At 35.0% G+C, this 125,102-nt stretch overlaps 4 protein-coding genes across 9 annotated transcripts; 2 read left to right on the plus strand and 2 right to left on the minus strand.

The window, feature by feature from the left end:
• Positions 1 to 11,183: 11,183 nt before the first annotated feature.
• Positions 11,184 to 45,692, minus strand: LOC120766498. The gene is made up of 4 exons (XM_040092050.1): positions 45,038 to 45,692; positions 26,670 to 26,808; positions 25,080 to 25,181; positions 11,184 to 11,340 (listed from the first exon to the last, which is right to left on the minus strand). Exons 1-4 carry the CDS (start codon positions 45,044 to 45,046, stop codon positions 11,234 to 11,236), a joined length of 357 nt encoding a protein of 118 aa, XP_039947984.1. The 5' UTR covers positions 45,047 to 45,692; the 3' UTR covers positions 11,184 to 11,233.
• Positions 45,693 to 72,919: 27,227 nt separating this feature from the next.
• Positions 72,920 to 83,197, plus strand: LOC120774402 (neural Wiskott-Aldrich syndrome protein). Of its 6 annotated transcripts, none has more exons than XM_040104025.1 (8): positions 72,920 to 73,447; positions 73,718 to 74,060; positions 79,328 to 79,555; positions 80,127 to 80,226; positions 80,308 to 80,852; positions 80,925 to 81,122; positions 81,181 to 81,357; positions 81,426 to 81,689. In XM_040104025.1, the coding sequence occupies exons 2-8, from the start codon at positions 73,935 to 73,937 to the stop codon at positions 81,687 to 81,689; spliced, it is 1,638 nt and encodes a 545-aa protein (XP_039959959.1). In that variant the 5' UTR covers positions 72,920 to 73,447; positions 73,718 to 73,934. The 6 variants fall into 6 exon arrangements, with proteins under 6 accessions (XP_039959959.1, XP_039959968.1, XP_039959983.1 ...); XM_040104034.1 differs by having other exon boundaries at positions 72,920 to 73,333; XM_040104049.1 differs by having other exon boundaries at positions 72,920 to 73,255.
• An 8,768-nt stretch (positions 83,198 to 91,965) lies between these two features.
• Positions 91,966 to 97,516, minus strand: LOC120775213. The gene is made up of 6 exons (XM_040105281.1): positions 97,141 to 97,516; positions 96,930 to 97,076; positions 96,642 to 96,880; positions 96,202 to 96,495; positions 95,154 to 96,141; positions 91,966 to 95,079 (listed from the first exon to the last, which is right to left on the minus strand). The coding sequence occupies exons 1-6, from the start codon at positions 97,324 to 97,326 to the stop codon at positions 92,758 to 92,760; spliced, it is 4,176 nt and encodes a 1,391-aa protein (XP_039961215.1). The 5' UTR covers positions 97,327 to 97,516; the 3' UTR covers positions 91,966 to 92,757.
• Positions 97,517 to 105,334: 7,818 nt separating this feature from the next.
• LOC120769553 (pre-mRNA-processing factor 39) lies at positions 105,335 to 113,811 on the plus strand. Its single transcript, XM_040096603.1, has 8 exons — positions 105,335 to 105,425; positions 105,704 to 105,801; positions 106,042 to 107,140; positions 107,240 to 107,430; positions 107,515 to 107,640; positions 108,966 to 109,240; positions 111,648 to 112,919; positions 112,997 to 113,811. Exons 1-8 carry the CDS (start codon positions 105,386 to 105,388, stop codon positions 113,259 to 113,261), a joined length of 3,366 nt encoding a protein of 1,121 aa, XP_039952537.1. The 5' UTR covers positions 105,335 to 105,385; the 3' UTR covers positions 113,262 to 113,811.
• Positions 113,812 to 125,102: the final 11,291 nt, after the last annotated feature.

Below are 125,102 nucleotides of genomic sequence, written 5' to 3' on the forward strand. Positions count from 1 at the left end.
TCGCAAAACCAAGCAAAGAAATTAAAAAGCGAAGAAGGGAAATGATAGATGCTGCAAAAAGTTATTAAACTTCTATAGTTTTGACATTAACAATAGGAAAGTCAATTCTGGCTAAAGGCCACGGCTAAAAGTAGACATGTACATTAATAATCACTGAAAAGTACTCTTTCAGGTACCTAACATGTACATATGTACATAAGTAAATACACACATCATAAATACATATTACATATATAAAAAGGCGACCTCAACTTTTTCTCTATTTCCGTTATATAATATATTTCGAAAAATTACACAAAATGACAGCAATAAAAAGCGTTACCGCAGTCAAGAACGTTTTAAGCAATCGTGGGACAATGAGAGCGCAGAACCAGCTTCGGCGGCGAAAATTCAGTTAGCAACAACTCGTTGACACTGACAATGCAACAATCGCAATGGAATGAACTACTTTACATTGTAGATCATGTCATAATTTGAATTTTGAATGGCCAGTAAAAGAAACGAAAAAAACAACAATAAAACAATACAAAAATGTCAACCAAAAATGTCATAATGACTACGACAAATTAAGCAATAGCCACTGCAAATAACAATAATAATAAAAGTGACATTAAACGCCTAAGCATTATTTACTACACAGTTTCGGATTCCAGTTGCAAAGATAACCTCGCTGACCACAAAACAATCGCATAAACTCACTTTAGCGCAGCGCTGAGAGAAGTAAATATAAAGATTTTGGTTTAGAATTTTTTGTTTCCGAGGAGAAGGGAAAACGAGTGGAAGGTAAATTCACAAGGCAAGTATACAAGTGATATTTGTCATAATAATTGAAAAGTATCTAGCCTGCATATACATATGTATATTTAGGAAGGTTACCTATTATCAACGATCTACACTTGAAGCAGCAGTTTAAAGGTATCTGCTACCAATTTTGCATAAAATTAACTAGTACCAATGGATTTACTTAGTTTGAAACCATTTAGCGTTTCGGTTGAATTTACCCTTAAGGGCACGCCTTTGTATATGATTAATATTCGGTTTCACCAAATTCGAATGATGAAGTGTTAAATGGATGTGCTCTGAGTTTGGTTGAATAGGTTTCTTAGTTTGTGAGATATGTACAATGTACTTATTAGCAGGCGAGGTTGCGATGCATCCTTTTACAAACATCCTGTAAGCTATATACCTATCCCGATTAGTTTGATGTGTTACAAAGAACAAAGCCATTATACTCTGCGCAACATGTTGCTGGAGTATAACAACCATCACTAAGCCTCTAAAAATTACTGTGCGCAAAAAATAGTAAGAGAGTTTAATTTAAATTTTGCGCGAAAATCCATTTCTCGAAATATTTTTTTCTATTTTGGTATAACTGTCAGTGACATCTCTGCCAAATGTCACATCAAAACAATAGTATATGCTTGTTTTCGGCGTTTTTTTGGATGAGTGAAGTGAAGAAGTTCCCCTAATTTTTTTGTATGAAATTTGGGTGATAATTGTCTGTCGCAAGGAAGTGTTTTTGATTAGTACAAATTATTTAAAGAGGGTCGAGAACGCGTTGACGACGAATTACATCCAGTCAAAGATCTTAATGGCATTGTTGGAATATCGGAAGGATCAGTGAAAACCATTTCGAAAGATCAATACGGCCTATGGAAAGTAAAAGCACTATTGCTTTAAAAATCACTCGGAAACAAACGATGAATCGGCCGAATGTCGTGACAAAGGTGAGCATCGAAGGCTGTTTCGAAGATTGGAAAAAACGTTGACGCAAGTGTATTGGGGCCAATGGGGATTACTTTGAGGGGGGCGACACAGATTTTGAATAATAAGGTAAGAATTTTAAAGATATGAACAAAGTCTTACTATTTTTTGCTCTCAATGGTATATAAATACGAAACTTTTCTAATTATGCTAATTTCAGCAAATGTATACATAAGTTTCTCACAGAATGTGATCGCATCGTAAAGATAATAAAATATATATTTGAATATACAGCATTATTTTTCTTAAAAAAGTGACCGCTATTAATTAATTCATGTACACTTTATAAATATAATAATCAAAATTCTTAAGCCAGAAGTAAGAAGATAAATAGTTTTGTGTCCATAATCATATCATCATATGCAAATTATAGGCTCTTCTCATCGCATTATTTGTATTTTAAAATAAATTATTCAATTCAATATATTTTTTATTATTGCCGTTGTCTTTAGTATTTAGTCTTTTATTATTATAATGTACGCGGAAGTTTTGGAAAAGCAAAGTTAACACTTATAGACACAACGTCAAACAGAAATTACCAAATATCGAACGCTCTCAGTAGTTTTTATTGCCACTTGCAGCAACAAAAAGATCGCCTAATGGACATTTAGTCAACAAAAGCGTGGCGTCATGGTCGCCTTCTAAAAATAAACTATTCTAAACTGTCGATTTAACAATTGCTTTGGCGGCGATTTTGGTTGCAGTGGTTGTTGTTGCTGCTGCAGCTACCACAAATTGCTATTATTGTTACAGTTTTTACCGCCTGCAGCACGGAGCACATTAAAAACGCTCGCGCAAAGCAATTTAACAAAACACCTCCGAATTCAGCCTTTTTGTTGTTATTGCAACTATGGCGTTCGTACATTGATTGACTTGAGCACCCAAAGTGTCGTAAATCACTTTTCGGAATGACTTGGCGGCGGTGGTTCTTTTTTGTCTTTCTCAAGCTGCTACCACAATTCTAATTTCTTGTCAGTCCAATTGGTTCTTGTTTTTGTTTTAGTGTCTGCACTTGATTCATTAGTAACAATTAGAACTTTGAATAAGCAACGTGGTTAATAGTGTCGATTAAGGTAAATGCTCATTGCCTTACCTAGAGCCAGACAACGCGATTAGAGATGATTAGAAGCAATTCAATTTGTTATATTTTGTAGTTACCGGGTTGTAACGGATGACTAACGACCAGAATCACATATGTATTTCATAATCATCATTATGACTCAACTATATTTTTATACTCTCGCAACAATGTTGCTAAGGAGAGTATTATAGTTTTGTTCACATAACGGTTGTTTGTAAGTCCTAAAACTAAAAGAGTCAGATATAGGGTTATATATACCAAAGTGATCAGGGTGACGAGTAGAGTCGAAATCCGGATGTCTGTCTGTCCGTCTGTCCGTCCGTCCGTCCGTGCAAGCTGTAACTTGAGTAAAAATTGAGATATCATGATGAAACTTGGTACATGTGTTCCCTGGCTCCATAAGAAGGTCAAGTTCGAAGATGGGCAAAATCGGCCAACTGCCACGCCCACAAAATGGCGGAAACCGAAAACCTATAAAGTGTCATAACTAAACCATAAATAAAGATATTTAATTGAAATTTGACACAAAGGATCGCATTAGGGAGGGGCATATTTGAACGTAATTGTTTTGGAAAAGTGGGTGTGGCCCCGCCCCCTACTAAGTTTTTTGTACATATCTTGGAAACTACTATAGCTATGACAACCAAACTCTACAGAGTCGTTTTCTTCAGGCATTTCCATATACAGTTCAAAAATGGAAGAAATCGGATAATAACCACGCCCACCTCCCATACAAAGGTTATGTTGGAATTCACTAAAAGTGCGTTAACCGACTAACAACAAACGTCAGAAACACTAAATTTTACGGAAGAAATTGCAAAAGAAAGCTGCAATCAGGCTTTTTTTAAAAATTGAAAATGGGCGTGGCGTCGCCCACTTATGGACCAAAAACCATATCTCAGGAACTACTAGACCGATTTCAATGAAATTCGGTATATAATATTTTCTTAACACCCTGATGACATGTACGAAATATGGGTGAAATCGGTTCACAACCACGCCTTCTTCCAATATAACGCTATTTTGAATTCCATCTGATGCCTTTTCTGTATAATACGAGTATATACATTAGGAACCAATGATGATAGCGGAATAAAACTTTACAAAAATACGGTATTTGAAAAATATGTAAATGACGGATAATGAAATCTCGATTATCACTTTATCATGCGAGAGTATAAAATGTTCGGTGACACCCGAACTTAGCCCTTCCTTACTTGTTATTTATTTATTTTAGTGCCTTTGAAATATCTTAAAAACGATAATTGAACGATGCCAATCCAAATGAACTCAAGATATAAATTTAAATTTACTGTTATGTAAAAATGTATATGTACACCTAAGCACCATATGTATAGTATATAATGCGCTAGTTAAATAACTGGATTTTTAAGTAAATATAATAGTCAGTACAGATCAATGATCTGAGATTGTGACAGTTTGGTCCCGTTAGTTTTGTAGAGCCCTTATGTCGGAAAAATTCTCTGGTTCGTGACGTAATAATGACCCTTTTTTTCGACAAAACATGTTCGAAGTAGCACAAGTGAAATTTTCAATGGGAAATGTATATCAGAAAATAAACGAGGTGTGCTTTGAGTGTTTTGTATTAATTTACTGCTCAATGAAATCACCTTGAAAAAGTAACCGTCATTTATATAAACCAGTATTACGTTGTCAATATAATCACAATATTACAAAATATCATTATTAAATCCCGATCATCTAACATGACAACAATTTTTGAATGTGAACGCAGCAATAATGACATGATCCCGGATAGACCTTTCGACATCACATTATTTGCATCGAAAATGTTGTACATTTTCTATAATATCGGAAAAAAATAACAAATGCTTGACACAGAATTTGTATTATGCAAAGTGCGTTCCAAAGTAAACAGGACTTTAAGAAAAAAAACAGAACAAATGGTTTTTTCGGCAAAATCAATTTATTTTATTCAAAATAGTCTCCTTCTGCTTCGATATAGCTTTTTACACGGTCCAAAAGCATGTCGAACGAGTGTTTTAGCTCGTTGGCCGGTATGGCCGCCAGTATGCCGGTGCAAGCATTTTGAATGGCCTCTACGTCTGCATAACGCTTTTCTTTCAAGGGCAAATGCATTTTTCCGAAAAGGAAGAAGTCGCACGGTGCCATATCAGGTGAATACGGGGAGTGGTTAATGGTTAAAATGCGATTTTTGTTCAAATAATCGTCCTTCGAATGTTCGGTCAAAATGCGATAAATCGATGTTTTGGAGATGTTCGATTTCATTTCCATGAATTTCAATGATAATTTTGGCTGATTTTTGATGAACTCACGCACGGTTTCGATGGAATTTCCGGTGATCACGGATTTTGATTGGCCCACATGTTGATCGTCATTTATGTCTTCACGACCACATTGAAACCACCAACGTTGAAACCACTCGTGCACTCTGCTACGGCATAGACAATCACCACCATAAACTTGTTTCATCAATTGAAACGTTTCAGTAAAAGTTTTACCAATTTTAAAACAAAATTTAATGTTGGCTCTTTGTTTGAAGCCCATTTTCGCACCGATAAAAACATTCTGACACTTAAAACGCAATAACTTCACTTCCCATTCATGAAATTCTCACTGGACAATCGATAAAGATAAATTCTAACGCATCAGTCGACATATAGATGGCGCCACCAGCGGGCGCCAGATTCAAAAAGTCCTGTTTACTTTGGAACACACCTTGTATAAAGTTGTCCTCATAAAACTCTTTAAACTCACCGTTACAAGGCAGCATTTAGGATTTTGAATTGCAGTAAAATCACCTGTGTTTAATTTTTTACTTAATTTTATAAAGTAAGGGACCAGCTCCACAATTGTTATTTCCATCCAACGTTTTCGGTTTTATAATGACGGAAATTATTTCAATTACATAGTTTGGTAGCGACTTTTTATTTCGGTGATCTTTAAATATAAAGGCATATGCCAAGTGTATGTGAAAAAGGCCATAAATTTAAAATAATTTTACAACATCTCTTTAACCTTTTACAGTCAAAGTATACTACATTTCATAAATAGGCAGATTTACTCTTTTTAAATGTGTTTATTTAAGCAACATTTGCGCAGTTCACAACAGCTTAGTATATGGGTGAAGGTAAAAGCCGCCGCTGTGCTAATTGCAGACGTAATCTAAATTTACAGTTTTAACTGTTTACATAACTTACAAGGCCACCAAATCAGCGTGAATAATATGGACTAAGGTTTCTTACGTAATTATCTACACTTTCAAACAATTTCATACTTTTTACCCTTACATACAGCTTTTCAACTTAACTTCTTTTAAGCCACTTTAAGTCATCGCCATCGCTCCGTTCGAACGCTTTGGTATTGCGTTTTAGCATTTGTTTACGGAAAATTCACACGTAGTGCAACGTCCCGCGCGGAGCCATGTTTAGTTGACGGAAAACGCAAAAGTCGCAGAGAATCCGCTTTTTTATTTTCTTCTGCCTCGCAACTTGTTGTTTTGCCTCTGGCTTCTTTGGTTCTTCATTAACATGCGCTGTAATGCAATGTGATCTCGACATGACAGCATTCGCGGTGCGGACAGACGCTTCATCGGAAAGCGCAAGCGCGCAACTCTGTTGTGGGGGGAGTATGCGTATACATATGTACATACATATGTATGTGCTTGTTGATATGAATGTTTGCACATGCGCTTCTGTGTCGCGCAATATTGTTCACACACTCGCAGCCCAACTGCTGTTAGTGTAAAAATGCATAAAGCTACCGATTGAGCGCATGCCATCGCTTGAACTCGACTTGGTTGAAGTTGTTGAGCTGCGCACGTGATGGAGGAGCTGCTCTCACGCCACTATTCCTATTCTTCTCTGCACCAACTTTTGTCGGCGCCTTGCACCGACTTGATCAACGTGCGTTCGGCTTGCGGCGTCATCGGCAGCTGTTTAATACTCACTTCATTCAGCAACCAGAGTCAATTGTCTGCCATCGCTGTTGTCAAGGTGCAAAATGCACAATTTCATGCAATTTTCACGTCGCTGATGTTTTTTTCTTGTCGATGAATTTATGGCTTCCAATTTTATTCATGCAAAAAATGTATGCACTCAAAGCAGAGCTATCAACAGTTAAATTTACTGACCCGTTATGGAAATTGCACTCATTTTACATTTACACGTTTGGTTTGAACACATGGATAAATAATTGCCGATTCCGGGGGAGTAGAACCTATCCACTTATGTTAAGTAAATCAATTTAAAAATTTCTTTATGGAACTATATTCCAAAAACGGTAGACTGGAGTTCTGCAGTTTCAGTAATTTTTACTTTGCTTGTGGATTTTATCCTGTGGGTGGCAGTTTCATTCAATGTTAGACTAATGGCACCTACAATTACGACTTAAAAGATTCACTACGTCTTATAGCGTTTTCTTTTCTCGATGAAAGTATTGACCAATTATACCTATTGCACAAATGTGTCATTACATCCCGAAAAAATTTTTAATTTTTTAAATGATAAACGGATTAAAAAAATGGCACGCCATTTTAAATCAGCTGCTGCATTGTCTTCGTTCATAATTAGAACATACAATACAATATAGAATATACATATGTAAGTTCATATATTTAAGTAAAGTAAAGTGTTAATCCCATCTTCAGGAGTATACAAGGTAGTAGTTAGCTCACAAATATTATTATTAAATATGTTTTTGTTTCAGTGTGAACCGATAGTGAGGAAAGATACAAAGCAGTGCTGAGAAAAAACAAGATTGGGAGGAAAACCACCATACTTTTGGTGCCAAGAAGCAGGGAATTGAGTTCGAAGAAGAAGCTTCGAATCATATCATCAATAGATGATTGGCTCTCACGTCACTGTTGACAGTCATAACTTCGAAGTTGTAGATAGTTTCGTCTATTTTGGAACCAGCATAAACACCACCAACAATGTCAGCCTGAAAATCCAACGCAAGATAACTCTTGCCAACAGGTGCTATTTCGGACTGAGTAGGCAATTAAGAAGTAAAGTCCTCTCTCGATGAACAAAAACGAAACATAATAATTCACTCTCGCTTCCCGTCCTGCTATATGGTACAGAGGCTTGGACGATGACAACAACTGATGAGTTGACGTTGCGAGTTTCCGAGAGAAAAGTTCTGCGAAAGATTTATGGTCCTTTGAGCGTTGGCCACGGCGAATATCGCATTCAATGAAACGATGAGCTGTATGAGATATACGCGGCATTGACATAGTTCAGCGAATTAAAAGACGGCGGCTACGCTGGCTCGGTCATGTTGTCCGAATGGACGAAAACACTCCAGCTCTGAAAGTTTTCGACACAGTACCCGCCGGGGGAAGTAGAGGAAGAGGAAGACCTCCACTCCGTTGGAATGACCAGGTGGAGAAGGACCTGGCTTCGCTTGGAATATCCAATTGGAGCCACGTAGCGAAAAGAAGGAACGACCGGCGCGCTGTTGTTAACTCGGCTGTAATCGCGTAGGCGGTGTCTACGCCAAAAAGAAGAATAAGAAGTAACCACTGAAGTACCTTGTTTTCTTAATGAAATTTCTTGAATTTATTGTGTTGAGATAATTGATTAGTTTAATGTAAATAAATGAATTAAAATAAAGTCAATTTTCGTTTCTTTGAGTGAAGAGGTTGTTTTTAACATCGTTTCGCTCAATCTCACCTAATTGTGAAAGTGATTAGTCTCTCCTATCTCCTGTTTCCGAGGAAATGTTTCCAGCCTCATTGCATGTATCGCTATTTTCAAACAAGTCATTCCTTTCGATACAAGGATTGTGAAGAACACAACATTCTGAAAACAAACTGCGACATAGACTGAACATTGGGACAACATGTTGTAATAGTATAGAAATTCATGACAACTGTTACTCTTACTTTTGAGAGGGTAGAAAAAACCAATCATGTATCATAATAGAAACGTGGATTATCGCTTTGTACTTTATCTACACTTCCAAAACTATTCCTTTGTGCTTTTAAAATAGCTTGTCAAGGAGGCTTCACCCCATTCATAAGTATATAATGGCCAGACTGCTGGACATCTCAACTAAATTTTGAGCGAATTAATATTAAGTATTAAAAGTTAGGGCCTTTACGCTGTGGTCTTTGCACTTTATTTGCGTCAATACGGATATATAATTTGTTGATCTTCATAACGTTGCCGCCATATTTGGCTGTTGTATAGAACATGCACATTCCAATCTTTATGCTACTCTTGGTTCGCATATCAAACTGTTGAAGTACATATGTTGTCAATTTTCAGATTTCGTTTAAAATACATATTGGTATGTAAGTTGTCATTTTAACCATTAACTAACTAACACTAAAATGTGATATGTTTTAAGGTTTATGCAATAAATTTGTGAAATCGTAAAACTTTTAAAACATAATTCAATCACAATAACAACCCTTTAACGTAGAACTCCAAACTTAGCTTTCCACTTTATTACATATGCATTATAAATATTTAAGTAAATACATATGTATATTCCGTTAAAACCAATATTCTTTATTAAGCTTAAAATCTTAAACAAACAAGTAAGGAAGGGCTAAGTTCGGGTGTCATCGAACATTTTATACTCTCGCATGATAAAGTGATAATCGAGATTTCATTATCCGTCATTTACATATTTTTCAAATACCGTATTTTTGTAAAGTTTTATTCCGCTATCATCATTGGTTTCTAATGTACATACATATACATATGTATACATCAGATGGAATTTAAAATAGCGTTATATTGGAAGAAGGCGTGGTTGTGAACCGATTTCACCCATATTTCGTACATGTCATCAGGGTGTTAAGAAAATATTATATACCGAATTTCATTGAAATCGGTGTAGTAGCTCCTGAGATATGGTTTTTGGTCCATAAGTGGGCGACGCCACGCCCATTTTCAATTTTTAAAAAAGCCTGGGTGCAGCTTCCTTCTGCCATTTTTCCGTAAAGTTGAGTGTTTCTGACGTTTTTTCTTAGTCGGTTAACGCACTTTTAGTGATTTTCAACATAACCTTTGTATGGGAGGTGGGCGTGGTTATTATCCGATTTCTTCCATTTTTGAACTGTATATGGAAATTCCTGAAGAAAACGACTCTGTAGAGTTTGGTTGATATAGCTATAGTAGTTTCCGAGATATGTACAAAAAACTAAGTAGGGGGCGGGGCCACTCCCACTTTTCCAAAAAAATTACGTCCAAATATGCCCCTCCCTAATGCGATCCTTTGTGTCAAATTTCATTTTAATATCTTTATTTACGGCTTAGTTATGATTCTTTATAGGTTTTCGGTTTTCGCCATTTTGTGGGCGTGGCAGTCGGCCGATTTTGCCCATCCTCGAACTTAACCTTCTTATGGAGCCGAGAAATGCGTGTACCAATTATCATCATGATATCTCAATTTTTACTCAAGTTACGGCTTGCACGGACGGACGGACGGACAGACAGACATCCGGATTTCAACTCTACTCGTCACCCTGATCACTTTGGTATATATAACCAAAATATAATATTAGGACTTACAAACAACCGTTATGTGAACAAAACTATAATACTCTCCTTGGCAACTTTGTTGCGAGAGTATAAAAAGAATATTCGGATACCCTAAACTTTCCCTAAATCTATACAATTTTGCAAACTTTTCGTGGATTAGCTTAGCAAAACATAAATTTAAATTTTTTTTGAGTGGTTAGAAATAATCGCCAGTAATCTAAAAAATAATATTTTTAATAAAATAAAAGTCAATGAAGAATGTACTTAAACATCTTGTGCTCTGATAAGCCGGTAGCGTTATCTCTCTTTATCATTAATCAAAAATGTAATGCAATGTATAAAATTAAGTATTAAAATCAATTTTTATGGCTAAGGGGTATTATTAGTTAATATAAAATATTTACTACCAAGTTGGAACTATTGCATTGTCCTTGAGATTTGATCACATAATAATAACCACCATTGATTGCATACATATGTATGTTAAGCCTTAGATTCATAGATCTACAAATGGCAGAGAAATGCACCGAAAACAGTTATAATGCAAAACTTCTCATTTGCACAGCCGAAATACCGAAATTTGTGATGTCAAAATCTTTAAGAGAAAGATCAAAGGACCGTCATAAATCGTTTAAGCGTTTTAAGTGTGTGGTTAATATCAACACAACTAATTCCCACCGTATGATATTCAAGACGGTCCAATTTATTATTATTTCCAACTAATTTTCTCACGCTTCAGTAAATCTAAAATAAAGTTCTGTTTATATAGTCTAAATAACATAATTTTATTTATTTAAATCAACATTATATTCATACATTATATTTTATTTAACATTTTTAACTATAATATTTAATACATAACTATGACTGGTTTTTATCCACATTTCGTTTAAAGCAAAGTAAACTGGTGTGAATATGGATCGCTGAAGTAGTTGAAGGCGGTGTACGAATCGGCCGGCACTCGATAAGCAGTGGTATAATACGTCTCACCGGAATCTGGAAAAGATAAAGGTTATTGAAAAATTAAAATGTGTAAATTATCAAATGCTTGAAAGAAAAATTACTTCATTTGGATTGTCAATAAAGCGAAGTAAAGGAATGTATAATTCATTGATTTGCTAGGTTATTGATAAGTATAGCTGCACTATGTGGATAATTTTGTAATTATTGCATACTTGTAAGATTAAATTGTACAAGTGTTAAGCAACTGGTATAAATAGCTATTAATGATAAATACAAAACAAAGTGAAAAAAAAAAATATTTTCTTGTCATGAATACTGCTAATCCAGTGTAATCAGTAACATATTTCCACTTGCATAATGCATTATTAATGTAGTTAAACATCTGTTCGATATTTTGCACTATCGTATACGAAATTGCTTACTCATTGCCTGGCAACAGGTGCAGTAGCGCGGCACAGATGTTTGATTGTCTGTAGGTGGGCGTAACGCTCTTAACAGATTTTTGCTCTTACCAACAGGTTAATTATACAAGAGCTGTGTTTTAATCGTTTAAGATGTAGAAACCAGCAACTATTAAACTTTTTATGCCCCATCTCAGATAACTAGACATGACATACTGCCATCTATGCAAATAAAACTGACGCAAGCTGTGAATATATTAAAGGGCATTATTTAAACAGGTTTTGCAGATTGAGTAAATTTATTGATTACTTCTTGATCCACCTCATACATTGTTTTTAATTAGGCAATAAGTAATTGTACTAGGGCTATTACGTGCCTTTCTCTAATAACTACTTTTTAATGATCTTTAATTGCAATTTTCTAAACTGATTAATTACATAACCTTGGAAATATTAATGGTTAACATCACTAGTAATCTATTCTGAAGAGATCTATGAATATTTCATTTGACAGCTTTTTAATTAATCATTACTAAGATCGAACATGACACAAGGAGAAAACTTTGCGTCTTTATAGTTCAAAGAAAATCCAATTAATGTCATATTAAAAATTTAATTAGTGATTAGGTAAGCCAACATTATACTACCTGTTCTATTCTACACTCCCATATTAATTTTTGAGGTATTGAATCATCTACGTGTAACGACGTACATTCTGTGTAACGTGAAGGTGTATTCATATTTTTTTTACTTTCTTATTATTTTTTTGTAGCATAAGCAATAGCAATAATTACAATAAAAAATTCATTCATAGATCATTTCTTAATTTAGTTCAAACACTCATTTCAATGACACAATTTCTTCTATAAAATTCTAAGTACCTATAAATTTCAAATACTTTAATCTCTGGCTGTTAAGCAATTTTCCATCGCTATTAGTAACATATTTAACAATCGATTCTATAAAACACAATGATTACGGGGTTAGGCCCAGCGCCCACAAGAATGCTTAGCTTTAATAAAGTTTCTTCTTAAAATCATGAAAAAGGAATGGAATTTCTCCCTTGCTTTCTTTAATAAACATGTTCTTATTTGAGTTAATCATGGCTACACGATAAATCACAATCACACGATAATCACAATTTGCCAAAATCAAGTACCAGAAATTCCTTCAGGTACTGGTAAAACTTTATATTAAACAAGTAAGGAAGGGCTAAGCTTAGGTATAAGGAGACATTTCCTACTTTTGCAACTTTCAAGGAATAAAGCCGGGGTAATACCTTTACGGCTTGTTAGTTCTATGAGGTGTAGGGCAAGTTTTACCCTATTTTATTCACTCTAACCACAACATGCACCATTACCAGAAAAACACGCTCCGTCAACCTTATTAAGATAACTAACATATTGGCCAATAAATGCGGTATAAAGTCACCCGAAAATCTTTATATTAGGTATACTTTCTTATTGTACCAATTCAATCCACTTGTAACTCAGAGACATACTACTAACAGGAAAGGATTCTCTCCAAATTTCAATTATATATCTCACGCATGGATCGATATTTTTGGAAAAAAGCCAACTAGGGTCCACATATTCGGCACCTAGGTGCTTGAAGATTTTTGGTTCGATTAAGACAATTTTTGGTCAAAAGGTGACATATTTCAAAGACTCTTTTTGTTCGAAGTTTAGTTTCATTATATATTATTAATTGCTTCTTTATTTGTACACTGGAAACTAAAAGAATCAAATAAAATTTAAAATTGTGTTATATGGGAAGTATTCTAGTAGTAGGCATGTCAAAAGAATGTTAAATACTGAGTTTGGTTGAAATCGTTCGATACTTTCCTTAGCCCCCATATACCTAATATAAAGATAATCGAACTTTCGGGTGACTTTGTACCGCATATATCGACCAATATGTTAGTTATCTCAGTGAAAATGAGCTAGCGTGTTTTACACAGAACAGTGTATCTTTGTGCCTAAATTCGATAAAATTGAGCGAAAACTTTACTTACACCCTATATAACTAATATCAGGATTTTTGAACATCCGCCGGTCTTTACTCTATATGATTGGTGATCAAATCAGGTCGATACTACCCAACTTTCATATTACAACATATAATCGTTTTCGTTTTTCTAACAAATCGCATATGTCTGTCACTATAGGAGTTATATACATATACATTAGTATATGTAAGTATATATAAAATTTCTTGGATTTCGATTCTCAGGTTGACGTTTTCATTATGAAGTATTTCCCTGGCCTTGACTCTTGTAAGTTGCAAGAGTATAAAATGTTGGGTTGCACTCAGACTTAGCCCTTCCTTACTTGTTTATGTTAGATTAAATTCATCGAACTCTAAATTTTAACCAGGATCTTAATATAAAATTCTAATACAAGTAAGGCGGCCTTTTGTGAATTTTTTTATATAATATATTAAACTTAGCCTCTTTGGATGAGTTTACCATAATCACATACATATATCTTATTTGAGTTAATCAGGATGATTATAAAATAAATATTTTGCACACGAAGCATACGAAAATTATTAATGAAGCTACGTGGGTATACAAATATGTGGACTTCAGGGCTGGCTTTTTACCGAGAGTATCGGTACTTCTGTGAGGTTCCTTAATTAAAGACAGGGAGCAACGTTTTTCCATACCATACAAATTTACAAACATTTACTTGACTTTTAACGTTACATTGTCAATAAGTAAGGTAAGATATCAAAATTAAGTCAACGTAAAGTATTGGAGATTGGTTTAAAATGCTTATCTATAATATAAATATTTTCTTTTCGTTTGTTGTTTTTTTCTTCATATACAAATATAGTAGAATATATTAATATATTCGATATGAGCTTTGGTTGAGCTTATATCATATATAGTATCTCAGATAGCTCGGTTGATTTTAGTACCAATATTTCGGATATATACTAAGGAGGCTAACTAAGTCTACGGTCTATAATATAAGCTAATAAGATATCAAGCAAGATTGCAACCTTTCACTCCTCCGTCGTATAATGAACACTGTTGTAGGTGGACCGAATATTTTATTAAACACAGCTAGACAACGAAAATGTCACGAAAGTTTTGAATAGCTTAAGCCAACTCTCGAAATAGCTCCTGATGTTCTATTGTTCTAATAAGTAACATTAATAGCTTATACTCGTAAAATGAGAATTCAACTGCCAATTTGGATTTACATTTATTAACCCATAAAGAAACGTCAAACGAACTCTAAAAGTCGAAACTCCGCAACCGCACCTCGACTTAAGAAATAATATTGATTTATTATTTGGCTAACATGAACGGAAGGTTGTCATATTAAAAGAACACAATCGCTTAAGTAATTTATGAGATTTCTTGAACATTCAACTAAGCATTCGGCAGCCAGCCACCAGATGTCTTTCCACTATTTATTGGCACTTGAAAACTTCAACAACACCCACTACTTACAGCTACCATTAAAATGCTAATAGAAGCGATCAAGTGAAGTTAGGTTAACTTCAGGTGAAAATGTAAAAATCAAGAGAAACAAGAAAACGTTAACTTCGTTTGCACCGTAGCTATAATACCCTTCACAAATACAAAAGGTTCCTTAGAAGAATATGATTCCGATAGGCAGCTATATGCTATAGTGATCCGATATGAGAGAAAAGGAAAGGTGCTAAATTTCAGATTGATATACAGACCGACGAACGGACATCGAGTCAGCTCATTAATTTTTACTATATACCATGTTTTATAGGGTATCTGACGTTTCCTCCTGGATTTTACAAACTTCGTAGCAAACTTGATAAACGCTGTTCAAGGTATAAGAATAAGCTCTGTACCTTGTGTAAGCTCTTAAGTTTAAGACACATACACACGCAAAAACATCGTCGAGTTTGCGGCTTCAGTCTTTCGTGGCTAGGCTGGAATGTCGTTGTACTGCACGCGTCATTAAAACAAAGCTTAAGTTTTTGTTTAACCACATTTTTGCCTTGTGTTATTGTAATTGGTTAATTTCATTTACATAAAAAGTGAAGTGTTTGCATAACGATGCCAACAGGCACAAGAGTACCATGAATGGGAGGCATATGCTTGTGTGCAATCAGCGGGAGAAAAAGTTACCAACATAATAATATGCATACGAGCGTTTTGTCCTGCGGAAATGGCATTTTATTTCAACTATTATTACCACTAGTGTCCGCATGCGCGATTTTAATAGTTTCGAGCTGTTTTTTGGGTAGGTTAGTCAGCACTGTCTGCAAGGCGAGAGGCACGTACACCAAAACGCACATGCTTTATCATAGACACACATACCCACAAACTCGATACACGCATACATACAAACTCGACTACGGCGTTTTACTGCAGGACGCCGAGATTAATGGTCAGATGTACGGCAAAATTAAAGTTTGCACTGCGGTCATTCCGGCATTAGGCCAGTTTCCATTTTATTGTTGTGCTTATTTTAGCATAGCCAAAGTGTACATAGTTGGCGTGTACTTGAGTACCCAACCACCCACAGCAACGTTCCAGTTATTAGACAGCTGTGAGCTACTCTGCATCACACACACGCGCACAAACACATGCTCTCTCATGCAAAATACTTCAAAATTAAAAACTTTCTGCTGCCAACAATTGCAACGCAGGCTTTTTTATTTGAAATTTTACCTCGTTGCTTGCCTTTTGTCAGTCATTAAATCAATATGCGTGTGTGTGTGTATGCAATCACAAAAAATTAAATGGGCAGTGTTCGCAATTTGTATGCAGATGTATGACTGGTGATAAGCAAATTTTTGCATTCTTGCACACTCAAAATTGCACAATTGGTACAACAAATTAAGGCAAATAGTCAAATGAAGGCATACTAAAATGCAGCTCAAGCAAAAAACACATCAATTTTCCGCACGCAAGTAAAGCAGAAATCACACTTGCCACTGTCTGTTTGACAGGCGCTCGTACAGTGACAAAACAGTTATACAAAAACTCACTAATCCAACAAATAATTGACACGCTCAACACTACGCCCAGTCGGTTGTTGTTATTGTCTTTAAATATTTGTACCCGAGCGCACAAGCTACTAAAGGTGTTATCGTTTTTACCGTTATTCTTATACAGACAACACAGAAGTGATTATACCAAGTATGTCTATCGGATGTTTTTATAGAAATAAATAGAGTGAGTCTAGAAACTCTAGAGGGTGGGTTAGTCCACTGAGAAACGACTTAATCAGAAAAAAGTTTCGACCACAGAAAGCTATAAAGTAAATAATTTGTGAATAATAAGTAAATTTGCAAGGAAGGCTCGCGTCATAAAAGAAAGCTGGACTTAATACAATTTAAGAAACATTATTTTTAAAGCATATATTTAAATGTTGTAAAACCATTGCATGATGCAGTAATCCTTAAGTGCTAAATACAATTATTGGTACTACTCGAACTTGGTCTGTCCTTATTTCTTTTTCTTCGAGTTACCATTCTTTGAATTTCAAAACTGTTTCCATTACAAATATTTATTGTTTGTCAATCAACAAATTTCTGCTGGACTGAGAAATTATTTGTATACTCTTGCAACATGTTGAGTTGAATCCTAATTCTGTCTCTCCGTCCGTCTATGCAAGTGATAACTTTAGTAAAAATCGAAATATCGTTATCAAACTTGATAAACAAAGAGGGTTGGTGTAGCAGATGGGCGTAATCGGAATCATTTAAAGTGCTATAACTAAGCTCCAAATTAAGTTTACAGTGGTGAGAAACACCTATGATTTTACGAAAACTACTAAAAGTGCGATAACTCCATAAATAAAAGCGTCAGAGCTACTAAATTTTGTACCCGAGATGATAGCATTATAGGAGGATCTCAGCCAAATTTGGTACATTTCATTATTTTCTTCTGACTCTTTCAAGTTACAGTATAAAAATTAAGTAACAATGTATGAATCGAGATAAAACTTTGCATGAATAGTACCTTTAAGATCTGCCATCTAATGCCCAAAAAGTGTCAAAATCGCATTAAAACCATTCATGCTCCCTGTGAGTGCTCATAATTTTAAAATTCTTAATTTGTTCTTCAAAATCTCTGTCGTCTCCCTCAAAGTACTCCCTCTTGGTCCTCGAAACTGTCAATTTCCGGAATAGCATTCAATGCGCGCCGCAATTTACGTTTAATGTCTATAATTAACTGAAAACAGTTCCCCGGAGCGGTGGTTTGATAAACTGCCATATTTCATACGAAGCTAAATCAGTGGAATAAATATGTAAATAAATACAAATCAAAAACTTGCTCGCGACAAACAATTATCACCGAAGGCCTTTTCCAACGTTCGGGATCGTTTCTGCAAAAGGCACAAAATTTGATGGAACTTCTTAGTTTAATAATTTCACTCATCGTAATAATCGCCAAATGCACTTTTTGTACTTCAGAAACAGAAGTACTGAAAGAAATAAACAATAATGATTATTTTCATGTAACATTTGGCACATACATATGTATGTCACTGACAGTCATACCAACCTAGGAAAAAAACCATTCGACGAATGGGTTTTCGCGAGAAATCTAAATCAAAAAGTCTTATTATTTTTGTTCGGCTACGCCACAACTTAACCCTCCCTTACTTGTTGATATAATTGAATTAAAACTGCGTTGAACTATGTAAAGCAGGTGCATGATAAATCAAAAAGTTGTCTGAAAGATTGACATGGCTAACACTGGTTGGTTGTTTTTTAGTTTTGAGCTCAGCTTTGACCAACAGACGTAAAAACGACGCACGGATATCCACAATCTTTCGTTTTCAATAATGTTCAATGTCCGAATGCAACTGTTCATAAACATATGAACATGAAAGTCTTATTACATTAAGATTGAATTATATGTAGAACATTATATTTTTGACACAAATACATTAATACACAAAAATACACATGCAAGCAATAAGTTAAATAAATATATACAATCCACTAAATGTCAAGTGCAATGGTAAGCAGCAAAAATTGTAATATGAGACTGACTCATAAAAATGTGAAAATCATTGCATATAAAAGAAAACTCATAAATTAGAGTATACATAATACTATTATTACTATACAAAACATACATACTCCAAATATTAATGCACACAAGCAACAGATAAGAAAGTATCAAGCGTATGTACGTATGTGTATAAGTGCGTTAGATGCACTAATCTAAATACTAGCTGTAAAATATCAATGTGTTGGTATCTGAAGAATGCAATAAAAATAAAATACATATTTACACATGTGTATGTACACTAAGCATACACACACATACATATGTACCTAGTAAGAGATTAGAATTAAGAAATGTATTGACGAAACAAATTCAAATAAAGAATTTCAGAGTCAATCGTGCACTCTCACAGTACGGATTAAAAAGAAGTGTTTTTTTGTACACCAACAAACGAAGAAAAATTAAACAAGTAAGAAAGCGCTAAGTTCAGGTGCAACCGAACATTTTATACTCTTGCAATTTGCAAGAATCAAAGCCAGCGATATACATACTTTAAGATGTAAAACCAATCATAATGAGTAAAGTCAGCCGGATGTTCGAAAATCCTGATATTCGGTAAAAAGGGGGGCTATGGGAAGTATTGGTCCGATTCAACCCATTTTTTACATACAGACGTACCATTATAATCAAAGAATTATCCCTTAATTTCAGTTATAGATATCACACATAGGGGCTCGAACAGTTTGTATTGCATTTGAACAATTTTTGGTCATAAAGTGGCACACACTAAAGACATTATTCGTGCAAAATTTTATTATGTTATATTAATTGCTTCTTGATTTGTGTATTGGAAACTGAACGAATCAAGTGGAATTTAAAATTGTGTTATATGGGAAGTAGGCGTGGCTGTTGTCCGATGTCGTCCATTTTCACAATGAGACTTAAAAATGTATTGAGAATGGCACGCAACAATTTTGTCGAAATCGGTTGGTCAGGTCTCGAGATATGGGATTTCACCATCGTCCAACTTTCACACCAGCTCTTATAAAGCTTTCTCATACCATCTCGGCGGCAAATTTTTACGTTTCTGGCACATTTAGTTATTGATTTATCGCGCTTTTAGTAGTGTTTAATAGTACCGTTATACGGGGAGTGAGCGGAGTTATCCACCGATTTCATTTTTAGACTGTCGGTAGAAGTTCTTATACGATTTATACTCAGCAAATTTGGTTGTTGTAGCTTCTATGTACATTAAACTTGTTAGAGAGCGGGGCCACGCCCACTTCTTCAAAAAAAATTTTCCACAGGTGTCCCTTGCTACTGGGATCGAACTCGATATTTTTTTTTTTTGTGCTAAGATACCTACATACCAAGTTTCATCAAAATATCTCAATGTTTACTTAAGTTACAGCTTGCACGGACGGACGGACAAACAGACAGTCAACCGGATTTAAATTTTTCTCAAAAATAATAATAAATAATAATAATAAGGACTTGAGGACAATGGATAGTAAAGAATTTGAAGAGCTTTCTTTATAGTCTTCACATTTATGTATGTACACTGTATGTATGTATGTATACTAAAATCGTTATACAAATTTGATCATCTTGTAACTAAAAAAAGTTTTTTAATTTTCATCTATTAAAATACCAACCACTTGCGACAGTAGTCCCTGTTTAAAAATTGGTAGTCAAAAAGATTCATTTGAAATGAAAGAAATCCACGATTTGAATACCGAAAGACAGTTTAGAATACTTTATATGAGGTTCGCCACTTGTTTAAAACTTTTTATTTCAATAAAATACATCAATTATTTCAAAATTAGTTCTAAATGTATGATGTTTACGGAGCTTTAAAATTGAAAATACTATTGGATCGACAACTCTATTCGTGCGGTTAACCAATAGACGGCCTACTTTTTGCCGGGAGTTGTTCTTTACTTTACTTTAATATGACGAAAATCTTTTGATGGAAATTTATGGTGAACATGTTCTAGCTGATTTACTTAAATGTGGTGATATTGGATTGGATGACCAAGATCGAACAGATAGACAGACACCCGGATTTTAACTTTTTTCGTCATCCTGATCATTTATATTTATATGTCCCTATATCTATCTCGATTAGTTTTAGTTGATACGTACAACCGTTAAGTGAACAAAACTAGTATATTTTGTAGCAACGGGTTGCAAGAGTATAAAAATGTCACACATGCTATACAACTTTGCTTTTAAAAATTTTGTATATTTGAATTAATTTACATATCTAAAATGAGGTTATAAAATCAGCTTTATTGCAGGCAGCTCATTTCGCATGAAAGTTATTTTGAACATTTTGAGGGACTCTAACCTCACTCCATATCACAGCAAAATTGCTTTGTCTGGATTGACGCCACAATTGTCGCTACTGCTGCTCAAATATGTCAATTAAAATCGTGCGTGACTTCGCTTCAATGCTTTCTTCACATCCTTCACTATTGGTTCGCTTTCTTTGAAGAGATTTTGTCGGCAAACGTCGAAAAGTCGTGGGTAAATTGTCAAATTAGAAGAATTATCTCAAACGCAACAAGCAATGATCGCATTTGTTTTATTTTTCTGCGACTTGCAACAACTGCGGTAAAATACGCCAAGTATATTTACTCCACCAGTGGCATTGCCTCATTGCTACCAGCAATATGCAAATGTGCTAACAATGCTTGTTGTGCATTTTATCAGCAGATTTTATTATGTCATCCAGAGCAAAACGTTTAGCATTTGAAATGTTTTGCAAATGGAATGCATAAAAAATGCCACCACTAAAAAAAAATAAAAATCACAACAAAAACAACATTGATCAACTAAAGAAGGTAGACCAGTTATTTGCGCATGCGCGCTACAAGTCCACCTGCTGCCTGCATATTTTGTGCAAAATTTGTTGCATTGCCAGAATCCACAAGCGCGGCGTCCCCACACACCACATATGTATATGTATGTGTTTATATATGTTCAACATCCAACGACAATGGCTCAGCTTGTTAACGGCTAGGCAACCATCTAACTAAGCATTTTTGTGTCCACGCGTGCAGTTATTATTCAGTTTGGCGATCAACTGCTGCCGCTAACTGACCAGCACTCATTCTACTTTGACTGCGAAGCTCAACATCTTGGACGTATTTGCATTTCGAGCCGCTGGCTCTTAATTCTTTTTCCAAAACAAATGTGATCCGATCAACATGCGCGTGCACAAGTGCGCACGAGAACCCCAGTTTGGAATCACTCGTACACGACTCGAAGGAAATTTTTCTGCATTTTCAAAACACATGAGTATTTTCATGGATCCTATTCTACTTATGCATAAGTAAATTTGTATACGTGAAATGCTTTAATAGACAAGCGCCAAAAATGTTACGACACAAGAAATAATTTTACCGCCTTTTGGTTTTCAAATTAATGCTGTTCCTAAAACCGACTCCAAATAATTTCAATATATTAATTTTATTTATTAAAGGGACATATGTTACAATTGATATTCCGAGTAAGTGTCTTTCTCATAATATTATGCGTATTTATCAAAAATTAATTGAATCGGTTTACTTTATGCCTCATATAACGGGTGATCAAAGTACAGATACTTTTTTCAATAGCCTTTTTTTGACAAATCACGAGTGAGTCGTGTCAAGCTCATCATGGCAAGACTAACACCTGAACAACGTTTACAAATTGTTAAACTTTGTTACGGAAAAAAAATCATAACACCATCACCCATCTTGAGACCCAGCACGTCCAGCACGCAATGAAGAAAATATATCAGTCGTAGCTGAGGATGTACACGAAGAACGCGGAGAGTCGTTTCGGCACCGTTCACGGTAACTCAGACTGACATATGGAACGACTTGGTGCATATTACGTCGAAATCTTAAATTGAAATGCATAAATTGCTGAAGAGATTCAAGAGGTACCATTCAAAAAAATGTCGGTTTGGTAAGGTTGGTGGGCCGGTGGAATCATCCCACTTCCCACACATCGCATCAATCAACGGATGTATTGAGAAAACATTTCAATGAGCAGATAATTTCACTTTTTGGGCCGGTCGATTGGTTACCAAGATCGTGTGACTTTTTCCTGTGCGGATATGTAAAGTCAAAAGTCTATGCGGACAATACCACTCCCCCAAGCGGGAGCATTACGCGTGTCATTCGACAGTTACCTGTCGAAATACTCGAACAATTTAAATTGGATTGAACGGATGAACATTTGAAAGAGATTATCTACGAAGAATAAATGCCAAAGAATGTTCTTTCGAATTATAATAAACATTCCCCACTGAATTTGAATTTTCTGTGTTCGTTTTCTATAAAAAAATAGGGAACCTCGAAATAGATTACCTTTTATAATTAAGTGGGATAAGTTTTCTAGTAAATGTGCATCTGTCTAAAATTACTCAAATTGGATGAAAGCTTGCCTTGGCCCCCATATAAATGAAATCATAATTTTCGAACTACTTTATAAAACCATTTAAATTTAATTTTTGTGGGACATACCTTACCGTAATCGATTGAACTAAAATGTTTAAGTGGTATCTAAACCCCCTACTATATATGTACATATACAAATATATTATCTTGTGTTCTATAAATACATATTTGTGTGGTGCTGCTGTTGTAAACTAAAGAATACCGGAGTGTAATAATTTCTTTAATTAGCATGTGTATGCTAACCAAAAAAGTAATCCGTTCCATATCTTTGATATATATTATTTACATTATTGTCTTCAAGGCAGCATGTTAGTGTATTTTCAAGGCAACACTAAGCGGTGCAATACATAACTTATAATGTGCTGTAATTAAATTTATACACAAATAAAGCACACAAAATAATAAAAAATCATAAACAAAAAGAAACACATCCACAAGGTTTTATTGCACTACAAATCTTTATTTATAACAGACAAGAAAGCTTATTTTATAAAAAAATACAACGAAAAATAAAATAAAATTGTAAAAAGAAAAAAATAATATAAAATTAATGAAAAATATACAAAAATAATAAAAAGCAGAAAGAATAATATATAAAAAAATGTTTTATGATTTAAATAAAAATATCTACAAATTAAAAATCAAAGAGGTAAATAAAAATTTGGCCATTGAAAACTAAAACTAAAAATGTGTGTAAACAAATAAATTAATTAAATCTGATAGAGGTGCCAACTGCAATGATTAAGAATTAAAGTTTGTCCTGTATGTCAAAATTAAAAAAGTCTTTGGTCTTAAAACTAAATAAGTACGAATTATTGACTCCAAATTTGTTTCAATATGATTTTTATTAATTTAAAATATTTTTTCATAACAATTTTGAATAATTACATAAATAAACAACAAAAACTTAAAAAAAATATTCTCTATTATAAAAAAATAATAATAATATTTAAAGAAGAAAGTTTTGTATTCTAAATGGCTAATATTTAGTAGTTGATTGTGCGCTATTTACTAAGTGACTGGTGAAATTTTGTTTTAATTGTTTGTGTAAGAGTATATATAGACGCTAGCATTTCCGCTTCCGTTTCCAAAGCACTTTACTTGTTTCTCTATTATCGGTGAATGCTGTTTGAAATTGTTGTTGACATTCTACGCCCGCCGTGCTGCGCATTTTGTATTTGTTATTGTTGCAATGGTGCGATTAATCAGTGCATTATTAATTTGTTTAACAATAAAATAGCGAGCATACAAGCAAAGCGATCAAAAGCATCGTGTATTTGTATATATTTCGAAATGTAGTAAAAGTGTGTGTGTGTGTGAATAAAGCTTATATAACATTAAATTATTATACTATATATTTGCGCATTGCATTCGCCCAATCCATTTGCATGTGCTTGTGTATGTTTGATGTGTTCAAAATGTGGACTGTGTTGACTTTTGCGATGGCTTTTGACAACCGTGTGTAATTTGTGCTTAGCCGCGTACGAACCCTGTTAGAAAACAACAACAACAATGATTGTGAAATATTGATTAAATTGTTGACTAAGTCGCGATAATTAATTAATAAATACTTATGTAGGTGCGCATATACTATAATGTTTGTAACTGTTCATTCCTCAAATAGATTCAACGCGCTAAAAATGCTTTTTCATAAAGGTTGAACAAAAACAACATTAGATATTCATTAATATTTACGTAAGGTATTTGTGTTTAAAATAATAAAGCTTTTGTTTTCTGTGACCTTTCAGCGTTCGCAATTCTTTTCTACTTAAATTGACTTTGAAATTGCCAGAAAACTAATGTGTTTCTGTGTTTGTGTTCGCTTTTTGAGCTTTTTGGTTGAGGAGGCGGAAAATTTTGCAAAGAGCTGCTGAGAGGATATGAGGTGTTTGTGAGTTTAGACATAACTATCTTTGTATCTGACTATATTTGGTATCATTGCATATTAGAGTTTACTTTGTTGTTGGGGTGGCACGAAGCCGTAACCGGAAGCGCCAACTATCACACCGCTGCTCTCATCGAATGGATTTGGTGGTGATGGTGGGAACAGCACGGGGCCTGAATAAAAAAATAAAAAACAGAAAAATTAATTAAAATAAAAATATTAAAAATAATTATAATTAGTTCATTAATTAAACTCTTATAAATTTAACAAAAAACAAGAAAAAACATCAACTTCGGTTGCCCCGAAGCTAATATACCCTTAACAGGTGCATTTCTTTATAATCCGATCTGAAAATTTTTTCGGAGATTATGTTATTACCTATATATATAGCTATAGGCTATAGTAATCCGATCTGAACAATTTTTTCGGATATTATGTTATTACCTTAAGCAGTAATCCATGTGAAATTTCGTGAAGATACCACCTCAAATGCGAAAGTTTTCCATTCAAGCCCTTGATTCCGGTTTGTATGGCAGCTATATGCTATAGTGAGCCGATCTCAACAATTTCTTCCGATATTACATTATTTCTATGAACAATAACTCATACCAAATATCGTGAAGATATATCGTCAAATGAGGAAGTTTCCCATGCAAGCATTTGATTCCGATCATTCAGTTTGTATTTCAGCTATATGCTATAGTTAACCGATCTGAACTATTTCTTCGGAGATTACATTGTTGCCTTCGAAAATAATCTGTACCCAATTTCGTGAATATATCTTTTCAAATGCAAAAGTTTTAGATTCCGATTGTTCAGTTTGTATAGCAGCTATATGCCTTAGTTAACCGATCTGAACAATTTCTTCGTATATTACATTATTATCTTAGAAAATAACCTGTGCCAACCTGTTCCATACAAGAACTTGATTTCGATCGTTCAGTTTGTATGGCAGCTATATGTTATAGTGGTCCGATACCGGCAGTTCCGACAAATGAGCAGCTTCTTGAAAAGAAAATGGCGTTTGCAAAATTTCAAAACGATATCTTAAAAACTGAGGGACTAGTTCGTATATATACAAACGGACAGACATACGGAGATGGCTAAATCGACTCAGCTCAACATACTGATCATTGTCAAAATTTCGCACAATATCTTGAATGAAGAATTTTTGTTTCTTCAATTACAATTTAAAAAAAAAAACGTCGAGAAATGTTCAACAAAATCTGCATTTGTAAAAACTGTTTTGTTAGTCCAATATCTATGAAGTTTACATCAGATGATTTTGTAAGAATTTCTGCTGTCAATGCGGTGGAACCATTTTTCTGACGGACTGCCGAAAAAAACACCGTAATTTGAAAATTTCATAAAATCTGTGTTAAATATGTATTTTTGAAATAATAAAGTTTCGATAAAATATTTAATTATTTGTGTAAAAAAAATTATAGAAAATAAGCCGTTTTTTGCTCGCATACATATATAAAATGAGAATTAATTAATAATCCTGAACACCTGATAATTTGCTAAATCTTAGCCTTACCGTTCAAAGTATCGCTTTATTATAGTTAAAATCAAACAGCATTAAATGAAAGAGGAATTCCCCTCTTCTTTAACTTGACATATATAGTATATACATTCCCCAATATCATCATCGCACTCACCTCGGTTATTGCGTCCATCCCGAATTGCATTTGGAGACGACAGACCACCTGAGTTGAAGTTGAAGTTTGTCGGTATAGGGAAGAACCGTTGACCCATGACCAAAGCCAAACTCATGAAGATAACAAGTACGGAAGCTAACTGTAACAATAGATGGTAACAGAAGCGAATTTAAATATTGTAGTAAAAGGCATAACGTTTTCAAAAAAATTATAAACGATTCACATAAAAACAATTAAAATAAATTTGGCAGCTGCTGAAATGTTGTTAACAGAAAATGCCCATGCCACAATATAAGCTATTAATCATTCGTTTTCGCACGAATGCCGGTTGGTTGGTACTTCTACTCTGCCTGCCAATCCGCTGAGCCTAGATACCAATTGTTAAAACAAATGTTGCAAATTTCTGATTTATTTTATGCTGAAATATGTATACTATATATCAAAATGATTTTACATTTGCGTTGAAAATAGTGTTTACGATTTTAACTTCGCTTTACAATTTTTATGGGAAGTAAAATTTTGCGTCGTGCCATCACTTGATTCGCAAAAGATTGTCTTAAAAATTTATTAGGTAGTATTTTTTAAATATCTCTATCGAGCTGATGTTTGAGTGGAAAATGTTTATTTATATGTAAGTATTGGAGAAAAATTTTTAAAATAAATTATAATTGTCTTTGAAAATAAAAACAGGTTTTGTATTTAAAAATTAATATTTATCAAACGTAATTCAGTTCGGAGTAAATAATTAATTTATTGTTATTCAATTATTAATTTGCAAATAAATTTCCAGATACATAAAATAAGAGATGGTTGTATTGAGTTTTCAGTCATTTTTAAGATTATTAGCAAAAACTGTAAACAACACAAGCAAACTATACAATTATGGGTACATGGTACATAAAAAGTATATGTATATATTCATTTAAATATACATATTTATTACATTAGATGTTTTCTTTTTTTTTCAGCATGGTGTGTCTCAGCTTCACGTACAATCCAACTTCAAATTATACTCCATTAAACCCCTTTTCAAATTGATTTTATAACCTCTTTCATTTGTTTCTAGTAATTCTCTTGGCTTCGCTCTGTGTGATACGGTGAATCTAAGGGGTTTCTTAGGCAACAATTTAGGAATTTACAATGAATATCACGTTGTTGCATATTCGTGCCGTGAATTTTAATGTTATTCGCTACTTTTTATACCCTTATAAACGTCATGAAGTTTGTAATACTCAGAAGAAAAAGTCGGAGACCCCATAATTAGTCAAACAGGATCGATAACACGTCGACGACGAACAACGTCCAAGACGGCCATCAACATCAACTGATGATCAACCCGTCAATAAAATAGAGGAATTGGTGCTTGAAAATCGACGATTACTGAAAACCAAAATCACTTGATTTCTTAAAAACAGTGTCGCGTTAACGTTTGTGAAACAATGCTTTCCGATTAACAGGATGTTATGAAACATTACTGGCGAAGAGTCTTGGATCTATGCTTACGACTGGGAATTGTATAGGCGATTAAAATCCAGGCAAAGGTGAGCCGATGAAACTGTCAGTAACGAATACTATTTGGGTGTTATGTGACGTTTGCGCAAAGCTATTCGTAAATACAACTCTTGATTTTCGAACCACAATAATGCACCGTCGAGTTTTTACCAATATCGTGCCTCAACCACATTATTCTCCTGACTTAGCTCCGTATGAATTCTGGCTAGTCAGCAAACTGAAACGACTGCTACGGGGAAACCGTTTGGAGTCAATTGAAGACATTAAACGTAAATCGCTACGCGCATTGAAGACTATTCCGGACATTGACTTTATCAACTGTTTCGGGGATAGGAAAAACCGTGAGAATAAGTGTATTGTTGCCAAGGGGACTAATTTGAAGGATACGACATATGTAGATTTTGAAGAATAAATTAAAAATTTTAAAATTATGAACAAAGTCTGATGATATTTTTTTCCGAGTTTTGGAGATATCGATGTAAAATTCCGAACATATTCCTCAAGAAGTTGCTCATTTGTCGCAATTGCCAATACACGACCCCTACAGCATACAGTTTTCACACAAACCGATCGATTCAAATTTAGTTCTTGCATTGGAAACTTGCAATAGCAAAGGCAATGGTCTTATAGCTTCAGTGCAGTCGGCGTTAGGGCTTTTTCCTGTTTTCAGTGTATTAAAATAATTCAGTTTGGTGAACATTTGATTGCAAATAGACTTGTTAACATGTATGCCAATGACAAAATTAAAAGAGCAGAACTAGTTGTTTTCGTTTTTGTAACAGTGAGCAGAACAATAATAACAAAATCAACGGACAGAAAACACGAGACATGGCGAATTCACGTAAATTCAAATCCAAATAAATAAACAAACACTTTGCAGGCGTACTATTAAGCATGTAATAATAATATAATGTTTATGAATGGGCGAATGCGACAGAAAATGGTGAGCAAAGCACTTTTGACGAATAACAATAAAACTTTTATCGAAGTTTCAGTGCGCACCAAAGCAATAAAAGCGTTAAGCTCATTTAGTGTGTACACTTATGTGGAAGAAGCACATACAATTAAATGTTCATGAACTTCTGCAGTCAGTTGTTGTTGGCTGACAGCCACGTTTGACAGCCACGTTTAACTGTTGTATGAAATAGAATACAAAATTCGCGTGCCAGAAATACAATAATACTCATACGCCTGGGTGCCCACATAATTGCCACCGGCACAACGCGTAATCAAACAAGCGTTTCTTAATTGTTTTAATACATAATTTATTTGCTTTCGCAATTAACGGAACGCAATAACAACAACAACGAAAGCACAGAGAAAACAGAATTGTCAAACGTCGGAATGTATCAGCGCGCGATGATGGCCTTGGCAAGAATTCAAACATACAAAACTAGTTGGTGGTATATAGCTAATGACATATACATATACATATATGTAACTGGGTATATGTTTAAATACCAGAAGTAGTTCAAGTACGCCGGTGTATGAGCTCACGTAATGCACTCATACTCCTACTAGTGTGTACGTGCACGTAAATCGACGACTACGCCGCAGGCGTGTGAAGTGTGCAGCGACAAGAATCAGTTCAATTTGGGGCGAGTGCAGCAGGTGCGACTATTTCATAACATAAAGTAGTCCGATTTTTCACTTCTCAAATTAATTTTCAACGTTTTAATATGTTTTAACTAAATCTAAGCAATGATTGCAGTTAAACTATCTATCTAAATTATAAAATTAAAAAAATAAATAAAAATTAACACAATATAAAATCAATATGTTTCTTCGAAAGCTCTATCACCATTATCACAAGCTCTTACTTGCTTCACTTACTTAGTAATGGACGAGTTTACCAAATTTTTACTTCTGATTGTTTATACTTTTTACCACACTTACACTTATAATTATTTTTGCTTTTGTGCGCCTTTTATTAAAAAGAATATCGCAAGCTGACGGCTTGATTTTACTATTAAAAAGCACATTCAATTAGTGGATTTACATATCGCAAGAAATGTTAATGCTTGTGCAAACCATTCAATACTTCGATTATCATGCCTGGGCACCTGAGCGTGCTGCCAAACAATTTTGCTATAGTTAAACGGTACAATTTGCGTAATATGCAAAGTAATTAAGCTAATTCACTGCTTAAAACATGCAAGTATGTATATGCGAGTATTTATTTAAGTTTGAGCAATGTGTGGAATTTCGTTACGAAAGGGTGCAAAAGCTCTCTGTTGAATCATGTTAAATTATTAGTCAGAAAATTTTGTAAAAAATAATGAACACTTTATAGAAAATTGTGTCCATTTGCGTAGCACTTTACCACAATGATTCAGATGTAGATTTTGTACGTATTTTGTTAATTGGAAGCGACAATACTCATCTAAAGTCACCGTTCACCGCTGGACCAACCAAAACACTTATTCCAATTCAACAGCAGTGAATATAGCTGGCACAATCCGTTTAACGCCTTTTATACAAGACTCAAGTCATATACGCTTTTTATACCAATTTCATTTTGAAAGCCATGTTCGCAGCTTACACTGCAGTGGAATATCTTCCATGATGCGATTTTTTTAACAAGCTACCATTAATAAACGTACATTTACACCAGCAATAAGCAATGTCAGGCGAGAAATAAAATAATACAAAAATCACTTCTTATATCTTAAAATTGTCGCAGCGTTGCATTGCGATTTACATTACTCAGTAGCTGTCTGAGTAGCTGCAAAGGAGCATCTATCTATCTTCCATCAAACACGATGCGCTTGATCAATTGCTGTTGTTGTTGTTGCTACAGGTATTTGTTTATTATACTATGGTTGCCATCCAAGCTAACGGCTCAAAGCGCCTCAGATTGCGCATAATAATGTTGCCGGAAATAACGTTGCTCGGTTTTATCAAACTTTGACGCTACAAGCAGCTGAATTATTGCAAACTTGAAATTGTATGATAATTTGTTTATGATAATTATACCTTGGGAGGGACTGGAGTGGGCGCTGGTTTATTCATTGTTTTAAATGCATAATTGGAATTATATTTTTTAAACACAATTAAAAAAGAAGCATTTTCTATTATTTATATCATCTTTACTGTAATTTGAAAAAAAGACAACAACATATTTTAATTGATTTAGTCCTTCGTTATATAAAGTATTAAATTTCGTATTGTTAGTGACATCGGAATTGTTTTTTATCACTTTTTTCTTTTTCCATAAAATTAGATGATATTCGCTAAAACATGTGCTAACAACTTGTCGTTACAAATTTTCGTTCAACTTTTCGGCTTCTACTGCCGACAAGTTGTTGTTATTACTGTTTGTGATGATGTTATTATCGCTTGTTACTGTCAATTTTTTCGGTTTGCTTACATTTTTAAACTGTCAGCAAATCCAAACGTGCCTTGTCAAATGAGAGCAACTAATAGTTTCACAATTTTGTTTGAATTTAGACTGATTTCAGTTGTTTTATTATACTTTTGCGGTTTATATTGCTCAAGTTTAACAACGCTTCTGTTACGGCAGTATGAGGACTGAAATTTTTTGAATAATTTTTTATATGTATATCAAACAGATAGATAATTATTAAGTTTAGTTAACTTCGACTTTTCTTAATTAGAAAATAATATTCTATATATGTGTGTAACTGGTGCTGTATGTTTCGTGGGCCTTAGTACAGTCAACAGTGGGTGTCAGATATCCATTTAAACACTTTAATTGAAGAATTTTTCATAAACTCTGCAGGCTCAGCAGCAGGCAGGCTTATAGCAACTGAGAAATAAAGCAAATAGTTTCAGCATTATAATTACCGATTTCGTTATTAAAAAATTTAAAAGAGTAATATGTGATAATTTACCCAAACACAAGCGCAATCTATCACGTTTATCTCGAGATTAATTGTCCCCCAATTGTAATCAGTTCAGTTCAACTCTCCGAACGCTATCAATTTCACGCACACCAAACGCCTACAACAACAATAAACCGCACTCATTAGGCGCTTAATGCAAAAATACGACAAAGGCAGAGAGGAGAACTAAGAAAATAAATAAAATTACTTCTTAAAATGTATTGCCATGGCAAATTGTGGCGCCAGTCGGACTCATTTTGACTAAAAACAACGTCAGCTCCACAGCCAAGGCGTATGAGTAATCCACAATTAATAGTTTTCACACTCCACTCGACCAGCAAATAAAATGCATAAAAAAGGTGTAATAAATTGAAAAAGTAATATGTTTAACTGAGCATTCATGTATTTTGTGAAAGGCCAAGCGTCGTCGCCGCGCAGCTCAAGCGAACCAGCTGTAAATTAAAGTGGGAGTTGAAGCCAACAGCTGGACAACCGCACAACTGCCGCAATTCATACGTGAATATCTGCAGAAAAATCGCGTAGAAGCGCTCGCAGTGACAGTGACTAAGCCGTTTCTGTGCACAAACATACATATGTACTATAATATTATATTTGCTCACTTCAACGGCAATCCAGGTGATTGTGCTTCGACGCATGCTAATTGCCCATTTCATATGCAAAACACTCACTCACTTCCTTGCTCATTTGTAAGTTTTACTTTTTATCTGTACATACATTTGTTTAGTGGATACTGACTAAACATTTAGTTCGATGTTCTTAACTATGGTTCAATGGTTGCAGTCGCATCGGCGGGTGTCTTTGCTTGCATTCGTTTATATGTATTAGCATACATTTTCTGAAGTTAATATATGTACATATAATAACAACAACAATAACTGTGTTCACCTGAAGCATATTTGTCGCAGAAAGCTAATAATAGAAATCTATATTTGAGCGCTTAATAGAGCTGTGCTTTTGCTTGCAGCAATCGTAAAATGCACTTTGCTGAAGTCTTTAGGCTATTCAACGGGTTTTCGTGCACGCGCTCCATTGGCCAAGACGAATGGAGAGATGCAAATATAAGTAAATACGGAATTGTGGAATGTGCAACACTTGCAGGAAACATTGGTGAAAAGAAAACACTCGCTACTCGCAGGAAGGCGAACTTTGCAAAGTCCTTCAAAACAGTGTAAAATATGTAGACATAGATATAGATACATAAAGATATTTATAAGATTAATTTCAAATACATTGGAATACATCCATTCTTTTTTCTTACTTTTGAATAGAATTACTTATACAAAACGAAAAGCTTGGACCCTACTTAAAACTAAGGGGTTACTGAAATCTAACGTTTGGTAAATCAAAGGCAGAAATTCATGTAAATAAAGAGAAATTACTTAAAAATAAATAATAACTTTCCATTAGGGCTTCTTGCTTATTATTTCTGTAAAATACATAAGCATACGGTAGTTCGTATTTGGCGGACAGTATTTGTGTTATCATTTGCATTTCTTACTCTTTTACTGTTTAAATTTGCTTACGTTTTTTTACTTATTTTGTGATTTTTTACTTTTAGCATACGAGCAATGCATTTTAGGATTTATATATGCCATTAGCAATTTGAGCAAGCTCATGCTTTACCCTGCGGTCAGTCAGCAGGTGACCAGCGGCCATTGGGTTGCTGATGCTTTCTAAGCAAATTTAATGCAAGTAGTTCGATTTTGTAATGCACATATTTTTTAGATTTTCATATGGTCAAATTTGTTATACATATGTACATTCCGCAGAGTTTAATATGTTTGCGCCACTATTTTGACAACAACGGCAGTATTTAATTACTTGAATTGAACATTTCACTTCAAAAATCAGCGTGCTACAAAAAAAGAGGGTAAATATATGATAAACCATTTTGGAGCTGAGTTAATAAATCGAATGGAAATGTAAATTAATAAATTAAAACCAAAAGTTTTTAATAGATTTTTCAATTTAATTAATTTGTGAATAATGAAATACAATTGATCTGCAAGTTATACCAAAGTTAGAACTGTTTGACTGAAGAATACCTTTTAAAGTGAAAAGTATCTTCTCAATTAGTTTGCTATTAAATTAAAAAAAAAAATATCAGAAAGCGAATGTTTTGAAAGTGTTGACAAAATTCAGGAACTATAGTAAACATTTCGCGTACTTACCGATGATTAGTTTGCAAGAGATTTTAAACAATTGAAAATTGGAGGAATGAAAATTGGTAATGAAATACAAGTAAACAAAAGAAAAGCCAAATAAAACGTCTTCACACGCACAGGTTTCCTCTCTCGTTATACAAGTCATTATGCAACTACTCATGTGCTTTTTTATTTGATACTATTAGATTTCTTTCTAAAATCTTCACTTAGTGAGAGAGCTTGCATTTGCGGTTCCGTGTCTGTGACTCAGCACAACTCGCTAAAATAATTGAGCAGCCACACTTAGGCAATAAATCAAACTCACAGCTACCCATGAGTTCAACGAATGTGTAACACCTGCACCTGTTATAAATAAATTTCGGTAATGGCGAGCCAATCACCGACCAAAGCCAAAAATAAACAAAAGCAGGAAAGCATAACCCATTAGCCATAACATTCACCACGGTGCAACATAATCACCTCGGGACCAATAAACTGAAAAAGAGCCGATGCCAACATCTCCCGGCGAAGCAGCTGGCGCTCAGAAACATTTTGAGCGAAGTAAGCGGCTTCCGCAATGAAAGTGAAGCCTTGAAATATTCATCTTTAACAGCATTTGTTAATGCGCGAGAGGGGTGTGCCACAAGCACAGCAATAAAGCAAGTTAACAACTGGAAAGGAGAAACAAAACAACTCTCTACTATTATTTGAAACGCTGCAACAACATAGTGTGCAATTGAGTTAGTTGCCAGCCGCATTGGAGGTGGGTGCTCGGAGAAGTGCAAGCAAGTTAACGTCTAATGTTATTAATAAATTCACAAAAGCAATGCACTTTTTTACATTTTCACGGCTTTGTTTCCATATATTTTTTCACTTCTTCCATTGTTTTAGACAAATGCGCACTGTAGCAATCTATAAACATTGTTGCTGATTTGTCGGTGTTATTAATGCAAAATTGGCAAAATTGGTGCGTTGATTGATTGATAAATTAAGACTAAACTGTCCAGTAAATAAATATATGCAAAGCAGTAAGTATTGTCGGCGCTGGAGCAATCAAGTAGTGGTGGTGCTGAGTGAACGGCATTCACTTTCAATGGGTATTATGGTACGTTCACACGCATGCGCAAACGGAGATCCGGGCTGGAACGTATAAGACTTGACGAACACAAATACTTCCTTGTCTTTCACGGCGTATTGATACTGGCGGCTTGACTGTTTGGTGGCTGGGGGCTTGGTTTGCTGGATGACTCAGCATGCTCTCAGGCTTTCACGCGGTCAACGTCAGCGAATTAATTAGAAAACTTAGCGTGGGGAAGGGTGTGTAAAGCGGTTGTGCGGCGATGGTGCTAAGTTTGTTTAGAAATATTCCAATAATCATACTAATTTGAATTTATAATTTCAGCATAGCTGAGGTAATAATTAAGTTTTCCCACATAAATCTGCTGAACTTGAAGTAATTGAGAATAATTAAATACAAGTTTACTAATCGTGAGTTATTTAAAATGAAGATCTAACCCAGTCTTATTCAATTTGCTGAGCGAAGTTAAGAGTGCTTCTTTCTTCACCAGCAAGTGCTATATAGCTAGCTCTTTCGGAATAAAATCAGAGCTCACTTGCCAATTTTAATGGCGTGTCACATTGCTGAAACCATATCCACACCATTAATGACTTATGGCCCACATATGTTATCTATATTCACTGCAATATTTTTAAAGGAGCATACCCACATACAGGAGTATTTGTAATACGAACTCTACTGCGTAGTCTGTCCGCGCATGTTTTTCTTATAAATATGTCTGTTTTGGTTAATATATCTATGCATATGTGTTCCACACATTACATAAATTGCTCTTACTCCAAAACTATTAAAAATAAATATGACCGTTCGCCGCACGTAAACGATTGCAATCAACAACCATGTCAATTGAGTCGAAAACATTTTTGTACAAAATAAAAATATGAAAAAATCTGTAATATTGGACGCATGTAAAATTTTAAATTTGTGAGTTGGCACTCGTTACTCCCGTACCAACAAGTACAGTAAGCAAGGAATATTTATACCCTCCAATCAATTTGGACACAAATAACGTGCGTGTTAAAATTATTTATTTTTCTCATTCATTGACTAGATAAATAAGAAGCTCTTTAGAATAACTTTTGAAAAGAACAATAAATAAGATCTCTCCAATAAACAAGTATACCACGTTCAATATTTCAAAAAGTCGGAATTATATTTTCTTATAAAAGTAAGAAAAAAGTAATCCAGTCATAAAAACGTGCTCTACCATAAGGATGAGCTTGCAAAAGTAATTATCTTGTCGAGACAAAATTCCGTCCTCCATAAACTCCCATCTTGTTTCGTTTCTTAAAATATTACCGTGTTCTCCTTAAGGAATCATAAAACCAAGCAGTTATAAAAATGTGGCCTATTTTTAAGATGAATTCGGTCTACTGCATTTGTTTGTTACTCTTTGCTTTCACAATTAGTTCGCATATTAAAAAAAATTTAGAAACAAACATATTTATAAATAATTCATAATTCTTTCGATTATCATGTAAAAATGCTCAAGGCATTTAAAATGCTATTTAACTAGGGGTTAAGCAAAAAAATAATCAAAATTGTGTATTTAAATATGGTTTTCAAGTGTTTCACTGTGAATAAATATTCGTTTCCCAGATGTTATTGAATCTGACCACCATTACTATGCTCCTTAACCACCTACAATATTCAACACCCTGTTCGCTTGTCTGAGCTTGCTGATTGCCGACAGTGTTTCGGTTGGCTGCTGTTTCGGGTAATAATGGTAATGGCACAAGTACAACTATTTGCCAATAAATTCAGTTGTTGTTGTAGTTAAAGTGTACTTAATCATGATGTGGGTGGGTGCCTCGAGCAACAAGCTCACCACTCAGACAAACGGACAACAGGCTGGCAGTCAAGCATACGTCCAGTTCAGCAGGCAACCATAGCGTATGGGCACTCGCCACATGGGCAAGCGTTGAATCAAGCCAAGCAATTTACCAAGCGCAATTGTCAGATCAAATTGGCAGGTAGCAACTGGCGTGCGGCAGCACACATGTTACTACCTCGAGACTCAATCACAGCAAGCGATAGACCTCGCCACTTTTGTGAGGCACTGGAAGCTGTGAACTGTGTAACAACAGCGCCACTTGCCACTCCGAGCGTTCGCGAATATCACTCGGCACATAGGAGAAGGTGGTTGTGGCGCTTATGCCGCACTGCGCTGTCATATCTAAGCTCATTTGTTTAAGTAATTTGCTGCGCGCACTGATCTACTCAAACTCATATGAATACCGATTACTTGTTGAACTACTAAGAACGACTGCCCCTAAAATTCTTAACATATTTGTAGTTACACACATCCACTCACTCTTAAATTATTGGGCGTTGCTATTGAACATGAGGCAGCTTATTGTCTAATGAAATCCATTAACGCCGGACAAATTATGGCTTTTATAATAAAATAACATAAATATAAAATTGTTTTTATGCGTCACTTGTTACTGACAATTACATAATACTGTTTCATATGATTAGCATTTTTGCCCAATTATTTAACTATTTAAATGAATAAGTAGATATGTGCGCATCTATCCGGCAAGGAGCGAAATCAAGAGCCTTTAAAAGTACTTGTTGGATATTGGTTAAAAACTGCATTAGGCCCCAGTTGACTGGAGTAATAGAGGTGCGCAGCTCTAGACTCTATATCACATCGCCTGTCATATACACATACATATATATGTATATTATATATGCGATAATATAAGCACCATAACGCAGATTATTTTACATATTTATGCGCAGGTGAAAAACAAGCCTTTTATGAAATATTAAAATTAAATTCTTGTGCATAGCGCGCATGTGGATTATGTACCAACAATTTGTACATTATACCTACGCTCAATTATTATAAAAAAGTGTAAAAATTTAATTGGAAATCTAAACACAAGAGAAGCTTGTTTACTGATAAGATTTTGATTTAAAACCGTTCAACCGCACACACACGCTCGTAGTTGCAGGCGGCAACTCTATAAGCGCCGCAAAACCACAAACTGGAACACTGAACAAAACACTTAAGCAACAAACTCGCAATGTAGAAGTGCGACTGTTAAGTAAATATAATAAAAATATTATAATAATGCATAATTATCGCATCCGTTAATCATTTCAGTAGCTTCTTTTTCACAATACTTCCTCCATGGTTCTAAGCAAAATATTAAAAGTGTTATTCGCACATGCGCCCTACCAATGATCCAAAGCCATAGTTGAGTGGAGCCCCTCAGCTGGTGGTAATGTGCACAACTGCAGCGCTTTTGTGTGCCCCAAAACATGCATTGGCAACAACAAGAATAGCATGACAACACGCAACGCCATAAGTCAACACTCACACATACTTGGATACTGCTGCTTAGAATGTTGGTCAAGTTTAACAAATTGCAGCAATATGCAAATTGACAAAAAAGTACAGCACAAAGGCAAGACAAAAGCAGCACTCACACCGCAGCATAAATCAACTATGAAAACAATAAAAAATAATAATAAATTTTAATTTTTTATAAGTGAAACTGTTCGCAAAAGAAAAGCAGGGCAAGAGTTGCGGATTGTGTCAGTCTACCATGTGATTTTTCCACTTTGCACACACTGTTTTATTACACATACAACAAATGCTACAGCGGGGCATGAACGCGAAGGTGCATGCAAGAATATCGGAAAACATAATACTGTGGCAGATCAAAATAAAAATGAAACAATAGTCATGTAATAGTATTGCAACAACACTTTTGCCAACTGCCAACCAAGAACCAAAGTTTGCGTGCGCATTAATGTGTGTGTGTCTGTTTTGTATGTGATTGCTGCAATTGATTGCGAGCGAATGTGAAGTGACAAAAGCCAATTATTTATATCTAGATGTTGACTAATTATTAATTAGGTGTTTCTTTATTTGCTTTTATAAACGATTGTACAGTAGTGGTGTGTTCCCAAATTATCACCGCACAAGCCTTAATCAAGACCTATTAACTAGAAAGAGGTGTTTAAAAAGCATAAGCGTGCTTGCCATTTCTAGACACCTCACAGAATACTAAAGCACTCTGCAGATAAAATATACATATATTTATGTATGTGTTCGCAATAATTGGTATCAAACTTTGACCTTTTGGGTCGAACTATCTCTTATTTATTCACATTTGGATGAATGAGTATACCGCGGAAACTTTCAAATTTCAGAAGAAAATTTTTCATTTGGTATATGAAAACCCGTTAGAAAATTTTTAAAGTTTCCACTGAGAGCAAATATATATTATCTCATAATTTTTCATTTTTACCAAAAATTTTCGTTTTATGATAAGAAAATAAAATTAAAATTCACCAGTATTTCCAAGAATACCCATTAATGTTAAATTATTTTTTACTCTTTATTTTGCGAAATTTAGCCTTTGTACAACGGCATCGCTATTAAATGGCTTTATTATATTCTTTGGAAAATAACACCTTATAAATTTCATAACCCATATACATGAGTTCAAATATCTATTAACCGGGGTACCACATAGCAGAGTTGCGTGCGACTAACCCACATTGCCTACGCATTTCGAAACCACCAACAATACAACACCAAACAAATATCAAAATATAGACAAATATGAACTCCACTGGTGTGTAGGTATTCGCAGACAAATTTTCGCAAAGAAATGCAAACACACAAGTAAAACCACTCAAGCACGCCCCAAAGAGCAGTGGGAATCAATGACCGACCTCTCGAAACGCCCATAGCGTATACGTAACATGTGACTCGCCAAAGCAGATCTGCAACACGAACACACACACACTCTATGGTTATTATCATAAGGCAAATCACGCCGTTTAACGACAGAGCAATGTAAATAAATTGCCAAACAACAAAATGGCAAGGAGAAAAACATAAAAAAACGCTCGTAAACTGCGACAGAGCCAACAACGCACTGCCGATACTTTCAAGTTCATGTTGAAGGCCATCACTCGCTGCTGAACACAAAATCCAAACGCAGCCGGTGGACAGACAGCGATTCGTAGCAGTGGCGAACGAGTTGAATTGGCACGCGTATGGCTTGCGACAACCAGCCGAAACCACGTTGGACCCAAAACGCATGCATTTGAACATTTTCAGCTTTCGAATACTGCGTTCGAAGCACAAACAACAAACATGCTTGGCTGTCTATGCGCCTATGTCTGCTTTATTTTATTACCATTCAAGTGGAAACGCGGCAAGTTGTCGGCGTTGGTATTACTGTTGTTGCTGTCGCAGCGTGGAACGACAAGTGTGACCACTAGTTGCCTATCAGCGGCGTCGATTGCGTGAATGAATCAGTTAAGCTGCTGCAAATAAAGCAAAGCAAATTGGAAATTGCAGCAGATACCGTTAAAATAACTGCGGGCGCCTTCAAACACAAAGTCATGCACACAAACAAATCAGCGCAGCGGACAGGCCTACAAAAGTCTTAGACAGTTTGGCGACCAACCAGTATCGGACGGACCGCACGCATCGACAATGATTTGTGTGCGTATACGTATGTATGTATACTATATATGAATATGTATGGGCAAATGTGTAATGAAAATTTGCAGATTTTTTGCACTGACTCACTGCACTCGAAATCCGATTGTTGCGAGTTCGAGATTTGTAGATACGTCTGTGCGCTTGTTTGTCCTAAAGTAGGTGTAGGCAGGTGTGAGTATGTGTATGTTTGTGCGTTGCTGGTTTTTCGATTTCGTGCCTTACTGGACGCACTTCAACAGCTTGCCGCTTTTAATTTCATTCACAAGTGGCTCCAGCGCACGCGCTCAGACACAACCGGTTTGCCGCTGTGTGAATTTGCAAAAACAAAAACATGTTTTAAGAACGCGTAAAATTATATACGATGGAAAAATCGTATAAGGAAGCTCAACTTCCTGAAAATGAAATTACAGTAGCGACTCAAATAAATGCACACATAATTTGTTTTCGATGCTCAGTTGTCAAAATGACTAATGTAATTGATTTTACTTATTTAATTTTAATTATTATTAGGACATCTCCATAAATTACAATTTAAGGTAAGATGGATGTTTCTTAGGTCGGTGTAATTTAAATTTTTAACAAACTTCAATTGAACCATTAAAACGACAAGTAATTAACTATTCGGTACCCAGGGGCTTGAACAGTTTTTATTGGATTAGAAAAATGTTTGGTCATAAGGTGGCATACACTAAAGGCATTATTCGTGCAAAATGTAATCCCGTTATATTAATCGCTTCTTGATTTGTGTACTGGAAAGTAAAAGAATCAAGTGATATTTAAAATTGTGCTATACGGAAAGTGGGCGTGGTTATTGTCCGATTTCGCTCATCTTCATAACCTGATATAGGAATATACAAGGAATGACACGTACCAAATTTTGTCAAAATCGCTTAGTCGAGTCCCGAGATATGGGATTTCACCAAAAAGTAGGTGATGCCACGACCATGGTCCAATTTTTACCACGGTCCCTATAAATGCTTATATTAAGATCTCGGCGGAAAATTTTTACGCTTCTGGGTAATATAGTTATCAATTTATTGCTCTTTCAGTAGTTTTGAACAGTACCGTTATATGGGGAGTGAGCGGAGATTTCAACCGATTTGATCCATTTTCACATTTTTTTTGTAATATTCAAGCTGAGCGAATTTGGTTGCTGTAGCTTAAGTGGTTTAGAAGATATATGCATGAAAGTTATTAGAAGGCGGGGCCACGCCCACTTTTTCAAAATTGGTTGGCGATCCCCTGTGCCAAATAAGAATTTTATATCATAATTTAGTGCTTAGTTACGGCACTTTATATGTTTTCGATTAATGGCGATTTGTGAGCGTGGTCCGATTACCATCTACGAACTCGAATTTTTTTTGTAGGAATAAATCTGAATACCAAGTTTCATCAAGATATCTAAATTTTTACTCAAGTATTTAGTCAAGTCAAGTAGTAAGTATAAAAATAAAAGTAGTTTAGTTTAGAAAGCATTAAGTAAAAATATTTAGCATTATTTTTTTAAATTTCAAGTTTTTGCTTCACTTTTAAAATTATTGTTCTTTTTGTGAGAAGTGTGGTAAAAAAATAATTTTAGTTCCAGCTGACTAAAGGTAATTTCATTTAATAAAAAGTTGGTTTTATATTACTTTAAACATATGGGTCTTAACTGCATCAACGATCGAGCTTAGATATTAAAGTTTACCCGAGTCAAAAGAACGAACTACAAGGTGAATTATTTAGAAGAGCCGTCTCCTTACTATGAACGTTATGCCTAACATTTTTCTAACACCGATGAGTGCAGATAGATTTATAAGCTTTAGATAACTTATATCGGTACTTATAAATATTTGATTACAAAAATAATGCATATACACCATAATATACGAGTCTGCGAAATCTTCTGAAGAATGTTAGGCAAAGGCAAGACCATGGTATTAGCAAGAAGATTAAAATCAAGCTTTGGGTTCATCGTTACTCCCAAGCCAATAAAATTATGCACTTTTGGTATCCAAATTAAAAACTAAAACGCCAGATTTTATATTTTATTTTTTTTTTTTTAATTTGCGTGCATATAAAAAGTATTTCTCTCGAACAATTATGTAATCATTTCACAAATTTTTTCCTGATTTTCATCTCTCGCTTTAACTATCGGGGAAATCTAAAAGTTAATGGTTTAAATATTGTAAATACGCGCACAACATGCTCATCGGCGTCTAGTTAAACTAACGTGCTGTGCATTACTTGCCACTTGCAGGTGAGCAGGTTCACCTTTTATCTGCGCATAGATTTTCTCAGGTAGCCAACATAAGTGACCAGTCGTTCTCATTGGTCACACACGCTTGTTTTCATTTTGTGTCAGTGCATACGAAAGATTTATTAATTACGATGCAGTTTTCAATGTATTCTCTAGTTGTAAGAAAGTTAACAGGAGAGAGAAAAGTAGATAAATAAAGTTTAATTTTTTTTATTTCTTTCTTTTGCTTATTTTCGTGTACATATCTTCAGTGAAATCAAAGGCGCATTTGCATAAATATTTGAATATTAAATAATAATAATTTGATAGTTTTGTGAGAAAGTTGAGACAAAGCCGCTACTTTATGAATAATATTCCACTGTGGACTTATCAGAATAATTAATTGAATGAATTGATGAAGGTCTGTTAATTTTGCTTATATTTTTCTTTCTAGTATATAGTTTAAAAATAAAAAATGGAAATTTTAATTGCTCGAGAATAGATATTTATTGATTTTGCTCCTCAATTGCTGAAAACCTATGTTTGACATGGCACTTTAAGTGTTTGAGCAATTTCTAAAGACCCAATTTCATCGTCGAATACATAACATATTCGCTTGACCCAACACCCAACGGGAAAAAACGATTGATGTATTCATATTTCAATACAGTAAGCGGTAAACCTACAGCAACACATGTAGAACATGACAAACTTTGGGTTGGGTTAGTCTACAAAGTCGTATTCTAATTGTTTTGTTCTATTTCTGCACTACCCGCACATGTCGCTCAAAGCTGCCACAAATCCATTGCCCGTCAGCTCAACACACGTCAGTCGCATATCAAATGTTTTTGTTGCGCTTAACTGCATTGACCCGAAAAGTGCAACGCCAATGTAAAACAAGAGCAAATTAACAGCGTTTTGCGTTTACATTTGCACGCCTAGCCTGCTTTGATATTGACCTGCTCTCAGGCCTTTTAGATAAATCTGCATTTGTTTCTTGCGTTTTCATTACTTTTGGTTTGCATAATACATTGCCAAGTTTAATACACAAATAAGAGAGAGCAAATAGAACAAAATACTATCTCTTATCTTTGAATTAAAATTTTGCTGTTTGTAAGTGAATATTAACAAATTCACACTTTCAAATTAAAGAATTCTACAAGAATTTTGCTTGGAAACAAGAATTTTAAACCGAATATTAAGAATTAGGACTTGGAGAAAATTATGGAAACGATTTGTGGCCTAATTTTATATTAGTGAGGTGAAGAAAAACTGTTGAAAAATTAAAATACTAATAAAATAGCTCACATTTTTTAAAGTTTTTAACGAATTGTTCTTTGCGGATAAATGTAAATATTAGAAAAACAAAAAATAAATTCTGGTGTAAAAATGCTAAGCACTTTTCACTATCCATAACATGAAAATGGTGTTATTAGTTTATTTGCTTTAAAGTATAATTGCTGTTATGAATATTCAGAAAATGGTAATTCTTTCGACAAAAAAATCTTACAATTTTCTTTATTTTAGAATTCCACGAAATATGAATAATAAAAGCAAAAATTAACAAAATATGTATCCAGAAGTTATACAATCGTCTGTTTTGTAAGCTTTAAGATTAAAAATGCTTAACTTTCAAGATAGAGTGTTTCAAAATATTTATATTTTACTTTTAAGTCATTTCTAATTTTCGGTATTTTCAGAAAGCATTTCTGTACTCACAGTGAAGCTAATATATCTTTTTATTCAATGATAGTAAGCTCAGAAAATAATTAAAAGGAATTTTCAATCAAAAAAATCTTTCACTTCATGTTTCAAAATTTCGAGATAAAACTAAGTATTATCCTGTGGAGTCTCAATCACAGTTACGCTCTGGTTAATGTTTATTTTTGGATAAAAAACATACTTGAAAGTTAATAATTTTTGTATTTTTCATTATAAATGAATTTAAAAAAGATTTTTGAATAAGTCTCAAAAATCATAGTTTTCTTCATCGTAAGGATTATTTTAATTTATGTTTCAAAACAAATAAGTATAAATTATGTGTTTTCATTACTTCCTCATGGGTACTTACGAATTTCATTTTGCTGAGACAAATTTGCCGCGTATCCACCGGGGTAACAAGGAGGTAGTTTGGAAATTGTACACAAGAAATGCACAAATCACAATAATAGCTGTGTAAGCTCTTTCTCAAAAGCAACAGCTACAACAACAATGCATCCAACACTTTTCTGCACTTTTTTATGCAAATTATGCACACTTTTATTTTAACACCACAAATTTTCTTGCTATTTGCTTTGGATATTTACAATTTTCTCGTGTTTGGATACGCTGCGAAAGCACAACTATTCGTACATGTATGTATGTAAACAGCCAAATTGCACTTTGGTTTAAAACTAAAATTAAAACAAATAATCTTTTTGTTTACGTCTTTGGTTTCGTGGTAAAAATATATATGAAAATAGGTGTAATATATATTATTTGAAGTTAACCGCGCGGTGCCTTTATCTGTAGCAATCACAATTGGCGTTGCACTCCTTCGATTCGTACTTTGTACAATTTCAAAATTTTTACGTGTTCACTGGGGCAGACGTGCGGTTTGGTCAGGCGTTCGAACAATCTGTCCGTCGTGCACTGGGGTAGTTAGTTGAGTGTCGGTGCCGTTGGTTGGTTGGTTGGTTGGTTGTCGGTTGATTGTTGGCTGTGCGCTTTTGGAGGTACTAAGAGACTTGTGGTAAGACACTTAATGAATTCCAGTGGATATGCTTAGTTGATTTTATATTAAACACGAAACAATAAGATTTGCTAACATTTTACTCTCAAATTGGAGCATAAACTTAAGCAAAGAGACTCAACTGGCGTGAGAGAGCCCGTTCATTTAATGAGTGTGCGAATACATGAGTGAATTTTCCAGTGTTTTGCTAACAGGCGTACGTGATTAACCGTTTGATTTTGAGTGATTTTCAATGTTTTGAGTAGTTTACTTGTTCGTCATTTTAGCTGCGTGCTGCTGCCATACACAAGCATGCTAAACGTGTGCTCGATTCTGATGTGCCATGAAATTCTCGGTGTGTGCGAGTATTCTTTTCCTTAATTTAGTTGTATTCTCGTTAAAACGACTTTCACTTGCGCCAAGGGTCATTTAACGATACGCGTTGCTGCGGATGCCGACGCCGACGTGTTGCGTTACATGAAATGCATATAGTGAATCATTAGCGGCTTGTCGCTAATGCAAACAGAATCTTTATTAATATGCGAGTTAGTCACGAGATGAAAAATCATTACATATCACATATGTGACATTAAAACACGATTTAAAGATTTTAAGGAAGCGTGTGAAAGTCGTTAATTAAAACGAACGATTTGTAAAGCTTACACTTCACCTTTTAATTTAAGCGCGAACTGCTGATAAGAAGCCTTAAATCAAAAAACTTGATCTTTAGAAGCAAAGAGCTAATTTATTAAAAAAATAAGAATTAATCAGTTTAACACGTTTTTAAACTTACACGTCTCTGAAATAGAACTATGTATCATTTTAGGAGGAGTCATTACTTGAAGAATGACCAATACTACTCGATTTCACCGATTAGCAAAAGATATTTAATAAAGTGAGAGGTTTTCAAGCTTTAATATCATTACTCATAAAATATTTCTGCATTCGAAAAGCGCTTCACTGAGCACATTGGCATTTACAGTTTGTGACTTTTATGATATTACTGGAAAGGGCCTACTTGGTAACAGCTCGATTTATGAAAAACTATGTTTAATTGTACAATGAAGGCGTATATTAAGTTTGCCACCAAGTGTCTAACACCCAGAGAAAAATGTCGCAGACCCTATGAAGATCAGCGTGAGGAGCTAAGTTGAACGTGTAACTCGCGCTATGTCGTTCCATAACCGCTTCAACAAATAATAAACGAATACTGTATTAGATTTTATGATACTTGAAAATGCAAATGACACGCCCTGAATCTAAAACGATACGTTAACCGCATTCATAGTCATTGATTAACACTTATTAAAACTAATTTCCTATATTTTCACGCCTCTACGAATTGCCTTCAAAAAATTATTATTATTTTCAATTTCGTAATAGCATTTTTTTCACGCGCTATACGCAATTTTAATACGCATTCGTATATGCACTAAGTAGCTAATTAAAAATCATTGATCAATAAATCACGTTTTGCCGAATTCAACACATACTTCGAGTAGCAACATATCAATAATTCAAAAATGAAAGTATGAACTACTTTTATTTCATTTAGCATTGGTGAGCAAGTTTTGCTTTTTATTCCACTCGCAAATGCTTAAATGTGTTTGCAAATGTTTTTAATAGAGCAACCAACAATTTTGAATGCATATTTCTTCTATTGTAATATTCTACATAATTATATATTTGCATAATTACAAGTGGCGATAATAGCAGCTGCATCCAAATGGGGGACTTTGCGAAGAAACTTCCGTATTTCAAAGCAGCGATGCAAACGAACACGCACACTATTTCTATTAGCACGAGGTGTTCTTTTGTAGACGGAAATGTAAATATTCACCCTGAAATAGGTTTTTCATTTGATATTGAACTGTGTAGTAGGTGCTAGCTTTAAGTTGACCAAGGTAATAATAAAAAATCCCGACGGTCTATTTTTACACAATTATTTTAAATAGCATACATGTTTACGCAAATTCATGGTGATGTGCTTAGTGTTAAGTAAATTCTTGTAATAAACAGTAAGCTCGGACTCGAGTTCTTCGTCCTATGCATGTCATCCACAAATTGGTGAAATACAATTTTCTTGAAGTAGACCAACTACCGTTCAGAATACGTTCGAAATTTTCTGTAAATAAGACTTTTTCCAGTTTTTGGTAAATTTTTTAGCACTCAGTGATTGTTTTTGAGATTTTCTATTTTTGAACATAGTGGCTATTTAAGCAGGACTCAGTGCACTAAGTAGCTTAAAATACATACTTAAAATATTTGAATAAACGCCATTAATCTGTAAGTTTTGCACTTTAAATTATGATTTTAAAGCAATTTCCATTATTGTTCAGAAAAGTATACAATGAATTAAGGGATATGGGATTTCAAGCTCACCGACCCATATATTCTAGATTTACATTAGATTTTTTACTTTCCAATAAACAGAGCTCCTCACATATGGCAACTCTGATCCAAAATGTGTCGGACTCCAATCATTCACTTAAAAATGGAACTATCATTATTAACCTACAAAGTGAAAAGAAAAAATAGTTTGCAAAAACATTATTTTTAAAAAATGTTGCCAATTCACTGGTGCTAACTCAATAATTATCCAAAGCGCTCGTACAACAACATTGAATTCTCCGTCACTTCCGTAATTGCCAAACTACAAAAGACTTAAGCGACAAACTGCATGTAATCGCTTGCGCATAATGTATGCACATGCTTGTACTTATGTACACATCTGTGTGCGCAAATAATGACATACATGCGGTTATGAGCATGCATAATTGCTTTCATTATATGACGCTGCATTTCACAATTTTCACCTATTTTGTTTACTAAAATCGCAGTAACAATAAACAGGAAGATATTTACATATGAAAATATGTCACCTGCATGACTTGTGTATTTATTTTCATCTTACTCTAAGGACAGCTGCTTATTATGAGAATTTGATGCGAAAGTGCTCATAATTTTTAATTTAACCTTGAGGGATTTGCTTATCGTTTTTCAAAAGTTATTGACTTCTGTGCGCTTGAGGGAAATATGAGAATTGATAGATGTACATATATTCAACACTATCCTTAAAATTACAATGTGAAAGGATTTTGGAAAAATTCTTATTATTATTCTACAAGATAGCGCTTTTTTGTGTTTTTTTCAATTCTTCTTCGAGCATGCTTTTAAGCTTCATGTCTACAACAATAACCAACCAAAGGAATATACCTGTCAAATTTTAATGAATTTTAATTACGAATTGCGCCAAATTTCTTTTGTTGAAATTCATAAAAGGTTTTATATATGATATTCGACCCTATAATTGAATTTAAACTCTTTTATGGATTGAGTTTTTGAATATTAATATTTAAAAAAAACTAATAAAACTGTTTTCTACCTGTACCATTTCAAAGCTTGCTTAAGTCTAATTCATTTTTTTTTTGTTTTTGGAATTAACAACTCAGCTTTCTTCCAATTTTGAATATCTTTATGATCCATTTCCACACAGAAGTATAAGCATTGGTGCAGCCATTGCGTGTTATTATATAGTTCAATAGCGCACAAATGATTCGATTGGACTATGTACAGATTCTATGGACATAATCGTATGACCCGGAAGCAAAAACGATTTTAATTATTTTATAAAATTTGAAATTTTTAAAAATATTATATATTTATTGAAAGTAGTATTTAAAACTTTCAACAGATCAGCAGCAATCAAGGTAGCGACCTCGTACCGCTTATCGGCCAGAAGTGTCTTGGGAAGCAGGGCAGCAGTAGAAAGGGTTTCCAAAAATAAGCAACTTCTCTTCTACTGGGTGTCAGGGCAACGAAATAGTGGACGAGATTGATAAACGTGAAAACATTTGGGAAACCCATGCATTGTCTCTACGACGATCTCGACAGAAGAAAGGTGAAGAAAATCAAAACACGGTGGAACGAGCTGCCTGGGTGCAGAACTGCAAAAGTCATGTGCAACACGGTGGATCAGAAGTACACAAAATTCCTATTGGCACTCAATAGAAGAGACTGTAGGAAAATGATCTGAATACAAACTGATCACTATCTGGTGGCGACACACGCCCACAAATATTTAGAGCAGGGCACCAGGAAAACGGTGGAGCATCTCTTGTGGCCTTGTCCCGCATTGGCAAGACTACGCTGTAAGTATCTGGGGTCCACATGAAATGATACACTGGAGGAGGTATCGATTGTGAGGCCGCAGAGTCTGTTAAAATTCGCGCCATGCGCAGGCATCCTAAAGGATCACTACTTCTCTTGGACCTAGGAACAGAACTCCATCTGGTATCATAAGGATCAAAATTGGTCTATGCGTGGCTAATTGGCCTACCAGTTTAACCTAACCTGAATACCTAACCAAAAGTAGCACTTGTATTATATATAATTTATTTTCCTTTCCATCCGCTATTTTTTTAATGGTCAAAATAAAATACATTTATAATGGTCATTTAGTAACAGGTCACTGAATCCAAATTGAAACACGCAACACAAATGGTATAATTACAAGAAGACGAGCTTACCACATTTAAAGACAATAACATGTATACATATATTGTATTAAATTAATTTTTATGTATTTGGTGATTATGTTAACTTGACCTTTTCGCTTTGCATCTCAGAAAATCTTCGCTGTTATTTGCATTTTAGATGCACAAATGTTCAGTTCGATAAGACTCAACGCAATCGGTATATTATTGGGCGTATGTTGAAGAACACATCACAAAAATATTATCCTATTTATTTGTTCACATTATACGTAAACATTTTGTTTTTTTGGTAATATTTCATCAATGTGTGTAAAAGCATAATTTTGTGTCTCACATATGATAATTTTAATATCAAAAACATACGACTAAAATATACCGTGTCATATCTTTGCAACTATAAGGAAAATCAGAACAATATTTTAACAGATTATGAGTACATCAAAAACTCAATTTCAAAAAAATGACGTACACGATAATTTTGCATAAAGGGGATGATATGGTATATCGCTCCCATTATTCGCATGTTTTTAGTCTGGAACTCGCTTTCGATATGTCTTTCTAGTTTTTTTTTATCGAAATTTGGGTTGTATATATCACCATCTCATTATTCATAAGCTCAGTAAATTATATGAAAAAAATCTGCTATAGAGTTCAAACCTGGTTCTTGTTTTTATTCCTCTTTCTAAAATTAAAAAACACGAAATTAGTTATGCTATTAAAGCGTTTATCAAATATGAACCTATATGTGATATACACTTAATAAATAAACTTTGATGTTACTGTGTTTGAATCCAATTCGATCGAACTCAGGGCCCAAATTCAAATGTATACAACTTTTGAAATCGTAATTATTATTTTTTAACTTAACGTGAATTCAAAGTCAGAGTTGAAAACACTGAACTTGTAAAATAAAAATATTCAAGGCAAATGTACAGATAATCAGACAAATGAAACAAAGCCAATCAACTGTGCAACCGACAACCTTATTAATAACTCCATTAGCGCGGCAAAACTTATTAAAAATCAATTTGATTGCTTTCAAACCACAATTTTAACTTATTGCCTTCATGCAAGTTTACAGTTTTTGAGCTGTTTTTTTCTTTTTTGTCCATTTTGTTTGAAGGGAAACAACAAAAACACGAAGCCTGCACGTGGAACAGAGTACTCACCTCACAGGGTTAGTAAATAAAGTGCTTTGCAACAACAAAAACCTAACCGAAAAAAATGTTGACTCCCCAAATATTTATTGTACAAAGAAATTTGTACTTGCAGTGTATTCCTGCAAATTGCGCGATTAATCTTTAAAGAGTGGATTACCGGAAGACCCTCTATTGGGTACAATATGGGTTGAATTAGTCTCCAATATATACCTTTAGGATACAGTTTGATACTAATTATCCCAAACGTATATCTTTTGGGTATAGTTAGTAATAAATTCGTTGAATCTTTGTTTACATTTCTACTGAATGTTGCCATGCACAAGAAATTACCCTTTTATACATTTGTCTTCGACTAGATTGCTAAACTTCCGAAAAAATCAATAATTTTATCTTTTATACACAGTTTAAGTTTAATTTACAATCTCTCAATATTTTCAAATACAATTTAGAAAAATGATAAAAAAGAAAAGATTTTCCCTTCGTTTTGAGGTGACGTTGATTTATGCGCTTCGGCCCATCTTTTGAAAGTTGACGAGAATAAAGAGCCAAGTTGCTCAACGAAAGACCTCTTAAAAAAAACTGAGTTTGTGGGCAATTCGTAAACAAGTTTCGCGTAAAACATAAAATGTGTATCACATTTGAGGATAAAGTTCGTAATCAAATAAATGGTTATGTGATCGATAAAACAGTAAAACAGGTAGTTCATTTACATTTATACATAAATATTCGTTACAGGTTTCATTACTATTTTCAGAATTTATTCAATGAAAGAATGCTGTTGGTACTGCGATTTACCATTAACCTACATTTGAGAAAGCAAAAAACTTAAAAAAAATGTATAGAAACAATTAAGAAAGGGCTAAGTTCGGGTGCAACCGAACGTTTGATACTTTTGCGACTTGCTAGAATCAAAGGAAAAAGAGCATCGGAATCCAAGCAATTTTATGTATACATATACTTTATATGTAACTCATACACTGACCAACAAATTCGACATACGATTTGCCAGAAAAACGGAAATCATTATACGTCGTTTTATATATGGAGTTGGGGTAGCATCGACTCGATTTTATCTATTAACTATAATCGTGTCATATGCTAAAAAATGTTCCTTGGGTTTCATTAAGGTACCTCACATACAATCATCAATCATATGGAGCAAAGTCATGCGGATATTCGAAAATCCCAATGTTAGTTATAAGAGGGCTAGATCAAGTTTTCGCAGTTTTAGATGCAATTGATCTATTTTAGGCAGAAATAGACACTATTCTGAGTAAAACACGCTCTCTCATTTTCATTGAGATAACTCAAACATTAGCTGACAAATGCAGTATAAAAACACCTGAAAGTTTAAAAATCTTTATATTAGGTATGTGGGGCTCAGGAAAGTATTGACCCGATTTAACCCATTTTTGACACAAAGAATTACTATTGTCAGGAAAGGATTCTCTCTGAATTGCAATTGTATATCCCATACATTGACCAATGTTTTCGGTCACAAGTCAACTTTAGATACAGAGGTCTACCTATTCGGAAACTGGGGGCGTGAACAGGTTTGGTTGAATCTTTAAAATATATATAATATACTAATCTTTAAGAATTGTATATCAAAGACCTGTGTAAAGTTTAATGAAAATTAGTTAAGTAGATCTCGAGAATTCTTGCCAACCGACTTCAAAAACACAGTTTCGAGAAAAACGACGGTGCACTTAACCTTAGCATTGAGCGAAAAAGTTCTCAAGGCCTTTTCTCCGAAAATATTATTCGGATCAACTTTAGGACAATATTCTAGAGGTGTTGTAGAATTTGATAAGATAATAAAAAAATTCTTTTTTTGAAACCCGTAAACCCATATATCCCCTTAAAAACTACTAAAAACGCGACAAATTAATTACCACGTAAGCAAGAGACATTAAATTTGACCTTAAGATGGCATGAGAGAGCTTTATGCGCACCGGTGTTAAATTTGGATGAGAGGGGTGCCCCTCAATAAAAAGTAAAATTTTGCACGAATAAAGCCTTTAGCGTATGCCACCTTATGACCATAAATTGTCCAAATACAACAAAAACTGTTCAAACCTCTAGGTTCTGAATATTTAGACCCCAGTACCTATAGTTAACTTTTTACCGCAAATTGAAATTCTGGGATAAGCTTTTCCTTATAATAGTATGTCTGCATGTCAAAAAAAAGGTTCAATGCCTTAGCTCCCATATACCTAATACAACGATTTTAGACCTTCCAATTGACTTTATAGCGCATATATCGGCCAAGATGTGCGTTCTTCTTCTTCTTAATTAGCGTAGACACCGCCTACGCGATTATAGCCGAGTTAACAACAGCGCGCCAGTCGTTTCTTCTTTTCGTTATGTGGTGCCAATTGGATATTCCAAGCGTAGCCAGGTCCTTCCCACGGAGTGGAGGTCTTCCTCTTCCTCTGCCTCCCCCGGCGGGTACTGCGTCGAATACTTACTTACAGGTTGAAGAAGTCGCACATGTGTGTTACCTCAATGAAAATGAAACTGCGTGTTTTACTGATAACATTGTATCTAAAATAGATAAAACTGGGCGAAAACTTGGCCTAGCCCCACATAACAGCCGGTTGACTTCACTCCATATGATTGGTGATGGTATGTGAGGTACCTTAATGGACCTCAGGGAACATTTTATTAGCATGTGGCAGGTTATATACATACATATAGTATTGACAAAAATTGATAGAGTCGGGTCGATACTGGGGGTGTATCAGAATTCAAACCGGTAAAATAAGTAGTAGGTGTAATGAATTCAGATAATATGATGTTCGAAACGGAATTTGTATCAGTTTTTGGTGTCACGGAAATCAAACCAAGAAGATAATCGCTGACAGATTTGAAATGTAAATTAAACAAGTAAGGAAGGGTAAGTTCGGGTGTCACCGAACATTTTATACTCTCGCATGATAAAGTGATAATCGAGATTTCATTATACGTCATTTACATATTTTTCAAATACCGTATTTGTGTAAAGTTTTCTTCCGCTATCATCATTGGTTCCTAATGTATATATTATACAGAGAAGGCATCAGATGGAATTCAAAATAGCGTTATATTGGAAGAAGGCGTGGTTGTGAACCGATTTCGCCCATATTTCGTACATGTTATCAGGGTGTTAAGAAAATATTATATACCGAATTTCACTGAAATCGGTCTAGTAGTTCCCGAGATATGGTTTTTGGTCCATAAGTGGGCGAGGCCACGCCCATTTTCAATTTTTAAAAAAAGCCTGGGTGCAGCTTCCTTCTGCAATTTCTTCCGTAAAATTTAGTGTTTCTGACGTTTTTTGTTAGTCGGCTAACGCACTTTTAGGGATTTTCAACATAACCTTTGTATGGGAGGTGGGCGTGGTTATTATCCGATTTCTTCCATTTTTGAACTGTATACGGAAATGTCTGAAGAAAACGCCTCTAGAGAGTTAAGTTGACATAGCTATAGTAGTTTCCGAGATATGTACAAAAAACTTAGTAGGGGGCGGGGCCACGCCCACTTTTCCGAAAAAATTACGTCCAAATAAGCCCCTCCCTAATGCGATCCTTTGCGCCAAATTTCACTTTAATATCTTTATTTATGGCTTAGTTATGACACTTTATAGGTTTTCGGTTTCCGCCATTTTGTGGGCGTGGCAGTGGGCCGATTTTGCCCATCTTCGAACTTAACCTTTTTATGGAGCCAAGGAATACGTGTACCAAGTTTCATCGTTTCATCATGATATCTCAATTTTTACTCAAGTTACAGCTTGCACGGACGGACAGACAGACGGACAGACAGACGGACGGACAGACGGACGGACGGACAGACAGACATCCGGATTTCAACTCTACTCGTCACCCTGATCACTTTGGTATATATAACCCTATATCTGACTCTTTTAGTTTTAGGACTTACAAACAACCGTTATGTGAACAAAACTATAATACTCTCCTTAGCAACTTTGTTTCGAGAGTAGAAAAATCAAGTTATTTTATTGTTACGAATTAATTTATCTTTATTTCTATAGGGGGAAACATAAGAATAAAACACGAAATATCTTAGTTATTGAGTTTTTGGAAAAAAAATTTTTGGATATTTAAAGAAGATTTACATAACGTAATAAATAATTTAACACCCAAATGCATCTTACTCATTCGATAAATGTTATCTCTTAAAATCTTCCTTTAAATCAGAACTCATTGTATTCATGAATGTATTCATTTGCAAGTTTTATCACATTAGTAAACAACTGATTCGAAAGACGAAAAGACGAAAATCCAATTAGATTTTGTAACACCATCAAAAATCAGAACTGGTTTGCAATTCCGCTAACTATTAAAATATTTCTTGAATTTCACAACACCCCTGATTATTTTGTTTAAGTCCACTTACATTTTCCATTTTACAGCACAGAAAGCAAAACGCGCGTAAACAGCTGATTGTGATTTGCGACAAATTGCTACTGAAAAAAGCAGAAGTTTTCGACAATAAATGAGTACCCCTATTATACGTCGTTGTATTTAATGGTACTACCTCTTTCGGTTGTTTCATAGAATTGGTTCTTGTGAGTATTAATGATTCACCCTCCATTGTATAGATAATCGCCAAATTAAACTGAAAGTAATACATTCAATTACGAAAACGGTTGATAGCAAGAAAATTCCGATGGGAAATTTAATTTTTAAATGTATTTAATGAAAAGTTCGCGAAAGTAAATCGTTAATACCTTTATTACAGACTTCCAAATACGAAATTCCCCCGACACGCTCCTGGTTACCAGAGGCTCCGGTTGATGAAAGTACAAGGAAGTACTTGAGCCATCAGTAGTATTTTGTACCTATTGGTCGCATACAAACATTAAGTGTAATAGATAATTAAGTCACTATTTATCTCGATTGCAAGCAATTACTACTGTGTTACTATTACTAGCTGTGTGCGATAGCGTTGCGCTCAGGTATAAAAATTGGTAATTATTCAGGCAGACCAACACAAACGGCTAATTTGTTGGGTTGATTGCTACCGGATCATGCCAGTCGGCAAACGTCGACTGTAAAAGTTCACTCGCTAGACTCAAATTCAGTTACTCGTTGGTCCCGTGTTTATGTTGCTTGGCCTTGAACTTGAAATATGAAACGTGATATTTATCTGCCACACACTCAATCGATAAGACAACAATATTCGTGCATATATTTGCACACATGGGCATATGTAAACTTTAGCATAGATTTGTATATACTTATGTACATGCGACTGTGAAAATATATGGAATCATTACGGATGTGACCAGACAGCAAATGTAGTATATTAACTTTTACATATACGTACCTACGAAAAGTGGTAATAAATGAAAAGTTCGAAACTTAAATTATTATAATAACAGTTTTCCTAAAATATTTTATTTTGTCTAGCCTTAGTGAATTACTATGTTCTCCCATCATGTTACAGCAAGTACGAGTATAATAGCTTTGCTTACCTAACGATTTTTTGTAACACCTAAAACTAATCAAGATAGATATAGACATTTACGAGTCTATACTTACATATATAATGTTAAAACTATGCTCCAAACTAAGATACCAGTAAAGTCCCCTCTATTAATACAACTTAAAAAATGGGCTAATAGGCTTACAAACCACTAAAGCTATATCAACCAAGGTTGATGAGGTCAAATCCTTCCGACACCTTCTTAGAAAGTGTGATAATGCATGAAATATGATAATAACCATGCCAACTCCCGATTTATCAAAATCTTAATTTTCATATGTTTTTTTCACTTTACAGTATACACATAAATCCACGTCTCAAATTTGTCGAAATCGATGAATAACTGTTCAAGCCACCATATACCGAATATATGGACACCACTGTCTATGCCTCAGTTTTTACCGAAAATATCGTTGTATCTGTGAGATGTATTATAGAAATTTAGAGATAATCTTTTTTTGATAATCAGAATAATCAGGGCTTAACTTCCATAGGTACCATAAACCTAATACAAAGAGTTCGAACGAATATGTGAGTTATCTTAATGAAATTCTAATAGTGAACTGCCCTTTTACTTTAAGTGGATAAAGTGGGATCAATACTTTTAGTATTAGCTCCCTTATAGTGATGCTAAATTTTTCGATTGACTTAATACCATATATACATATATACAGGGTTTGTCCGGAAAGTAATTGGACTGAGTCGATTAAAAAAAATTTATTGAAGCAATCGTTACAATTCTTTAAAAAGTTTCAAAATAGGCTACTTCTGCGTTGATGCAGCACTGCCAGCGTGATTTCCATGCATTGAAGACGTCATGAAACACATTCTCCGGAATAACCTTGAGAGCCGAGGTGCATCGTGCTTGGATCCCCTCTGTCGTCTCAAAATGCTTGTCTTTCATCGGCCTTTTGAGGCAAGGAAACAAAAACAAGTCTGTGGTACCACATCTGGGCTGTAAGGCGGCCGCGGAAGCGTTGGGATGCCGGCCTCGGTTAGGTAGTTGTTCGCAAGAAAGGCGGTGTGCGCCAGGGCGTTATCGTGGTGCAACTTCCAATCGGCTGCGATGTTTTGTAGAACCCGATTGTTCCTTCGTTTGAGTCTCTTGAGGACTTCCACGTAAAACTTGGCGTTAACGGTTTGTCACAGAAACACGTCACGGGAAAATGTTTGTCCTGACTTTTCAGGTACTCGGAGACAACTGACCAGCCGCTCATTCATTAGAAGAACAGTCGCGGCGCAAGAGAATCAATTCTATTACTGAAACTCAGAAAGCGTCTTTTTCTGAAAATAATATGTTGGGAAGCAAATCTTATAAAATCAATTCTACCAGGCTCCTTTTACCTAATATATGAAGTTCAAACTTCCGGTTGGCTTTATACACTATACATTGACGGGCAGTAAATATGTAAATTATCTCAGCAAAATTGCTGCCGAAAATATTTGAAATAGGTCCAGAATTTATACATTTTCAATATTCCCTTGACAAACATTTCCATTAATGTATAATCATCTTAACGAAAAAAAGCATGGAAACATATGTATTCTCGAGTGTATCTCCATTATACTACAAATAGTGATTCTCCACTTTCCACCTGACCCGTTTTATATTTATATTAATGAAATTTTAAATATTTGTAAACCTTGGACTAAATAAAGAAATTGTCTATAAAATTCGTACGTCTATACGTGGAGTTTGATTGGTTGTAAAATGTTTTCACGGATTTAGAAGTGATAAGAGTAGTATACCTCAACAAGTCAGCAATGATCAGAAGTATTTATCATTCGACCATTTAACTAAAATGTTGGAATGTTGTTATGAACTGAAACGGTTAATATTGGTCAAGTCACTCCAGAGATATGAAATTTCATCAGAAATACCAACTTGATTTTAAAATTTAATACTTCTGAATTCTTTGGTGAATTATAGCATTTTTAACAGTTTTCAACACAACCCTTATATGAAGGGTGGGTGTGGTTATCCATCGTCACAGGTGAAAAGGATTTGGTCAATTTATCTTTAGTAGATTATGAAATATATGATTTTGACTCGAATGGAATACATATTGGAACTCTTGGATGCAACCGCATCTGCTACATCGAGGTACATTCAAATGTTGTCTGTGATCATCATAGTTATATATTATCCATCAAATAGTACCATTCTTTAATGAAGGTTGTTGACGAAGGAATGAAGATACTTACTTCATCTATGCTACCGGTAGAGCACGCAAGATATTCGTCATTTCATTGATTCTGGAAAGCTCTTCAAGTGCAAATTCCGCTTACCAGTAGAAGCTGCCGATGAATCTTCTCTCAAGGCCAACATTCAAAATGATAAAGAGCTCGGCGACAGCGAAATTAGCGTCACGAAATCTACTGCTGACGATGAACTGAAGCTGACGTTAGGCAAGGGTCAAATTTCTGTTTCAAGTGGATTGACATCGTTCCCCGCCAAAATTTGCAAGTTTACATCGGGGGAGCAGGGATTACTGGTATTTCACAAAGTAATAAAAATCTTAATTGAATTAGAATGAATGAATACTAAAAGCAAAGAGTACCTTTTATTAAAATTTTGTAAACTTATCAAATGAAAAGCGATTGTTCATCAACAACTGGGGACTAATGTGACTCAAGTGACGATCATCAAGGGAAATTTGAAAAAAGAAAAGTCATTATCACTCAAGTTTCGACTGTCTTAACTGAACATAACATTGATTTGATTTTGCGATTACAATCAATTCTAGAAAGGCCAATAGTTGAAAGCCATTAATATTACACTCGAATTTTTGCTCGGTTGTATGAAACCCGTTTTCGATGATTCTTCTTGCACTGAAAACCAGATCATTGTTTTTTATCGCTCTCTAAAAATTTAATTCTAAATATCGCTGTTTTATTACGTATATTCCGGAGTTTATCTGAAGGCACTAAATAGGGGAGATATGACGATCGCCAAACACTCTTGTATAAAAACTTAAAATTCATAATGCACCTAACTAATTACTCATCTTGTAGAAATTCAAATACTATTAAAGTTTTTATTTTTACCAGATTCCAAATTTTGTTCACGCTTCATTTTAATTGCATGTTAAAGATATGCGGAACCTGCTAATTCAATTTAATAATTTCTTCTTGGGATGTACATATAATTATGTGTAGGGATACAGTATTCGACAAATAATATATTAAGTTCTCGTATTAGTAATTTATAATTATTAAATCAATTGATAGACGCTCCATTTGAATAACTCACTAGCGACGTGATCATCATAATCACTCAAATACGAATATGCGAGTATACCCGATGCTAGATTTGCGCAGAACTTTTTCAATATAATAAATACGTTCAGGTTGAAAAGTCAATTAATCATCGTGGAATGAGTAAATGTTTAAAATAACTGATTCAGGAAGCTTTTTAGGTTGCCATTATATAACAATTTAATAATGGCTGCTTAATAGCTGCATATATGTATAAGTAAATATGTACATGTTTATAAGTTTACTATATAGTAATTAATTGGGAAAATACTGCAATATAAATGATCAGGATGACGAGACGATTTTAAATCCAGGTGACTGTCTGTCTGTCTGTGCAAGCTGTAATTCTTAATGTGAGGCTTCATACACTTGTTCCTTGACAAAAAAGTGAGTAGATGGGCGTGATCGGACTCCTAACACACCTACAAAACGCAATAACCGAAAAGTTATAAAATATCATAACTAAGCACTTAATTAAGATATAAAACTGAATAGAGTGAGGGGATAGTAGTAGCAATGAACATCTGCGGACTGAGAACAAAAAAATGGGTGTGGCTCCGCCCTATATATAGTTTAATAATATGCCTATCTCCTAAACCACTAAATCCAGAAAAATTAATAGAAATATAACAAATAAAAGAGATGAAAGAGATAAGACTTTACACGAATAGTGTTTTCGACAAATGACCACAATTTGCCTTAATCGAACTAAAACTGTTCAAGCCCTTAGGTACCCAATATGTGAACCCCAGTAGCTTTTTATCGAAAATTTCGGTCAACGTGTCAGATATATAATTGAAAATCAGAGAGTATACTTTCCGGAAAATTTCTCTATGTCGAAAATGGGTTCAATCGGATCAATACTTCTCTAAGCCTCGTATACCTCATAAAAGGTTTTCGAACTTCCGGTTAACTTTATATCGGCCAATACGTGAGTTATTTCAATAAAAAATGAGAGAGCGTGTTTTACTCATAATAGCGTATTTTTGTCACACGAAGCCAAATCTTGTGAATACGATGGTTGATCGATCACAATCGTGGCTCGATGCGATTATCATCGTGTATAGTCCATGATGGAACTCGTTTTTTTATACGTTAGACAGATTTGTCACTCGCCCAGAATCACCCTCTATGGTTATTGCCTCCGAGCTAGCCAAAATTAAAATTATTACTAAAGTCCTTTTAAATTGTGACCAGGGAGATTTCCGCGGATTACAATGTCACTATCTAGAAAGTTGTTTTAGTAAAACGCTGACGAAAATTTCATCTAAAGATGTCATTATAGGGGAGTTAAAAAGTGAACTTCAAAAGAATATGAATTAAATATTTGACAAATTTGAATTTAATTCAATTCTGCCGTTAATCCGAGATTCAAATTACTGCATTTTACAGATGTTCTGGCTAAAAGCAAAGCCATTTTTTAACACTTTTGTAAAGGATGCTAAGAATAGTGCTGGTACGTCGGAATCTTCAAATGAGTGTGAAACAAAACAGTTATTTGATATTTGAAGCCACCACAAATATTCAGACCGCCAAAATATGAAATGTAAGTTGACCAATTTATTTACAATTACATCAAGAAGTTGAAGAGCAAAAGTGTCTTGGGTCAGCTGCTGCTACTGCCAATCAGAATCCAATACAAATGTGGGTTGACATGAAAAGTATTTTTCCAGAGTTGTACAGGTTTCAAAACATTTACCCTTGTGGCCAATTCAGTTCCGAATGAACGATTGATTTCTAAAGTCGGAGCAACTATCACACAGATCGCAGAGAAACCACTTGAGAGGGAAAGACTTTCCACGTTGTTGTTTTTAAATTCGGTTTTGAAAAAACATCGATACATCGAACCATCGATGTTTCACTTTACGATATTTGCATCGCTAACAGATATTTTATATGTACATATGTAGGGACTTATACTATGTTCGGACCGACAACGAAAACATGTCCTGGCCTGGCCCTAAATTGTCACTTGATATTTGTTTACATTCCATATACAAAAACAGCTGTTGCTTGATATTCTCATATTAGGGGGATTCTCTTGCTCTTGCAAAACCTTGCACGGTGCAGAAATTGCAGAATTTTCCTCTTGGTGCTCGGCCCAACAACAAACACACGCAGAAAATTATTTGCAATGCCTATAAATATGTCAGACCAAAACCCACGTTTATTTTTATGCCGTCATATATCACTAGATTCTGCAATGGGTGCTCTCTTGGCCTTGCATATTTCGGTATAGGATTTTTGCATTTTGTGTCATCGTGCAATCTTGCAAGAGCAAGAGATAGTTGTCAGTGAAAACTCATCGAAAACACACATTGTCGGTCCGAACGACTTAGATTCCACAACATACAAATGTGTTTTCAAAATGTTTTCAATGTCGGTCCGAACATAGTGTAGACTTGAGGGGCGGTATTGAAACCCAGAATCCTTATAAAACGCATAAACTTACCCTTCTACTTCAAACGCCTACTATTTCCTATGAAAATGGCTTTCTCTATCACAATAAAAAGTCAAGGACAAACTCTAAAAGTAGTCGTCATTTACTTGGTCTTACTTCTCCCACGAACAACTGTACGTGGGTTGCTCGCGTGTGTCGAGAGTAAAAACTATTTTTATTTACCCAGAAAACAATCCGTTTAGTAATTATTTATACTTTAAATACACATTTTATTTTCTCTAATAAACCGCGGATAACACCGAGGGGCAAAGCTGGTCTTCCATAAAATATGGCGTACTTTTCAGACAAGTTAAAAAAGTAGATCATCACTGAGGCAAATGCATCGATCTAAAGGAAGACTATGTTAAGATGTAGTTGGAGTATCACTAAGTCTAGTATATCGAGTTAAAGGAAGGCAATGTTAGAGCATCTTTGTTTTGCTTAAGTAAATTTTTACGAAAACAATTTTATTACGAATTCCATGTAAATTTGTTCACTCGGAACAAACATATTTATATGTATTTTAATTCAAGGAAAGGTATTTGTCACGGCACTGAGTAATTTACGGTGACGCAGAGCCGCGCTAAAGGCAATGAACTTCCTGTGTAAGTATGCATGTAAATTCTGTAAAAGTGCATTTGTGGAAGTGATATGTATTGCATAAATTGAGTATTTTAAACATGCGAAAACCTGCAACAATATTTAAAGGAGCGATTTGCACTCGCAATGACCAGATTGGCTGAAAACATTTAAATGCATTTCTCCACGGCCATACAGGTGAACAAGAAAGCGTGACATCGAAAATATAATACAAATGCAAAAAATATCAAAAAAACAGTATTTTATTATACATTTATTCACGTTCCTGCAATATCTTCTTGACACATGTCTGGGTGAATTAACGCTTTCAAAGCTTAGCGAGAATATTTCAACAATTATACATTTGAATGTCAACTTTACACTTCAGGGCTTCAACACATATGTACATACATACATACATACCATATATGGCACGCAAAATACTTACTTGCTTTTAAATTATAATTACTCAAACCAGAATCAGCAAACCCAGCTCGTAAGTTAGGCATAAATAAGTGAACTAAATAAATAAAATATCAATCATTCAATAGACAGATGCCTTCGTTAATTGATTATTTCCACAAAGAGGAAGAATTACTAAATGAAAGCCTAAAGCACCAGTCTAGATAGTAAAGTTTTTTATTAATTTACTTTTTTGTTGCATTTCACGTAATCAGCTACGTTATATGCCAATTAGTGTTAACGGATGCTGTCTCAGTGTAGCAAAGAGGAAGCGAGTCAATTCGATGTTCGAACTTGGAGCGATTTAATTAGATTTTTTTGGTTATGGTTATGGAACTTTAGAATATTTTTAAAAATTGTAAGCAATACTACGCCAAAGCTTACGAAATAAGTTTGCATATAATATATGCATGTGTTATACTTTCTTATTTCTATATGAATATGTACTTGTTGCAAGATCATTGGCCATATATACAGACGTATTATAAAGAACGGTGAAAGGTGAATGAGAAACATTGTCACTGATAATTCAAAACTTTCCTGCATGTCACTTGACACAATATAATAGCTATACACACACACATAATTAGTTCTCATTCCAACTACAGTCGAGTCGCGATAATTCAAAATTCTCAATAATTCGTAAAAATGTCTGTCCTCTTGAAGAAAACTCGATAGTTCGTAAAAATTTCATACATTTTTGTCCCCACGTTAATGCCTAATATTTTTCGCAACGCAAAGAATATTAAACCTCTTATAAATCGTAATTTTGTTTCGTAACCTCTTATAACTCGTAATGCAATGTGAAATTTTCGGCAGTCGAAAAAACGTACGGATAACACATTATCAATCGCGAAAAAACAAGAGATTATTTCAGCCGTTGATAATGAAACAAAAAAAAATGAAGTGGCAAAGCAATTTAATATCGCTCCATCAACATTAAGATCGATTCTACATAAAAAAGAATTTATCATGCAAGCATCATCTCATACTTTTAGTAAACAGAAACGTCAGAAACAAGCTGAATACCCGAATATAGAGAAGTCTCTACTCTAATGAAAAACTATGAAAATAATGGATTTTAAGGCAAGCAGTGGTTGGCTAGATCGATTTAAAAAGCGGCACGATATCACATTTTAAACAAGTAAGGAAGGGCTAAGTTCGGGTGTCACCGAACATTTTATACTCTCGCATGATAAAGTGATAATCGGGATTTCATTATCCGTCATTTACATATTTTTCAAATACCGTATTTGTGTAAAGTTTTATTCCGCTATCATCATTGGTTCCTAATGTATATATTATACAGAGAAGGCATCAGATGGAATTCAAAATAGCGTTATATTGGAAGAAGGCGTGGTTGTGAACCGATTTCACCCATATTTCGTACATACATGTCATCAGGGTGTTAAGAAAATATTATATACCGAATTTCATTGAAATCGGTATAGTAGTTCTTGAGATATGGTTTTGGTCCATAAGTGGCCCATTTTCAATTTTTAAAAAAAGCTTGGGTGCAGCTTCTTTCTGCCACTTCTTCCGTAAAATTTAGTGTTTCTGACGTTTTTTGTTAGTCGGTTAACGCACTTTTAGTGATTTTCAACATAACCTTTGTATGGGAGGTGGGCGTGGTTATTATCCGATTTCTTCCATTTTTGAACTGTATATGGAAATGCCTGAAGGAAACGACTCTATAGAGTTTGGTTGACATAGCTATAGTAGTTTCCGAGATATGTACAAAAAAATAACGTCCAAATATGCCCCTCCCTAATGCGATCCTTTGTGCCAAATTTCACTTTAATATCTTTATTTATGGCTTAGTTATGACACTTTATAGGTTTTCGGTTTTCGCCATTTTGTGGGCGTGGCAGTGGGCCAAGAAATATGTGTACCAAGTTTCATCATGATATCTCAATTTTTACACAAGTTACAGCTTGCACGGACGGACGGACAGACAGACATCCGGATTTCAACTCTACTCGTCACCCTGATCACTTTGGTATATATAACCCTATATCTGACTCTTTTAGTTATAGGACTTCCAAACAACCATTATGTGAACAAAACTATAATACTCTCCTTAGCAACTTTGTTGCGAGAGTATAAAAACTTGAAGCAATCCCAAAATAACAAATTACTTTAAAACTTGAATTTTTGTTATTTTACTTTTACGTTTCTAATCATTGGCTTAATTTTTTGTTATTTTAATTTTATGTTACTGTTTAATTCGTATTTAATATATAAAATGTACAAATGAATGTATGTAATTATCATGATTTGTTGAGTCCAACAATAAAGAAATATGTAAACATTATCCATATAAAAGCCCCGTTAATTTGAATTTTTCTTTGTTGAGCTTCGTTAAATGGCAATCTCGGTAAGTCGAACTCCCGCGTAATTCGTAAAAAATATGATCCCCGTGTCATTACGAATTATCGCGACTCGACTGTACTTAACTCTTTATTACCCATTATTTTCGCTTACAACTTTTTACTTGTGTATATCTCGAATATATGCTCTATACAAGGCACTCCAACCAGCATCGTTTGTGACTGCTGCTCAATCTGGCAGCCCTTATATAGTTTATACCTTCGTAAAAGAATTTTAAGTGCAATACATCAACTTGAATTTAAAGTATCACGAACACATTAAACACACGCAAAAAATTATTTGTAATGGCTGTAAAATATGTCAGACCAAAACCCATGTTTATTTTCGTGCAATGGCACGTAAAAATATATGTAATTGCAACCTTGTTTTAGCTATCATTTTACATATAGACATTTACGTCGTTAAATTGTTGAGAAAGGTAAGTTTTAAATAGATTTTATAATTTATATTTAAATTATAAATGTTACAGTTTTTTTTGTTATGTGTGAATGAATGTAGAAGGTGCGCCAATTTACAATAGTCATTTACAATAATTTGACCGAATCAGCTGTTCAGATATTACTAGTTTTTACAATGGGTGCTCTCGTGCTCTTGCACATTTCGGTATAGGATTTTTGCATTTTGTGTCATCGTGCAATCTTTCGAGAGCAGGAGAATCCACCTATTATATTGTAGAATTTGATAGTATATACCTATTTTTAATATTTCCTCATAAGGTGTTATATTTTATATAATAATGTTATCTGAAAGTCATTGAAATTTTAAATGTTTTCAGTACCCTATAGTCTTCGTGGCATTGGTTCTACTGTTTTTCAGAGTGGTTGGGTCAAAGGCCCATCTCACTTGGAGCAGTGAGGTTATCTACGCAATAAAATTAAAAAATGTCCATGGTTTATAAATTTCATTGAAGAAAATCATAAACTGTTAGGTATTTCAGTGAACAGCCAAAAATACTTGGATGTGCGCAAAATATCAAAAAGAAGCACAAAAGTAAACAAAACGAATGGGGTTTTTACTATTTTCTTATCTTCATATTCTATTTAAGAAAAATTATGTGCAAGCGATCAACTAAGGAAAGGGGATCTGCAAAAATACCGTTATTTATTTTCGCTTCTGTTGCACTCGTCCTCCCAAAACCGATATTTTTTACAAAACAAAACACGGGTCTTTATGTCGCTTCTTCATTCGCGGCTGGGCTAGTTTAGATTCAAACTTATGTATGTGCAAGCCTCATTCTACTTTTATCTGCCTACAACTCATGCCTTCGCTAGTTGCTAAGTGATGAATGCGTCTTTCGCTTCCGATCCGTACAACGTGGCATTCTTACCAAATAATTAAAATTAAAAGTAGTTAATTATCTTTCTATTCTCTCGATTTAATACCTTTAACTTACTTCTTTTTCAATTAACTTCGCACAAATAAAGATATGTTCATTTTCTACTAACTATATAAATCACAATCCCTTCCCTAACGAAGCATCTCTAAAAATCTGTATTCCTAGCAAGTTGCCAAATGGGGACTGCATATTTTTATACTCTTGCAACATGTTCCTACAGAGTTTAATAGTTGATGATAACTCCCCATATAAAATTACTACAAAAAGCGGGATAAATTAATAACCAAGTACGCCAGAGACATTAGAATTGACCCCCAAGGTACTAACAGAAGTTTTCAAGACCGGAGCATATTCTTTTAGAACCCTAAGAAGTGATCTAGTGACTGATGCCCAGAGCATACTAAAATTATGGAGGGAAAAATTTTCCAGCCTGCTGAATGGCAGTGGAAGCATAACACCATGAGATGGTGAACCCGATTCCCCAATCGATGACGACGGAGCAGACGTTCTATTGCCCAACCATGAAGAAGTTCGAATTGCACCTCATCAATGTGGCGTTAAGCCTGGAAAATCAACAACTGACCAGATATTCACCAAATCTTGGAAAAGACCCGTGAGGAGTGAATCGACACACACCGTCTGTTCGTCGATTTTAAAGCCGCCTTCGAAGGCACGAAAAAGATCAGCCTCGATACCACTATGTCTGAACTTGGTATCCCAACGAATCTAATACGCCTGTATAAGCTGTCTTTGAACAACACCAAAGGCTCCGTCAGTACCGGGAAGAACCTCTCCGAACCTTTCGATATCAAGCGAGATTTCAGACAAGGAGACTCCCTATCGTTTGACTTCTTCAATCTATTGTTGAAGAAATACGAGCTGCAGAACTAAATAAAGATGGTAAAATCTTCTATAAGAGTGTGCAGCTGCTGGCATACGCCGATGGTATTGCTGGTACATCTGAATATATACATATGTACATATGTAAATATATACATATTACTTATGAAATATATTTACCGATTGCAAGTAGTGTCGTAGTAGCAAAGGACGTTGCCTAAAGTTCTCAATTAGTAAAAAATCTTCAAACTAATGAATTTTTTCATTTAATTAATTTTACGAACGTATTTAATAATTCAATTAAAAACGTTTGTTTTGAGCTCCAACTGTACAAATTTTACTTTCCGTTTGGCACAGTAAAATGTAAAATTTGTTTACAGCATAGGAACATTTTTCACCCCAACCAAGAATCTCAGTATATACAGTAATAAACCTTTTCTTTGTTTACATACATATACTCACCTCCAGAAAATCTTAGGGTGTTGTGTTACACTTTTTTTGCTACTTTCATGGTAATCAGGGTGTTGTGTTAGCATTTAAACTACATATAAATTTTAAATTTTGAGACTGAGACTTTAAAAGATATTAAATAATGCAAGTGTTTACGTTATTTAAGTGATTATATTGAATTACTAAGCATATCTGTTCAATTTTATTGGGATATTAGTTGTTGTTTAATGTTAAATCAGTTTTTTTGTGTAATTTTTAAACACGCTTCAAGTATTTCCAAATTTTTACATGCAGTAGGATACAATTCTGGGTGGTAATTTGTCGTTTGACATATACAAATTGACAACTCGTTAGCCGTTATAGGAAAACATCAATTGGAAATTGAGTTTGAAATGAAAGATATGTCGAAGTTTTTAATAAGAATACATATTAGTGTTAATAATAAAGTTTATATTAAAAATCGTAGAGCCTTTTTATTGCTGCGAAAATTCACAACCCGACGTTTTAAAATACTTTTTATAAGAATTAGAACATATTTTTCTTTAAGAATTTTTAATAGGCAGACAGCCAGCCCTCATTTTCGGCACATCGAATTTTTGTGCATTTCACATATGTAGGTAACCACCTCCCCCTTCTAAAAGTTAGCTTCTGTATTTTAATATATTTAATAAAGTTGTAGGATTTTGGATACATCTACATATTGTGAGAGCTTAGAAATCTTTATTAATTATTAAATTATTTTGTGCAATCTTTTTATTTAAATTTTTATGTAAATTGTTAATTATGTTTATTTTAAGTTGTAAAGGTGAAAATAGGCCTACCGGGGAACCGAACACCTAAAAAAAGTCGGTAACGCGCTTTATTGCAAACCTCTGGGGAGGTGTGGAAAATGTAAAACTTAAATATTCAAAAATAAATTATCAAAAATGGTAAACGGATGAGAATTAGAACGATGTACTAAAAATTCAGCTTCAAATGCCTAAATATCTTCTTTCTAAATTAAAATTATTGGTAATAATATTTCAAAAACTTACGAATACAAACCGTTTTATGTTTTCTGTCTGTCGATTGTAAACAAATACTTTCAGAAGAAAACTCACAACCGAGAAATCTAAAAACAGGGCTGCTTTTTATTAATAAGAACTCACTACATAAAGAATATCTGACTATCAGTAAATGATATTTTTATGGGCGAAACATGACACACTATGGCGTTTAAATCAAATATTAGTAAATATACATATGTCATTAATAAATAATTTCCTTTTATATTAAGCAACAATATTTATAGTTTTTGTTATTTAACAGAATAAATTTGCCAAGTATTTACTGCCTCAATATACTATACAGCACTGCGTTGCTACCTCTGAAAATCCAAAATGGCCGCTATTCACCCCTCAGAAAGCTACCACGAAAAGGTTATTTAATGTATATACTGTGCCAAGAATGATAGAATACAAGATTACGACACTAGTTTATACCATGTTCAGACCGAAAATTTAAAAGATTAGATTATATTTAAGCATTTCATAACCCAACAGTGTTCTCACTGCCGTTAGAAAGATCAAAAAACAGCTGTTATTGTCGTTCAATGATTCACATCGCTTAATATTTATCAAAAGAAAAGATTGTCACATAGTATTTTGAAATAAAAAGACGGCTTTTTTTATATTTTCCATATAATAGAAATAATGGATGCATTTTTTCATTTGTTAAGTCGATTTTCAGATGAAATTAGATTCATTGCTTTAAAAAAAAATTTGTTTGTTTACATTTTTTTCCCTTTGTAGTATCTAAATCAGCTGTGATAATGTAACAGATTTCCAGTGCTGACAAGTAGATTGCGCAAAATCAGAGTTGCACAGAGAGATTTAGCGTGGATCAGTTTCAAATCATTTCAATGAAGTGATTTGGAACTGTCATTTTTGTATGGCGAAGTCTTGATAAATTTTTAAGATTAGTGGGATAATCCATTCAACAGTCGAAATCGTGTGATTAAGTGTCGGTCTGAACATGGTATTAGTGGGATAATCCATTCAACAGCCGAAATCGTGTGATTAAGTGTCGGTCTGAAAATGGTATTACAGTTAGTTTTTTTCGGTTTAGCTCTTGACCATTCTTACAAAAACAAATACATTGTTCAACAATTTCGTGACGTAACAGTTTTGCGTTGGGAAGAACAAGCATAGAAATGCATACAAATTGTAAACAGAAAATTAAACACTTTTTGAAATTCCCAAAATAATATTAATTCATTCGTCTTTGCAGGAAAAATTTCAGTGGAATGTTTAGAATATTGTTGCGAGAAAATATGTATATAATTAGTTTTAGGGACATCCACAATAAATAGAGTAGCGTGTGTGGAAATTGTTCAAATGAAGAAAACCAGTGTAAGTGTACTGTTGTATTTATTTAAATTTCTAAGCATAAATATATTAATTTTTTAAAATGAAATGTGCAGTGGCTTGTTGTAATAATTATTATGCAATTAAAGGATCGAAAACGAGTTTTTTCAGTTTTCCGGCCGATTTAAAAGTTGCCAAAAAATGGGTGTTATTTTGCAAAAGAAATGATATGTATATTTAATACTAAATTAATAATTTCACAATTCTTTTATCATAATTTCATACATCTGATACATCTGAACTTATAATATATGTATATATTTATATACAACACAAGAAACGTCTTCTCCATTTGAATCACAACTTAATAGACAATTTTATTATCAATAGGCCGATATATTTCTTTAGAAATGATTCAAATCTTTTCACTCAACAATATTCAATCGCTTCACTAAAACTTTTCATTAAAATCGAAAGAATTAATAATATTTTGCCAATTTACAAAAATGTTTACTTTTCTGTTTACAATTTGCAAGCCATTTGACAGTTTTTCACTCTTGTTCTTCTCAACACGGAACTATGACGTTTCGTAATGGCGGTCGTCGTAATCTTGTATTCTATCATTCTTGACCCCAACTCAACACAGATAAAAACGTTACCATTTGGCACACAGCCAATGTACTGAACATTATTGACTACCTGATTACATCTGTTTGTTTGTTTACCATTTTTTCTTCAAAAACTACATCCGCACATAAGAAATTGGGTTAGCAATTAATAAATATTAACCATACGCAAACAATACCAGAAAAAAATAACGGTACCTACTAGATAACTGCATTTGAAGTGTTGCCAACGTAAGTGTACAGTTTTTTCTGCCAAAATGTGAGATATTTTAATTTTTTATCATATTCAATATATATTTATTGTTAAAATTTTATAAAAATACGAAAAATCCAACAGAATGAATTGAATACCGACTATTAATACTTTCCAGACGAAATTTATGACGATAATTTCGATAACTAAATCCTTTGCGGTTGAAAGAAATAAAATGAAGGCGTTTTAATATTTTGATGTAAATTCAAATCAGTAAAAGTGACTTCTAAATGTTATAAAATATTTTAATTCCGTATCTTATTTTCATCCTTATTCACCATTTTTTAAAATATTCCCATTATACTATGCATATTAAATACCAAAAATACATAACAAAATTAAAATTCCTGTACATATCGTATATATAAATTTGAAACCGAGCGCTATTGCAACATGAAGAGAATTTCAAAATGAAAAGGAGTGCTGAAATGCGTAGCAGCGAACTATTACAAACAAGAACAAAAAGCATACCTCCCGAGCACGAGCGGCACGGTCCTTTCGCCATTCCTCGTCGCCTCCTCGCCCACGAAACACCGGTTTGGGTGGCAAAAGAGTTTCGCACACAGAAAAGTTCCTTCGAAGTCAAAACAAATGTATGTATGTATGTATCTCTGTACGGTAGCTTACCTATTGTTCTGTCACTTTAATTGTGTATAAAGAAGTTATCCGGTACTAAAAATAACTTTATACCCAGAATTTTAACTTTATTATTTCAAATGTTTGGCAATAATGCCAATTAAGGTAAGTACAAACATTTTATAATGCAACTCTGTGATATTTTTCAAAAGAACTTATGGAATAGGAACATAACAGTAGGGCATTTATAATATTAATACAAAATTGCAATTGTTGGTATCAAAGACAGCTTAATAATGAACTAAAATGAAAAACTATTTTATAACTTTGTAATCAACATGTGTATATATATTTATATACACTTTGCTAATATAAAAAGTAATGGTGTATAAATAACAGATGGCAAAAACCTTTTTATTTTGACGGTGCCTGTGTTAGCTCTTTAAGTTTGATTTCATTTGTTTCAGTCAGCAATTCATGAATGAGTCCATTTCGCTGGGTTTACTTGTTGTCAATTAGAGTTTGACGTTTAATGTCGGTGGTGAAAAATTTCTAAAAAAAAAAGTTTCTTGCAAAATTTTTCGATTCATTTGCATTTTGGGTTTACAACATCTAATTGCGAACTGCTTGTTAAAAAACCACTATAAATTTGATGGTTTAAAGATAATTTATCATATTGAGAAATATCGAAATCAAACCTGTCATAATGTGAAAAGCAAAAAACAATTTGTGTACTATACGTGAAATTCAAAATACAGAACTGTACAAACGACTTATAACAAATAAATCTTAAAGAAACCACGAATTTTAATCGATCTAGGCCTATAAATAAGTGGCAAAATACTTTTGTAATAATCTTCCACCATCAACAGCTTAAGTTATTGCAGACGACGTGTCCACGCCCACTGAAAAACCATAATTAAAACATGAATAAAAGCTGATTTCAATGCAATATGTACATATTTGTTATTATATTAACTCTTAACTGTGTTAGACCCAATATTTGCAGTATATTACCAAAAATTAATTATGCGATATTTAAATTAAAATAATCTGAATTCCATTTGAAGTAAGGCAACAGCATTTTCATATGTGTGTAGAAATCAAACAAGAAATTAATATATTTTCACGGTGGAGGCAAATTGGTTGTGACTCAAAAACTCAAACGATGTCAGCAGAGCTTATTCTACAAAAATTCGAGCTGCTTCTTCAGCAACTTTAATAATTACTGTTTTTCAGATGGTGACGAAACGTGTGTCACTAGACTGACTGGTTATGTTATACTTATTAGTAGTAACTTACGTTTGATTACTTTTTTGTTACATTCATGTCATTCCAGTACTACACATTAGAAGTCGAAATCGATAGTTTTTGGATTGTTGTGAAACGTTGGTCAGTACTTAAAATTATATTGATATTAAGCATTGAGCGTTATGCTTGACAAAAGTCAAAAGAGCTCCTAAAGCTTTATTTGTTATTAATTTAAATAAAACAACAATTACAAATAAGTGAAACTCTTTTTACTCTGAATAAATCGGAAATAAATAAATATACAAATGAGTGCAACTATGAGACAACAAGATGGGCAGGTGGGCTCGCGACCAAAGATGAATGCTTCTAGTGACTTATTGACCAAGGATGAGAACGAAGTTGTCTTCAGTTTGCTGGGCAAAAAGTGTCAGGTGAGTAGTACACACAGTTATATTTCATATATTCGTAGCTACATATGTAACAAAACTTGCACATATCACATCCGAATCATTGGATCAACCGCAGTTAAAAAAAAAACAATCAAAATATAATATAGTGAAAAAACGAAAACCTTAGTAACAAATATTTATTTATTAAACTGAGGCGAATCGGCAATGTACATTTGAAAATATAGTGGTATTTAAGAAAAATTTTATTAAATCTGAGTAATAAGTAGCAATAGCTTAGTTAGTCAATAGTGAAATCAATGATAACAGTATATATTTATTTTTATCAATAATTCCTTCAATTTTAATTTTAACAAAGATTTCTTTATATGTGTTGCTTGTTTTAGCAGAAATCATAATATTTTAAATAATACATGTTAGTTATGTCTAATTAGATTTCGTTAAATATTTAGTAAAATAAATTTTGGGTAGAAAATTAACGTTAGTCCTAAACTTCGTAAAATTGGTAGTTATTTCTTATATCATCATACCTGGTGTTATCTTGAAAATATTTGAGCCGCACTGATAATATTATGTACATATTTATTGTAGATTTCAACGTATGTATGTGTAGATTAGAAAATATCAATATCTACAAACTATTTAACTCATATATTTGCATGAACGTAAGTACAATTGGTTAATTACAGAAATGCGATAAGATAAGTTATAAAATTCGCTATATTTAACTTTCCACCATCACAATCAACTAAAACTGAGTATTATGGTTTTTGTTCAAAGCATTTTATGGAAATATGAAGGAAAGTTTCAATTACACATTACTATAAAAAAACATATGAATATTTATTGTTGGAATTCTCAGAAATCATAAGACCTTAGCAAAAAATTCGAACAGCCAAAATCCAAATAAAACACCCATCTAAAGAAAAATAACTTTTTTAGTATTATTTTGGTAATAGTACGAAATGAGAGTAAGTTAAGATTTAAAATGTGTTTTTATCATAGTAATTAAAGTTTGAAATTTTTACACATAATAACACCTATCTATCTATAAAGACAATGACATATTGAAAAATAAATATTATATTGTTATCAAATTTGAATCCTAGTCATAGTATTTAGGTTGCACAATGCGGAAAATAAATAACTCAACTCATATGTTTTACGCTGCGGGGTTCACTCTGTTAATTATTACAACTGCTTAGTTCTGATGGCCGACATTGGTCTTAAAAAATCACCTGTGTAATCACGTCTACTTCTGGTCTTATCGATTTTCATACAATCTTTCTCTATCATATGGTTATACTCATATATTTATATTATCATATATTCAAGTAAATAAGCTTTATGATTTTTCATAACACCTAATAGGAATATATCCATTAATAGGCTTTGGTTTGTTATCAATCTACAGTGTACAATTTATTTATTTGTTTGTTTCTTTTGCGATGCTCATCCGATTTGTTAGTTAATAGTTGTACTAATGGATACTGTCCCACTTTTCCAAAGCTAATACTGTACATATTATTTTGCCAAGTTGTTCTTGAAAATAAGTGCTTACTATGTATAAAATATTTTTACTCCTACAAGTACATTCGAGTTATCACTATATACCTGCATGAACAAAATTTGCGATAAAACGCACAAACGAAAACAATTAAAGTGATTATGACACTTATCAGAAAGTTGCAACTTGTTTGTTTAGTGTGATTTTTGGCATGAAGTTAAGAAAAATATGACTAAAGTATATCATGAATATGGTATTATTTTCTTTTCAAAATTTTGAAGTAAATTACATAAATGTTAGTATACAAATGAAAAATTATTGACGATGGTCAAGAAGTAGTTTATCCAAAAAAAAAAACATTTAATAATATTACAAACAAAACATCCTTTTAATTGGATTCAAAAACCATTTGTCTCCTTGATTGTGGGAAATTGTATACATAGGTTTCAAAATTCTCAAACATATTACACATTCTTGTTCTACAAAAGCTTCAACATCCTAAATTTCAAGTTACTCAAATTTAATACATATCAACAAAGATAAAACCAACTTTTTTAGCTTTGAGAGTGTTTATTTGAGGACTCAATAAAACCAAAAAACATATATTTTGAAAGCTCTCTCAATCTAATTTTTCTAATTAGACTTACTGTCGACAAAGTATTACATAACATTTTCCATTTCGATATTTCACCAATACCTACAATGGAAAATAACATTTTCAGCCAAGGTCAAAAAACACAGTTACAAAATGCTTTGCAAACAGCAAAAAGACAATAGCAAATTTATTGATTCGACAAAATGCAGGTTAAAGTGTGGCGCCACACATAGACCGGTTGGCCTACTGCATTCACCGCATCCAAATACAAAGCGCGCATAAATAGCAACACAACAATGGGTCAAAAGGCACTTTGAGTGCCAGGTAAACAACTCATTATTGTAATGCTCACTGATATAATTAAGTTGAGAATCTTGTCTAACCTTGCGTTGATGCAAGTTTATTTCTTGTGCCAAATAGTAATGCTTGGACAATTAGGTTGGGGTACCAAGCCACGAATATTAATGATATCAATATTTAATTATATCAGATTACTTATATTGGAAGTCATGAATATTTTTAAAGAAGTCAGAAAATGTAATTTTCACTTTAACATTAAAATACTATTTTTTTTGGAATGTTGTCGTGGTTACGGTGTTTGGTCGCATAGAAATCTTACTTCGTTCTGGTAGAATTTTTCGACTTTTTACAAAATTTTTGTTTATTGCGACATCCACATCAACTTTGCAATTATTGATTAATTAACTTCGGACTAGTAAGACATACAACTTCTTGAAGTAGATAACCGATCACTGACCGTCGACGATTTTCATGGCGTTTAAAATATTAGTTATATACAACATACATACATATGTAAACTTAGAGACCAGCAACAAAAAAAAGTACATGTATGCTCTTTTCAAAACAGGCTCCTGCCAAACACGTTGCATATTTTATAAGAATACATAAATGGCTATAACAAGTACATATGTACATATGTATATACTTTTGCATGCACACAAGCACAAGCAGTATTATATGCATGTTTTTGGCTTGTTGTCCCTTGTATGGCATGTATGGCCGACTGTGTTATGAGGAGTGCAAGGATCGTTCATTTTGAGACGCTACTGATCTACTAGGTTATGCCAATAATATATTTATAAATAAATTTATCTATAAATTGACAAATATGACTTTTTGAAGTGAGTGGGATAATCTTCCATGCGCTAGCTATATAATATACATACAGTAGAGGCCCGCTAATCCGGACATGGCCTAATCCGGATTCCACTGTAATCCGGACAGGGTTAAAAACTCAAAATTTCTATTATGTCCGTTGTAATCCGGACCGACATCCTCTATCCGTATTCTCTAATCCGGATCTCATGTTTATTATTCACTACATTCGCTTTTATGCTTTATTGGTTTAAGTTTTTTTTTTGTTTTATTGGAACATGTGTATTATTTGTTATAATAAACAAACAGAAATTTATAAATATTTTTTCATAATACATAGTTCTGATATGTCTTTGGTAATCCGGATTTCCTTATATTCCGGATAGGGGCCGGTTTTAATTGATGCGGATTAGCGGGCCTCTACTGTATGTATATAACTGTCTCAAGTTAACATTAAAGTTTATAAATATTGAATCTTCGATTTTACGATTTATATCCATTTTCATTGCGAAAACAAAATGGATTTTTGGTTATTTTTTTGGAAGGGGCATGTTATTTAATATATAAATACAAAAACTGCATTTACAGATTTACATGTACTTTTATAATCGGAAATTTTATTTTGTAAAATAATGACTTCCCAAAAAATTTTAAATTATTGTCAAAACCTTATTTCTTTCATAATTTCTGGGCAAATGTATTTTAAAAGGTCGTGTGAAATTTTTAGCCATTTCAGAGAAATTTTCCACACCGACTCTGAAAACAGTGTTGCAGGAAAGTGGTGTTTAAAATTTTGGAAACCCATTAAACTAACTTTAAAAATTCTTGCAAATACGCTCATATATCTGAAACTATTTGCCGGATAATACTTTCAAATATATGTATGTACATTTGAATTACAGGAAATATATCGATGTTTTGAAATTCACAAGCTGACTTAACCCCTTAAGGTAAAAAAACACCATATAATATTATAACTTTAAAAATTTGAAATTATATTTTGGGGTTTTTAATTTCAACATGACTACTATTATGACATTAAACATATTATAACAAAGGAGCTCTTAATATTATTATATTATATTTACATAGTTTTAGTTATGAAAGTTTTTTAAGAAATTGCAATTGGACGACCAAATACTGTAAGTATACATATATACTACTATATAACAGTCTCCGGCCGGATTAAAATTTGTTTTTGCTAAGTTATAAATCTTATTTTCAGAGCTACTTATATTTTATTAGAAATCCTTTATTTTTACATACTTGCTAAAACGAATCTATTGATCACTGGGTGGTGGGCAACTTTAACACTCTTAATACGCTTTGGTTATAGCTTATTCAACACCATACACTATGCTTACAATGTTGGTGTTTTTATTTTTGTTGGGTTGCACACAAGTTCCATTGACATTGCCAAATGTTTCTCTGTACGCTGATATGATTTTTACGTGCTCACAATGTTAAAATCCGAATACATAAGAGTAACCAATAACGCTGATTGTCGCGCGCATGCGCAATCCACACCTCGAGCACTAAGTTACAAGTAAGCGCTAAAGTAGTCTTTTCATCTTTATTGGTCAATTGCAAGTGAATGTTGCCTTGTCACTTTACAACTAAGATGCATTGATATGCAAAATAAACTATTTTGTCGCATGTTCATTCGAACCATTCATATATATTAGTATGTAGTATATAAGCGATCATCCACAAAAACATACCCATATTATGTCTACCACTCTTTGCATTCCCATTACTTCTGCACGACGCTAATACCCAAAGTGGGCAAATTAAATTGAAAGTGCATAGTCAGAGTTTAGACGCGACAGTACAGTCAATCGGGAAAGATATGCGCATGACCGGCAGACACCATATTAAAATATACGGCATTCGCATAGACAGAGTTTCTAATGATCAAACAAACAAAGGTTGTCAAAACAAAGCACACTAAAATGTTTAATATTTTTTTACTCTTCTTAATGACTTTGTAATTGGCTACTTAGTGAAAATTGTGCAGAAAATGAAAGTGAAATTACGGAGTTAATCGATTTTATAATTTTTGTTATGTTGCAGACGTTAAACACAGCCGTGGTGCAGATCTACAAAACGGAGGGTTCCGCACATTCGCATTGGAAGAAGAAGCATACTGGTGTCGTGTGTTTTGTAAAAGATAGCGCGAAAAGATCGTATTTCTTACGAGCTTACTGTTTAATAAAAAACGAACAGATATGGGAACATGAGTTGTACGACGCCATGAAAATGATAAAGGCGCGACCTTTTCTTCTCACCTTCGAAGGCCAAGTAAGTCACATTAAATTAATAGACGTTAAATAACATTAGGAATGCGCATTTTATCCTTGCAAATATGCTCTAGTTTTATTTTAATATGGAAAAAATATTACTGCCAAATTGAGAATAGTAAACCGGATGCTTGTCCTAACTAAAAATTGCAAAATATTATTCCTAAATTATATGAAAAGATTCATATTTCATAGTTTTTAGGATTACATTTGAAAAAAAGTATAAATTTTCATAATCTTATTTTGAACTTCATCAAATTAAATTTTGCAATTATTTTGTATTAATACTAAAAAATAAATGAGAATTATTCCAAATTTACTAAAGAAAATTTTAAAGCCCAATCGCTTCTAATTTTAAGGCCACCACTCACTATATGTATTTGTATTGATTCATATTGACTCTGCTCTTGGAAACAGCGAAGAAAATATCAAAAAAAAAATAGTTAAAAAAATATACAATAATATGCTTCTATGTACATATATCCATTAAAAAATATCATTGTGTATTAATATTGGAGTTTTTACGGAAGATAATCAAACTAATAACAAAAATTGTACTCATTTTTCACAAGGATGGGCACGTAGGTTTGAATTTTGTTTCTGAGGAGGAGTGCGATTCCTTTTATAGAGCTGTGGACACAACAATTGAGACGAGAAATCGAAAGAAATTAGGTTAGAGCTCTGCTTTACGTCAATTTTAAAATAGTTTAATATAAAAATGTCATAAATGTTTGTATTCAATATTTTATGCAGAAAAACGGAATCGTGCTAAAGCACAAGCAGCCCCAAACATTCCCCCGCCGGTTAATAGGGACTCTACGAGACCAACGCCTGCGATCAGTCAAACGACAACGGACTCTAGCGTGCAATTGCGAAACCATCCTCAAAAAATTAATTCGGTTACACTAACTCCTGGACCTAACCCGGTGGCAACATCAAAGAATTTTCTCAGCAGTAGTTTTGGTCTCTCAGGCTCATCATCCGGGAAGGACAAGAAGAGAAAAGTTACAAAGGCTGATATAAGTACACCGACAAATTTTGTGCACATAAGTCATCTGGGTTGGGATGCAGATAAGGGTTTCGATATAACGGGCAATGAGAATGACGAAGTACTCACAAGTTTCTTTGCCAAAGCTGGTGTATCTGAAAATGAGCTGAAAGATCGTGATACGCGTGCATTCATCTACGACTTTATTCAGAGTAATAATGTGTTAGCATCGGTAAAATCGGAGCGCGTTGAATCGCCAAAATCTACTGCTCCCGCTGTGCCTCCACCTGTGCCAAGCCGTCACCAGCATGTAAGTTAAAAAAAACAAGAAATGGTTCCTTATATAAATAATAATATTTATAAATAATTAAATCGCGATCAGCACCAAAATGGTTCAACTGTAAGCCAAAGAACTGCACCACCACCACCGCCTCCGGCAAGACAACCGCCTCCTCCGGTGCCCACAACAGTGCCAGGTGCGACACGTGCACCAGCACCACCCACTAGACCGCCACCCATAAACGTCGCTCCACCCCCACCAGCACCACCTCAAACCATAGTGGCTGCACCAGCCACAGCAGTAAGTTTCTCAACAATTTCCCCCAAATGTATTTTGGTAATGTTTTTTTAAATTACAGCCGCCTCCTCCACCGCCACCGCCTCCACCACCACCACCGGCAATAACAGAATCACCATTAACAAATACGACTGATGCACCGGCGGTAGAAACAAAGCGACCAACAGCAACATTGCCAGTTGTACCAGACGTTCGGAGTGCGCTCCTGGAGAGCATACGTAAGGGCAAGACATTAAAGGTATTTAAAAATATTAAAGTCATTTTATATATGTATGTAAATAACCGTTTTCATTTGAATGGTTGCAGAAAGTAGATACGACTGCACTAAGCACTGGCAGTGGGGATTCTCATAGTGATCTTATGTCCGAAATTCGCGGCGGATTTGAATTGAAGCCGTCACATGATCGCACGCCAGCTAATCGCAATAGCGATGACGCCACTGGTCCCGCCGGTAGCGATGCTCTGGCGGTCGCTTTAAGACGAGCATTGCTCGAACGGGAACGCGTCATGCAGCCGTCAGATGATGAAAACGACGATTCGTCTGGTAATGACGATGAATGGGAGGATTAAATGCTAAATTGGATAAGTAATTTGCAATAGAGTTGTGATGTAAACATCTGTACGTTAACAATGAAAGAAATTTATAAACGATGAAAAAGATTGCATTATAAAGTCCAATACTTCATTGATATTTCGTTAACTAATTAAATTCTATCTAATGTATCTATGTATACATCTGTTACAGCGATCTACCATATGCATATGTATGTGTAATTACATATTTATACCCTGAAATTATAATTTGACGTTTGTAACATCCAAAAAGAAAAGTCATAAAACCTATAAAATATACTTATGTATGGTATATGTAAACGATCAGAATGATAAACTGTATGTATGACTGTATATACGCGAAATACTCTCTCAGTACTTTAGATATCGCTCTGAAATTTTCCACACGTCTCTCCCAAAGAAGCTGCTCATTTGTCGGAATCGCCAACGTCGAAACACTATAAAATATAGCTGCCATACAAACTGCACTACAGCATATACATAACTTTCATAAAAACTAATTGATCAAAATCCAGTCTTTGTATGCAAAACTTTTGTATTTGATAAGATATATTCATGAAATTTGGTATGTATTATTGTCCTACAGTACAATTTCCGAAGAAATTGTGTAGATCGGTCCGGTATAGCATACAGCTGTCCCACAAAGCCCTATAAAAATCGTACTATAAATTTTATTATATCCTTGTAAAAAATGCTCCTGTGAAAGGTATTATGGCTTCGGTGCTACAGAAGTTAATGTTTTTTCTTGTTTTTGTTTAATTTATGGTTTCTGGAAATTGGTAATGCCAACAGAAATAATATATTGAATAAAGGAAAAATTATAACTAAGGTGAGCGTAAATAAAGTTTAGATATGTTTCAAATTATTATTTCTTGTAATTTTAAAATACATGACACAGCATTGGGTTTATAAGCAATAAAGGTTGCCATTGCAATAACGCGCCAGCCTATTGCTACACATTTCTTAAAAAAAAAAGCATTAAATGAATTGTTGACAGTATACTTACATACATAGTACAGATGTAAATTGCATATCCTTGCTCAATTAGAGGTTTAATTCTTTACCACTAAGTAGCTAATGTTAGTATAAAGATATAAAAATATTTTTATTTATGAACAAATCCAAAACAAGTGATAGACTTAGGGAATGTTACTTGGAGTAAAACAAATTTTAACTTGTATAGCATAACAAAAAGTCGACTTGAAAACTATAAACTATTGTACAAAATAAAATATATAAATGTATATTAGTAAATGTGAAACTAAATCTGAAACATAGTAAACCCAATGAAGTGGTGAAGGGAAGTATACGCGTATGTATCGTATCGTATGTTAGTTAGCAAGATGAATTTTTAGTACTTTTACAATTGGGAAAATACTTGTATACAAGAAGACCAAAAGAGAAAAGTTTTTAGGGTCTGAAATCATACGATCAGTACATGAACACTTCTTAGCATAATTCAGAATGAAGATATAGATATGTACGTAGTACATTAGTTCTGATTTAAAAGAAATGTTGAAAAGAGCAAAAGCGAAAAATTTTAAAAACATTATTAAAGCCAGTTAATTAATATTTTAAGATTCTTCTTTTCAATTTTACATTAATTACGTGCGTCTGTATTTTGCGATTTTGTTATTCCTCTAGACGTTTAACATGTCCGAAAGCACAGCTTTGAGTGACTGATTAATCAAACAAATAACTTAAAAATAGTATTTAATTTGACTTAGGCGTTCATCGATGGTATTTGAAACTTTGAAGTAAAAAAGCAAATCCTTGAAATCTAAAAGAGTTTTATTTCAAATATAATTTTAAATACCATATATGTACATAGGTCATTGGTGTGCCAAAAAGTTATTCATAGATTTTTAAAAATTATAAAAAATGTAGAAATTAAGTAAATTTTGAAGCTAAGACAAAACGACTGGAGGCAAATGATCTTTACGTGGAGATCAGCTTCAATTCCGCAAGAACAATAATTACTTCCTTGCAACTACATACATACTTATATGGCACATGTGAAGTTTTTCGAAATTCAAAAAAATTATCTTTTGCGTTTATAGGTATGTATGCATTTAGTTAAAATTTGAAATTCTTACTTACATCACTTTTGCAAAGGTGCCTAGATACCCAATTAAAAAAGATGAACATTCTATTTTACTATACTGCAATTTCAACATACACACACACTTTAAATGTTTTTATTATGATATGAAATTATTTTTTGCCAATATCAGTAAAGAAATTGTGATTGTGAACTTCACTGAAACAGACCAGAATAAAACTGAGCTAATATTAATTATATTAAATAAGTATACAGAAAAATTGATTGCACCAGCTATAAAGATGCACCCTGTATACAACGTAGAGCAATTAAACTCGAACAAAACCAAAATTTATCCACACTGAGGTGCAAAGTAAAAACTAAATAAATTTAATTAAAAATAATAAAGAAGCAATACTACTGAATGTATATGTACATATATATACAAGCATGCACACTCATACTTACATATATGTACATACATAAAATTTATTTGCTTTTGAACTCTAGGTGTATAATTATTAAGTGAAAAAATATAAGTTACAGTTAAAAAAATATCACTTTTTCGGAAGTTTTCACTAGAATCGTTTAATTTAGCACCAATATTAACCATTATCTAATATAACTTAAGCTAAGTTACTTGGTAACAAGAACGCATTTAATGCAAAAAATTAGTCATTTCTTTAGAGTGTAAAGAATTAGTTGCTATACAGCTAATAAACAAAAATCAAGTATGTATACATATTATTTTATAAATGTCAACTTATGTCATTTCTGTCATAAATTCATATTGCTGACTATTATTACATATTGAATTAAAAATAAACAGCAAAATATTGTTTTGGTGAAATATTTTTTCAAACGAAACTTCTAAGATTATTAACATATTTATTACAATTATATGTATGGTTAACCAAGTTAAAATATAATAAATAAAAAGATATTAAACTTACCAAAGATATTCTACTGTTTTGTTTTTTGTTGAATTCTTAAATATACGTTAAGCCAAAGCGTACTAAACCCTAAACTCTTAAACTTTCCGCTCCCACGACGGTCGAATTTTTTCTTCCCCTACGACAACAACAATAAATCCTAAACTCTGGGCTTAAAAAGCCTTTAACAATTGTTGGCTAGAGTATTAAAATATTATTGCCCAAAAGATTCAAATTCGAAGGTCAGAACTTAGAATGTTATGCCAGTTTATTTACCTGTAAATTATTTTATTTTATAATCTCTTTTCGGTGACCATCACTGATGCTGGGAGATAATATAGTGCCTTACTCTGTGAATGGAAGTCACCTTGTCGTGGTGCATGGGTTAAGTCGCAAGGTATACCCGATGTTCATGTAGATAGTCAGAAGCATGCGTGCGGCAACCAAGAGCTGCCACCTCCTAATCCAGGTTGTCAGTCGAAACCGTGTTGTCATATCGTACGGTCGCATTTTTTTTTCTCTCGCTAGTGCTGTTGTTGAGCATCTGCATTCTAGCGGTGTCTGTGTTATAACGCTACTTTACAGTTGTGCACAAAAAACTTTTTTACTGTTATTTTCTCGTTGTGTTTATGTCTTATTGTAAACTTGTGCTACATTCCTACATTTTTGCATACATAAGAAGTAATATTTACACAATGCCCCCTGGGGCCAACAATCTGGATAATAGGTTTGCCCTATTATCCTCAGCCCAGAAGACTAAAAGAAAAAAGCCTGAACAATCAACGTTGGAACTATTTCCGGAACTCCCTATAACAAAGAAGGATGACCCCAAATACCTCGTCATTAAGTCGCGGGATGCCAGTAAACCTATTACATCCATCTCCTTTTCACTATGAATCTACCCGGTGCAGGTGCTGTTGAAGTCGCTCTTCACAGCACCCTTAACTCAGTCAAGGGCACAATTTATGCCCCCTTTATTTGCTAACTTAGCGACGATGAAATAATTGAAGATCTCAAGGAACAAGGTGTCTCTGCAGTCCATAAGTTTAACAAAATGGTTAAAGGCGTTCGTGTACCTACTGGTGCCGTATTATTAACATTCAATAAATATACACTTCCTAACAGAATTGAAGTAGCCTGGAGAAGCCTAGATGTCCGTCCGTACTACCCTAATCCTATGCGCTGAAAAACTTATCAGCTATTAGGACACACCGCTAAACACTGCGATAAATCTCCTTCCTGTGTCATTTGCAACCTTCCTTCTAACCACTCTCCACCTTCTGATTGCACCAGAGTTTACTGCGCTAACTGCGCAGGTGAACACCCCTCGTCCTCAAATGCTTGCCCTAAATTTATTCAATCGAAAGAAATATTAAATATTTAAATTATACACAAATGCACCATGCGGGACGCCATTACCATGTATAAAAATCAACTTCCTTCCACCCCATCCCCCTTCTCCTTCGCCAACGTGGCAAAAATGCAAACTAACAGCGATATAAATACAAACTCAAAAAATCCTAATAAAGATAATACTTCAATATCAAAAAATTCTAACCTCAATAATAACGCAACAACAACTAAAGCTAACAACGATTCATCCTCCACCAACAATCCATTGCATCACATAGAACTTCCAGAAACTTCATAGAACTCCCCTCTTCTATACCCCCCACCCTTGAATTCTTTCCCCTCCCCATCTTTCTCTCCACTTTCTCACATTTCATCGCCCTCCTCACACACCTTATCTCCCCTGGCATCTTTTGCCATCTCTCCTCTTGCTCATAACACCTATCCAACCTCCTCCTCCCTTTCATCTCCGTCACCCTCGTTGATGGAACAATAAATTCCCATAACCTCACATTATTACTTTTTCTTTATTTTTCTATCCATGTTATCCATCCTTCAGTGGAATATCAACGGATACTTAAATAATTACATCGAACCTCAGCAATATTATTAAATGAAACTCATCTTGCCAACAATATTGTGGATCATACCCCCAAGGCATATATAGGTTATTTTTATAACCTCCCCAGCAATACCACCAGCAAACAGGGAATAGCCATTCTGATCAACAGAAAAGTACCACATAACACCCTCCCCCCTACTCCTTCAAACATCTCCTCCCTCTCCATAGAAATTCTTTCTCCTTATAAACTCAACATTACTTGTACCTATTCTCCTCCTAATGAATCTTTCACTTTAAGTGATATCTGTCATCTCTTCCCGTCTGGATCTACTCCTTTCTTACTGGCCGGTGATTTTAACGCTTGGAGCCCCCTTTGGGGGTCTTCCTCAGCTAATCCGAAAGGTCGAATTATTGAAGATGTTATACTTAGTTCTAACTGCTTTGTTCTTAATGACGGTTCTCCCACCCATTTTTCCACTCACTCTTCCTTTACACATATTGACCTATCGCTTTGTTCCCCATCCCTACTAACCAAAACCGAATGGCTCCGGATCGATGACCTACATGGTAGCGATCACTTCCCCATTCTTTCTAAAATTTCCTCTTCCCATCATGCATCCCGGTTTAAGACTAGAGTATGCTTTAAAACAGACTTGGCTGATTGAGATAAGTTTGAACATTTCTGTGAATTTCATTCCCGTCTTTTCCCCACTTCATCCAATATCCATCAGGAGTCTTCACGTATTCAAAAAATTATCCGTTCTGCAGCCAATTATTCCATACCTCAGTCCTCCTCTAAATCAGCCAAACCTGCACCTCGTTGGTGGAATAGTGAACTTTGTGCGTTTAGGCAACAAAAACAATTTGCTTGGCACAAATTCAAGCGCACTCGTTCAAATGCTAACTTAATGCAATACAAAAAATCTAATGCGATTTTTCGTCGTAAGGCGAAAGCTGCTAAAGTTCTCTGTTTTCAAAAGTTCTCTAGCGAAATCAATTCCTCTTCTAACCCAAAAAAGATCTGGGCTGACATAAGGAGACTGTCTAGTTTAACCTCCTTTTCTCCGATTCCTTTCCTCAATTCTCCTCGTGGCAATCTTCTATATCCGCAAGATATAGCCTTAGAATTTGCGCTTCACTTTTCCAACGTTTCCTCGGATTCCAGTTTTTCTCCTGAATTTTCCTCCAGCAAACTGTCCGTTCTTTCCCCCCTTTACCTACCTCCCTCGAACTTGTCTTCTTCAGCTAGGTTTTAAGATTCTGATATATATCCATTCTTGAACTCCTCTTTGCACTCTCTGTAGTTAAAGGCAAAACCCCTGGGATTGATAAAATATCCTACCATATCATTAAACACCTCCCACCCTTCCTGCTATCCCGTCTAATTAATCTTTATAATAACATCCTTCGGACAGGCAACTATCCTCTGCTTTGGAAGACCAGCGCTGTCATTCCCATTTAAAACCTGGTAAGCCTCCCTGCGAGGTCAATAGTTATCGGCCTATATCCCTCCTGCCTTGCCTAGGAAAACTAATGGAGAAAATCATTGCTATCAGGCTATCCTGGTATGCGCAATCTCACAATCTTATTCACCATAACCAGTTTGCATTTAAGAAGGGGCTGGGGACGTTAGACGCTCTTCTGCATCTTGACCAATTTGTCTCTGATGCATTATCCCACAAAAATCATGTATCGATACTTTCACTTGATTTTTTGAAAGCTTTTGATCGGATTGGTATACACGTGGTATTAAGGCAGCTTAGAAAATGGAAAGTCGGCTCACATATGTATATATAACTTTGTTAAATCTTTTCTCTCTAAACGTAAAATTAGTGTACTTGTTTCTAATGTCCGATCCTCTATACTACCTCTTGATAATGGAACACCCCAAGGTTCCCCCCTTTCAGTCATACTTTTTATTATCGCATTTGATGAAATCAGTACAATTTTATCTGTCTTCCCTAATATCAGTCACCAAATCTATGCTGATGATTTAGTATTATTTTCTAATGCCTCCGATTTGTCCGTTGTTACGTCTTCCTTTTCTAAAATCTTATCCCCCTTAATCCATTGGTCCGGTTCTTCGGGCACGTCAACTTCTTCCTCTAAATCTAAGTTATTACATATTTGCAAGAAACATCATTGTAATACACCCACACTTACCGTTAATAATATAAATTTAATCTGTACAGATAGTTTTAAGTTCCTAGGCTTAATATTAGACTCTAAGTATTCATTTAAGCAACATTGTCAATATGTAAGAACAAGTAAGGAAGGGCTAAGTTCGGGTGTCACCGAACATTTTATACTCTCGCATGATAAAGTGATAATCGAGATTTCATTATACGTCATTTACATATTTTTCAAATACCGTATTTTTGCAAAGTTTTATTCCGCTATCATCATTGGTTCCTAATGTATATATTATACAGAGAAGGCATCAGATGGAATTCAAAATAGCGTTATATTGGAAGAAGGCGCGGTTGTGAACCGATTTCACCCATATTTCGTACATGTCATCAGGGTGTTAAGGAAATATTATATACCGAATTTCATTGAAATCGGTCTAGTAGTTCCTGAGATATGATTTTTGGTCCATAAGTGGGCGAGGCCACGCCCATTTTCAATTTAAAAAAAAAGCCTGGGTGCAGCTTCCTTCTGCAATTTCTTCCGTAAAATTTAGTGTTTCTGACGTTTTTTGTTAGTCGGTTAACGCACTTTTAGTGATTTTCAACATAACCTTTGTATGGGAGGTGGGCGTGGTTATTATCCGATTTCTTCCATTTGTGAACTGTATATGGAAATGCCTAAAGAAAACGACTCTGTAGAGTTTGGTTGACATAGCTATAGTAGCTTCCGAGATATGTGCATAAACTTAGTAGGGGGCGGGGCCACGCCCACTTTTCCAAAAAAATTACGTCCAAATATGCCCCTCCCTAATGCGATCCTTTGTGCCAAATTTCACTTCAATATCTTTATTTATGGCTTAGTTATGACACTTTATAGGTTTTCGGTTTCCACCATTTTGTGGGCGTGGCAGTGGGCCGTTTTTGCCCATCTTAGAACTTCTTATGGAGCCAAGAAATACGTGTACCAAGTTTCATCATGATATCTCAATTTTTACTCAAGTTACAGCTTGCACGGACGGACGGACAGACAGACATCCGGATTTCGACTCTACTCGTCACCCTGATCACTTTGGTATACTTATATAACCCTATATCTGACTCTTTTATTTTTAGGACTTACAAACAACCGTTATGTGAACAAAACTATAATACTCTCCTTAGCAACATTGTTGCGAGAGTATAAAAAGACTATTTAAACCAGAGATGGGCAAATGAAATGTATGGATGTATTGGTAACCGCGAGCGTAAAGTGGCTACCATGGGACAAAGAACAATTGCAATCAGTTGATTAACAAACAACAGCGAAGCAACATCGGGCACCGCTTGATTGTTTTATGATACTATTTATGCGCATACCTATATTTGTTTGTTCAAAATGATTGACAAATATTGCTTTATGATTTCCGATGCCGAGGAAAGCCTTATTTTTAAGCATGATTTCTCGAGAACTTCACAATTTTAACTTTATCTTAAAATTTTCGCTAACTAGTTTGCTAGTAAAAGTAGTCAACTCCCAATTTACCCCATCAAAGGTATCTGAAATTATAATATTTTATTTATGTTATACATTTCAAATGGGGCAAAAATATACTAGGGCATAAAAAAACATCAACATACCGACTACCTACATATGTATGTTACCTCGTTGCGTTATCCATGTCGTTGCTGTCTGCAGCGCAACTGGAGGAAAATCAATTCATTATCCCACAGTGCAAAACTGGTTTTTCGCTCTCAATAGCGACTGAAATAAGAGCGTAAGAATACGTGTGCTGAGAGTAACTGCTCATGTGAGTCAAAACGCCCATGTATGATTTAAACATAATCAAGTATCTTTCATGTAAGCGCTCACTCATTGGCCCGGCTCTACTGGTAAAGGTCACCAAAGCTCTCATCTTATCAATAATTAATTACGGCTTAGAAATATATGGACATCATTCTATGTAAAAATCATATCAAGTTGCTTGCCGCACCGTATCATTCTGCTGTCCGTCGTTCTATTCGTGCGTTTCCAACATCTCCGATAAAAAACATATTGCCTGAATCTGGACTGCCTTTTTTAAAAGACAATATGGAAGACAGCTTATATAAACTCTATCCTAAGCTCATAATTAATCCCAGTTTTATTCTGAAAAAGGATTTCCACTCAGCTCTGACACGTATACGATCGCCAAAGATTCAATCATCGTTATACAAATGCGCCATGTTTGTGAAAGTAAAAGAGTTACCGCATAAAATAGCTTTACCTTGGAGTATTAAACACCCCCAATACTTCTAGCAATGTTTATAAAGCCCACTTCCTGAAAGTAACAGCTCCTCTCAAATCAGCTGGTTGGAAACTTCTATTCACAGACGGATCAAAAGGTACTCACACCTCCTTCGCTGCAGTTAGTGAAGATGAAAACCCTATTTCGTATGGCCTGCTATTTTCTTTCTGTTCAATATTTACAGCTGAAGCTACCGCAATTCTTAAAGCTGTTCAATACTCAAAGCTAAACAAAGGAAAATATATTATCTGTACTGACAGTTTATCCTGCTTTCTAGCTTTAAAAAACTGCAATAACTCCAATTACATCATTTGAGCTATCAGAGACATTTTGATATCTCTTCCACATAAACTCAGAATTATGTGGATTCCCAGCCACTCGGGTATAATTGGAAACATGTTTGCTTACTCAATTGCCAAGGAAATGTGTCACTCTCCCACTATAACCTCACCATTTTTCGTTAAGGGCGATATCTACCGGCTCATCGCTCAACTGAGAAGCACTAATTTAGCTGTTGATTGGATAATTTACAATCACCATTACTCAAGAATTAACCCAAATCGCACGAAACCTAACTTTCCGACCTCTCTGCCAGTCAATCTCATCACTCCGTACGTCAGACTCCGCATTGGACACACTATCATTACCAATGCACACCTTCTGGATGGTAGTCACATCAGCCAATGTCCCTTTTGTGAGTCAATGGTTAGTGTGCTACACCTACTCGTTTTTTGTCCTGCTCTGGACAGCCTCAGACTTAAAAACTTTAACAATGATGATCCTGTTCAGCTTTTAATGAACCCAACTATTAGCAACATATCTAAAAATTACAGTTATCTGAAAGATACAGATCTCCTTCGTTGTATTTAAACAAGTTTCTAATTTTTCCCACCAGTCAGCCGAAAGCCTATGATGCTAGCACTACGTACTGCTTTAATAAAATAAAATAAAAAAAAATCCAGGTTGTTATCAAAACAAATATTGCTAATGTTTGTATTATGAATTTATTAGTAATCTATATTATGTAATTATTATTTTTGATACACTTTGATTACAAAAAAATAATGTACTTATAATGCTTTTCACGTTTGTATTTAATTTACAAATTGGCAATATGGCATTGCTATATGCTAGAAAATTATTTTAACATACATTTCATTAAAATGTGTTTATGGTGCAATGAAACACGCGCCATTTTTGATGCACGTAATGCCTTCAATCCACAAAACTTAATATTCATAAAAATAATATATATCCAGTTGGGCCTTTAGAACCAATTGCCACATAAAAAATTGTTATATACATATTTTGTGTATATATATGCAAAAATAAATGCTACTCTGGTAGAGTAGATTGAGCTCATGATTAGACAAAATGGTTCTTGCAAATAACATGTTTACGTAATTTAAGGTTAATTTTCTTACCTAATTTAATAATTCAGCTTAAGTGCTACATTAACCAACAAAAAACTGAAAGCTATAATAAATATATATAAATCCTCTGACAAGAATTAAATAGTACATACGTATTTTTTATACTTTGAAAAAAAAAAATACACATGATGGTTAAACATATAATACAAAATAAAAGCTAAAACATGCCTAATTACACCATTTGTTTACTGAATAATAGCAAAAACCAGTTGGTGTGAACGCTTCAAGCCCAACTAATAAAAAATATCAATAGCCTAATTCTAATATAACTTCCGACTCTTTGTAATTTTTTCACATAGTACCTAACCCTTGCTGTTTAAAATGTTGGTTCGTATGCCTAATTTATTTCTATTTTCATGTTATATCAGTTGTTTTTCTATCGCTGGTATCTGTAATGTTTCGTCTATCGGTGTCATTGTCGCTGGAATTGGCCGCATTCGAGCTCGCAGTTGTTGTTGAGGCAACATCGTCTTGTAATTCGCGCTCAATATTTGCATTATTGTTATTTTCGGCGATTTCATTAATGTTACTCTCATCCATCAAGAATGCATTATTGATTATTCTGCTTGGACATGTTCCCTCAATACTGTCATTGGCACTATCACAGCATTCTAGTTGGTTTGGTGGAACGTCAGTATGTGGTTCTTGTCGCTGCATCTGTGCTTCGGCTACGCTTTCGTTCATAAGGTTTTCGGCCTCTTCAACGTTTTGTATTGGCGCATTCAATGTAATGGATTCATCAGCACCAAGTACCAATCCTTGGATGGCTTGTGCCTCGACCACTTCTTGGTTAAGAAGATTCTGCTCTTCTTCAACCAAGTTCTCACCCACCAGTTCAACCGGATTGTTCTGCGCAGAATCCAAAGCTATATTTATATTCGAATTTAATATCGTTTGTGACGAACCCATGACTGATACGGTATCTACTCGAACATCAGAAAATGGCTGAGCATCAAGAAGGGCATCTTTGTTTTGATTTATCTCAATGCTCATCGTATGTGGTTCTGGATGTGTATCAATGATATCACTACGTTCGTTGTTTCTTATGTGCCTGCTTTCAAAAACATCCTCGTCCTCTGTCAGTTGCCCGGCAAACGAAGGTGGAAAATTGTCGATCAACTGATTATCATCTTTTGAAAAATTATCAAAACTGGTCGAACACCCAGCAATGACACTTGCTATTTTTAATGCTGGCATTTCAACAAGAAGTTCTTTCGCACCGTGCGAATACTTTATTTCATCATGTGGCGTAGCTATAGCATTTGTTTGCGGGAATCTCTCAGTCACCCCACCGTCGGCTTGACTGTAAATGTCTGTTATCATTAATGGAGGTGCTACTAAATCTTCATTACTCGGTTGCGGCACATAAGAATTCATTAGCAATGCACTTGTGGTAGGGTCATTTACTGAAGTAGTGCTATTTAAATCGCACTCCGATTTCTTTTGTTCGTCGCTTCTGCTTTCCTTTGGCTCTCTCACCAACATATCGTCAATAACTTCATTTTGTGATTCCGTTATCTTAAGCGTACATGCAAACTTATCTTCAGAACCGTGCATATTTTCACTTGACTCCTGAACATCTGTTGCTAACAGCGGCGGCATGTCGAGTTCACGATACTCGCGTTTTTCTTCTTCTACTTTTTTAATGCCTACCCAATCATCATCATCGCCATCATCTTCCTCATCTTCATCGGTTTCTTCATTATACATACTATCCGAGTCCTCATCGTTTTCAGAATATTGAGATTCTTCACCATTTGTTCGATTTCCGTTGGATATGGCATTTGCCACGATATGTGTATTTGTCATCTCGACGTCGGACACATCAAGGTCTTTTTCTTGTTTGATTTGAATAGTTGCGAAATCAATATTATTTAAATATTCCTGCTCAGCCATCTCTCTCACGGACAATTGTAATGTCTCTGCCGCGGAAGAATTTGTAGCTGACTCATACGCATTAAATATATCCTCATAACCACGATCAACTGGTTCAGGTTTAATTTGAATTTGGGGAAGGTACCCCAAATTGGCTTGAGAAATACCACTGTCGAGATTTGCGCTTATCTTATTAACTCCTGATGTTGACTTGTATGCCTTCGCCGTTCGCGCCGGTGTCCCAATCTTCTGCTCTGCACGTTTATATTTAACAACTTTATGTGCGGTTTTCTCAAGTTTACGTTGCACCATAACTGGGATATTAGAATTTGAATTTTCACTATTACAGTCTGATTCTCTCTCAATTTCACTTCCTTGTTCATGTTCCATCTGCACACCACAACTAACGCTAGTGATTTGAAATAAGCGATCTAATTCAGCTTTGTTTGGTTTAATATCCTCAACTTCGCCTTCAACACAAGTAGGTTGCACTGTCGCTGCTTCACTAGTTTTATCATTAGCTTTGCCTTGGGTACCGGACTCAATATTATCGCCGAATTCAACGCCACTTGAAATTGCAGATATTTGGAATTGCGGTATTGGAATTGTGGTCATGACCGTTGGCTCTAGATGTACCGCTTCATTACTTTCTAACTTATTACTCTCATATTCCTCGTCAGTTTCGTCCAGTTGCTCTTGTTTTACAGGCCTTAATAACTTTTGATTTGACACAGTACCACCACCAGCTTTAGATTCGTCGTGCACAGACCCATTCCCAGACAAAAGGTCATTTTCATCCAACTGAAAGCAAATAAATCATATTACCATTTTTTCATATTTAACTTCAACTGTTTTCAATCTTTTGTTGTACTTACCTCCTTATCTTTACTACGCATTGCATCTTTCCGTTTTTTCTTCTTCTTTTTCTTTTCTACTCGGACACTTTGTTCTTCGACAATCGATGAATTTAATGTGCCATGTTCTTTTTTGATTTTCAATTTTAATACTGGCATTTTAGTAGTTGTAGCTAAATTCTCATTGTCTACGTCAATTACTTCTTGCTTAATATGCACAGCACTTTGAGCAAAACATTCCTCGGCTGGTTCACGTTTGATTGCCACGTCAGCTGTTTCACCTTCACCATCATTTTTCGAATCATCATCATCATGCTCGTCATCATCATCATCATCTCCATGGTGGTAACCGTCATCGTTTGTCATATCAGCCTCCTCCGCTGTGTTGGCAGTTTCATTGGATGATGCTGGTGTTTCGGAATCAATTCCTACATGCACCTCTGGCTCATGCTTAATGCTCACCAGTACATCTAATGTTGATTTTAATAAGTTATCTACCCTTTTAAGGTCTTTTCGAGAGACTCCTTTTTTACTGCCCTTCTTTCCGGACATTTTTCCATCGTCAATTTGTGTTCCTGTACCATCATTGGTATATTCTGTTGTGGTACAACCAAGACTAGCAGCCAGAATTTCAGGGGTCGAAATACGAGTTAACGACACGATTGGCGTCATTTCCAACGATATGCCAGCGTTGCGAGCAAACGCTTCGGCAGCAGCAGCCTCTACTTCGTTTTCATTTTTAATACGAATTGTAGATTCGGCTGCGAGAGCAGCGACTGGTATATGTTTTGAGTAATTCAAATAAACTTTTGCACAGTGAGCTGCATGTCGCTGATACTCAACCTCATTACGTAATTGACGATTACAACCTGCACACTTTTTAGTCCGTACTGCACATAAATGTGTATTATAAAGAAAGTTTGTTAAAAAAGTGTGATGACATTGAGGACATTCACGATCAAGCACCCACAAATTTGGAGGAATTTCCACAGTGTGATCCCGTAGATGTCTGTTAACAAGAAGTACTTTTAAACTCAAATCTGTTTTATGAAAAAATACCTATATATACCTTGAATACGCATAGGAACTTATCAACGATTGGCCACAATGTCCACATATGTAAGGCGTTTTACTTAACTTATGCCATAACTGATGACTTTTGATGTCGTTAGTTTTTTTTATAGTTTCATTGCAAGCGGTGCAAATATATCGTGGTATGTTTGGCATATGTACTGCCCCAATATGTTGATCCAATTTTACTTTGCTAATAAACCCTTGATCGCATATATTGCACACATGTCGAAATTTCATGTTATACGCATTCGTAGTTGTTGGTTTCTCCATATCCATGGGTTCTTCTTTTCTGCGAATATTTAGAAATATAATTGTCATGAAAATTATACAGTACAATTGTTTTCTTCATTATTGAAAATTTCATATTATATTTTAGATAACCCATAACAAACATACTTCTTTTAATACTATATATTGTTATTTATACATAATTACATTTCCTCCTTAGGCTTTAAACTTTTATCAACTGTTTTCCCAAATTTCCCTTTCTTTTTTGTGTCTGGTGGCTCGTTTAAACGTTGCTTTTTATTTGTCAGCACTATTGGGCCGGTTTCCCGCTTTATTTCCGTTGTTTCCATTCTTGCAATTATCTCATCTGATTTTCGCTTACGTCCACGTTTTACACCAGCTTCATCTTTTATATCAATACTAGGTTTAACATCCGCATTAACGATCTAAAACATAAACACTTTAAAATTATGTTTCAACTTCTGTAGTTTTTACCTTTTTCTGGGCCCCGCCTTTCAATCCGAGTAACTTCCTCGTCTGAACATCTGTGGCATAACACATTTCACGAAATTCATAAAAATCATTGATTTTATCCACGCAAAGTCCACAAACACTTTGAGGCATTCTATCATCCTTACAAACCTAAAATAACAATTGAACAACTTATTTCATGTAAGACAATTTATACATGTTGTATATCGCTTACTGTAATGCCAATGCATTGAATAATTTTTTGGTGCAGTTTCAATTCGCCGTCACAGTCTACCGGCTCTTGATCTTCTGTATTAGCATCCAAAATGTCGAACTTGTCCTCTCTATCGATTCCACAAAGACGACATATTTTATACAAATTCGCCTTCAACGCTTTATCTATCTTGAATGCAAACGACATTCTCACACAAACCGAGGTTTTAAGAAGTTAAAAAAAATAGCTATCGGGTTTGCCCAACATAAAGGACTAATGTAGCTAATTATTTTACAATCAATAACTGCGTTATTATATTTAGTAAAAAAAATCTCTATTAATTAAGTATTGTTTAACAACAAAACAAAGGATCGGTCAAAAAATCAATTCTATTAAGACATTTCCAATTAATTTATATGAAATAGTGAAAATTGGAAACACCACCGCACACGAAAAATTAGACTCTCAAATTGTCATTACAATTGTGAACTATTGAATAAAAGAAGAAGCGTTAGACAACAAACTCAGGGTATCCGTCAGTCTTTATAACTTAAAATTATGTCTTTACACAAAACATTCGTTAAGTCGATTTTCAACATTATAGAAAAATTGGTTTCCAACCCAACTGCATTTTGGTTGAAATTTCGAAATTCGGTAATATGATAAAAAAAATTTCGGTTGAAGAATTGCCAATCTTGTTAAGACTTTCACTCTGTGCCAGTAGGGGTGATTAGAGTATCAAAAAAATTTCAACAGCTAACAAGCAGTTCATGTTAAACATTGCTCAATTTATTTAGGAAAAATATTAATAGAAAATTGGTAATTTATAATGGGAAATTATAAATTTCAATTTACACTTGAACTTCCCTAACTTGAATCACCATTCGACTTAAAGAGAGTTACGGAGGGAAAATTATATGAAATTTGGCTTCGATTTATAGAAGTTCGAGTTATGGATGTTCAAATCATTTAAATTAGTTATTACGTACAAATCCATAGAAAGGTGAACAATTTGTTCAGCTAGTGAAGCCAAATACTAAAACTGAACGAGGCAACCAAAAATATCGATATATTAAAATGAAATTATGGGACCGTAAGACACTTCGATCATAAAGAATCGAATATACTATTCCTAGGAATATACTCTTCGAGTATAATTTAATTTGTGAAGTTTCAGTTGCTTTAATTCTAAGTTAAATATGTGTCCAATACTCTCAGAGCTATATTGTTTTCATCCATCCGGACGACGGGATGACGGGTGACTTGTAGAATTTGGTCCAATTTACTCGAGAGAGTACTTTACTTCTCAATTGCCTATTTAGTCCGAAGTAGCACCTGTTGGCAAGAGTTATTCTGCGTTGGATTTGGAGGCTGACCTTGTTGTTGATGTTAATGCTGGTTCCCAGATAGACGAAAGTATCTACGACTTCGATATTATAACTATCAACATTGACGTGGGAGTCAAGTCTCGAATTCGACGACTGTTTGTTTGAAGACAGGAGATATTTCATATTGCTATCGTTCGCTACCAGACCCATTTGCTTCGCTTCCTTGCCTTTTTCAGTCTGAAAGCTTAGTACGCAGCTCTTAAGAAACGTAAAAACTTCATATAAAAAAACGCTTAAGAAACGGTCAAGAAACTTTCCTGCGATAAATTTACTTGTGCTAATACGCAGCTCTCAAGAAATCTAGTACTAATTTTTGATACTTTTTTCAGCAAAATGTGAATATGGCAAACCTGGTTTTGCGGATAAACATCAAATCAACAATTGTTTCTTAAAGGAAATTCGAAGTAATCATCAAATTCATCATAAATTAGTTGAAATCATTATTATGAAGAATATTCCATTTTGAAATGTTGTATAAAACCTACCAATCTTCAACAACATTTCTTAAATCGCAATAAAAATATTTATGTTACCATGCACATACACACATACATATTACGCACAAAGTTTGTTTTCTCTGTTTATTCCCTCTTGCTCTTCCAATGTAGATCATTCACAATGTGTAACCAACTGTCAAAAATTACTAGCACAAGTAAATTTATCGCAGGAAAGTTTCTTGACCGTTTCTTAAGCGTTTTTTTATATGAAGTTTTTACGTTTCTTGAGAGCTGCGTACTAAACTTAATAGCAAAAAAGAATTGAATCAAAGAACATAAAACCAGAGAACGTAAAATCAATTGTTTAATTTTCTCTGCTCTAATCACAAAATACTGTCTCAAATACATATGTAACCTGATAGTAAGTAGAAATCACATATCTCGGGACCAGCTCTACCGACACATAAAATTAATAATTAATAATAAATAATATTCTTCTTCTTAATTGGCGTAGACACCGCTTACGCGATTATAGCCGAGTTAACAACAGCGCGCCAGTCGTTTCTTCTTTTCGCTACGTGGCGCCAATTGGATATTCCAAGCGAAGCCAGGTTCTTCTCCACTTGGTCCTTCCAACGGAATGGAGGTCTTCCTCTTCCTCTGCTTCCCCCTGCGGGTACTGCGTCGAGTACTTTCAGAGCTGGAGTGTTTTCATCCATCCGGACAACATGACCTAGCCAGCGTAGCCGCTGTCTTTTAATTCGCTGAACTATGTCAATGTCGTCGTATATCTCGTACAGCATATCGTTCCATCGAATGCAATATTCGCCGTGGCCAATACGCAAAGGACCATAAATCTTTCGCAGAATATTTCTCTCGAAAACGCGTAACGTCGACTCATCGGTTGTTGTCATCGCCCTAGCCTCTGCACCATATAGCAGGACGGGAATTATGAGCGACTTATAGAGTTTGGTTTTTGTTCGTCGAGAGAGGACTTTGCTTCTCAATTGCCTACTCAGTCCGAAGTAGCACCTGTTGGCAAGAGTTATCCTGCGTTGGATTTCTAGGCTGACATTGTTGGTGGTGTTTACGCTGGTTCCAAGATAGACGAAATCATCTACGACTTCAAAGTTATGACTGTCAACAGTGACGTGAGAGCCTAGTCGCGAGTGCTGACCTTGTTGTTGATGTTAATGCTGGTTCCCAGATAGACGAAAGTATCTACGACCTCGATATTATAACTATCAACATTGACGTGGGAGTCAAGTCTCGAATTCGACGACTGTTTGTTTGAAGACAGGAGATATTTCATATTGCTATCGTTCACTGCCAGACCCATTTTCTGTGCTTCCTTGTCCAGCCTGGAGAAAGCAGAACTAACGCCATGGGTGTTGAGGCCGATGATATCGATATCATCGGCATACGCCAGCAGCTGTACACTCTTATAGAAGATGGTACCTTCTCTATTTAGTTCTGCAGCTCGAACTATTTTTTCTAGAAGCAGGTTGAAAAAGTCGCACGATAGGGAGTCGCCTTGTCTGAAACCTCGTTTAGTATCGAACGGCTCGGAGAGGTCCTTCCCGATCCTGACGGAGCTTTTTGTGTTGCTCAACGTCAGTTTACACAGCCGTATTAGTTTTGCGGGGATACCAAATTCAGACATCGCGGCATAAAGGCAGCTCCTTTTCGTGCTGTCGAAAGCAGCTTTGAAATCGACGAAGAGGTGGTGTCTGTCGATTCTTCTTTCACGGGTCTTTTCCAAGATTTGGCGCATGGTGAATATCTGGTCGGTTGTTGATTTTCCAGGTCTGAAGCCACACTGATAAGGTCCAATCAGTTTGTTGACGGTGGGCTTTAATCTTTCACACAATACGCTCGATAGAACCTTATATGCGATGTTGAGCAGGCAAATCCCACGGTAGTTGGCGCAGATTGTGGGGTCTCCTTTTTTATGGATGGGGCATAGCACACTTAAATTCCAATCGTTTTGCATGCTTTCGTCCGACCATATTCCGTCGGCCCTTGCCTCTTTGTTGCTCTTCAGGCGGGCAATTGCTATTCGAACTTCTTCATGGTCGGGCAATGGAACGTCTGCTCCATCGTCATCGATTGGGGAATCGGGTTCGCCTTCTCCTGGCGTTGTGCGTTCACTGCCATTCAGCAGGCTGGAGAAGTGTTTCCTCCATAATTTAAGTATGCTCTGGGCATCGGTCACTAGATCACCTTTGGGGGTTCTACAAGAGTATGCTCCGGTCTTGAAACCTTCTGTAAGCCGCCGCATTTTTTCGTAGAATTTTCGAGCATTACCCCTGTCGGCCAGCTTATCAAGCCCTTCGTACTCACGCATTTCAGCCTCTTTCTTTTGCTGTCTGCAAATGCGTCTCGCTTCCCTTTTCAATTCTCGGTATCTATCCCATCCCGCACGTGTTGTGGTCGATCGTAACGTTGCGAGGTAGGCAGCCTGTTTTCTCTCCGCTGCTACACGGCACTGCTTCTCGACGTCGAACCTTCCTTGTGTTTGTTGGCGTGCGTTTTTTGCTGCACAGAGGCGGGTGCGAATCTTGGCTGCAACAAGATAGTGGTCCGAGTCGATGTTAGGACCTCGGAGCGCACGCACATCTAAAACAGTGGAGACGTGTCTTCCGTCTATCACAACATGATCGATCTGGTTGGTGGTTTTTCGATCCGGAGACAGCCAGGTGGCTTGATGAATCTTTTTATGCTGGAATCTAGTACTACAGATAACCATATTTCGGGCCCCGGCGAAGTCAATCAGCCTCAACCCATTTGGGGATGTTTCGTCGTGGAGGCTGAATTTACCGACCGTAGTGCCAAAGATATATTCTTTGCCCACCCTGGCGTTAAAGTCGCCAAGCACGATTTTGACATCGTGGCGGGGGCAGCTCTCGTAAGTGCGCTCCAAGCGCTCATAGAAGGCATCTTTGGTCACATCATCCTTCTCTTCCGTCGGGGCGTGGGCGCAAATCAGCGATATGTTGAAGAACCTCGCTTTGATGCGGATTGTGGCTAGACGCTCACTCACCGGAGTGAATGATAGTACTCGGCGACGGAGTCTTTCTTCCACCACGAATCCAACACCAAACTTGCGCTCCTTTATATGGCCACTGTAGTAAATGTCACAAGGACCTACTCGTGTCTGTCCTTGTCCCGTCCATTGCATTTCTTGGACGGCGGTGATGTCAGCCTTTATTTTCGCGAGGACATCAACCAGCTGGGCAGCGGCACCTTCCCAATTAAGGGTCCGGACATTCCAGGTGCATGCCCTCAAATCGTAGTCCTTATTTCGTTTGCCATGGTCGTCATCAAAAGAGGGGTCTCTCATCCGAGGCTGATTGTTGATTTTCATTGGTAAGATTTTTTACGAGGCCGGTCCCAAACCCAGCGCACAACCCTGCGGAGGGGATGTTTCGCTTTCTCACATTAGCTCGCCTTCGAACGGATGTTCTTAAGCTACCCATAGGATACTTGGTCAAAGACCGGAAGTAGTGAGCTGCTTGAGCCATATGTAAAAGAATCGTTTCTGGCCACTCCCAAGTGAATGGCGATCAGAGAACTTTCCTCACTTGCGTGAACTTCTACACATGACTCCATCCTCCATATTAATACTTAAAAATATTAATAATTAATAAGTCTTAAAAGTTCTTGTTTTCCATTTTGAATATACTGACACTTCATTTATAGAGATCATCATCGAATGTCGGTTTTACATTTTGTAAGCTATTCAAACCTGCAAAATTAAAAAAAAGGTTCTCAATAAATTTAGTAATTATTGTGATTTAAAGTCACAAGTCTCTAAATTTGAGGTTTTAATAGCTGTATTCTGTAACCAGTCTCTAGTCTCTATTTGAGGCATTTTGAGGTAAAAACTCAATTTGTGACTTGTTACTATTCACTAAACAGTCTTTAGCGTTAGTCTCAAAATATTGCCTCAAATTTGTGACCTGATAGTTAGCAGGTCACAAGGCTAAAAAGAACTTTTGTCTGCCATTTTGAATATACTGAATAGAAATCATCGTAGATATTAATCGATTGTCGTTTTTTTATATGTTGTAAGCAACTCAAACACGAAAAGGTTAAAAATAAATAAATTTTACATAAACTTAGTAAATATTATGAAACAAAGTCAACATATAATTTAATTTTTATTGATAATTATGTTTTTTGACTATGTTATAGAAAATTTATTATTTGTTGTCGACATATTTATAGCGGGATTGTGTAACCAGTCTCTAGTCTCTATTTGAGACATTTTGAAGTAAAGTCTCAATTTATGACTAGTTACTATTCGCTAAACAGTATCTAGTATTAGTCTCAAAATATTGCCTCAAATTTGAGACCTCGTAGTTAGCAGGTCACAAAACCAAAAAGAACTTTTGTCTGCCATCTTGAATATACTGAATAGAGATCATCATAGATATTAATCGATTGTCGTTTTTTTATATTTTGTAAGCAACTCAAACACGAAAGGGTTAAAAATAAATCAATTTTACATAAACTTCGTAAATATTATGAAACAAAGTGAACATATATTTTTATTTTTATTGATAATTATGTTTTTTGACTATGTTATAGACAATTTAATATCTGTTATCGACATATGTATTTATTTTCATTCAAGTGTAAAAACATCTCAGAATAATGAAATGTAATAGATTCTGTGACTGTCATAGAATAGTAAAATCGTCTCAAGTCTCAAAAATTGTCTCTAACTTAAAATCTCAAATTTAGAGACTTGAGACTGTATCACCGTACAGAATCGCACGATTAAAATCTCAAATTTAGAGACTTGAGACTGTATCACAATACAGAATCGCACGGTTATTTTCTTTCAAGTGTAAAAACATCTCTGAATAATGAAATGTAATAGATTTTCTGACTGTCAGTTACAGAATAGCAAAATCGTCTCAATTCTCAAAAATTGTCTCTAACTTAAAATCTCAAATTTAGAGACTTGAGACTGAATCACGGTACAGAATCGCACGGAAAGTCTCAATTTGTGATTATTTACTATTCATTAAACAGTCTCTAGCGTTATACCATGTTCAGACCTACACTTAATCACACTCAATCTAGTGGTTTATCCCACTAATCTTATAAATTTATCAAGATTTCGCCATACAGAAATGACAGTTCAAAATAACTTCATCGGAGTGATTTGAAACTGATCCACGCTAAATCTCTCTGTGCGACTCTGATTTTGCGCCATCTATTTGGCAGCATTGGAAATCTATTACATTATCACAGCTGATTTAGGCACTACAAAAAGAAAAAAATGTAAACAAACAAATTTTTATTAGAGCAATTAATCAAAATTCTGCTGAAAATTTACTTCCCAAATAAAAAATTGCGTCCATTATTTCCATTATATGGAATATATTTAAAAGAATACGGCTTTTATTACAAAATACTATATCACAATGTTTTCTTTTGATAAATATTGAGCGATGTAAATTCTTGAATGGCAAAAACAGCTGTTTTTAATCTTTTCAACCGCACTAAGAACACTATTGGGGTATGAAATGCCTATATGTAATCTAATCTTTTTAATTTTCGGTCTGAACATGGTATTAGTCTCAAAATATTCCCTCAAATTTCAGACCTGATAGTTCATAGCAGGTCACAAAGCTAAAAGGAACTTTTGTCTGCCATTTTGAATATACTGAACAGAGATCATCATAGATATTAATCGATTGTCATTTTTTATATTTTGTAAGCAACTCAAACACGAAAAGGTTAGAAATAAATCAATTTTACATAAATTTCGTATATATTATGAAAGAAAGTCAACATATATTTTAATTTTTATTGATAATTACATATGTTTTTTGACAATGTTACAGAATTTTTAATATTTGTTATCGACATATTTATTTTCATTCAAGTGTAATAACATCTCTGAATAATGAAATGTAATAGCTTTTTATGACAGTCATTTACAGAATTGCAAAATCGTCTAAAGTCTCAAAAATTGTCTCTAACTTAAAATATCAAATTTAGAGACTTGAGACTGTATCACTGTACAGAATCGCACGGTAAGTTAGAGACAATTTTTGTGACTTGAGACGATTTTGCAATTCTGTAAATGACAGTCATAAAAATCTATTACATTTTATTATTCAGAGATGTGTTTACTGACAGAATCGTCCGGTTAGTCTGACCTTGCCGGATCTAAACAATCGATAAATTCGCAATTTTGATATTATATGGAAAATAGTTTATTAAATGACTTTACAAATATATCATTAAAAACATTAAATCTTATTTAATATATTGTTAGGGCTCTTTTCAATATAGTTTCTTGAAACAAAAAATTTTCGAACATTACATCTATCTATATTATTACATTATTACATCTATAAAAATACAACCCTGGCACTGACAATACATAAAAGTCTAGATTAGTTTTTTATTGCATAAAAGATGGCGTCCAAAGAAGATAACGTTTCTGATGAAAATTTAGGTAATTACACATAAAGTTAATCCGCACAGTTAATATTCGTTAATAAAACTATATAGAGTAGCATATTAAATTAGCGGTGACAAGAGTTTACTTTTTATAAGCAAGCATTTTTTATTTCCGTCTTGAAAATTGGCGCATTGATGTCTACTTGTGACATCTTAGTAAGATAAAAACGTGAACCTCGTGAAGTTTGAGATAAAAAATAAAATTAATTTTAAAACTTGATACATTTCTTTAATATTGTGAAAAAAGAATTCACTTATATGTTTGAATTTCAGGGCGACGAACGAGATCTGGAAGGAAAGTTGCAGCACCTGCCTTAAATCCAACACCAGCACGTTCGACCAGAAGAACCAAGCGAAACATACAAGAGCAAGTTAGTAGTTATATATCAAAAATAATAATCTTATAGTAGTCATTTTCTGACATCAATTCTATATATAATAAAATTATAAATGATGAAAAAAGCTTGTGTTGGTGTAAGTGTGGCGAAGTTCCATTTACACATGATTTGCTAGCGTAAAGATGATTTCAAGCAAGGGCCAACTGAATTAGTTATCTAAAATTTTAATAATCGAGCAAAATGTGAATTGATGTTAAAGAGCTTTTTATTTAGATTACAGAAACAGACGACGAGTTGCGGCAAACTAATATAGAAAAGGAGGTAAATGCCGTTGAACCTCATTCAGACGTTATAAAAGAAATGTTGGAAGAAGCAGCACAAGGCGTTATAATTGAGAACCCTAATGAAGATGGGAATGATTTAGTCTATCAAGAACAATTCGTGGAAAGTGAAGAAATAGTTGAGGAGGTTCCACAAGATGATGACTGTATTGTATATGAGGAACAAGTCATTGAGGAGGACCATCAACAAATTGATGATGATATTGAAATGTTCGCTGTTCAAGAGGAAGAACAAGTAATCACAGAAGCGCCCATAATAACTGATACAGGCATCGACGAAAAAAGTTCATCTTTTCCTTTCGGGCCAACTGGGGGACAGTCTGAGACTTCAGAAGATGTACAAAACGAAGATGGCACGAATGAAACTGGTGCAGTAGAAAGTTCATTACTGGCTTCTTTAGCTGGGGACAACGCGAATAGCTTACCATCAGTTGGTGGAGGCGAAGAAAATGATGTCAAAAAGGAAGATTTCGAAGCAAAAGTTGCGGCAGTGGAGGCAAATTGTGAAAAAATGGAATCGGAAGATTCACTTTCTGAACCAGCAATAGCTGAAGATATTGGAAATGCCGCAGAAGGAAGTGATGCAACAATTGTAAATACGGAATTAGTTTCAGAAGATGAATTACCATTACCAACGAAGCCAGAGATAAATGACGCAGAAGAAGTTTCTGATGATGAACTTCCAGCACCTAAACGAGCTGAATTACCTGCCGATGCAGAAGTAATATCAGAGGATGAGTTACCCACTGCAACCTTGCAAGCAGAGAAGAAATCACCTCCCTTGTCACCAGAAGTCTCAAGTAAGAGCGCTTTATTAGAGTCAACTTCTAAGGAATCAGTAGGTCAAAAGAGAAAAGCTGATGATGGGGATAAAAGTGATTGCAAATACGATAAACAGCGCAAAGTTGAAGAATCAAAGAAACGGAGCGAGGAACAATACAATCCAATGAGCCCAACATCAGAAAGTAACGACGCCACACCTATTTCCTCAGTGGAATCGAAGAAAAATAAAACAGATGTTAGCTCAGTAGGTAAGCATTTCAAAGGATCTAGAAAACTATCCACATTAGAATAGGTCGGTCAAATATAGAACAGATCAAAAATGAATTATTTCGATTTTATGTTTTCAGAAAATGAGCACAAAGAAAGAAAAAAGGAGAAGGAGAAGGATCGGGAGCGTGAGAAAGAAAAAGAAAAGGAGAAAGAAAAAGAAAAAGAACGTAAACGATTACCCGATTTAGATAAATATTGGCGCGCAGTCAAAGAGGATCCTGCCGATTTTACCGGCTGGACATATTTATTACAATATGTAGACAATGAGGTACGAATAAGTTAAAAGTAATGCGCATTAAATTAAAAAAGGTAGCATAGCTAATTAGTTCATTAATTGATTTTAAACGCGCAGTCTGATGCCGAGGCAGCACGTGAGGCTTATGATGCATTCCTTTCACATTATCCATATTGCTACGGATATTGGCGCAAATATGCAGACTACGAGAAGCGAAAGGGTATAAAGGCCAACTGCAACGCGGTGAGTACTGATAACATTCCGTTCATGAATACATTTGCAATATGTTGTATTTTTCAATATGCAATTTATTATAATTTAATAAAATTTAAAATTAATAAATGGAATTACAAAAACAGAAAAACCTCAAATCGAATACAGGGCAGCGAACTTTTTAGTGTCTCAATGACAGTTTTCGGTCTTAAAATACAAATGTTAACTTACACTGTCACTTTTTAAGAGTATAATAATGTTTATTCTTTTTATGGGCACAATAAGGCGGGTCATGATGTTACAAAAAATCTTTTTTGATATTGGCAATGGCTATCTTATACCACTTTTTTTTTTGTAACCAGTTATTTGTAAACTTAATCCATGCTAAATTATATGAGTATTTTAATATATGTGAAATCAGCAGAAATATATAGTATTTCACGGAACATTTCCGCGCTTCGGGGTGTATGTAACTATTTATGTTTCTAAAGAAAGAAGAAATGAAACCTTCAATATTTTCTGTCGGCACTTCACTTAACTAAGGCAGCGAAAGCATTAATTTTGCTGAAATACATCACGTGCAGGCCATGCGTAAGTACAAATGGCGTTTTAATGAAGTATTTGTGAAATAAAATTATTTAAGTTATTAGGTTAAGTTAAATTAATGAAAATAAAATTTATGAAAAATTAATATTATTTATATATTTATATAAAATCATAAATTCCAGCTTCGCAAACAATGTGCACTGGTGTATTGTTGAATGTGTGTGATTCCGTTTGTTTTATCCAATAGCCTCCAACTCCCTTTTTACAAATTTATTTTTCATTTCATTAAATAATGATAAAATTGATGATAATAATTTAGACTAACTTTTATTAACAAGTTGAATGGATATTTTTTCCGTAAAATATATCACAATTTTATAAAGATATCTATCACATTTAAATTTGTTTAAAACTGTTTAAATCAGTTATTTACCCCTTCGATACAGAAGTCCGATTTTTCTAATCAAAGACCATTAGCGTATATTTCAGTTCGAATATTTTGAACTTGGTGATTTCACATTCGTCAAATTAGAATCTTTTAAGATCCAGTTCCAATTTCCTCCTCACCTCTTCCTTGACACACTATAGTATACACGCACAATACGAAACTAAACAGAATCAAGCTAAGTATCTGTGGATTACATTTTGTCAACTAAACTTTTGCAAACATTCTTTCTTCTCTTTTCTATTCACCTCAATTAATGGTTTTGCGTGATCACTACGACTTCAAAAACATCAAATACTACAATCAATATGCACAACAATCCACACGATATTATATTAAATGCAAATTAACGCCTAAAATTTAGGTATTCGAACGCGGTCTAGAAGCGATCCCATTATCTGTGGATCTATGGATTCATTACTTAGCACATGTAAAAAGTAATCATGCCGAAGACGAGTCGTACATACGTTCACAATTTGAGCGCGCTATAGATGCATGTGGGCTAGAGTTTCGTTCCGATAAACTGTGGGATGCCTACATTAAATGGGAAAGTGAATCCAAACATTACCAAAATGTTGTTAAAATTTACGATCGTTTGTTAGCCATTCCAACTCAAGGCTACAGTGGTCACTTTGATAAGTAAGTATTATAATAATTGACATGTTAAACCTTTGTGTACTCTAATTTTTATACTCTTGTAACCAGTTGCTACAGAGTGTTATAGTTCTGTTCACCTAACGGTTGTACGTATCACCTACAACTAAGCGAGATAGAGATAGGGTTATATGTATATAATGATCAGGGTGACGAGAAAAGTTGGAATCCGGTTGACTGTCTGTCCGTCCGTCAGTGCAAGCTGTAACTTAGTAAAAATTGAGATATCTTGATGAAACTTGGTATGCAGGTTTGTTAGTACAAAAAAAGTTCGAGTTCGTAGATGGGCGTAATCGGACCACTGCCTAGCCCACAAATCGCCATTAACCGAAAACATATAAAGTGCTATAACTAAGTGTTGAATTAAGATATAAAACTCATATTTGGCAGAGGGAATCGCAGTAGCCAGGGGCACATTTGGAAAAAAAAATTTTGAAAGTGGGCGTAGCCCCGCTCTCTAATAAGGTTAAAGTATACATGTCCTAAACCACTTAAGCTACAACAACAAAATTCGCTCATCACGAATTTTATAAGAACTCCTACCAATATTGTGAAAATCTTCACTCACCATATAACGGTACCGTTAAAAACTACTAAAAGCGCGATAAATCAATAACTAAATACGCCAAAGACTTTAAATTTTACCACCGAGATGGTATGAGAGATCTTTATGAAAGCCGGTGTGAAAATTGGACAATGAGCGTGGCACCGCCCACTTTTTGGTAAAATCTCATATATCCAGACCCGATTTCGACAAAATTTGGTATGTTGTATTATTATACCATGAACAGGGTATATTAAGTTTGCCACTGGGGGTTTGTAACACCCAGAAAGAAGCGTCGGAGACCCTATAAAGTATATACATATATAAATGGTCAGTATGTTGAGCTGAGTTGATTTAGCCATGTCTGTCTGTCAAACTGTCCGTCCGTCTGTCCGTCTGACTGTATATATATACGCACTAGTCGGTCAGCTTTTAAAATATCGTTTTGAAACTTTTCAAACTTCATTTTCGCTTCAAGAAGCTGCTCATTTGTCGGAACTGCCGATATCGGACCACTATAACATATAGCTGCCATACAAACCGAACGATCGGAATCAAGTTCTTGTATGGAAAACTTTCACATTTAACAATGTATCTTCACAAACGTTGACACAGATTATTTTCTAAGGAAACAATGTAGTCTCCGAGGAAATTGTTCAGATCGGTTAACTATAGCATATAGCTGTCATACAAACTGAATGATTGGAATCAAATGCTTGCAAGGGAAACTTCCTCATTTACGATATATCTTCACGAAATTCGGTATAAGATATTGTTTATAGAAATAATGTAATATCGGAAGAAACTGTTCAGATCGGTTCACTATAGCATATAGGTGCCATACAAATCGAACGTTCGGAATCAACGGCTTGAATGGAAAACTTTTGCATTTGACAAGATATATTCACGAAATTTGGTATATATTATTTTCTAAGGCAACAATGTAATCTCCGAAGAAATTGTTCAGATCGGACTACTATAGCATATATGTAGCTTCCATACAAACTGAACACATAGTTACTAAAAGAAATGCACCTGTGAAGGGTATATTAGCTTCAATGCAGCCGAAGTTAACGTTTTTTCTTGTTTCATATATCTATGTCACGTTGTGAAAATGAGCGAAATCGGACAATAACCACGCCTACTTCCCATAAAGCACAACTTTAAATTCCACTTCATTCGTTCAGTTTCCAGTAAACAAATCAAGAAGCAATTAATATAACGGGATAAAACTTTGCACCAATAATTTTTTTAGTGTGTGCTATCTCATGATCAAAAATTACCGCATATATCGGCGAATATGTGAGTTATCTCAGTGGAAATAAGAGAGCGTGTTGTGCACATAGCAGTGTATCTTTGTGCCAAAAATAGTTAAGTTTGAGCAAAAACTTGGCCTAGCCCCCATATAACTAATATTAGGATTTTCGAACATCCGGCTGACTTTCCTCTATATGATTGGTTTTACACCTAAAAGTATTTCCCCTGCTTTGATTTTTGCAAGTTGCAAGAGTATAAAATGTTCGGTTGCACCCGAACTTAGCTCTTTCTTACTTTCTTTTTTAATCATTTTGGGACAGACAGCAAAGGTCATGTAATTGATAATTTAGTTCGTCTAATGTTACTACTTTTAAAATATGTAATAATATTGTACTGCATATTTAACAATGTTAAAAATTAACTTTTGTATGGAAATGTATGTATGTACGTCTACGTTTTTTTTTTTTTTGCGTAGATTTAAAGATTCAATACATACGTAATTCATCTAAATCAAAAGTGTCAAAATTGTTTGACATATTCAGATATAAAGATTCTGATTATCTGATTGTTACATTAAATTTCACATTCCAGTTTCCAAGACTTAATAAACCAGCACTCAATTTTGAGTACTATTAGCACAGAAGAGCTCAGAAAGATTCGCTTCGAGCTTCGTGAAAGCAATTCGTCTCGTTCTTCAACGTCTCGATCAAAGAGTCGGCGAAGTGTTTCAAAGGATAAGGAAAGAGAAAAGGACAGGGAAAGCCGTGATGAGAAAAAGGACGATGAGTTGAGCAGCAAATCACCAAATGCTAAAGATGCTGAGTTTATCACAGAAGAAATAGCAGCTATTTCAAATAGTGATGTTCTGGGTGATGATCGCGACACAGACGTTGCCAGCCACATAGATCTTGGCGATGCCAGCAACATTAGCGAAGAAGAGGAAACCACTATCAAAGACAAAGTTATATCAATTCGACGCAAATTGCACAAAGCCACCGTTACGGCAGTAACCGCACGTTGGACGTTCGAAGAGGGCATAAAACGTCCATATTTCCATGTAAAACCACTCGAACGCTGTCAGTTAAAGAATTGGAAAGATTATCTTGATTTTGAGATTGAAAAGGGTGATCGTACACGAATATTAGTACTCTTTGAACGCTGTCTTATAGCGTGTGCTTTATATGATGAATTTTGGCTGAAAATGATTCGATATCTGGAAACACAGTTAGATCAGCCCGGCATTGTGGCTATTACCAGCGATGTTTATCGACGCGCATGTGAAATCCACCATCCCGATAAACCGAGCTTGCATCTAATGTGGGCGGCATTTGAAGAGTGCCAAAATAATTTTGACCGCGCTGCCGTGGTACTACAAAGCCTTGAAAAAAAATGTCCGAATCTGCTACAAGTCTCTTATCGCCGTATTAATGTGGAACGCAGACGTGGCGATATGACCAAATGTCGGGAACTCTACGAATACTATATAAATACGGCAAAGAATAAAACAATTGCTGGAAGCTTAGCGATTAAATATGCACGATTCTTGAATAAAATTTGTGATGATCTCGATGGTGGTCTACGTGTATTGCGACAAGCACTAGAGAAAGATACGGCAAACACACGTGTTGCTTTGCAAATGATAGATTTAGTTCTGCAGCGACCGAGAGTAGATGAAGATGAGGTCGTACTAATAATGGATAAATTTATGGCACGGGAAAATATGGACCCGGAACAGAAAGTGCTCTTTGCTCAGCGTAAAGTTGAGTTTTTGGAAGATTTCGGTGGAACGGCAAAGGGTTTACAAGATGCTCAGCGCGCTCTCCAATTAGCATTAAGCAAAGCAAATGAAGCCAAGAAGAAGCGGTGAGTGCAGTTTAGTGCTTAGCATTTGTTTAATAACCGCTGGTATTTATTAAATTTTTTTCGTTTTTTTTTTGTAGGGAATCAAGCCCCTCCCGAAAATCCTCATCGAACAGCAAAGAAAGTTCAATGTCAAATTCAGCTATTTCCTCGGCATACAATAATGGTACTAGCGCTACTACTCCGAGCTATAACTACAATTCCGCAAACTCGGCTTATTATGGACAACAAAATAGTGGGGCTTACACAACGCAACAATCCTACGATGGTTACTATAACCATTGGCAGTATGGATCTAATTATGGAAATTATGGGCAATGGAGTGGCTATGGAAATTATTATTAAATATAATGAATTTCTCGAAGATTCCTTTAACTGCTCACGTTATCAGGCGCCTCACCACTTTTAATTAATTGGTTATTAATGTTTAAAAATATTTTTAGTAATAATACTATCACTATGTGTAAATTTTTAAGATGTTCTGTTGACAAAGAAATACAAAATACATTTTATACACCTTATTCTTTTACATAATGCATTAAAATGACCCATATACTTGCATACATACTGGTTGTTCATGTAAAGGAGGCGCCGGCATGAATTTCTTAAAACTGAAGCTGTGGACTTGATATGGAGACCAACTGAAAAGTACATACTGGATACGATGGCTGGATAAAATATCTTAAAGGAATGAATCCAAGCTCTTCAACAAACATGATGAATTAACTTAAATTATTCTTTAATATATGTGAAATTGGCACATTATATTCTTTAATTGTCGATTGTACTTTTTGGACACATATGTATCTGTATACACGCGCTAATTATATGATGATGAGTACACCTATGAACGAATTTCAATTATGCATCTTATGTTCCGTGCGCAACAACACAATTATATCTTAATCTGAGCAAATGGGAAATAATAAATTTTAAACAATAAAAATAAAAAAATATTGTTTTATTAAATGTTTATGTGCCGAGGGTTCCTGTCCTACCATTTTAGTGGAAGCTGCGGAGCAGGCGCGCCTCGTCAGCCAGTTCGTTTCCGGCTATAACCTTGTGACCGGGCGATAAGGGGCAGTTGATTACGAGCTGATAGGCTGTTCAGCCGTTCTGTACAGTCATCATTAACGATTTAATCTCTTAACCAAAGATCGCTTTGAGAGCCACTTCACTATCGCTACACACAGACTTATAGTGGTCCTGCGACTCCTGCACTAATTCCCTCCGACGTTTTCGAGTCGTCCATGCACCAGTTGATTGTGCTATCCCAAAGCAGTAAGTTGAGAATGAAATCATTCCATGCTTTACTGCTAAGGGTAACTTTAAACTGTCAAAGTTTACTCTTTTATCATCCCTTGGGAGAAGAGCCAGTGATATATCAACTCTTAGGGCTTTCATTTTTTGGGACGAGATTACCTTTTCTCTCTCCAACGTTTCTGCTGTCATTTGAAGCAATGTATGCTTGGTTGCTAGATTGATTACTAGGTGAAGCGGTGTGAATTCCAGCACGACTTTAAGTGCTGGCGTCGGTCAAGCCGCTGCAGCTTCGATAGTTGAAATCCTACCGAGGTCTGCAATGCTTTTAAAGTCAAACGCCTCCGATAATTGTCGTACGGTCATAGTGTACATCTCCCTAATATTCCTTGGCTTGCAGCCTTTGCTCTTCAAGTTGTTTTGTCCCTCCAGAAGCCTCCCTCCATAACCTTAACAGTGGCAGTCTGTTTGCGCGTACTGCGCCAGAGTAAATAGCTCCCTCATCCACTAGCATCCGTCTGGAAACCTAAAGATTGCTTTGACCGAGGTGTTGATTGCCTTGTTTTGGTTTCTAACGAGCCTGAGAGCAAACTCGTAAGTCTGAGAAGGAACATCGTCATGTTATACATGGGCGGAGTGTCCTCTCGCCTCTTCGCGCTTAGAACGGGACCATTCCAGCTTACCAGCTTGGGAGCCATTAGCCAGTTAGCACTCCTTTCGTTCTTGCAATCCCCCTGCAATATACCACCCTTAAAGTATAGTACACCTCATGAAAGGATACTGCGTTTCCAAATCACCTATAACCTCTTCCATGAGGAGATCTGGAATAGCGGTAAGCTCCTCCGACTCAGAGTCTCCGCCGGGTTGTTGATATGGCTTTTAGAATATCCGCATATCTGCGCTGTCCACCACCATCCGAGGGGGATTCGATGCGGAGAGTTGGCTTCTGGTTAACTTTATACAATAATTTGGAAAGGATGACAGGAGATATTTTCCCCTTGCCCTCGTTCCCTACCAAACCCATTTGCTTTGCTTCTTTGTCCAACCTAGAGAAAGCAGAACTAACGGCGCGGTTGTTATGACCAATGGTATCGATTTCATCGGCGTCGCCAGCAGTTGTACAGTCTTGTAGAAGATTTTACGTTTTCTATTCAGATCTGCAGCTCGAATTATTTTCTACGGAGTAGATTGAAGAAGTCGCACGAAAGGGAGTTTTCTTGTCTGAAACCTCGTTTGGTATCGAACGGCTCGGAGAGGTCCTTCCCAATCCGGACGGAGGTTTTGGTATTGCTCAACGTCAGTTTATACAGCCGTATTAGTTTTGGATATCAAATTCAGACATAGCGGCATAAAGGCAGCTCCTTTTCGTGTGTGTTTACACCAATAAAGATGAAAAAGAGAATTGATCAAAAGGTCGGCGATATGAAGCTTAGATCAAGGTCTAGACCAATTTCAGTCACATTAAACGCGGACCCGCACAATTCACATGACAACTTGTCGGCTTAATTTAATTAAAATATCAGACAGTCAGAATAGACTGTATGGCCTATAGGTCGGAAAAATTGGAAAATTCTAAGAAATGAATATTGTCCATACAAAATTTTTTTTCTTAAAAAAACGAACGTCACGATGTCACAGCACGAGTTTTAAAACAACAGCTACGATGTTTTATGGACTTTATCGTGAAACCACGTATGTATGTATATATTGTGCTGTTACATAGATGCTGGATGTACTCTGTTGAGTGGCAAAGAAGAGATTTGCCGATTTATATGTCTGACAGTAAATAAACGAAACACTATCCACGGGCTCTTCTTTCGGAAATGCAAACTGGAAATCATGGATATCTACTCTATCGGCGGAGCTCACCGGACGACAATTGTTCTGCCACTCAGTTTAGAAGAGTGAATATCGAAGTTGACAACACATGAATCGAACCATATTCGCCAATATTGTCTAAAACATTCCAAACTTATATCATTGTTGAGTACTGTAGTTCGGTAAAATCGATCAAATAAGTTTGCAAATATGTCACCAAAGGTAGCAACATGGCCTTGAACGAAATAAGATCACCAAGTATCATATGGCTCAATACGTGAACTGCAATAAACCGCTTTAGATAATATTTTCTTTTGCAATTCATAAACGTTCTCCGACTGTTATGTATCTCGCAGTTCATTTAGAGATGGCCAAAGAGAGTATTTCAACCCAGCAAGCGGAACACCACCATCGACAAAATTGACGAGTTTTTTCTCAACTTACGCTAGTGATCCGCTTGCAAGAACATTGCTTTATTCGGAAATGTCTAATTATTATACATGGAATACATCGTCGAAAAAACGGTTAAGCAGAAAGCAATGCCAACCAGGATATGGACATCTAAGTATGTTCTCAACTAATACATTAGGACGAATTTACACAATCTACCCGAAAAACCACGATTGCTTCTACCTTCAACTGCTATTGATTATTGTACGCGGTTCAATTTTATTTGAGTCATTGCGTACTGTGAATGATACGGTGTTTGCGACTTTTCGAGAAGCATGCCAGCAATTACAATTGCTGAAACATGATAATCATTGGAATCAAACAATGGACGATACGATAGCAACTTCTCATGCCATTGAAATTCACACAGTTTTCGCCATGATCATTGCGACAAGTCAGCCTTCAAATCCGCTTGAATTATGGGATACGTATCCGTACAAAAGTGACATTGCCGAAAACATTTTACATCGTATTCGAGTGACAACAGGGAATTGAAAATTGCGAATGAACGATGAAATTCATATGTCAGCACCAAATCGGCAAATCAGAGATGTACTGAATCGTTAATTGGAATGTGAGGGTGCATAAGACAGAATAACTTTGGAACAACAAGTACAAAAAATGGTTCCATCATTGAATTAGTAAAAGAATGCGTATGATGAATGGAAGAAGGCTGTCAATGATGGAAACGGTGGACTATTTTTTCTTGATGCAGCCGATGAAATTGGGAAAACGTTCCTGATGTCTTTGATTTACAATAATACGATCTCAAAATGACATTGCGTTGGCTCTCGCATCAACTGGAACTGCTGCTATGCTACTAGAAGGTGGAAGAGCGGCACATTCGGCACAGAAGCTTTCGTTAAATATGCAAATTAATGGAACACCTATTTGCAACGTTTCAAAGCAATTAGCTATGGCAAAAGTTTTGAAAAATTGTAAACTGACAGGATGGAATGGATCACAAACAGTCTCTAAAAGCACAGTCTCTAAAGAACTGCTAAGAATTGAAAATGGGCAAATTTCGATTGATACTTCCATTGGTTTGATGTCAATTCCACCTGCCATTTCAACGAAGATGAACTCATTACGAATGTTTATCCGAACATTGGCCAAAATTATCGTAATTACGATTGGTTGAGTGCATGCGCAATTTTAGTTGACAAAAATACCGATGTTAATGATTTAAACTGGGCGATTCAAAGTCAAATCCCGGGAGATTTTCTCTCATACAAATCGATCGATCGTGTTTAAAATGAAAACGAAGCAAAGAATTATCTAGTAGAATTTCTAAATTCTTTGCATTTGCCTGGCATGCCGCCGCATCATTTGCGTCTCAAAGTGGGATCTGTCATTTCGCAATCTTCATGCGCCGAAACTGCGTAATGGAACCCAACTGATTGTAACGCAGCCATCGAATAATATGATAGTTGCAAGAATTTTGAAAGGGACTTACAAGGGGGCAGGATGCTTGATTCCACGAATTCTGTTGAGTACCAAAGATTTGCCATTTCAGTTCAAACGTATTCAGTTTCCAGTGAAACTTGCATTTGCTATGACAATCAACAGATCAGAAGGACAGTCGCTGGAAGTGTGTGGCATAAACCTCGAAATGCTGTTTTTTACACGGCTAACTAGCTATAAGTACGTAGGGTGCTCACGAGTTGGAAAACCATCTTCTCTGTACATTTTCGCACCAGAACAGAAAATAGAAAAAGTTATTTATCAAGATGGGTTACATTGAAAAAAATTTTAAAATCAAAGAAATGATTTTCAACACGATATAAATTCAACTTTATTTCTTTTTCAAAACACATAATTTCACCCAGGGCAACGCCTACAGGATCAGCTAATAGCGTATAAAGATAACTCGTACATGGACCGACATATAGTCCGCTAAAATCATGAAAATCATGAAACTACATTATTCGTAGTTAGAGGTAGTATTGACTCGATTTTATCCATTTTTGGCTATTATTATTTTCAGGAAAGGCACTATCTGAGTTTCATTAAGATATTCTACAGAGCAAACGATACATATGCAGGGCTGGCTTCTTCTTACAGAAATGTTTCTAATACTTTATAATCTTCCGACTTACTACTTCAATGTTTTTTTAATGTTTAAAATCCTCCAATCTTCAGTTAGTTGGAACTTAGAAGTGAGTTTTCGAACTTTGACGGCAGCGAATGCTTCAATAATAGTCTGGAAATCTAACTTCTTGCTTCATTCTGCTTTTCAAACGTACCTTATATACATTTCCCAACGTTGAGTGCTACCACTGGAAATATTGAAACATTTCTGAACGGCACTTAAAAAAATTGTTCTTCAAGGACGGCATTCTGCGGATTCGACTCAAGCATTATTCAGCGTGTGGGCATAACAAGGCGAAGGAATTGCGTATTTACATTGGTTGTGATTTTGCATTCCTTTATATATGTACTTATATACATATATGCATTGTATTTACCGCTCCAAAAGATTTCTAACTTGTATAAATATTTATTTTTTCGAGAATAGGGACCCCTTCGAGAACTCCGGACACGAGGAAATTAAGTTTCTTGAACTTTAACCATTTTGAAATTAAAAAAAAATAATAATATGCCTCTGATATACATATTTATAAAGTGAATTATAAGCACATTTAGTGGTTCTCAACATAAGGTGAGGTAATAAGTTTAATGTATATATCTCTTAAACTACTAAAGCTACAACAACCAAATTCGACCAGCACAATTATTATAGGAACTCCCACCAACAGTGTGAAAATGGATGACGGTACTGTTTGAAAAGCGCAACAAATCAATAACTAATGACGCCAGATATATTAAGTTTTACCTCCAAGATGAAATGAAAGGGTTTTATGGGATCCGATTTAAAAATTGGACGACGAACGTGGCACTGTCCACTTTTGCGTGAAATCATATATCTCGAGATCCGACAAACGTGTATGTGCCTTTAAAATGTGACAGCATGAAAATGGGTGAAATCGAACAACAACCATGTCTACTACTTCCCATGTAACACAATTTTAAATGCCACTTGATTCTTACACTTTCCAGTGCATAAATCAAGAAGCAATTAATATAACGGAATAACACTTTGCACGAATAATGCCTTTAGTGTGTGCCACCTTATGACCAAAAACAAAAGTTGCTCAAGCCCTTAGATCGAAAATATTGGTCAATGTGTGAGATATATAATTGAAATTCAGGGATAATAGTTCTCTGACAATGGTATCCCTGTTTGCAAAAAAGGGTTGAATCTGTTAAACACTCCCGTAGCCCCCATATACCTTACATAAAGATTTTCGAACTTCCTGTTGACTTTTTACCGCATATATCGACACAATGTTAATGGGAATTCATCAAGACCCATGGTCACAACATTTGTATTTTGCCCAGTTGTATTTTTACGATGTCGATACGGCTGTTAAATATATAATGCGAGAACAATCAAATAAAACTTACGATGCTGTTTTAATGAGACTGTTTCTGTTGGATTCCATAGAAATAATCCATTTATTCGTTCATTTCATACAATGAAGGAACACTGTGATAAGAGTACGCAATGTATAGAAACAGAAAGAGATTTGTATGGCAGTTACCACGAATCGGGTACATATATACGAAGACAAGGAGTAATTGTAGCATTTTGTATAAATCTCAAAAACTATTATTGGAGGACATTGTTGATATGTACATACATATGTTAGAATAGAAGGCTACATTTTATATAACAGAATCAAGTTTGAGAGCAGCTGTATATATTAGCAATATTATAGATTATTTGCAAAAGAATCAAATAGGAAATGTTAGCCTAGGTCAGGCCTATCCAACAAACGGCCCCCGGGCCACCATCCGGCCCGCATAGGCCCTTCATCCGGCCCGCCATCTCTTAGAGCCTTTGGGCATCTCAGTTGTATAGGCCTGAAACACGTGATGGATAAAGTAGTGCAGACAGGTCATTTTTACGCGCAAGAGGGCTTAACCACAGACAGTTCCAGGCTTTTCTGGCTGATGTCGGTTCAGATCACGAAGACATTGTATACTTCAGTCGCGTTCGCTGGCTCAGCAGAGCAGCTACACTAAAACGATTCTATTCCCTGCTGGATGACTTAAAGATTTTTCTTGGCAACAAAGACCAAGAAATTACTTTTCTTACAGATGAGGAGTGGTTGGCTGATCTGGCTTTCCTGGTTGATATAACTAAATATCTTTCTGATCTTAACTTGAAACTGCAAGGGAAAGACCAACTATGCACACAGTTATACGAACACGTTCTAGCTTTCACATAAAAGCTTTTGTTGTTGGAAAAGCAGCTGGAACAAAAGCAGTTGATTCATTGGGAGACCTTATCTACAAGAAAGCAAGATACCTTGGATTTTGACAAGTACGTGTTGATGATACAAAGAATAAGGAACGAGTTTGACGACAGATTCGCTGACTTCAAATCACAAACTCCCTGCATGAAAGAATCCATTTCAAATCCATTTGATGTTGAAATTGAAGGCGCTGCGCTGAATTCACAGCTGGAGTTAATAGAATTGCAAAGCAGCTCTCATCCAAAAACAGCATATAATAATTGTCTTCCAAACTTAATTGAATTTTACAAAAAGTATATTACACCCAGTCAATACCCAAACCTTACTAAGCTGGTTATTCAACAAATTTCTTTATTTGGTAGTACATATGTTTGCGAGCAGCTGTTTTCTCGCATGAAATTTAACAAATCAAAAACCAGATCATCTTTATTAGATAGCCATCTTAAAGGCATTTTGCGCATAGCCACTTCTAAAACTCCAGCTGACATAGATGCGCTGTGCAAACAGAAAAAATGTCAGACATCTCATTAATTAGATTTTAAAAATAAGAATAATGCTAAGGCCATAGTTACATTAATAATAATATATTAAGATTTATGTGATGCTGCTTTTTATAAATAAATAAATATACCAAAACAGAAGGTCATTTTATTTTTTTTGGCCCGCTACGGTTTTGAAAATGCTAAACCTGGCCCTTCACAAAATTATGTTGGACGGGCCTGGCCTAGGTCATAAAGGGACTTTGCCTTCGTCTTCCACTGGGTCTCTGAGAAACATGTATCAAAATTACATAGATGCAATGTCAATTGTTCAGCTCTTGGCAAGCCATCGTTTGTTACAATGACTTTTAATCCGAATTGACCGAATTGAATTAAGTTCTTCTTCTTCTTCTTTGGCGTAGACACCGCTTACGCGATTATAGTAGAGTTAACAACAGCGCGCCAGTCGTTTCTTCTTTTCGCTACGTGACGCCAATTGGATATTCCAAGCCAAGCCAGGTCCTTCTCCACTTGGTCCTTCCAACGGAGTGGAGGTCTTCCTCTTCCTCTGCTTTCATCCATCCGGACAACATGACCTAGCCAGCGTAGCCGCTGTCTTTTAATTCGCTGAACTATGTCGATGTCGTCGTATATATCGTACAGCTCATCGTTCCATCGAATGCGATATTCGCCGTGGCTAATGCGCAAAGGACCATAAATCTTTCGCAGAACCTTTCTCTCGAAAACTCGTAACGTCGACTCATCGGTTGCTGTCATCGCCCAAGCCTCTGCACCATATAGCAGGACGGGAATTATGAGCGACTTATAGAGTTTAGCTTTTGTTCGTCGAGAGAGGACTTTACTTTTCAATTGCCTACTCAGTCCGAAGTAGCACCTGTTGGCAAGAGCAATCCTGCGTTGGATTTCCAGGCTGACATTGTTGGTGGTGTTAATACTGGTTCCAAGATAGACGAAATCATCTACGACTTCAAAGTTATGACTGTCAACAGTGACGTGAGAGCCAAGTCGCGAGTGCGACGACTGTTTGTTTGATGACAGGAGATATTTCGTTTTGCCCTCGTTCACTGCCAGACCCATTTTCTGTGCTTCCTTGTCCTTGATGATATCAATATCACTACGCTGTACACTCTTATAGAAGATGGTACCTTCTCTATTTAGTTCTGCAGCTCGAACTATTTTCTCCAGAAGCAGGTTGAAGAAGTCAGAGGAGGATGGAGTCATGAGTCATGTGTAGAAGTTCACGCAAGTGAGGAAAGTTCTCTGATCGCCATTCACTTGGGAGTGGCCAGAAACGATTCTTTTACACATGGCTCAAGGAGCTCACAACTTCTGGTCTTTGACCAAGTATCCTCTGGGTAGCCTAAGAACATCCGTTCGAAGGCGAGCTAAAGTGAGAAATCGAAACATCCCCTACATAGGGTTGTGCGCTGGGTTTGGGACCCAATGAAAAGGATTGAATTAAGTTAACAGAATTTATTCTATATATAGTGATATATATATATTAGGGTGTGTCCTTCTGAGGCAACCTTTTTTTTCAACTGAAAAACAGGCTAAAAACTTTCAAAAATGTGAAAAAGAAAGTCACTCAAAAGATGAGCTCTTAATATTAATATTAAGGGGTGCCTATTTCAAATTTTCTGTTTTCCATATAAATTACATGCAAAAAAAATCATTTTTTTTGTGGTGGTTATTGTGCGGAGGTTATTATATGTGCACGCGATGGCTGCCAGTAGGGATGGTAAACTCGATTCCGATTCTACTGGAAAATCGAGTTTTCTCGTAAATGAATCGATTTTTCGAATGTCAACAATCGATTCTTAATCGACTTCGACTACTGAAGATCGATTCCAAAAATCGATTATTTTACAACGGTGGATTTCCCTGAACCCATATTCAACAGTATATTCCCCAGAAAGCAATGCTTTATTAACACACGAACTACTATATGATCCATTTTTTTGTAAACTAACACAAGTTGCTTCACAAAAATGTTATATCTCATTAACTAATAGTTATAATCCAACTAATAGAAATCATATAGATGGTAGCAGTTGTATTATCTATGTATCAGCCACAGTGAAGCGTGGACGGGTCCTCTAGTATATATATATAATAATATAATAATATCAATATGTACATGTATAACAATTTAACAGTTAACGTTAAGGAAAGAATGAGAGAGAGAGTTCAACATTTATTTGTTGTAATTAGTAGTAAGTTATATTTAAGAGAATTTAGATTAAGCTTGTAACATTTGATGTAATAAATTATAGTTTTAGTTTCATTGGCGACGAGGAAAACCTGTTATTAAGAATAAAATTTTTGGACAGATTCAAATTTTAAAATTTTTAGTACATATATTAATAAGTAAATAAAAACAAAATACGTAATTTCTTTTTAAATAACATAAATAAATGAAATAAATAGACTTGTTTGAAAAAAAAAAACAATTGTACCAGTGCTAAAACAAACAAAAAAAATACATTTTTACAAAAATTAAAAAAAAAGTGAAATACGAGTAAAACAAAATAAGTTCAAAAGTTTGTGGGAAGTTATAGGTGTTTTTAAATTGATAACTTTTATAAAACTTATAAATTCCCTAATATGTGCGGTTGACGGTGACCTCTAGCAAGGTCACCTGGGCAAAGCAACGGTATCCACAAGACAGCATAACGATCACGTCTCGTCAAGGACATTTAAAACCCAAGGGGAAGCAAGGTGATACCTGGGCAAAGCAACGGGATCCACAGCAAACAGCATAACGATCACGTGACGTAAGTACAATTTGTGACGACAAACACGACAGGAATCGGCAAATCACAGCAGCGTCGTTTTCCGCAGTGGAGCTACAACAACATTGCAAGTGTTCTGGTAGCTACCGCATTAACAACGAAGAGATATAAATATAAATATATATGATAAGTATAAAACGTTGGTAACATACAAATATACCAGTTCTTACTAATAATATACAAGTACATACATTTATTACATATTATCTATACTAATATTATAAAGAGGAAAGATTTGTACCTATTTTTGTATGTTTGTAATGAATAGGCTCAAAAAGTACTGGGCCGATTTAAAAAATTCTTTCACCAATAAATGCTACATTCTTCCAATTTAACAGAGGCTACATTTCATTTTGAAAAAATTAGGATCCTTGGTAAAATTTGAACAATGTAACCGAAGGTATAGAAAAATGAGTCTTAAAATGTCTTTCGTCGAATGCGCTGCCGAAACTCTTAGCGAAAGAACAAAATAATGTACAACAATATTGAAGAACATCATAATGTCTACAAAAAGCTCCGCGGTAGCATATGCCCAACTATTGTAGTTATGTCACAACAACAACTTTTTTCATTTTAAACATTAATGAAAATGCATGAATCGCCAAACCGTATGTAACATAAAAAATAAAACAATGCGTTTTTATAAGCAGCGCTATGTGCTTCTGTTGAGCTTTATTACAAAACTGACTACACTTAACTTTAAGGTTTATAATCTAACCTATGCTTGAGCCGGCCTACGTGACCAAAGATGCTTGGTCAGCTAAAAGGGTTTGCGCGTGTAGCGCTCACCTGCAGCTATTTGGTTTTGGGGGAGAAGACATGGTTGCGCGTGTTTCGCCCACTTAAGAATTTAGCGGATGCGCGTTTAGCGCAGTTGCACTTTTGGTTGTAATAGGACTCCAAAGTATGCAAACGTTTTGTATGTTTCTAGCATATAATGTGGGAATGGAATTTATGTAGAAGTTCATAAAATATTGTGTTAACTCCTCCCTCCGAAATATCAAGCGTCCCCGCTTGATTAATTAAAAAAATGGGATGTCGTTA

This window comes from Bactrocera tryoni, chromosome 1, assembly GCF_016617805.1.
Source record: "Bactrocera tryoni isolate S06 chromosome 1, CSIRO_BtryS06_freeze2, whole genome shotgun sequence".
Lineage (NCBI taxonomy): Eukaryota > Metazoa > Arthropoda > Insecta > Diptera > Tephritidae > Bactrocera > Bactrocera tryoni.

Coding starts and splice junctions, on each gene's coding strand:
- LOC120775213 (XM_040105281.1), bottom strand. CDS start 97,326: ATGTCGTTTGCATTCAAGATAGATAAAGCGTTGAAGGCGAATTTGTAT. Junction 96,881..96,929: donor AAGGCGGGGCCCAGAAAAAG/GTAAAAACTACA, acceptor TTTATGTTTTAG/ATCGTTAATGCGGATGTTAA. Junction 96,142..96,201: donor AGTTCCTATGCGTATTCAAG/GTATATATAGGT, acceptor TCTTGTTAACAG/ACATCTACGGGATCACACTG.
- LOC120774402 (XM_040104058.1), top strand. CDS start 73,935: ATGAGTGCAACTATGAGACAACAAGATGGGCAGGTGGGCTCGCGACCA. Junction 74,061..79,327: donor TGCTGGGCAAAAAGTGTCAG/GTGAGTAGTACA, acceptor GTTATGTTGCAG/ACGTTAAACACAGCCGTGGT. Junction 80,853..80,924: donor TGCCAAGCCGTCACCAGCAT/GTAAGTTAAAAA, acceptor AATCGCGATCAG/CACCAAAATGGTTCAACTGT.
- LOC120766498 (XM_040092050.1), bottom strand. Junction 25,182..26,669: donor GGATGGACGCAATAACCGAG/GTGAGTGCGATG, acceptor TTTTTTATTCAG/GCCCCGTGCTGTTCCCACCA. Junction 11,341..25,079: donor CGTGCCACCCCAACAACAAA/GTAAACTCTAAT, acceptor TATCTTTTCCAG/ATTCCGGTGAGACGTATTAT.
- LOC120769553 (XM_040096603.1), top strand. CDS start 105,386: ATGGCGTCCAAAGAAGATAACGTTTCTGATGAAAATTTAG. Junction 107,641..108,965: donor TAAAGGCCAACTGCAACGCG/GTGAGTACTGAT, acceptor CCTAAAATTTAG/GTATTCGAACGCGGTCTAGA. Junction 112,920..112,996: donor AATGAAGCCAAGAAGAAGCG/GTGAGTGCAGTT, acceptor TTTTTTTTGTAG/GGAATCAAGCCCCTCCCGAA.